The sequence below is a fragment of the Pyrgilauda ruficollis genome, unplaced genomic scaffold (genome assembly GCF_017590135.1).
Source record: "Pyrgilauda ruficollis isolate IOZ18807 unplaced genomic scaffold, ASM1759013v1 scaffold24, whole genome shotgun sequence".
Taxonomy (NCBI): domain Eukaryota; kingdom Metazoa; phylum Chordata; class Aves; order Passeriformes; family Passeridae; genus Pyrgilauda; species Pyrgilauda ruficollis.
The window spans coordinates 1,892,806-2,036,984 of record NW_024523648.1 but is presented as its reverse complement, the minus strand read 5'-3'; the positions used below and the strand labels follow the sequence as shown (position 1 = coordinate 2,036,984).

The following is a 144,179-nucleotide window of genomic DNA, read 5'->3' as shown; positions in this document are numbered from 1 at the left end:
TTTGTCCTTTAGGTATTTTTGCCACCATTCTTGTCAGCTTCAGGTTGGTATCTTGGGAGTTTACAGAAGTCCTTGTCAGAATAATACAAGCAGAATTATAGAAAGAGAAATGTAGGAGACAACGCAAAAGGAGAGACTTAAGATTAATTGCGAAACTGCACTTTTCCATTTCAATGTTTTTTCTGCTAGCTGGTCTCAAGCTGACACTTGACTCTTGTAGGTGTCCTTTAGCCCAGCTAGATTACAGAAGTAGAGGGAAAACTGAGGGCAGAGAATTTCTTTGGCATCATGAGGAGTTAGGCTCTTTCTCTGTGCAGAGAAATTAACTCTCCTTGGAAAATCCTCCCAGAAAGGATTTAGGCTAGTTAAGTGTTTTGGGGTTTTTGTTTGTTTTTGTGGGGGGTTTTATTTTTTAATACTTCTAGACTTTTAGATTATATATCTAATTTATGTCCTATAATGTGCTTGAAATCCTTCTCTTTTAGTATTGTTGCAGTGCCCAGTAGGAAAAGAGTAGGTTATCCTAAGCTCCAGAACATTTGGAAGGGACCAACTGTAACATTCTTAATTTGTGTAGGATTCTTGGGATTTTTCTCAGTACACGCTATTTTAAAGGCAGTACCTCGTGCAAGGACAAGGGCCTGACACAGCTCATAATCAAGATTCTTAACTCTCTTCTCAAGGTAAATGAGCTCTCATGCAATCAGAGGAGGATGCATGTATAGTGTAAAAGTGATTGCAGAAATGCTGCCCCATGTTCTTCCAAAATTTTTGTGCTAAACTAGTCAGTGAAGCTTTAAATTGGATTTACTTCAATATTTTTCAGGCAATATTTGGAACACTTGCTATGATTTGATCAATCTAGAACATGTATAACCTTTATGTGGATACGTAACATAATATGTAACATTTTGTATGCTCAAAGTGGCTCAAGGATACCATTTCAGACTGTGGTGCAGTGCAAGAAAATTGAGGAAATAAGTTCTGTGCAAGGAGATATAGGTTGGATTTTTATGAGGACACATTAGCACGTCATCTGGAATCAAAACCTTCTGGTGGCAGAAGCTCCACTCTCATTTACTTCTTGTCAGTATTGGTCAATTTGAAAACATCAGGATAGTGACATATCTGAAATACCACTGCAGGACAAGAAGGAGGAACTATATTTAAATTGTACCTACTGGAAATGAACCAGTAAACAATGTTTCTGTCTACAATCCCATTTTGAATGCCTGTGACTTGTTGGGAAGAGAGGTGTACAAAGGCCATTAGTGGCCCCTTCCTTTGGAAAGGGCAGGAAAGATTTCATCATGTTACACAGCAAGTAACTTCACATTAAAACACTTGTCATTTCTGGGAAGGAACTTCCTTTTGGGAGAGTTTTACTGGCCAGAACAGAGCTCTGGCAGACAGGAGAAGGCTACTACCAAGGTGCCTTATGATCTTTAAAAAGAAATGGAGCAGTACATTTCACCTATGCATTATGGAAATAAACAGTTATATTGTGAGGAAGGATAAGGGGACATGGGTAAGAATATAAAACAGATATGACAAAGACAATGCTAAAAGTTTTTTTCAAGAGGGGTTGAGGTTTCTTTTTTCACTCAATAGCATGGTACAGTGGTGTAGTGAACAGTGGCACTCAATGAGACAAAGTATAATTCACCAAACATTTTCAGTAAGATAAATAAACACACTTATATGACTAGTGGCAAATATTTAAGAAATTTTTATAGACTGGTCCACGAAGGCACCAAATGGCATTGAACAATTAATTCAAGCGTACTAATTCTGCTCAGATGTCCAAGAAATTAGATGCCCCATCATCCTGTCATATAAGTATTTGCCTCTAGCTGAGACCAAGATTCTGAATTACTTTTCTCAAACTAGGTCAATTTGATACAGCTTTTTTGGCCATTTCCTTTATCAAAAATGTAGACATGCTAACTAGTGTCTTATTAACCCACTTCTAAAACTTGTACTTTTCCTGTTTTCAGTATTTTTCTTTTTTCTTTTTTTTTTTTTATCAGTCTAGTCTGCATGTGTGATTATGAAGAGAGATGTTATCTGTAACCCATGCCAGCCTACAGGCTGAAAACCTGTGTCAGAATGGGCTAAGTACGCACACTATTGCAATAAGAGTTATTAAGACGCAAGCAAAGCACATCTCTGATACAGCTGAACAGTGCCAGACTCAAAGTTATCTTGTTCCTGAGGGAAAAAAAGGCAGAACTGCTCTTGATTGGTGAGGACCAGTTTAGGGAACAGAATTTGGACAACACTGAACATGCACAAGTCCATTCTCCCATGAACACTGAGGGAGGTGGCAGATGACACCAGGAGGCCTCTATGAAAGCCATAGCAACTGGGAGAGGCTTCTTGAGAAATGGGAGAAAGAAAATGTCACTTCTGTCTTCAAGTAGAGCAAGAAGGAGGATTATGGGAACTAAAGAGTTTTTTAGCTTCACCTCTCACCCAGGGAAGGTGCTGGAGCAAGTAATCCTGAAATAATTTCCAACTATATTTGAAGGTGACTGGGCATAGTCAGCAGGTATTTATGAAGGGGTCCTGGGCATTGTGGTCCATCCAGTCCTGTTCTGAGCCAAGGGGCTGGGGTAGATGATTCCAAAGGTCCCTTCCAATCTCAGTTATTCTGTGATCCTGTGATCTTTCCTTTAGGATGATACTAATTCCCACAAGTTCTGCTTCTTAAGGAGAATCATAAAATTTACTGTTCTATCTTACCTTGAAAATTGAAGAGATAATCCTCAGGGGTTATTTCACCTGAGTAAACTTTAGTTAAATTTTTCAAAGAAAGTATATTTCACGGTTCTGTCAAAAGAGATGTAGTCAAATATATTATTTTAATAACTTCAATAAAGAACCTCCACAAAACTAAATATGAACAGGGAAGAAAATCAGAAGGTAATCAGCAGTTCCACAGAATTCAAGGAAATAAAGACATCCTCTGACACAGTCTAAAATCTCATTTTGTCAGGAAATTTCAGAATATACTCAAATGTCATTAAGAGTGAGACAGCTTGCTGAAATCTACAGATCACATTTTCTCAGACACAATTTTTATTCTTCATGTGATTTTTGGAAAGAAGTCTAATTTCTACCTATGATTATTCTCACATTGGCCAGAGATACTATTTTAGTGAGCACAATATTGGAGACATTCTTTACATACTACTGAGAGAGCAGGCTTTCATTAGTTCAGTCTTATTTCCCTCTAGGTTGCCCTTGGACTGCATCCATCTCTCCACCCAGTGAGATTTAATATTCCAGCTTTTGCAACAATATCTAGAATTACGTGGTGATAGCCCTACAGTCTTATAGTAACCTGGTTCACTCCATTCTATCTTCTGCTCCTCTGAATTGATATTTGTCTCTGGAGGAAATGAAAGTTGAACATTATTTTCCTGAAGGCAAGAGGGTTTTATACATTTTTGAACTGATCACAATGGTTATTTCATTACTTAAACATTCAAAGAATGTAATAACAATCCCCCTCTGAGAGTCACAGCTACTGCTACTCCTTCTCTCCCTGTTTTTTCTGCTATCAAGGAAATGACACGGGCAGGTACTCCAGGCACTTCAAAGTGAGTGGAATATGGATTCCTGAATAAGTTGGATGCTTATAAAAAGTTACATCTGAGAGAATTTACAAAACTGGAGATAAAAGTGTGCAGTGGCCATGACCCTCAACCTGGAATCTGAGAAGTGTAGGAATACACAGTTTTCTATGGAGCATTGATGCTCCCAGTTCAGATGTAGCTTCTATATCATTTGCCTTTTCAAACCTGTAGCATGACTGTGCCACTACAGAAGTCATCAGAGATGCCCCTTGAAGTATCAAGCAATGGATTGAGGGATTGATCTGTAAAATATTTCACCAACTGTGTGCTGTAAGGTTATGTGGTTGGGATCAGCTCTAGGTCCTTTGCAATAGTGCTGTCAAGAAATCCAGATACACAGGTGGCCCAGGACACCACTACTCCATGGACCAGCCAGAGCATCTGGCTCTGTGTTCTCAGAACAGACCCTTCCCCTGTGGCCTCTGAGAGCTGGAAAACCCCAGCCAAAATGCCAATAGCTTGTTGGAGTCCAGCCAAACATACATTCACTCCCCAAACCTACATTCCACGGGAGACTGCCTGCTTACACCTTTACCCTTTAGAAGGCATAAAACCCACAAAAGTTTAATCAGCCCTTGCACAGCCTCCCCTGGTCTTCAGTTTTTATTGTTTCGTTGTTCCTTTGCCTCACCAGTTGCTGGTGATCCCATCCATCAAACAGCTGTACAGTACATTTTCTGCTCTCCCACTCTCTGATCCAGGTTTGCGTCACTTGCCCCTTTTCCAGATCCTATCTGCCAACACATGATGACGGAAAGTAAATTCAATTTCCCAAGGTTCCTTGCCACATTGGACTGCCTGCAACAAGAGACTGATTATCTGGAATTATGTCCTTTCATAGTGAATGGCAAAATCCACCGCAGTCATCCTAAGAGAGGATCACACCTATTTAAAAATTAAACATATGAATGTTTTTGAGGAAAAAAAAAAAGGGATTTTAAGGGGAAAAAAAAGGAATTACTGCTGTAATGCTTTGCATCTTTTATATTTGTTGTAAAATGCCTGCAGGTTTCCAGAGACTTGCAATTATTAGAGTAGACAACAGGATATATTTGTGTGTTGCTTAGGAAGAGGAATGTTTTCTTTACTTTTAAAAACAAGTCTTCTGTATCTTTTGACACCTGCAAGCATAATTTGCCTGGTTCCACACATCACAATAATTTTTGCTTCCTGTGAAGCCTTTATCTGCATTAAAACACACTACGTAATCCAACTAAGAAGCTAAATAAAGTTAAGAATCAATATTATTATTTTATTCCCTATAATTTTAATTTTTAAAAATTGACAAAGTGCAAGAATAGTTTTTAAGTATTGTATAAGCAATAATATAACCAAAAATCCTAGAATCATAGAATCATTTAAGTCAGAAAAGACCTCTAAGATCTTCAAGTCCAACCATTAACCCAGTCCTGCCAAGGCCACCAATACACCATGTCCCTAAATGTCACATCTATGCAGCTTTTAAATACCCCTGGGGCTGGAGGCTCAACCACTACCCATAGCAGTCTGTCCCAATGCTTGACAACCCGTTATGTAAAGAAATTTTTCCTAATACCCAACCTAAACCTTCCCTAGCACAACTTGAAGCTATTTCCACTCATCCCATCCTTTGTTACTGGGGAGAAGAGGCAAACACCCACCTTGCTACATCCCCCTTTCAGGGAGTTGTAGAAGAGTGAATGGTACAAATGCATGGTGCAAAATGCTATTATGAGGGAAAACACAGCAAAATGTGTTCTGCTGTTTAGACAGATATCCCTGGGATTCAATTGACTTAACTTTAGCCAATCAGAAATTTATATATTGCCTAAAGTAGCAGTCTAATCACAAGGGAAAAAAGAGGCACCTCCAGGCAATTCACCCACTCTGTCCTGAGATGCATGTCAAAGGTATGTAGGATATATCAGCTTTTGGAGAAGGTTCTCTTTTGCTGCCTTTCCTGCTAATTAGAAGACCAGACAATGAGCTTAAGTGAGATATTGACCTTTTAGAATACTACCATTAGGTGAAATTAAGCCCCCTCTAAATAAAGTCGCATCTTTCCCAGGGTTTTCGTGTTGTTCGTGTGATAGTCATTGTGCATGTAAGTACAATATGAAGGCCATATGCTAACAACTTTTTAAGGGATTCCTCCCAGAGATTGACTGAGATTTCCACCAAAACCATTAGAAAAGAGGCCACTGACTCTGAAAACGCACTCACTGTAGCTCTATTCATTACTCAGCTCCCCTGAGAGCAGCAGCCTCAGGTTCTGAATCTTCCCATTGTGCATCCATCCCAGCTTACTTCTTGTCCTTGGTCTTCCATGACCAAAATAGCTGTCAGGATCTTTTACTTCAGGTTATGAACATTGCATGCAACTTCAATAGCAGCCAGAAAAATATATTCAAAATCCAAATCCTTATTGATCCTTTCAGATATCGTGAACACTAATGATTTTTGTTTGTAGCAAGTGCTTCTTTGAAAAGAAGCTTCAGGGGAAAATACAGTGCATTTACATACAGACAAGTAAGTTCCCTTTACTTGAGAAAAACTGCTTCTCTGTATCTCAGGAAAAGGGAGCTGAATGAGCTGCTTTTTATGGTAGAAAAAGTAATTACTGTTCTCTGAGCCAAAGTGGATCTGTCTGGCCTTGCTTGTGGTAAAGCTGGACACAGAAAACAGTGCTCAGTCTTTAAGTGCTTGTCTTTAAGCATGAGAAGGTCCTGGAAAGAACAAGCAAACATCTTTTCTTAGAGACACGTGCTTTTTGTCCCAGCTAGTGCTTTTTAGTCCTGCAAGTTATTAAACAAGATCCCGAGAGCTCAAGAGTGGTTTGGCTGTGCCAGCCCATAGGTCAATATGCCAGCGGCATGTTCTCCTTTGAATTCCCCAGATTTCACTGAAAACTTAACACAACCAACAACTTGGCTTTAAAAGCAATGCTCCAAGGTACTTCCCCTTGGCTCTCTCAGTCTTATCCAATACATTCACCAGCACTTGCTCTTACTGCAGTTTTGTGGTTTTGTTCACAAAGAAAGTCACTTTGCTCTGACTCTGCTCAATTGTCAGTCAGGCTGATGTTTTGAGCCATGCAAAGGCATTCAACATTTCAAAGCAAAGGTCAATGGAAAAAAAGCTGAAAGTGGCTTAAATATTCTTGTAGGCTTTGGTAGTCACCACGTGCAAAAGAGAGACTGAAAAAGAACAAGGAAGATGCTTTGCACATAGATCTGGAAAAAATAATGTTAAAAAATCCAGAAGTAATCTAAAAATTGTATTATTCCAAGAAAGAGGGCAGCACAAGATACTTGTCAGTAAATTTGAAGCACAAGTTAATGGAGGCTGTGACTGTGGGTTCAGCAAAAGCATTTGTTGACATTGTCAGTGCAAATGAGAGACGAGAAACAGGCTACACTTTTAGGGGACTGGCTGCAAAGATGGGTAATGTAAGCCTGATGCACCAGAAAAGAATTAAAACAGCACATGAGTTTGTCTAGAGCAAAAATTAAATGCACAAAGTACTGTGGTGATACAGTGGATAATTTATTTCTTTGACCTTATTTATTGGCTGATATTCTGTCAAAAAGAAAAGAATTAGCAAGGACATTTTAAAAAATCATAAGTTAAAAAGTTGAGCCAATCATGCATATGGCATACACAAATGTATCCCAATATCACTTGTATTTCAGTATTTCTTGTAGTTCCAGGAACATGAAAGACATTAATTAGAAGCCAACTCCATTAATCTTCCTTCTGAAACATTGTATAAAAATACAAGTGATTTTAAAATAGAAGTTACAACATAATAATTAACTTTTCTTTTTTCTTTATCATAAAGTCCATGAATCCTGACAATGAGGAACACCACAAAAAATATTGCAAAAGGAAAGCAATTGTATTCAGTATTCAAATTGTCTCATTTCACAGTGCTGTATATGAACCAGGAGAGCTTGGTATTGTTCCCATAGAGCAAAACAGAAAAATAGCTCATGCATCTTTTCCTTCATGTAAAAAAGGGTTCATATTCATCAGTGTCTTAATTCACCATTCTAAATCAAATTCTTAATACTAAAGACATCCCCGTCTGTAGGGATAAATTTCCTTCAAAAATAAAGAAAAAATTTGGAGATGATGTAACATTTGTCTTTTTCCTCACTAGGCTAGATTGTGAAAAAAAGCACAGAAATTTAGAGCATATCAAATTACAGTGGCTCTCCCTGAATCCAATGACATATTATGAAAAAAAACATGACCTCCATTTGTAATTTGATTACAGGAAAACAGAGATGTAGAGAAAGCAGTTTGTCATAAGTGGCAGTTGATACCCTACAACTAAATGCATGCTAGGTTGATTTTTCTTTTAGGTTACAAATGTTTCTTTTGCACTGGGGGGAGGGGAGTTTATTAAAAATGAACTCCCAAAATGCTTGAATAAAATTCATATTTTTAATATATTTAATGCATATGAAGGTTCAATTCTATTAGTTTTTACTAAATTACTGAGAGTTGCTTGTCAGTTGTTTTGAAAATATTGCATATAATGTCCATCATAGTACTGTCAATGAAACTGCATTATTCTGACTGTGTGTTTAAATTCATGTCAAGATTTTGTTAAAAATCACAATTTGCAATTAGGATTTCATATGAAAAGTGCTTTTCATGAACAATTTCACATCTTAGTACTAGACAGTGTTTCGTTTTTACTTAGGGAAATTTTTTCATCCAGCTACAGCTTTCCAGCTCACAATCATAACAATAGGATATATTCTTTTACATATGTGAGGATCAAAATACAGGTATTTGAGGGTTTTTTTCTGGAAAGCCTCTGAAGATTATAAAGTGAAATGAGTACCATGACACATTCAAGTTACATTATCTTTTTACATTTCCTAAAGAACAGTGAGTGCCTGACAATTTCTTATCTTTATTGTGTCTCAGCCATAAAGCTTCAGTTAAATTATAGTTTGAGATGTTAACATTAATATGTTAATTGCTTGAACATCACTTTTTACATATAATATGACAGCTACTGAATAGCACAAACTATGTATGTATACTAATGCACTTTTTCTCAGATTCCTGTATTCTTCTAATCTTGTGAATATCTTTGAACAGAAACTGTTTATTTTTAGTGAGAACATGTTCTTCTACAGGTCCTGCTTGTTTAGGAAGGTATTGATGAAAATGCAACATGGAGTTCTTTCTGTTTCAAAGAGGATTTATCAGAGAGATTTTAGAAGTCATGTATGCTACTCTGTCGGTTAAAGTTACATTCATTACAAAATAAAGGTTTGTGCACTGATGACAAAGCTCCTTGCAAACTTTGGCCACTTGTACATGGGTTTAATTGAACTTTGCTTTTATATCTCTGCTGAATAGCTTCTAACCCTATCAATGCTCTGTGCATCCCACATGGTCTAAAATAACCTGTAGATATTTGACCAAAAGCATTGCTGCAGTGGATTTGCCATTTCTCTGTTGTTGTCTTCCCCTCTGCAAATCTGTTCCTTCTCTCCCTCTTTTCCTCCCATACAAATCCTCCACTCTTCATCTTTCTCACATTAGAGCTGCTCCTGAATGCAGCAAGCTGTTGCATACAGAGAAAGAACACTGAAAATAAGAATTCTTTCCTGTCCAATAATGGCATGGTTCTGGCTCTGGGACCAAGGCAAGAATTACCCTTTTAAAATCCACCATCTCCATGAAAGCTTAACTTTGTACAAGCAAAGAAAAATATTTTTTCTTATACTTGGTGACAGAGAAGTAAAACAGTTCACTCCCCCTGCTGCACATCTCCAAATATTAGCCTGGGAGAGAAAATAACCCATTTTCAATATTCAGTGCTTTGAGGTAAAACACCTGGGACAAAACAACCACACTGACACAAACACAATATGATTTATTACCACTATGTAGGAAAGAGATGCTGTGTCACAGTATAGCACTGTGAATGTCATCCCAGCTCAGCAGCAGTCAAAAAATCCACAAATAAGAGGATCACAGTTTATGACAGCCACACATCTTGAACACTTGGTACACCCCAGATATACAATATAATAAAAATACTTAGTTGATTTTTAAAAGGGAACAAAAAAAGGCAACAAACCACAAACAAACAAGACCATGACCACACAGTCTAGAAAAAAGGCAAGTGAAATAAACCCTTTTTTTCTCTAAGTCTGAAAAAACAACCATTGAATCTTTCAACATAGCAGCCAAGAACACACAATCTACTGATTAGACAACAGCTGCATTCCATGCATAACTAAAGTGGGGAAATCATTTTCAGTGTCAAAAATAATAATGGGCTTAAAAGTAGAGAAATAATGGAGGGCTCGGTTAATTTGTAGTTGTTAAATAAAATGGTCTTAATAAAACCTCAAGAAAAAAAAACCTTATGCCACAAACGGCTGGGAACTGGGAGAAAAACAAGGGGAGGAATCCTGCACATTTGCTGAGCTCCAGAGCATCAGATTCCTGTTATTGAAGGAGTCAAGATTTGAAGCTGGACAGAGCTTTGATCTAAAGGAGCAGGGTAAATATTGCACTCTTGTGATAACCCATAACTAACTAAGCGCTTCTGCTGAGACTTGTTTAAATTCAAAACAGTATGTAAAGCAGCCACCTGCTTCCCTTTTCACCATAATGGTTCTGGTGACAATTGGAAGACTCAAAATGAGCCAGATTATGTTTTATGCCTTCCCCCAGAGGCCCTTCCTTCTCAGTGCAATCGTACTCTGCAGCCTATTATGATGTTCCCATCTGTCTTAGTCATCGTGCAGCCAAGCTATTTGTATTTAGCTCCTTAACCTTTCCTCGTGAATCAATTTCTCTAACTCAGTAATCAACACTGTCTGACACAGAATGAAAGTAAATCTTGGATTTAGAAATAGGGCTTCAGACAGCAGCTCCTGAATCGAGAGATACAGAAATTCTCTAGGTCCCTTGTACTACCTTTGTTTGCATAAACTTGAATACTTACAGGGGGAAACAATGAAGCAAAAAGGATTGACCATGTTTTTAAAAAAAAAAAAATGGGCACTGGATAGCAAAAAGCACAGAAAAGTCTAATAGCAAAAGACAGGAACAAGATGTGTTTTACTCTTTCCTGCTGTATTATGAAAAAGCATCCATCTATCCATACATCCAACCATCCTTTTGTTCTTGTGCCTACCATTCTGTTACTAACTTCAGTTTTGACTTTGACCTAACCAAAAGTATAGTTGTAATATTCAATTAATGTTCATTCAGTGAACATGTACAGTCTAATGAGTTATAAGGGTTATCTTGTTTAGTACTGTGCTGCCAAAAACCATGACTGGCAGCTTTCAAGAAAATTTTGGAATCAAGTTGAAAGACAAAAACATGCAAATTAACTAAAAAGTATCTGTCACTGCCCAGTAGTGAGAGCAGCCATTTTTGAAGCACTAATGAAGCTCAGTAGTTGGTACAGTTCCTTCTGACTTTCCCAAGCATTACTTTTCCACATCCACATTCTCAGCAGTTCTCTGTTGAGGACTGCTTTCAAAAAACGCAAGTAAAAAACTTCACCCTGTTCAGTTCCAAAATGAAATAAAGAAATAGCATAAAATTGCTCTGAAGCAATTCCTTGTGTTTGGAGCAAGACCTCCTCATGTTTGCCTTGCCATGGGCTGTTTGTCTGGGTTATGCTCATGGTTGTTTCAGCAGTTAATGTAACAAGACTCAGGGTGAGACCTTATGGCAGGAGAAGTGATATCTGTCACAGGTGACACTTGCTCATCTTCTCAAGCCAAAACACTCACAAGAATCAAGAGGAGTGTGTCAAGAGGAAGGTGTATCATCAGGATTCCTTGTGTGCAGCCCAGGGGGAAAGGAACAGCAGCTACTGTGGGTCCTCACTGTGTTCTTTGGCTTCCTCTTCAAAAGCAGTGACAGCACGGTGTTTGTCCACACCTTTCAAGGCTCCCTTTAGGAGCCAAACAATTATTACTGTGAGGTCATTCATCTCATAGCATTACTGTCCTCATCCTCCATAAATCTTAGACAAGGTTGTCAGGCTCTGCCTTTGGTTGCTTCTTCTGGGTATCTTTTTGGCAGCCATCTGTCTTTTGGTTTAGAAGGGGAGAGCACAAGTAATGTGAGCCTGTGTGTAAAATTTGTTCACTGAACAAGTTCAGCCGAAAATCATTACACAAACATCTCGGCAGAATGAGGACTAAACAGCACAAGCCCAAGCAGGGGGTCTTCTCTGCTTCTATAAATTGATCATCACATTACTGGGACTGCGAGACTCTACAGAAAAACTTACAAGGTGTCATGCCGTGTTCATTACCCCCAAATGGAACAGGAATGTAGAAGACTTCATGCTGTGTTTTTCTGTCTCTCAGACTCCCTCACTCAGAAAAGATGACATTAAAGATAGATATCTAGATATCTAGATATCTAGATCTATATCTATAAAAAATAAAAGAAGTTTAGCGCAAGAGGAATCCATCCTTATTTATGGATTCTTTCACTCAGAATGAAAATAAGGATTTGATCCCACCTCACACAGATATCTCATCCTTTTGGAACAGGCAAAATTCTTGTATTCTGAAGTGAAAGAATCTTTTATTCTTAAACTTCTCACTCTCCCAGGAAATCAAAAGGGTGTCTTGAATGGCCAAGACATAAAATCCATTTCAATGATAGAATTGACTGAGTTTGGGGATGTGAAAACTGGCTTTTCTTCACAACATACTGTGCTGAAAAGAAAGTTGGTATCTGCACATAAGTCAATGCTGCTACTGCTGCAGCTCTGTGCTGCCTTCCTCTCTTATAATAGCAGGATCACTGCCATAATCTTGGCAATTTTACCTGAATATTACAGGCATAATTAGCTCTTTTTTAATGCACAGAATGAATTTGGAAATTAATATCTATTACTCGGAAGCATCAGTGGACAGAGGTAATTTAGCTTAATGCAGCCTTCCTGAACTGTATTTTCTGTCACATTTCATGTGACATAAACTGCTCAATAGATCCATTATTCCATTTATTTCAATATTAGGAAATTTTTCCATTAATAATGGTAAGTCTGATAAGAAGAAAAGATTATATGAAGACCAAAAAGGGAAATAAAGCAGTAATTTCTTCATGATAAAACCAAAATTTAAATCATAATAAACTTCAATGACATTTTGTGCATAACAGAGGAGAAAAATATATATCATAGTCCAGCATGCAAAGGGAGGGGAAATTTGAATAAATACAGATTTATAAAATAGCAGTTTAGTAATTAAAATTGTGAAAAATTACATCTTTTAAAATTTCTCAATATTCTTCCTCACTTTCATTATTTGAACTTTCACTTGCCATTGAACAAACAGCAATATATTAATGGACACATAAATATTTTTTCAGAATTATTTTAATACACAAGGATAAGAAAAATCATTAAGTATGATGACAGTTGCAATATCTGCCTGATTTAGAAGCAGATCTATTCCCATGAAAATACAGAGGGGATGGTAAAAAGATGATCAATAAAACTCTGCTTATAAGTATCATATAAAAAATAAAATTAAGGTAACCAGATTCGATGGATTCATAAATTAAACTGCAAGAGGAATATTTTTTTTTTATTTCTCTTGAATTTTTGTTCCATTGAAAGAACAAAACCAAAACCAAATTAATTTAAAACATTTCAAAATAAAAATTTCACCCAGTAAAGTCCAAGGGCATTTTATCACTGCCTTCAGCTGGGATGGATTATCATTTATTCTCGGCTCTTGCTACAACTGGATCTTTATCTTTGTGGATGTAAAAAAATTGTTGACACAATACAATTCACTGGTAGATCTCTCAACAAGTTTTCAGTCATTTAGCCCATGTTCAGAATAGAAAGTACTGTAGAATACTTCACTTGCTTTGCAGTGGCAGAGCAGCAGACACTGAAAATGGCACTACAGGTGGGATAAAGACATCTGTTGTTGTTTCATGTCATTCTGCCCATGTAGCTAGGTTAGATTAAAATTATTTTTGTCAGAGATGCATGTGCTTCAAATCTATTAACATTAAGCGTTACACTTTATTTATTCCAGTTGTACTGATGGTAAAACCTGAGGTAGGGAAGTGGTGAGACACAGAGCAACTTAGAGCTGGGACAGAATCAGAAGTTGGTTTCCTCATCTATGTTAAACCCAGGTTTCATAGCTGTTTCTACATCCAGGCCCCAATACACCATTTTCTGGGCAGTGCTGATTTGTTGCTTGGGTTTGTTTTGAAAAAAAAAAAAAAAAAAGCTTTTTTAAGCATTTTTTGTTCATTGCTTATGTAGGAGTTGAGAGGTTTTTTGGTAAAAGTAGGATTTATTCTACTTAGAAATAAACATAAATTAAACATTTGAAATAATCTGCTTTCCACCTGAGTAAAAATGTTTACAGTGGTTCCTGTATTGACTTTAGTTGTAAATAAAAGCAACCCACTAAGGTAAGGTAAGGCAGAGCCACTTCCTCGCCAGAAAAGTTAATTGTGCCAGAGAAAGGATAATGCTTGGCCTTGTGTCTAATCAAGGCACTGATAAGCTCTCATTACTCTTACTTAACCTGCAGGAGAAGCTGGAAATCCAGAGTTTGTGGTGTGCCCAGCTGATAGAGGGATCACTTTCCTTGCCCTGTCTGGTGCCTGGCTCCGCTGTGCAGTCACACAAGCTCAGCCCCATCAGATGCCACAGGAGCCGATGTGCAGCACCAGTTGGTGCTGATGCAGCGGGTTTAAGCTCCTTATCTCCCTTCAATCCCTGCTGCATGCTTTATCATTCATGTTTACTCCTTTTGAAATGTAGAATAAAAAGCCCTGTCTTCAGTAATATTTCTTCTTTCCTTCCCTCTGCCAGTTTTATTGCTGTGTCCCTTAATTGCTGTCTTTCACCAAAGGTTTCCAGGTTTCATCATGCCAGTAAATAAATTATTTCCATTTATAACTCCAAATAGTCTGTTCATAGCTGTCAATGGCTAATATATTCATTCATATCCTGAAAGGGCCCCACATCAAAACCTAATTAACATTTACTGAGGAGAAGAAAATCGTATGGAAGAAGCAGTTCTCTCTAGCCTGTGTAATACATTCTTGTTCATTTTTCCTTTCCTGGATTTCTGTCCTTCACCCATATTCAAATGGATTTGTTCTAACTCCCTTGGCTTTAGGCATGGCATATACAGACCCCTGTTTCCCCAGGAAGCCTGCGAAAGGCATTCTCTTGAGAGGAGCATCTCTTGAGAGGAGTGAGCATCCTAGTGGCATGGGAAGGCTTCCCCCAGGTCTCAAAGTTCATTGTGAGCAGACATGCAGAGCCACGGCCAAAACTACATTCCTGTCTGCTCCTAAGCTGTATTCCTGTACTGCTCCTCCTGCTCTCACAGTCATATGTTTGAGGGGAAAACTTAGCAGACCAAAAAGTAGTTTAAAATTATGATCTCATTTAATAGAAGAGGAACCCCTTCTCTGGTGGCTCAGACCAATTGAAACTGTCTTAATTCCATCCTGGGGGGCATCCCTCTCTCTCTATGGCAACAGGTATTCTTTGTCTCCCATTGCAGTGGACAGTAAACAACCTAATATCATATTCTAAACATCCTAGAGATACAGGGATGCCTCCCACAGTGTAAATCCATCAACAAATCCTGCCATTCAGCTGAGACCTTCCCCACCTGCACAGGTTCTCTGCTTGGGCCATGACAGCTGGAAACTCGTCCTGTCCCCACTCCCATCCCTCCCTAAATCTAACCCTATAGGACAAATCCTCTCAGCATGCAATAGGGGAACAATGCAGCTGAGTCTTCAGTAATTTGGCACTAATCTGATACTAACTCTCTTTGTTGGAGGGGTCTGGACTTTCTGTTGTCAGAAAAGCTTTCCCAGACTGAACTTTGTTCTCCTGCCAGATTTTTTTGTTTGTATTTCATTTTTGAGAGTGGTTTACCCAGAAGAATTGATATGTACACACACACACTTTGCTCTTTCACAGTCAGAATTTGTCCACATGAGTGTGAGAAAACTCAGCAATCTTTATTCAATTTCCAGCACCAATGACTTTGGCTGAACATTGTGGAGGCAGAGCCTACAGAGAACTCACTGTCCAGGGAGCCCTTAAAGCAGCCTTCTAATACCTAAGGAGTCTTCAGGACAGGTGGAGAGGGACTTTTCCCAAGGACATGCAGTGATGGGACAAGGGGGAATGGCCTCAGACAGAAAGACATTAGATTTAGATTAGATACTAGAAAGAAATTCTTTGCTGCGAGGGTGGTGAAGCACTGGAACAGCTTGCCCAGAGAAGTTGTGGATGCCCCATCCCTGGGAGTGTTTAGAGTCAGGTTGGACAGGGTTCTGCACAGTCTGTTCTGGTAAGTGTCCCTGCCCACAGCAGTGAGGATTACAGCCAGATATCTCCAATGTCCATTCCAAGTGAAACCATTCTGTGATTCTATGGAATTAGGGCCTTTCTGTGAGTTTCAAAGCTGAAACTGGTATGCACAGGAGAGACTAAACATTTCTACTGAAGCAAGTTAATGTACTTTGGAATAAGATAATTATTGTATATATTTTAATTCTAGTAGAAGAATCTGTATTAACAAATGAATTTCTGTATTATTTTGTCATTTAAAGATGTCATCACCTTGTCTTGCTTCAGATTGGAGGGCACAACTCATGTAACTGCAAACAACAGATGAAAAGTTCATTTTTGCTTTTCTGTAACACTGATCATTGAGTTGTCATAAACCTGTGAAGTGTAGCTCTACTTTCTTTATGAACCTTGGACCTACTGTTTCTGTGGGATAATTATTTAGTTATTAATTTACATGGAAAAAAAATTAATAAAAGTGCTTGCAGCTGAATTTTGTCATTCAAAGGTCTAATCCCAGAGTGATTCTCTGTGTAATTGTTTAGAAATTAACTACTTGGCTTTTTTTAAGTTGCAAGGGTGAAGAATTTTTTAAACTTAAAATATTTTGTCAGATTTTTTTTCTAAAATAATATGAAACTAAATGTTACAGGCATTTTTTTAATTACTGATTTTACTACTGTAATGTAGTGAAAGGGTTCTGTTTAAACAGATACTTATACCAAAAAAAAAAAAATTCCCATGCTCTATTTAAATAACTCAGGCCTGAATCCGTCTGCATGCGACAGTGCTGGCCATCAGTGTACCCCATCTCTGGGGGCTGTTGTAACAGGGGTTACTCAGGCTTCTGTTGCAAATTGTTGGTTTAGTTTATAAGCTTGAACACCCTTCTGCTAATAAAGCCTTTGTACAACAAGAGCAGAAAGGCACTCTCTCACAGAAGCATGGCAATACTCCAATGCCCCACAAAAAATTTCAGTATGAAGCATTGTGAAGTCAACAAAACAAAAAAAAAATTAAAATTACACTTTTTATTTTCCTAAGTGGATGTTTACAATAACAGTTTACATATTTCCTTGAAGGCTTAAATTTTAATAGCACACTTAGTTCAAGAAAATGGTATCAAATGGATTCCAGAGAGGGGGTTAAGGTACAGAGGCAAAAGGGAATAAGGCACTTGGGAAAAATCTGGGCAAACTGATTAAAACAGGGATTCATTTTCCCTACTTCCTAAGGTACAAACCAAACTGGTTGTCTAGATCTCCTGTGTATGGAAAGAATACCCAGAGGGCAAATCATCACAATCTACTTAGGTGTTTATCTTAGACTGAGACAAAATAAATGTGCTCTGAATGTATCCTTTCTCTCCTCTAACTATAGGGGAACGGAAAGATGTGGTTTAAATTAGACATATAGGTTTTTGACAGCAAAGTGAGGTGATATATATGGCTTGCGAAGTAAAAATGGGAGCAACATCAGCAGCTGAGAAATAAAAGGAAACTGCAAAGGGCCTTTGGGGCAATAGGAAAAATGTGGAAGATGGGAAATAACATAATTAGGTAATCAAGTGGGGTCACACAAAAGGATTTGAAGAGCAAGACAAAATGCTTTCACAGCAACCAGGTGAATCTGACTGGGCTGTCATACAGTATAAAAGAAAATACAGAAAGTGATTAGGAAAAAGGTTTGCAATAATCACTGCAAAAGTTGCTCTGCTCAATGCATGGATACAAGAGTCTCCTGTATGGATGCAAAAGAATTGCCAATCTTCGGGATATTGTGAAAATACAAAGGGTATTCAACCGCAGTGTCTTCAAAAGATGGGGAAGGCGCTGAAGGTGAAAATGGGTTGCACTTTTACTGTAGTGGAGATAAAAAATATGATATGCCAAATTGAGTGAGAAAAGATTTTTTTTTGTCTTTGAACCAGATCTAAACCTCACAAAGAGAAAAAGTCTATTGCATGTTAATAGGGATTTTTTTCTGGTCACCTGTTGGGGCAGAATTGCTGGCTGGGATACTAGAGATAAAAGAAACATTTACATGGAAAATCTTCAATCATAGACTACGAAAGGGAATCTTTTTCATTGAAAAATAAATAAAATTTACATGATTAAATAAAGAAATCTGTTCCTTGGTTATGCATTATACCACCTAGTCTTAACAGTCCAACTACACATTTAATAGTCTCAGTCTGTAATATAACAATAAATATTACATAATCCAGACAAAGAAAGAGCAGATTTGATTCAACCAAATCAGAATAATGAACTGATAAATAGCAAGTGACTGCAAAATGGCTTCCAAGACTGGCTCATTTGGACATTTTGAGAAATTGTACTATAAAAGCCTGTGGTGATCATCAGTAACCTGTGTTATCTGAAATCAATCACAGGGTAACTGAAGGCACTCTTAGAGCAAATCCCTGCTTTGTGACTCATATTTAACTGCAATATTTTTATATTTTCCTTGCCCATCTTCCCAGCTCAAAATCTGAGCTGTACTTCTTTCTGTTTTTCTAGGAATTCATCTAGGACTCCTATTTTTCTCTGTGATGTTTTGACTGCATTTTAAGCATAAATATTATGAATCCTTCCCTGTCAACTTTTGATTTACCAAGCATTTGGCCAAGTCAATGAACACATTAAGCTCACTACATAATACCAGATGGCTTTATGGGCTTGTGTCCTCTCCTGGGCAAATCCTGCTGTCATCTCTGAGCATCTGCACGGAGCCACAAGGGATGCATGCACTTTTCATTCATTCAGCTGGGTCACTCATCATTAATATTCGGAGAAGGAAAGGAGGTGTCAGACAAGAGAATTGGTTCTGGCTTCTGTTAGCACATTGACATGTCAATCATCCACCCTAGAGGCTGCCAGACCCAATTTAGAACAAAAGTAACTGCTGGGCTGAGCACAACACAAAAGGAGACGAGATTTCTTTGTGTTAACCAGTCCCCACACAGTGCGGAAACGCAATTAGAGTCTTCCTCAGAACCAATAACACATGAAACCCAGTCACTAGCAGGACGTACTTTGAGATAAAATCTCTGACCCCAATCACGCTATGAACGATTCTGTTGCAATCATAAGGTGTTCTCAAACTGAAATTGTATTTAAAGTGCCTCTCTCAGGAAAGTGGTCCGACCCAGCATGGTGATAACTGGAATATGTTAAATTCCCTGCAATTTCTTACATGACAGCTTTGATCACTCATAAAAGGTACTGTTGTTTTCTAGATTAATACAGTCACCTTTAAAAGACAAAACAGCAGAAACAAATTAATCCTTAAGCTGTTTGATCTCAGTGCAATTCCCCAGCAGCTGCATGTGCAATAGCCTCCTAGTGCTCCCTACTGGAGCCCATCCAGAATGCCTCCTGCTTCCACAGGCAGCTTTCAGGAAAAAACGGGGGTATGACAGCAAAACCCACATAGGCTGAGCTGCTTGGACTAGGAAACAGGAATTCCTGGTCCATGAACACTTCAGCCTTGTCTTCCAAAACTTTGATCTTTTTTTTTTTTTTTGGAACTTTGAGACAGTCAAAACAAATGTAAGCATCAGCAATGAGAGCATTTGCTTTCACAGTTCATACCTGTGCACCATCAAGGGGCAAAATTTTCATTTTGCTCTAGTAGAGGTGGCTTCTCTCTCAGAAGATGGGCTAACATAGGACAGCTTTCAAATGACTGCCTTTATAACAGCAGATTCAAACCCCTCAGACACAGGGATCTGAATGTCAAAGTTAGCTTCTTCTCTGGATGTTGAACCAACATCTAGGCTGCAAATATTCTGTGGAAGGTTAAGTATTTATTGTATTGATCAGCTCCATCTCTGTGTGTAAAATATCCTACCACCCACTGATATTCAGATAAACATTTTCTCAGGACAAGCCACATGTACACCAGTAAATCTCTGTCAGAATCAATAGACAGACACCTTTCTATGCCAGCTGAAGAACTGGTTTATTTAGTTTTAATATAAGGTTGTCAAATACATGTTCTTTTCCCTTATGCTTGCAGCCATCTGCTGTTTACTACATGTCACACAAGAAATCCACCCTGAAATTCTGCCTCAGTCCAAATGTGGAAAATCTTTCACCTCCAGCATTTCTCATAAGAGATAGCCATTGTTTCATATACTTAATTTATTTCCTCAGGAAAAGAAATGGAAAAAAAAAAGTATTTCAGTGTCTGTAATTCTTTTATCTCCTTCAGCTTGTATCTCCTTCAGACTGTATCTCCTTCAGCCTGTATCTGACTGCATCATGAAAGATGCTTTCTAACTGTAGCCTGGTTTTGCTGTGAAGTTTTATAGCCAGCTATATTTAACCCAAAGTATGAACCCCACGCATCTATTTCAGATCCTGTAAAACAAACACAGAACATCAGCAGCCAAAGGTTGTAGATAAACTGCAGGAGTAGCAAACAGTGGCAGCAGGAAACAATAAACCACTTCTCCTTCAACTCTCACAGCTATATATTACTAATGCTGTTCAGAGATAAATGTGTTTGAATGGCTGCAACTTGCAAGCAGGTGAGAAGGAGGCCTGACCTCCCTGCTTATATAGCCACCCTGGGTACAAGCAATGAATTATCACAAAATGTTCGTCTTTGGCTCTTACTTAGACTGGTACTTTATCTGTATATATATATATCTATATATATATAAAATATATATATATATATATATATATTTTGATGTTCAAGTACCTACAGACATTGTTGTATGACTGACTACACAAATTATTCCGCATCTCAATTATATGGTGCCATGTCCACAGAAAAGAAGAATAAAAAGTCACTGATTGGATGAACTTTTAGGAGTGGATTTTGATCATCAGCATAAGACCATTTCCCTTTTATAGTCTCAGAGACTAAATAGGCAGCACAGTGGCACTCTTACATACCTTAATAAATGCTACTATTATGTAAATTATATTATTCCTACCATTAATATCACCTTCAAATAACATGTTCTTGCCTATTTCTTGTACTGTTGTACTTTACTGAAAGAATATGGCACACCAACTCTGGCCAGAATGTCAACATCAGTGAAGTATATATATGTATTTATATATATCATGGCTAAAGAAAGAGATGCAGAGGAGCTTTTGTGCTCTCTCACAAATGGCCAAGTCACTGTGTGTGAGTCCAGCATCCCTTCTGAAGCTGTCTCCTCTAAATGATGTGAGGGACCAAGGCACACACCTTGGTTCACACCTTTTTTTTTTGTTAAAGGTGTATCTTCAGCAAAACACTGATCCTTCAATACTTCAGACAAAAATATTGTGCAGAGGAAATATGTATCTCTTAGGTCAACCTTAAGCCAAATTTCCCCACCACCTGTCACAACATGAAGAAAAGAGGCTAATTCAGCTCTGAATAAGTGCCATCATTGATGATGTAAACATTTGTATGGCAAGTAACTCAGGGTGCAGTTATGCTGTTATACAGGTCAAAACTATGTTACAAATACTCATGTTTAGATAGCACGTCAGAGAGGAAGAGCACATTGGTGCTAACCTGTCAGAAAAGACAATATCTCTCTTTGCTCAGCAGAGGCTTGCTGTGTTCGTCTTCTGTTCCTCATCTCTAAAACTGAGATGAATGCTTTTTTTTACACATTAGGGAAATGTGTGAGGTCCTTAAGAACAATATGAATAGCATTGGTATAAATATCTTCTTTTCATTGCAATTGTTTTTCCACAAGGAATGTTGCTGTTTCAGGATAAAGATGTTCCAATTTTCAACATGCTGACAGCATTTGGATTAGTAACACTGTATTTTCTTCCCCTTGTTTCCATCAACATGATTTTTACATAAGACACAACTGGTCCCTCTGTAATTCATCTCCATACATAGCATTTTCACACAGAACTTTATGAATTCAGAGACAAATAGTTTGAGAAGGCCGTCTGCTTTCATTTGCATCATTCTCCGTGTGCTCTCTGATCTGAGGTTAAGTTTAGCAGCTGCCTAATACACAGTCCCAAGACTGAATTATCTCTGTTACTTGTGAGGACAAGAACTCTTCTCATTATGAAACATTCTATCTGTTGCAGGAGAGGAGAAAATATACATAAAATGGAGGGATGGGCCACCATTATTGTTCACTCACAGTTTTAGGGAGTTTTTTCACATTTAGACAAAACTGTATGTGAAAAGAAACTGTACCAGAGTACTGAAATAATCAAGATTTCTGAGTTGAATTTTAAACAATGGAGTATTACCTAAGAAAACTCATCCAAAGCATCCAAGAGAGTATTCGGTATTTATTTAATGTTGAAGACAAGTTTAAGAACATGTCCAATGGAGACTCCTCAGCCATCAAACACAGCTTATGTTGAGAAAGGAAGGAAACAAAGTTACTAAATTTAAGAAAATGTACACAATACTTTGATTTTCAGAGATTAAAAACTGGCTGAAATCCCTATATTACAATAATATTGAAAATAAAATGTTTCTTGTTAAAATCAGCTAAAAGTCTATATAGGACTAATGAAAACACAGCTTCTTTCAGTGGGGGTTTAAGAGAAAACTGTCTTTGAGAAGACTATGGCTCTTGATTTTTGATTAAAGACATAGTCACAGCAACCTACATCTTCATAACTTCCAGGGTGGATCAGCACTCCTCATTATACTGCTTAATGCACAAGCTGAGATTAAAAAGCGTCTCTGCTGGTGTAAATCCCAGGAATCTCTTGTAATGGTACCAGCCTTGAAGAACATGATCTCCCCAAACTTTGCTCTCTGGCACAAGTCCAAAGCAAAGAAGCCAATCAGCCTTCTGTGGTACAGTGCTGAGCTCCAGGGTGAGCTTTCTCAGCAGATGGTGCAAGAACTCCTTGGAAGAGATGTTAACCACAACTGGAGGCTATACTCACAAAAGGATTTAAGGTTGAAAATTCCTCTTCAGGTCCTTAAGTTGCTGGAGTGAAGTTGCAGCAACACCCACAGCTGTGGCTACCACTAGGTCTGAGCCCACAAAGCCCCGAGGAAGGGAGGGAGGGAGGGAGGGAGGGAGAAGGAAGGAAGGAAGGAAGGAAGGAAGGAAGGAAGGAAGGAAGGAGAATGGCAGCTGCTGAGCAAAACCCAGGCAAGTGGCAATAGTCTGAACAGGGAGTGACTTTCTGGAGGTCAGGCTGAAAGAAATGGCCTTAAGAGAGATAAGATGACAAAGACTGGCACAGGAGAAAGAAAGAAAAAAACAAAGCACGAGGCAAAGCTGAAAGATGAAAGCTCTAAGATGAGCACAAGAAATGTTTCCATGAAAAACATCTGAGAAAGAAGCAGATAATGGAGAAAGATAGTACAGACCTGAACCATAATCTGCTCAGATGCAAGGCTTCATGTGCTTTTGAGAAAAGGTCTTTGAAAGAAACTGAAGAGAAGAAGAAGAGACAGGAGCTGATCCAGCACAAAGAGACAAGACACAGGCACCAGAAGTGAGTTAATCACCAGGTCAAAGATGATGAGCTTCAGCAAAAAAGATTTGGTACAGAACAAAAGCTTCAAAGTTCTCAAGAAATCCTGGATCAGCTGATGGAGGAATGGATTAGGGAATCAAAATGAAAAAGCTTTAAAGGAAGAAGAATGAAATTCTATGGCCAAATTTAGAGTAAAACAGAACGAGGATGAGAAAACATATAAATGTGATGCTAAATATAGCTGAGAGGAAAATTCAGCAAGCCTCAGAAATTCTGGCCAAAACTACCCAACAGAAAGTTCCATGAAGGAAATTGTTTGGAGGAAAAAAACACTGCTCTCAAAGACAAAGCTTGGTAGTAAAAATGTCATCAACAGGAAACAGAAAAAAAAATCGGAATAAGAGATCAGAGAAGTGATTTGTTGTTAAGAGTTTTGAAATCTGTTGGAGAAAATGTTAGAAAAAGTACCCAAAGTACCATATAGCCTGAGTCAAAAGGAGAAAAAATAATAGTGAATATATAAGCAAACAACTAGACGTCTTCAAATGCCTCTTATAGTGCAGATAGTCTTAAAACTTAAAGAAAGATTACAGCTAATCTTTCAAAGATTAGTCCAAAAGCTAGCTTGCAATTTATTCTTTTCGAGATTTGGCAAGAACTCTGGATTATGTTGAACTAAAATGGTTTCATTTTAACCTTGCTGCATCCAATGAAGATGCCAATCACCATGTCTCCTGGCAGCCCGGCCTACCTCCCTGCTGCTCTGATGTCTTTTTGTGGCACAACACTTGAAACACATGGCAAATATACCTAATTAATATAAATTTCAAATATATTTAATTAAATTTTACTAGATAACCTGATTTATGCAGGTAAAAAATAGAGATCTCTTCACAAGATATGTTTACCCTTCATTAACTTTGCAGCTTTGAGGAGAAAGAATTGCTCATATCTGCTGTGCAAGTGGTTTTACCTCAGGAACACAACATAAAATACAGAAATTTTTCAGAGTTAGAGTTATTACTCCTAAAACAAGAACGCCATTATATTTAATCTAACATATAACTAGCCAGTTTGCATTTCTGTTGTTGAATAAACCATTAGTCAATAAGAGGACAAGGAACAGTGTCACCTGAAAAAGTGAAGAGCTTTCTTTCCTAGAAAATGAAGGCTGAAACAAAGTTTATAGCAGTAGGCTCTACACCTTTGTGAGGAAGAGCAGCAGAACATTCCAAAGAGCTGGAAGTTTTGGCTGATGGCAACTACACAAAAGGTGAATGATGAATGGGAAATGCACTTGAGAGCAAGCCTTGGTCTGGACGTTATCAAAGACCTTTGGGAGCTTCTGCATTGAGAAACTAAGTTTGGGTTTTCCCAAGCATTATTCAAAAATAATGTCTTTCTTCTAGAAGAGCAAAATTCTGAGCAAAGCAGAAAAATCTAGCAACTGGGAGAGCCTAAACCTTTCACAACCACTGCTGAATATCAGTATATTAGTTTTGTTCAAGCTCCTCTGTGAAATTTCCTAGCTTCAGGCTGCCACCCAACAAGTCAAAAGCACTTTTTGACAGAAAAGAAAGTAAAGCTGCATTTTGCCAATATAAATCAACTACCATTGGAAGACTTTTTCCTGCTAAAAATTCAAAGAGATTGTAGAAGCAGGATAGCCTAAGAACCCTACAGCTGGAAACACACATGTTCCCAGTAGAATTGAGGAATCTAATTTGTAAATCATAACAGCAAGGTATTTGCATACTCAGAAATCTACAAGATTTTCGACACTCCTTTCCATCATAGTTATCTGTTGAGAGATTCTGGTTAAACTTTCCTGCTTTTCAGATGGAGTTGGAAAGTGTAATGGCTGTGATTCTGATTTCTGTGTGCTGAGACTCTGGTGAGGCACAGGCAATGGACTGGTTTGCTGCTTACCAGGGACTTATCCAGCAGTATAGAAACTTACTCCAGCTTGGTAGGGAACCCTAATACTAGACAATTCATATTATTTCTGGATAAATATGGAACTGTAACCAATTTCTCTTTCAAACATCAAAAACATGATGTTACCTCCTTCTGGCCTGAGCAGAGACCCAGAAGTCTGGGGTCTTGTGAGTTATTTCAGATGCAGGAGAGACTCCCAGAAGCCAGCATATCTTGGATATAAATTAGCTTATTACAAAAAATGTTCAAATCAATCTTTCCTCAGTGCAAGAGAAAATAAACAACAAGAGCAGGTTTCTCAGCAAACAGGTAAAGGTTGTCCCTTTTGAACAACACTTCGAATTCTCTCTCTGTTTTCTCCCGTGCTTCTTTATAATTGTCTTTTGTAGACTTTTCTCCTGGTTATTTCTTTAATTCTGCATCCCAAAGATTTGAACATCATCATATTACAAAACCCATTTGTGCTGTGACTTTTTTCAATAGAAACCATTTTTATTCCAGTTTTCTGAATACCTACATAAGCACAACCCTTTCTTACCTTTATCCCTCACAAAAACCTTTTGCTAAACCTATAAGCATTTAATGACATCTAGCCACCTATAACAACACCCTGGTTTTGAACACTTAGCAACAGCTACAGAATTTCTCATTGCTGCAAACAGCAGCCATATCCAGCCCTGTGCCCCAACATCTATTTCAGCAAAAGGCAGACAAAGATAAATTATCCTGGTGTTTGGAGATAAAGAAACAGCAGCATAATAGTTCTCATATGTTTCAGCGCTTCAGCTTCAGAGGTGACAGGAAAGAAATTGACTCAGGAGTCACTACGGACACACAGCACAATAGGATAAGCTGGGTGCAGGAGGAGGAAGAGATCACAGTAGTGCTGCCTTTGGAAATCCTGTCAGTGGCTGAATGCTGTGAAGTGTACAACATCCAAACAATAGTATGGATTCATGCTCAGCAAGACCTTGAAACATGATCTTGTCTTTCATGCTGCATTTCTGGTGTACTGTTTTTGTTTTATAATAACCCCCTCCCCCCTTTTCCTAATTAGCCATGTCTGAGAAGAGAATCCATTCTTCCTTTTAGTTTTGAACAATTATGGGCAGACATCTATCTAGATGTCTGTGAGTGTGCCTGCAGTGCATGTGAAGGTCTTGAAGCCTTAATCCTAAAGTGAACCCTATACAGCAAATAAACAAGCTTTTTGTTGGATTTCAACTGGGACACACAATATTTACAAAAAGTATTTACAAAACTATTTTGAAATTTAAAATAAAACCCATGAGGTATTTCAAAGCAATGCTTATAATTGATTTGGATAAGCTCAGCTTTTAGGATTACTTCCTGCTACTTTTTAAAATAACTGGATTATCTGAAGGATGAAGAAATCTTTGACCTATATATTCTAGTTACTGTCTCTTTCTCCCATTTATTTGGTTTTACAGCATATTAAGACAAGCTAACCCATATAAGTGTCTTGTGGGATATTAGATCCAATTTTAGTCATGCAAAAAGTACCTGTGTACCACAGGAAGACAGATGGACAGACTCTTATTTTAGCACATATTGCAAGGCAGAAGGAAACCGGTGGAAAGCAGGACTTGAATTTCTCTCTATCTGAGAAATTTACAATCACAGAATTAAGCCAGAAAATTATAATGAAATAAATATAATGAGATAAATGAGAATATAATGAGATAAAACAAAACAAAGAGCAACAACAAAACACCCACCAAACAAACAAACAACACCCCCCACCCCCCCAAAAATCCACAAAACCACCTTCATGCTGCTTGTATTGATACTTCTCATATCAGTGTTGGTTACATGTTCACCAAAGCTACAAAAGCTGCATATTATCAAGGAGAAAGGACAGACAGGAATGTGGCAACTTAATTTATCAGTGAATTCCCATTCCTGCAGGAAGGATGTGACAGGCAGATGAGAGACTAACATTAGGGGAAATTGTTCTTTACCAGGAAGGAAATGAGATATATATTACGTAAGGAAATACAACAGAAGCGCTGGTCCAAGGGTAAAGCAACAATCCTTTTCCAAGCAAGGACCACAGTTATTTCAGACAACACCTCCCAAAAGTGCCAGGAAATCTGAGTCTCTTGACTGCACATCAAACCTTCTTGCTCTCCCATGGGACTGGCATAGAGCAGCACACAGTGAGGCTGCAGGGATGTGGTCCCAGGGCAGAGAGGCTGTGGAGATGCTGCCCTGGCTCTCCACAGGGCCAGTTAAGCCATTGTTAAAATTGTGGATGAGGTGAGTCTCCTGCATCTGCACACACAGTAGATATTTGACTTCATTCTCCTGTGCACTGGCTCCACACCTTTACATTCATTCTTTCTTTAAGCAATGTGTTGATTTAGATAGCACACCTGTCCTCCCTTTCATCCAGGAGAAATGCACACAATGTTCAACGCTAAATGACCCACATGGAAGAACATCTGACTGACCTCTGAGAGTGGTAAGTTTTACTGTTAACTTATTTTTTTAGATTTGGGTCTCTGAAATACTTCACTGAGAAGTCAATATCATTATGATCCCTGGAAAACAATATGTAAAACAAAAACATGGCACACACACAGTCCCTTGCTGGTTTTGATTTCTTGTTCCCTGAATAAATTAAATGGCCTCTTCCCCACTTTTAAGACCAATATATTGATTTGAGAGATAAAACAGACAATAGTAACATTTCAATTTAGTTATAAAGTCACAAAATTATTTTCTTAATTATATTTAAACAGTTTCCTTACCAAACATGGGCATTTCCACACTGGGACAGGGGAGGGCACTAAAGAGTTATACATAGATCTGAAAGCTGAAGCAAAGCTTTGTTCAACACGTAAATTGGCTCGACAATTATTCCAGGATCAGCATGTAGACTTCTTGAATGAAAAAAAAAAGTTTTGATACAGCCTATTTTAGTTGCTTGAACCGCTTCCTTAATTGTTGTGAAAAGCTGCTGAAGCTGAGCTTTGCTTTTGTACTTTATCTAATCTTTCAGCCAAGTAAGGAAAAATACATCCCTGTCAATAGTTTTCTAAGAATGTGCTGGATTCTGAGAGAAGTAGATGTGGTTTGAACAAGATTAGTGAGTTTAGGCATTAGTTTTATTTGTCTCTAGTCAATCAAATTAAGTTTTAGGATTTAAAAAATCGGTTATAAGATCCTTGTTTTACGTGGGCTAACACCACTACAGAACAGCGACAGTTCTGGGATAGCGTCAGTTTGGGCAATCAACTGCAACCATTACTGCACTGTCAAGAAATCTCCTGCAAGACTATTTGCAAACTTACTGCACTTGTTATCTCCTTATGGGAAGCAATGATTCATCTTCATGTGCATGTGTGTTTTGTCGACAGAAATGAACAACACACAACTATTTACATAATTAGTTACCATCAAGCTCCGAGTAGCGTATGAAGCTGAGACAATTCTTCCCATTTTCTGCCTGTCAGAGTCCACTGACATCTTCCATCACAGCTCAGAACATGAACTGAGGTCTTTCTTTGTACAAGCACATCTGAATGAAGACTCTTTTAATTATAGCAACTTCTTTTTAATTAGTGGATAATTCTGTAACCAGTGGTAACATTTGTCATGGTGCAAGGCTATAATCAGATCTCATGCACTGGTGGATGAGTTTATCACTGCAGAGATCAGGAAGGCTTTATGAACAGGCATTCAGTAGTTCAACAAAGTACAAGTTCTATATTTTTCTAGAGACCTTTTTTTTTCTATTTTTCATACTATGCAACATGTAATAAAGCAGGAGAGAACCTGAGTGTGTTGGTCACTCACAGGAGAGTTATGAAGCAACGTTGTGCAGTGCACACAAGGAAAAGAAATGCTAACAGAGATGGAGAGGCATGAATGCCACTTCACAAGTCACCAATACAGTTCTGGCCCACTGTTCTGATCAACCCTGATCAAAAATATAAAATTTTAAAAATGGAGCAGAGATATCAGAGGAAGACTGTTAAGCAGCCCTGAAGCTTTTGAGTTGATGGATGTCCTGTATGCAATGAACACATATGTAACACATCCGAGGGCTTGATTTTGAAATACATCCAACTCTGCATCACACTCTTCATTTAGCAACTCCAACAGATGCTCTGGGGTAAAAAGGGTTCCTCTAGCCATCTGGATTACATCCTCCTTATTGACGTTTTAGTTTTAGAAGGAGTATCACATGCAGCAGAAACAGAACTAGGGAACAAAGAGGTGTGGAGGAGAATGCCTGCCTGGAGAGTCCTAGAAGACAGCCCATGCAGAGGTGTGGTGGAAGAGTCCAACAGCAGAAGTCCTCCAAGAGCTCACCACCCCATGGCCAAGCTCTGCTCTGGTTTCCAGAGAAGGATGAGCTTACTGCCTGCCTTCATGGTACAGAGAGACAAGTCCCCTAACAGCTCACAAAACTTGTTTTTCTCTCCATGATCACAGTCTCCCATGACAACCGTGTTTTTTCTCCATAGGGACACTATGCCTGGCTGCCAAAAGATGGACTTTTGTGAGAAACAGAATTTTCACAGAAGCTGGACCTGTCCCCAACAGATGGAAATTGTTCAGGTGCTTACGGTGTCCAAAGTATATATAATGTGAACCCATTTTTCCACCTTTGAAAGAAGCAACAATGAAAACCACATTGCAAACAGAAAAAAAAAAAAATTAAGCTTATTTTGAATTTCAAAACAAAGCAAAGAAGGAAACACTTTCTCTTAAGAAAATACCAGGAGCTTGCAAAACCAAGGACAAGCTGTGCAAATGTAACCATCTTGACTTTGTGGGTGTAATAGAAAACAGGAATCATAAATGCACACCATGTGTTACAATATTTTTTTTGAAAGAGATCTGGCTGCTGTGCTACCATATTGACACAAACTCTCCAAATCAATTGTGAGGACATTGCCATGAAAAACAGGATAGAGGGATGTGCTTGGTTTTCCCAGGGCTCTGCGCTGGGGTTACTGGAGGTTATTTCCTCGCACACTGCGCTGCCTTCGGCCCGTCTTTCCGATTACACACCCTGCTTTTGTGCCTCCCGGCTTGCCGGGGGAGAGAGCTCCGCGCCTTTGCTGTTTTGTTCCCTTCATTACCATGCAGACAATATTCGGCTGTTCTCAAGGAAGGCCTGGGATCCCTGCTCTTTTCCCAGGCTTTCTTCTCGCCCATGAAAAGAGGAAAAACAACGAGGAGCCTGTTAGGCTCCGTCTCGCCAAGGCATGGGCCGATGGTGATGTCAGGAGAAGGCAGGCGGTGAGTGGCTGCCCCAGACTGGTCATGGCCTGTCCAGGCATGGCGCGGCCGTGGCCCGGCCGCCGCCTCACGCCTCGGCCCCGCCGCACAAAGGCTCCGAGCGGGGAGCGACCGGCGGCCAACAAAGCGCCAGCCAAGCGTGAAGTGATGGGGATCTGCCCCTCGGCACAGGGACGGCTCCCGGCCCCCTCCTGGCTCAGGCAGGGGAGTGCCTGGGACTGCCGATATCATGACGATGATGGTGATGATGATGATTATGATTATGATGGCGATCATTATTAGCTGGTGGAACGGGATTTTGTGAAATTGGGGCTGGCTGGGGGACTAAGCGCAGAAGGAAGAAAACCAAATTTGTTTTCGTTTCGCAGATCTCAAGCGGTGTAAATCAGCATAGCCTCATTGCCTCCAGCGGCGGACACATTCAAATACACATCAGCACAAAAGCGGGTCCGTGGTGTCAGATAACCGAAGGCAGTTTATCTCTGCAGCTGTAGCACAGTTCCTGCTCGGGCAATTAGTAAGCGAGATGTCTACTAGCATACATTTAACCAGAAACATTAAAGCAGCAGGTTTAAAACCAGTCTGATTTTTTTTCCCCCTTTGGTCATTTTTGAAAATTCATTTTGCCTAAAAAATATTTATTTTTCTCAATGGGGGGAAAAAAAATTCTTAGGCAATCCTTCGGTGATTGCTTGTCAACTTTCCCCTTTTAATTTGGAAAATTAGTTACATTATTACAACTAGAGATAGGTTGGCACAGAAAGACAATGAACAATTCTCAGGCTTGTGTGATCTTGCCAGACACCCAACATTTCCAGCATGCAAACCCCCAAATATTTGGGGTTTCTTCTCAGTAGAAAGCAGTAAATACAGGATTTGTTAACTAGCTCTAGGTTTTGAGTCTTAATTCTGCCTTCACTCTGCCTACTAAAGACTGACTCCTGGGGTGACACTTTCAAATACTTTGTGTCGCACAATACTTACAGCCTCTTGACAGATCCATGGGGAATGGAAAGCAACGGAAGTTTGTAGCTTGTTTTCAGAGGGGCAAGACACTGAAAGCACATAGCCAAGTTTTTCTGAGAAAATATTAGACCTAAGCGAAAGAAGTGGAGAATGAGTGGGAAGAATTAAGCATTCCGTGTTATCTGAAACAGCACCAGTCAGTGTACTTTTCAGATGCAGCTTCCCAAGACGTGGTATCATTTAAACTTCTATAAAGGGTGTCAGACAGCATGCATGTTTTACATACCTTCCAGAGCCTTGAGTTTGAAACGTGCTGTATTTTAATTCAGCCAAATTATAGGTGGTAAATTAATTAATTGTTAATTGCAGTGAAAATAAGTGCCCAGGTAGCTAACCTGCATGCCTTTATACCCATTAGAACACAAAGAAAAAAAAAAAAAAAACAGTAAAGCCCTGATTATCACCCAGCAACACAAATATTCACCAAAAAAACCCTCCCCTCAAGTTTGTCATCAGATTTTTAAAGTGTTTCAAAATACATTTGCAACTTTCTATCTGCTGCATCCATTTCTCAAGAGTATGCAGGTGCTGCCTGTTTCTGCAGCTCAATGACATACAGTGCATGCACAAAAAGTGTAATGAACATTTTCATTTGGGAGATCAGAAGTTGTCTTGTGGGCAGTTCAGTCTCTCATTGTCATTTGGAGATTGACACATAAAAATGATGGTGCCAAAACTAAGATTTACAGCAAAGCCATGCACCCACCAGGACATTCAGGATCCGTCTCATTACCTTGCTGTATCTCATACATGCGCACACACAGATGTTTATGACAGCAGGAAATGTATGCAGTAGAGGGGCTACAATTGCACTAGTAAAATCAGAAGTGCTTGGAAATTGGAAAGGATTTCTGTATTGAAAAGTAAAATTAAAACAGCTGGTGAGTTCCCTGAGCTTGCCACTGTATGTTCTTACAGAATGCAGAGCTGGGGAGCATTTGGGGTTGATTTGTTATTGAAAGAGGAAAAAAAACTAAACAGGTCACAACCTAGAAAATTTCAGTCTTCCCCCAAGCAGTTTTCTTTGCTAATTAATTTGCCTTCATCATTAGACTTTTTTTTTTCCCCATAATAATGAGCTTAGTACTTTTTATCTCAGTGCTCTCCTCTGTAGCAAAATCTACAATTCACACAAGGTGTTGCAGTCCTGTACTGTTAAGATTCTTATTATGACTTGGCAATTCACTGTTCAGCCTGATTTTACCTCACTGCCAGTAATTCCTTTCCAAACATGAAATCTGGAAAAAAACCCCTAACTACAGTGATTTCTTTAAGGTCACCTCACTGCCAGTAATTCCTTTCCAAAGCCACCTTTCAAACATGAAATCTGGAAAAAAATCCCTAACTACAGTGATTTCTTTAAGGTTAGTCCTGTTCTGGGTGTTACCCAAAGCAATGGCTTCTGGATGTGGATGTCCCATCCCTGGCAGTGTTCAGCAACCTGGTCTAGTGGGGAAGGTGTCCCTGCCCACAGTAGAGGGATGGAACTAATTGTATTCAAGGTTTCTTCCAAGACAAAACATTCAGTGATTCTATGATCTCTTGTTTTTCTCCAAATACTTCCTGCTTTTCACTGGGTCCTCTAAGCAAAGTCAAGAATTGCTTGAGCTGTAATTTTTAACATCCAAACATTTCAAGTGACATACAGAAAATGTGTCAAGAAAGAGGAAGATGAGGCCTGTGGAGAAAGCACATTGCTTTGGTTTTATCTACTTTGTTACCATGCTTACAATTGTACTGCAACAGGTTTTCCTAGACAAAAACTACCCAGTGTTGATACTGATAGTGGCTGAAAAGCAGCAGAACAAACAGAAGGTAGTGAAAATATTCAAACAAACCACAAAATATAACTAGGGCACTATGCCACTTGAGAATCCAAAGAATGGATTGCTTTGGTAAAACTTATAAATTATGTTTTTAAAAAAAGATAAAAAATCAGTAAAACCTACCTAGGCGAAGTAATCTATCTGTACTTATATAAATATGTGTTTGGTTAGTTTTGACAACAGTGAGCTCCATTGTAGGGAATAAACATTTCCAGTTCCAGAGGGGAAACCTTCACACTTCAGAAAGGCAGAAAGCAGAAGAGGCTTTTCATTCTGCTGTGAGATGCTGGGTTTTGTACTTGCTATGTGTATGGGGACCCAAGCTTTCATGTTCATGGGAAGTAAAATAGTTCTTTATGGAGTATTTTATAAAGGACTATCAATCATTCCAGTATGAGTCTGAAGCAGAGGGGAAGCAAAAGAGAGGTCATGCACAAAAATGGTTGTGTTTCAAGCCATGCAATGAAAGAGTTGACTGTGGGAAAGCAGATTCACATTCATGCAGACCCTGAACTTGGCCTTGCAGAGCGGATAAGTGCTGCTTGTGCCTGCAGTATCCTCTCGCTGAGGTCTACCACCTATAAAATAAATCCTGTAATGAAAGCAGATCACCTCATAATGCAGTCCTGGAAGGGGCTGATTCATCCAATATCTCTTGCTTACAAATGTACCACGGGGTTACCATAGTTCATGCAGCCTCATTAAAAGCAGTGCAAAACACGCCGAGGAGCCTGAATGGAGATGAAATAAAAGCCCTATAGATGGTTGTTACACATAATCCATTTGTTACTATGCTTCGGGCAAACAAAGGAGCACATTGTTTATAGAGCGGCTTTCTGCCAGCAGCAGAACAAATTCTTGTACGATTCGAGTGAATATTTTACAACATTCAACAAAACGAAGAGTGTGCCTCCCCCATAATGCTAGTAATTCATAACTGGGAGAGAGATGAGGGCAGAATAGAGAGTTCTGAGAGTAAAATAGTGAGATCAGGCAATTTGTAACAGCTGTACAAGGAAACCAACACTATTGCTGATTCTGAGCACCTGAAGACCTGCACTAGAAAAGAGATGGAATTTTTCATTCTTTTATATGTATTGCATGTAGTATGTATAAAGTTCAGAATCTATTCCCTAACCACTAAATTCAATGGTTTATCATTTTGCATATCAATGGGTGAAAATGTCTAAGTTCAGAAAGGCAAAAACAAAAGGATATTCTTGAAATAAAGGTTGGCCAGACACTAAAAACCACAATTGAAAGCATTGAATGAAGCAACAAATTTAACAAGCATAGGACCTGTCTAATTACACAGTAAGAAAGCTTAAAATATAATTGCTATTTCTAGTTCTATATCTGGCATGTATGTTGAAGGCTTTTTTCTTCCGGAAAAATTATCCAAAACATAGTTTGCAGTCTACGTATTATTTGCTTTCTCATTTCCTGAGTTAAATTATGGTAGATGATGTAGATGCAGACTTCATCCTGACTTCACTGGAGTTGCACCAGAGTCTAAACATGCCAACCTATGTGTCAGCCTAACCAATTAGCACTGGTTAATTCACATTTTTCACTGCTCATGACTTTGTTTGACAAACTGTGTCTTCAGGAATACACTGCCATTGCTCATAAATGTAAACAAACAAAAATTCCCAAAGCTGGATTTCTAAAAGGAGGCTAAAAACTCCTTAAGCTGGCATAAGCTGAGAGGTTTAGGCCTTACACCTAAACAAAGCAAGTGTGTGATTATTCTTCAAACTGAGCATGCAATACACTACATAGAGCTAACCTTTTGCAATTTAAGCACAGGACACTGGTCTGTCACCACACCTACAAAGTGTTAAGAAAAAATTATCACCCGAAAAAAAAAACCTAAGAAAAGGGGTATCAGAGACAGAGCCGAAAAACCCCCAAACCTATTGTGAAGTTTTATTTAGCAGCAGTATGATAACAGTTGTGCAACTGCAGCTGAAGGAAGAGATTTTCACCTCCCCTGATCATGATATGACTTACCCTGGCTTAGAGGAGTAGGGTCAGGTCTCTCTCAAATGGCCTTAGCTCTCCTTCGGGAGGGAAAGCAAAGCAAAGAGACCCTGAATGCAGTTGGGGCCTCAAAGAGGGAATCAATGTATCTGCAAGGAAATGGCACACCATGAGGCCCTGGCTGTTAATACTATCTTTGTCCCGAGAAGAGAAGTGGCGGCAAAACACGGCCTGGTGAAAAGACGTGAAGACAGCACTGGGGCAGATATGCAAATTTCTGTGGGAAAACATCCCCTTGGAGGCATTGAGAAGCACTGACATGTTTTCACATAAATCATTAGGCAAGACAGGATCCTATTTTCCATCCAAAAGGCACTCCAGAAGCTGAGGGCCACCCCTCTTCCATGCACTAACAACCACTCTTGCCTCTACCCAGCTGCTCACACAGCAATTGCTTTTCTGCATAACTATATGAAAGTAGCAAAAATTATAAGGGTTGCAAGGAGCATAGTGTTTGTATTTGCATGGTAAATACTGATAATTGGGATACAAGAAGAGCCACATTCAGATTTTCCAATTGCTGATTTTCTGGATTCTAATTTTCCAAAGTCATTCAAGTCACTTTGACACTGTTTGTGTCAGAGCAGCTAATATATTCAATACAAACTCCAGTGGGATGGATTTCTGCTGCAGCTGAAAGGTTTGATGGACTATGTAAGCAAGTACATGCTGTGAGTGAGTGGTAATTTTTTGACTGTTTCAATGGATCAAACCTTAATTGTAGGCATATTCTGAATTCTGGACTCCCAAAAACTTGAACTGATACTATGCAAAAAACCTAACAAGTAATATCTGACATTTAGCAATTAAATAAAAGAGGAAACATGACTGGGTGACAGAGAAGGTTGCTGAGAGAAGCTGTGGATAGCCCAGCCCTGGAAGTGCTCAAGACCAGGCTGGATGGGGTTTTGCGCCACCTGCTCTAGTAGAAGGTGTCCCTGACCTTGGCAAGGGGATTGGAACTAGATAATCTTTAAGCTTCCAGCTAAACCATTCCATGATTCTATGACAGGGAAAAACCTGGGGCCTTAGAGAAGTGACTTGAAAATCCTGGGTAGAGGGATGGGCTTAGGAGAGGGGTGAAGGCCACGCAGGGGGCTGCTGAGGGCAGGGAGCTCATGTGTACTGCCATGAGCAGCGGCACCTACTGAGCAGCACTCCAGCCCCAGCACCTGCACCCGATGGAGAACCGCTAAACAAATGCCCTGATGAGCCCAGTGAGAGTGTTCTGCTCTGCCCTGCTGCCCCACCAGCCTGCCTCTGACCCACTCCCCTGGCAAATTCCCTGCTCATAATCTTCCTTCCCCTGACCAGACTAAAGGGGAAACCCCCGTTTCCTGCTGATGGGAACCCCTCCATCCATCCTTAGAGTCTCACATGCTACAAGTAACACACTCCACTTCCTCCCGTGGGTCACTTTGTGGGGAGATCTTCACCACGTATACAAATATTTAGCAACTGTTTTCAGCAGAAAATTCCCAGCTTCACATTGGATGAGACTGTGGGCTTGGGGCAGTGTAGAGATTAATGGGTCCTCTGCAGAACAAAGCCTCCTCCGCTCTGTCACAAGATAGTTGCTATGGTTTTTTGACATTGCTTAGCAGAAATTTACTTTGGCCATGGGATTGGAGGAGGGGAAATATAAAAAAAATACTATAGAAAATCCCTCCATTGTACACTGGCAATTATTCTGAGCAAATCCTGTGCCTGTCTAGAATTTCAAACTCTGTATAAATACTTTCAATTAGATTTTAAAAAAATCAAAACCAGAAACAACAAAAGAGGAGACTTTGTTAAGGACAAACAGCCCGAAACATGTCTTGTTAGCTATCAACAAAGTCGTTAGAAATGCTGGAAGGTTTCAGCTAGGTTGATGTAAAAACAACATCAAATATCCTGTGAGAGACTAAGTTAAATGTTCTTTGCAGTGACTCAGTCAAGGATAGGCAAGAATGCACACTTCATTGCAATCAGCTCCAACAACCTCAGAATCTTTTAGCATGATATTTTACCAAGGTCTCCAATTTCTGTGGCAGATGGCAGTTTTCATAGATGCAAAATGTTCTAATATATCAGACAAGTTCTGCCTAAAACATCCAACAAAATAGAAATGAGAAGTTGGCCAGGGAATGTTTTAATGTGCTTAAAAATGGATGCTTCCCATTTCATACAGCATAAAAAGGCCAGAGCAGCATGCAAGAGTTTTAAGGCACTCTACCCATCTGGAAGAGGAGTTTTTTCTGCATATATTTTGAGTGACACAACGACAGGCTTGTATCACCACCCCCACTTGAAGAAAAATCCTGCTAGACTGAATACCGGAGATTTGGGTTTCAAAGCTTATATAAGATCATAAAGAAACTGCTATTCTTTAGCAGCCTTAGGCATGCCTAAATCTTGTAAACTTCAATCCACAAGATGCAGAGTGCTCTACCTCCTTAGAAACACTATATTAGAGTGTTCCATCTATAGTCAACAAACATCAAACCAGAACATCTGGGAGCACAATTCATTTGGGTTTGTACACTTAAGTCTGTTGGTATGTATCTGCATGTCATAAATCAACATTATACAGGCAAACATCCAGGGTAACTTGGAAGGGGAAGCAGGACAGCTGTATTATCATGTCACTCTGGGCTACAAGGGGAATTATTCCAGGAAAAGCAGTATCTTGATACAGATACTCTGCTACTGCTACCTGAGTCTGTTTATTCAGTTCCAGGAAGGACTGCATTATGTCACACAGAAATACTTTTTAGGTGTATTTGAGAATCCATTCCTGAATCTCAAGTAGAATGATTTACTTCTTTATTAACTAATCTCTACTAATTTCAGTGCTCTTAAGTTAGTATTTACTGATCATCTGATCTGCACAAAATATCAAGCATCTTAGACTGTTCAGGACTATTGGCATCCAGTGGCATGTGCTCTGTTGGACAGGCAAGGTGTCAAACATTATAGCATATGGGAGAAGTTTTGAGAATTGCTTTACAGTTCCAGTGGAAAACACTGCATCACTATCAGAATTTTATATATAAACTTAACAGTCCCAATTAAAATTTTAATTTTGAAAGTAGTTTAGTTCCAGGGCAGAAGGAGAACGCATAGTCAACACCATGACCATGCATAGCAAATGCTTGAGGGGTAAGGTGACAGGCTCAGGTGCAAATCCCCACTTTGCACTTCTCCCTGCCTTGACACAGTCTTTATTTTATTCCCGGGGGAATACTGAAATATCAGGATGCTTTTCAGGATGGGAGAAACTTTTTCTGCCCAGGTCCACATTTGCAGCTTCTCCAGCTCAGTTATTCCTGATGTCTGAGGGTTGCTTTCAAATCCACCAAAGAGCTTAGAAGGTTTGAGAACGGTGTTTAGTTTTCTTACCCAGAGCAAGCTAGAAGGCATGATGGGGGAATATTTCAGTAATTAGATGTAATATATTTGACAGGTAGATCCAGATTAAATTTTATTAAATTCAATACAAATGCAGATAATAGAAGCAATTTTCTAGATGTTCTAAAAATACAGCTCTATCACTGAAGGCAACGTAAGTTGAATTTGAAAAGCTGCCATTTGGCCACATCTGTAAGCACCTCTGTGCTCTTTCCACTGCTTCACTAAGTCTTTGAGGCTGAGGTTGCCACTTTTCCAGTAGTTTTCCTTTCAGCATTTTTTCAGTTGACTCCCTGGCTGTATTTTCAGTCATCAGCCAATTTACTGCATGTTCCATCCTACATGTGGCACTCTCCTGCTACCTACTTTGACAGGAATTCATATATGGTTATCAGTAGGACAATAGCAGTGTTTAGTACAATGCCTTCACTATTTCCACAACCACCAGAAACTAATTAAGCATGCATAGGGTACTTTAAATTTTTGTTTTGTTGTTTTTTATTTTTTTTTTTCTCTACGTGTTGTTTTTTTTTTTTTTTTTAAGTTCCTGCAGTTGTGATATTCCACACACAGTATGAAAACAACATTCACCTTACACTGGAGTTCTTTGCAGATCAAGAAATTACTAAACTGGTGGAATTCATAGGTAGGATGTTCCTCCAGCAGAACAAGAAACCTAGGGCTGACAGACGACAAATGAATTACCTATTTTCTTTTTGAAAGCTCTAGTGGTAAGCATATAGAACCTAGTCTTTAGCTTTGGGAAAATAAGGAAGAAAAACCATTTGAAAGTTCCTTTCTTCATTGACATTGGCATAGCTCCTTTTGACTGAGAATGAGAGGGACTCCCACGAGTTTTATTTTATTCTCAGGCCAATGTAACAACTCATCTTCTTGAGATTGCTTTTCCATGGAGGGAAATTAGATGCAGCATTAAACTAGATACTTTTTCTTGGAAATGCTGTGTGCTCATCATTTCTCCATTTCACCACAAAAGAATACAAGTACTTAGTTACCTGCTTCTGGTTTTAGACTCATCAATTTTACTAACAATATGTCACTCACATATTCTCCAGTCCCATCTCCTTCAGTCATTTCATTTCTTCAGGCTGATAAGTGAAAACAATAGAATTGATGAGATCACATCCAGACACTAATGAGTGCAATCTAAAACAATTAACATGTCCGTCTGGATGCGCCTTCACTTCGGTTTGGATCAGAAACACAGCTTTGAACACAGTTTACTGATCATCCTCACTCATGTTGCCCAGAGCTCTAGGAGAGTGTTCTTTCAGATGTAACTGCAGCTGGCAGCTGCATTTCAAGGGTACATCTGACATCCTTTGACTGCTACTGAAATGTGCAGCAGTCACATCAGCTCCTCAGCACCAACCCTCCTGTCAAAGAAGGCACTCCTGCTAGGCTGCAGTTCCTGTTCATGTAGACATAAGCTTCCACAGGATTCCCTGTGGAATTTCACTCAGTTCTTCCCTGGATGGGAGCTGAGACCTATACCTACCACAGGGTTCAGGATCCATTACGTGACATGGCCTCTTAGAAGCCAGCAAATTTAATACACAGAAGTGCAACATGGCAGTACTGCTACAAAGTACTTCCTTGGAAAACGAGTGTCCTTCAAAAGCTAGGAGTTAAATCCTAGAATATGTGAGAAATCATTGTTTATATGCCTCTAGCTCAACTGCAGATAAATTAAAACCTTTTAACTCCACTAGGTGGTGTAATTTGTCTTCCTGTCAAATGTCAAAGCATAACAAATATTTCCCCTAATTCTTCATTTCAAGATGAGGCCATAAACATATCATCTGAAAACTGAACCGGGAATCTGGTCTACAAGGGTCAGCTACTTTATCAGGTCATGCTTCTTTGACCTTTTCCATGATTCCTTACAAAAGCTTCTGTCAGCACAGGATAACTTGCTTGTAGAACATTCCTAGATCCATGAAGGAATAAAGTAGGAACCCAAAACAAGAACATCAAGGCCTCCCTCTATTTTCCCATATACCCAGGCATGTTGCCTAGGTATCTAAGCTATTCCAGTGATTTCTGTAATGTATTTTCTACTGCAACATCTCTGGAAGCTCTCTCCTTGGTTTACCTCCAAGTTACAAGATGATGCAGTCAAACATATAGCTGGATCTTTCTTGTCCAGTTATGCTTGCAATTCCATGGCTATAGTTACATACAGAAAAAGCAGAGAATGCCAGCCTGCATAACAGGATGTATCTTAGGGGATATACCCTGGCTAAATGTAACCCTGGTGGCTACAACCCTCTGTCTGGTGCCATTCAACTCTTGACTTCAATTGGAGTCCACACACACACACAAAAAAAAACAAAAAAAAACCCCAAAAAAACAAAACAAAAAAAAAAAAAATACCCAACCAAAAAAAACCCCAAAAAACAAACAAAAAAAACAAACCAAAAAAACCAACAAAAAAACACACCACACACAAAAAAAAAAAAAAACCCCAACAACAACAAAACCAAAAAAAAACCAACCCAAAAAAACCCCAAAAAACCAACTAATCTAGTAAGCAGGATGTTCAATATTCCATGAGCAGTATATCCCTCTTCCTAGAATTCTCTAGCAGCTAAATCACCCCATGGTCCAGCTCTCCCTAAAGTTTAGCAATAAGGAAGCCTGTAATGGAAGAATTTTTACAGTGCTTCCATGATGTCTTGTAGGTATTATGCTTAAATAGAAGCCACAGAACTCAGAAAAACAAACCAGCATGGTTTAAAGCTCAAGACTGAACTGAACAAAATCCATCTGGCATATGGGAGGAAGCTCAGCTATCCTACCAGCTCCAATTGCCCTTCTGCTATCCACCCACAACTCTGCTTGCTTCTCTCAGAAAATGGGTACTGGTAACAGGCATTTTTTAAATAAACACACCCATGAGAATCACAACCAAGGGACACATACAACACACAGGGAATCATGAGCTTTCAGAATGGAAACTTTATGGCACTTCCTCACAGGCTGTACACTTACAGTCTGTAGAGTCCCTATGTTAATTTAGGTTATTTACATATCCAGATGAATTTGAGGCCAGGCAGAGTAGATAACTCTGAAGAGTTATGCTCACCATATCTTCTCCAACCACTGAATTTAAAATACAGGACTGCCTGCTGTGCACTGGAGGGTTTGTTTCTGAATGCAAATTTAACCGTCTCCTCTGTGGATGATTGATGTATGAGAAATCTGAGATATCTGCATCTACAGTTGTGCATGCTACAGACTCCAAAACTGAAAATTTTCTGTTGTATCTGAAAATTTTCTGCTGCATATCTCAAGCTTGAGTAGAAACAAACCCAGGAAGTTCCTCAACAGCTGCAGTAAAGGCTCTAATCTCATTATAAAAAACCTATAAATTGGATTTGTTTCATAGCCACTTCTACAGCTCCCCTTACTCAGGGATAATATAGAGCAGGGTCTGTGCTGTATTTTGTTGACCAAAGTTTCCAAACGTATAGCTCTTCATGGAGCAGAAAAATGGGTAAAGGTCCTTCTTGGTTATACACATACTAAATAAAGGGCCATCTTAATAGCATCATCTTCTGCACATATTTAGCCATAAGAAGAGGAAGAAGCAATCTCTGCAATTGTAAATTTGAACATGTGATAATCTTCACATTAAGTACTAGACTGCTCTTTGAAAAAAAAAGAAACCTAAGAAACAGCACAAGTAAATGTTTACCCATGCCACACAGAGAATGTATATGCTGAGTCCAATTACTGATGTTGATCAATTTAATCCTGATATATAGTCTACTGCAAAATCTCATACCAAGACACTCCTTGACAGCTGTATCAATGTACATAGTTCTATTGTAAAAAAAAAAGCACTCTGTGCTGGGCAAACATATTCTGAAAAATTAGATTAAGCATTTACAGGATTGAGGTTTGTGTACCCTTTAGTCACTTTTATGCCATCATTAGAAAATGCCCCTAAGAAGTGGGTTTGAGGGATTAACAAGGAAAACTTGGCACAGAGAGATATATAACACTGGCATTGCATCAACAACATAACTGCACTCAAGTCTCAGCAAATGCAGGTTTTGCCAACTTCAGTTTGCAAATTTTGACAGCCAGTGGTTGAAACCTGCCCCCATAAAAAACCCATGCCTGGAATGGCATTGCCTATGTTTACACACCCTGAGAAATAAGACTTGGATCTACAAAGGCTTGAGTAACTTCTATTCCCACACACTGGGATGCCTGTTAGAGAAGGTACAGGACACTTGAGACAACAGCAAAGTATCTGGCCACTCTTACAAAGCAAATAAACTTTTATTTAGATGATAAAGGAAAACATAGTTGCAAGAAGAAAGATCTAGGGAGTTTTACTGCTCCCCTGAAATGTAGAGAAGTCCCACAGGCTCCCTGTCAGCATATCAGTGCTTGAGCGAAAGAACAAGCAGGTTCTTTAAATCACAGGCTGAAGTCACTATCTGCATTAACTGCACAGAGATTTCATCTCCAGATTGCCTCCTGATTGATGCAATCTGTGTATGAGGAGTAATCTAAATACTGGATTGCACATATTTGGCAGGTCTTGCACCCGTCTTCGCAGAGAATAGTTTTGTCATAACTTACAATATAGTTACTGTAATACTGCTCAAACAGTGTGCTGTGTGGCATAGACAACTGCTTGACCATTTCATATAGGCTTTCTGGCTTCAAGTCTTCAATGCCGTAAGTTTTAGTCAGGATGTATTCTAATTTCCAGTTTGATTCATTTTTCTTGTTGGCGTCTCTGAGGTCCAAGTAAAACTGCCAAAGATCCTACAGTTAAAAAAAAAAAAAAAGAAAAAAACAAAGAAAGAAAACGTAGGCACTGCTGTATTGCTTTCTTCCCTGCTTCATTAAATCTCTGGAGTGATATATTGATTAGGAAGCTGTCACTCCTCATTATTCACATGTGAATAGAAGGTCACGTCCCACCCCAAGAGCTGGGCTTACACCCAAAGCTGGTACTTGCAGAGTGGTAATGGTGGGGGGATGGGGAGGAGAAGAAAAAGGAGCCACAAAGGCAGCAGTGGCAGTGTTAGAGGTCTTTCCTGTCCAAACTCCACAACATTCGTGTCTGCCTTAGGAGCGGGGCAAAAGGGTGAGAGCCAGAAGTTTCTTTTCTGCAGGCACTACTTGAGGGGCAGAATGGACAGAAAAAGAACGGCTCAAGGAGAAGTTAAGGAAAAGGAGGGATGCCGATGCAGGAGTGAAATCTGCACAACAAAGGAGCAGCCTGAATTAGCATAGGTCTCCAAAGAGAAACCCCAGTCCCAATCAAACTGCAGGGTGCATTGTCACTGAACTCGGCAGGGTCAAGACTTTATCCTGAATTACAGAAAGTCTAAACCATTCACAGCCAAAATAATTACACAGGATTCACTTTGTCTCCAAAAATCAGATGAAACTACAAAGTAGAAGTCTTCTACTTTTTATTTTCCTTCTAAATGTATCTAACATTTCCTGTAAAAACTCTTTATAGGAAGTTTCATGATTACAAAAGACATCATATGATTAAAAGTTCTTTCTTCATCAGCTCTTTTACACCCTTTAGAAACATTTCATGGGCTGCATCCTAAAACTCGAGCTATCACCAGCAAACAACATTGGTATGTAAGCATGCCAAGGATTTAGGTGAACCTCTTTCACTCTTGCAGAGCTCCCTGCAAATAGTTTTAGGATTTTGCCCAGAAAAATTCTGTCTTTCATCCTACATCATAAGAATATTCGATACAGAGCAGAGTACTGGGTAGTTCTGCAGGCACAGAAAGACCAACCAAGTTCTCTTTCAGATTTCCTTTCCTTTGCCCAGGAAGAAAAACTGAGAGCAGGCACCAAAATTCCGTCACCAGCAGCCATAATACTACAAAGGCTAACATCTTCCTGTAATTTTTACTGACACTATAATGTCTTAAACAATGCTTTAAAATCTTTACTTACCAGCAAACTATAGTCAAAAAGATCATACTGATACAATCTGACACCAGGGTTATTGGACTCTGTTTGCAATACACTCTTCACTGGGGTTACAGCAGGTGCCACAAACAAGGAATTGACTGGCTTTTCTGCAGAAAAATGGAAGTTGAGGAGACAGTTTCCTTCCAATATTTCTTTTTCAAACAAATGTTTTTGTAGAGTACCAACACAGCAAAAACAAGAGTGACAGGCTTAAAGACATTAGAATTTTTTCCACCTAATTTAGCTGCATCACTGTGAACTGCCATACTTCCAATGGATAGACTAAACCCTGTGTGGAATACCACAGTACCCACTCCAGTGTGTACCACTGTCCATACTAGAGGCTTCCCAACCACTTCAACTGCCTGTGCAAAATTGCAAAATGATCTTGTCTATATGTGAAGTCTGTATTTTGTATATTTCTACTAAAGATATATTTTAAAAGTTTAGTTGCTGATTCCATACAGTATGTTACATGCTGTTTTATGTATTTAGGATGTTATTAGAAACACCAGGGTCTGTTTCATCACCTGACCCTTAGTAGCCCAGCACCAACTGTGTGAACACTGACCTTTACAGCAACTGAAACATGAGGATGTGACTTTTATTGGGACAGAGTGTGCAGGTGAGTACATTGGGAAGCTCTCTGTGGAACAAAAAGGAAGGCCTAACTATTCCCATCTCTGACAGTGTCACAGCAGTGAAATCACAAGGTCAACCTCCACATATAGGCAGAAGTTTTGGAAGTTTGGAAATCAGTAGATTCTTCTGGAGAAAATACAGATGAGTTCTATGTCAGTACACTGGTGCTGGCTGCAATATTGCATTTATCTTGAATTCTCTGGAATTTTGTCAAGAGGAAAATGTCCTGAATAGAAGATAATCTAAAACTGTACAGGCAAACACAATGTGTATTTGATTACTATTTAAATTTTGTCAAGAGATGTAAAATTACTAAAATAATTGGGAAGTGGTTACTTGCACATGCAAGCTTTAATGACAAACACCAAGATCAGTCTGTTCCCAGTGAAATTTGCAGTAGAGATTATGATTTCATGAATAAATGGGATAATAAGTGTAAAAAATAAAGGTATAAGACTGCATTGAGCATCACTTGAAAGAAAAAAATAAAGAAGCCACTTCTTTCATTGGGCTGGATTTCTTTTTACTAGAGATTAACACCATGTAAAAAGGTAAAAATTTGGAGTAGTATGACCTAGTTAGCATTTTGGACATTGCTCATATGAGTTCATACAAATCATAGAAGGAGAGCCACTTAACATTTGGGTATTTTACATAAATCAAAGCAATGAAACTCTTACTGTGTTCTACAGTAAAGAAAAAAAATTGTTAGAATTCTCCTGTTAGAGATGCTAAGAGTGCTCCATATGGCCATGCCCATGCTTAGAACTAAAGGGATTTCAAAGCAATAAACAAAAATTTCAACGTGGGTGATTTTCTTGAAGGGAAATTAGCTGATCTAAGAGATGCAACAGGCAGAGACTTTCTTTCCCCTACCTCCTGCTTACCCTTATCTTAATTAACTTTGAAGCAGCAGGGAACTCAGCAGAGAGGCACAGTAATGATGCAGGAAATACAAGAACATAGAGCATGTCTAGCTGGCCTGAGAACATTCCCTTTGACACATTACACAATAGCAACTGGCTGGTATAATTTGCCCATGTCACTGTGAGAGCAGAGAGGAAAGACTAGAAACTCTTGTCTAGGCATAAGCATTCATTAAAAAAAAAAAAATAGGAAGCTTGGGGAGTCTCTGCTGACATCAACAGAAAAAGACAGTCACCCTTGCAAGGTTCTCTTTGGAAATAAAATTGGGGTGTGTGAGACTTGAGCTCCTGCAGATAAATAACACTATTTCCCAATTCCCTTTTTTCAATTATTTGTAACACAGACTGACTAGAAAGAGCATGCAAGAAAGTATTAATTTGCTTTTAGTCAGGAAGAAGAAGTTCAAAAGTCAACAAGCATCATTACCTTCTTCATCCAGGAGGATCATGATACTATCTCTATGGGTATGTCCAAAAAACTGGCCCGCAATAACACTACTGTACTTGCGAAAAATCTTTACCAGTCTCTCATTGTAATACTCCCTGATAGCTGTAGTATTCCTTGCATATGGCAAGTATCCTACTGGGACATGACCTATTATATACACCTAAGGAATTAAATACAGAAACCACAATTAGCACCTTCATTTGAAACTTATAATCTTAGCTGTATCCTAGAAGTGGTCACCACAGTTTCATAATAATGCTGCCTTTAAAAATGCCATTCTAAAAGCTGTAGATCATGACAGTTTTTCTAATATAAAATCCCAACAGTAAAATTGCTTAAGTTCATAATATCAATTTAGTATCTTACTGGGGAGAAAAAATGTTCCGCTAAATCTATGCATGATTTTAGGTCTAAGGAAAATGTTATCAATTACTTCAAATGAAAAAAGTAAGTTACTAGGGCAAAGCTTATAATCTGGCATCTCAAGGGGACACAAGAAGAAAAATTATGTTTGAGTATTACAAAGTCTGCACCAGAGAGTCAGAGAGTCACCAGAAACATGGATAACTGGTTAAACCCCTCTGGCTGAGTTAAAGACTTAGCGCCAACTGCACACACCAACTAATATGCTGCAGGGTTTCCTGAGGAAAGGAAATCTCTCCTTTCTCCTGACTGCGATATAATATTCTAAAATTGCAACACTGTAGCAAAATGGAAACATGTTTCAAATTAAACACCATTGCTCAGATGATGATCCAATCCCCACACCAATCAATCAATCAATCAATCAGGAGCCAACAATTTAAACCTTCACTTCAAAACCTGTGTATTAAAAGACAAGTTATTATAACACTCAAATCATAGCAATTACTGCAGATTGACTAAGTTTTGTGGCTGATAAATTCTCTTCTAATTTCTATTTCTGATACCTTAAATTACATTACAATGCAAATAAAATATGCTGGATTTTGTCTCAGGTCAACAGCATGTTTTAAATTAAAGGCTATCTGTAAAAAGGTCAGAAACTGACTTCTACAGTTTACTACCTGGTAGGAGAGAAAAGGTATTTTACTGTATAATTTGAGAAACTTCATTCAACTGGTTTATTAACTGCTGCAGTAAAATGGGCATATTAAAGAAGGAATGATTAGAAAATAAAATTTTGACTTTGCAGTATCTTCATCAGCATTATTAGTCTTCTAGAAGCATGTTTATACTTTCATTATCTCTACTTCTTCATTCTTTTTTTTTTTTTTTCCAAAATTGAAACAAATAATGATAGCTTCTGTTCCTGATCCCTACCTTTTCCTTCTTTTGTGAAGAGATTTCAAGTATTTCCTCCAGCCAGGCAAACTGGTTGGCTGGGTCAGTGATATTCACAGTTGCCTTGTTAGGGCTGTAATATAAATTTGTGTTCAGACTGATTATCCTGAGTGGTTGATGGCTATTACTGGATTCAAACAGCTGCGTGTAAAAGCCACCTGTGAAAATAAGACCAACATCATATGACAAATTAAAGGCTTCAAAGCACAACTCTACAATCAAAGTACACCACTGACAAAACACCCAACCTTCCTCCTTCTAATAGAATATCATGCTTATTCAAGCCACAGACACCTTATCATAACAGAACATGTTAACAATGTTTCAGCCACATTTTATTAGAAGTTGACACTGAATTATTTACTAATTATTGCCTGTATTATTTTTGTGTTGATTTGACAGTAATTAGATGCAATTATTCAACTGACACAGAAAAAGTGCCCTGTAATATTTCTTCTACTTTGACAGATACAGTTGCTGTTAAAGGTCCATACTTCTTGAAATACAGCAAACATACAGGCTCCTTCAGGAAGAACTGTTTGAGTTTAGTAGCCTTCTACTTAGAAAGTCATTTAACTTCAGAACTGATGATATGATGAAAAATAAGGATCACATTTTTCAATCCTTGTTCCCAAAATTCTCTATGGCATGCTGAGCTTCTTCAATAGGTAACTTCATAGTTCATGGACTTCAATGGAGCCATGGCAACAGAAGCATGCAATATACTTTAACTGCCTCCTTGAATTTTACTATCCTTATCCAAGTTTCTACTTCCACTCTTATCCAGAGTTTGCTCTCATTCAGGACACAAAAACACAAATTAAACTTCCAAATCTCTAATGTTTGACTGGATTGGAAACTGGGTTGAACTTTTCAGTCCTTTGCTAAAAGGAAAAATTCTAATTAGGATATAATTATTCTTCTAGTTCAGTAAGTTGCATACAATTACATATAGCATAATCACCACAGCTATGTGCTATCATAACCTAAATAAAAATGTACCTATTCAGTATGCTCTGAAATACATATACCATTAAAATAGAAACAACATTTTAACAGTTTTTTTCCCCAAAGTAAAGTTTTCGTGTGTATCATATGCCCTCATCTAAAAAGTGTTATGAGGTCTCAGAAGCAGAAAGGTATTTCACATGCATTGGTACGAAGTTAATAACACTAGACATGTTACAAGAAGTGAAAATATTGCAAAAGAAAGTAATAAATATATTCTGAATATAGGCATTGCCATTCAAAAAATAAGTAACTTCTTCCAGGAGAAGCATTACAGATAATCCATTGTTCTGACTCATCCTATGAGACTTAGCTAAACAAATAGCACAAATCCACAGAAACATTAATTCTCTAAGTCCTAGCTTCACAATGTATTACTGCCATACTTTACCTCTTCTGAAGGTATTGATTGCTTCATCACTTAGCCAAGGTTTCCAGAAATCTGCTACAGCATTGTAAACTTCACTGGTAGTTACAGGAAGCTGGTCCTGTGAGAGAGGAGAACCTGCCTAAGTCTTAGTATTCAGACACAAAGGCAAAAAAACACTAAATAATCCTGCTTGACCTCTTACATAACATGTAAGCGTATCCAGTCATCACCAGGAGGAATTCAAGAAAGAAAAAAACCAATTTCTGAATATCTAGTATTGCTGATCAGGAACAAATGCCTAAACTTAGAACTGACTCCATGGCCTTGTTAATGCATTATTAAACTAATGCCAGAAATACGTCAAGCCTTAAGAATACAGTAAAATGAAAAACCATACATTCTGCAAAATTAATGAATATCAAAGTCTAAAAATAAAGTCTTTTGGATTAATATAAGTTTCTTTTTCAAATAACTTGGGTTTCATAGCAGCTCCTCAAAACTCCACTTCTGCCCTCAGAAACATTCTGGTGAAATTTGGAAATGTTTTCGTGATGTCTTTTTTTCTCATAAGAAAGCATTTAAAAATGTACAAGAGAAAGTTTTATCAATGTTTTCTCCCACTGGCTTTAGTTAGGACTGTAGCACTCTTCAGTCTGAGCCACAGGCTGATGAAACCCATGCTCTGATCTAACCCTGACAGGAAGATACCAGCCTGTCCTTGCCTTTCTTAAAATATCTGGAGTCTTGGTGCTAGAAGGAAAAACACAGGGGTTGAAAAAATTGCAGTGCATGTTTTCTTAAACATAAAATTTGACCTTTCTAAGCTCTTTGAAACTAAACCTACATTAACATTATTATAGGTTTAGGCAGTAAGTCTCTGTCTAGGAGCAGAGAAATCAGACCTCTGTTGAGACACTTGTTGATTGCAGTGCCCAGACATGAGTTGTCAGGACAACTTTGAGCCAGAGCTAGCAGGCACTAACAGACACAGCAAAAACCTGATTCCAGATAAGAGGCCGTGTAATGGATTAAAGGTGCTTTGGCCCAGGAACATCAGTGCTCTCTGAACTGCTAAAAACAGTATGGGGATTTGTTTTAAGCAGGAGCAAGAGTGTGAAATAAGTCTATGCAGAAAGGCTGAGGTCACAATATATGATCTGAAAGGTATCCCAATGCTTGATCAACTTGAATAGTATTTTTAACATATTCTGAAAGAAAAATCACCCAGGACAGTTCAGTTGTTAAGACAGACAGCTCAGAACACAAGAGGGCAATAAAATTCTTTGGTTCATGGTAAGTGCACAGATTTGACACTTGCTTTAGAACAGCCTACAGTATGTGTCTTGCTCCATTATTGCTCCCAGTCTACAGGACAGTTGCCAAGCATGTCCATATGAAAAAAAAGAAATATCATAAAGAGCAAAAAACAAACATTAAAAAATTGAAGAAGTTGAAATGACCCCATAGTGAGGATTGTCTGATCCCATTCTTTTTCAAACAATAACTGACAAACATGCAGTCCTGCACATTGGTGAAGAATTCCACCATTTCAAAGTATCACAGAAACACTCCTGAGTGGTGTTGTGCAGGGAGAACTAACAACATTCGCCAGTTATTCCAATCACCAGCTTGTTTCAATTTTCTATTTGCTGCTCATCTACCCCTCCTGAGCATCTTTTCTTCCTGTCTTTAGATTTAATTTCACAAACAAAATTCATACTTGTTGAAAAAGTCCCTACATTCTTTGTTTACAAGGCTTTTGTACAGTTTTTTTCTCTATCAAAGGAGATTGCTGAATAACAACAATTCTCTGCTAAGACATTTTTAAAACTGAAACAAAGTGAACACGAAACACTTCATGACACTTCAGTTCAGGTGTTATTTATCAAAATATTTTCCCAGTCATTTCTAGTGAATCAACCTGTCCCCGTGTCAGTGCATATGAAAAGCCAAAGCTTTACCACCACAGTAAGAGCACCAAGGACTGAAGTCACAGCTTGGTTTGTGCACTCATACTTCCAATGTATATCTAGCTGTTATTTTGTCTCTCACATTTCCTTTGCCTTGTCTCTCAGCACCTCTGCTTGGCCCCTATTTGGACACCACTAACTCCAGCAATGACACGGGCTGTCACATAATCACCTGCTGCACCAGCCTACATCCTGACAGGCCTAATAAATACCACAGAAAGCTGGAATACAAGCCTTGAGGGTGTGAAGGGGTGTTACTGAATTCCCATGAGAAATTTCAAACAAAATACTTCAGCTGACTTGCTTCACATCCCTTCCGATCCCCTCACATCCAATGACAGCATTTGCTTCTGATCCAGTGTGCTGCCAGATCGACCCACAAACCACTTTAAAGGACAAATGAAGCAACTGTTTACTTTGGAGTATGCCAAGAACAATATTCAGCACAGTCAAAGTGAAAAAGCACCATCCTCAGCTGCACAAAACTAGTGAATCATCAATGTGATTATATCTGAATGTCCAATGAGGAAAGGAAAGTAGACATATTTTTAATAGCAGTGACAAAACTATGGGAACTTTACAAAAATTCTGCCATTACTTTAGCTAAAAAACAACAACAACAACAACAACAAAAAAATCTAGTGTTGCCAGCTGACAGATTTCCAGTAGGCCTTTGAGTAGGCTTTGAAACTTACCACAGGCTCACAGGTCCATTAATGATGTCACTTCTGATAGATTTAAGTTACTGTATACACAGGCATGAGATACACAGTAAGGAAAAGTGTGTGTGCATTAGCTACATTGACACGTGGTGGTTCTAGCCATGAGGAACGATTAGTGATAAATTTGTGTGACCTCAGGCCATGTACAGATTCTACCTGGCATCAACATTTCCTTAGGTAAGAGCACAGAGAGAGTGATGTAGATTCTGTTCTAGAGTGGAACTACTTATAATATTAAATGCTAACTGAAGAGGTGTAGAATTCTGTTTCCAGAATAACAGTTACACATAATTAACTCTTATTTTTCAGATGTACTTTCCCAGGATTTAGGAATGCACTCAATATGATGTATGAACAAATTTCTAACTTGTTTTACCTGTGGCCAGTAGTCATGATTGCCTAAGGCTGGGAAAACCTGAAGATCTGGAAAGAAATTACGAATTGTAGAACTCAGATTGCCAATGATGCTAATGACCAACTTTGTGGAGAGCTCTTTTACAGGAACATGAGGAGGGCTATCTCTGAAAAAGGAAAAGGCTTGATTAACAAAGGTTTGTTAGCAACATAAGGAAGGCAAAAAAGTCTGCAAACACATCTATATTCTAGCATGTAACATTACTATACACTCTTATTAAAATCACAGAGTCAAAGCTCTCTGCAAAGGCTTTGCTTAAAAAAACACGAACAAGTAGATTTGTTTAGACAATGCCTATCCTATGATTCATATTTATAATAATGAAGATTTCTTAGACATTAAAGTCATAATTTTGAGCTACTGTGCAGTTTGCATTATATATCTTTCATCACCTGCATATCATTGCCAGTTCCTTTTTTCCCTTTTAACAATATCCTGTTGAAAATTAAGTACAAGAAGGTAAGTGAAATAGATTAATTGCCTTCATATATTTCTTAACACTCTTTCCCAGCAAAAATAAGTGATATAACAAACAAACTAGTTCTCACACTCAAAAATACTAATCTCTTTGATAAATTATCTATTGATGTATGCCTTTAAGAAATTGTGTGATGGTAGAACTGAGAGTTCTATGGCAGAAGGGTAAATCAATGCTGTCTTTTATGAATACCTAGAAAATAACAAGACACAGTACTATGCCTTGATAGCATAGTACTATGAAGCCACTCCCTTTCACACTTCTTTGTCTGGTCCCACTGCTACGGCACAAAGCCTCACAGGTAACATCTCCATGAGACAGTACTATTAAGCACACTTTATATACTGAAGACTGGAACAGGAAAGGTAAATGTTCTTACTCAACAGAGGCCTGCAATGAGTCAGTTACTCTTACGACCTTTCCTTTTGCTTTTTCTACTTCCCACCCTCCCTGCACCATTTCTATTAACTCACACTAATATAGCCACATGCTAACTATCACAATGAACAGTCCTGCAGTTATTACAGAGATCAAAGTCTGTTCCTGAGGCCTTATATTCTCTCTCAGTCTTGTACTTAGTAGCCATTTGGACAACTAAAGGGACAACTAGCATTAATGAGATACTGAACTCAAATCTGTTGGTGCAAATACAAACTTGTGAGTTGCCACACTATCTGGCTATCCAGCTTTAACTGCAGAGTGACTTGAACACTTACCCTGTCCAAATCATGAATGAAACCTGCTCTTTTGAATCATTCATGAATGCAAATGCTGACAAAATAAGTTGATAAGGAGAATCACACAAAAAGTCTCCAAAAGGGCCTGGGTTGGAGGCATTGACTCCTTTGGAAGAAGAACAAACTTTGGTGCGATCAGGGGTAATGTGGTAAGTCGGATCTAAATGTAGGTCAGATACATGCCAGAATTGCCCTGTTTTCAAAAAACAAAGATTACAGGAAATGCATTATTTGCATTTGAACTGGATATACAGGGTAATGCCAAGTTTACTCCAGTTTATTTACTGTTACTACTATTCAAAGTTAACAAATTGTTGATTAGCCTGTCTGATAAGCGTAGGCAAGTTCTTCCTGAGAAGTCCTTCAAGTACACTGCTTAGAAAAACTGAAAACAGAAACAGAGGCACGGCTTTATGCTGCTCACCAAAAATGAAATGGAGATTGGAAGGAACTGAAAAATCAGCTCCTTTTCATTAACAGCAATCGGGAAACTGGATAGTGGAGAAGGCAATAGAAGGACTTCTCTACTCCATTTGAAAAGAAAGGGAGCTGCTTTTAAATTATTTTTTCCAGAACTTCCCTGGCTGGAAGCTACTGTAAAAAATGACAAGAAAGGTGTCTCGAAAGAAAGGCAAGAAACAGCATGTGTGCAGAGACTGGGCTTCTCACCATAGAGCAGTGTGTCAGCCTTCACTGACTCACTACTTTCCAGGCTGACATGCTCTCAGCCACTGTTACATAGCACGGCATGGAGAAAGGAGCTGAGGAGTGTAGGAATGTGCTGAATAAGATGAATGAAAACTGTATTAAGACTATCAGCCTTCAAGTTTCATGTAAAATAAGATTAATTTCTTTCTGTCAATTTCAAAGCACTTGGTAAAGGCACACATGTATCTGGGGCAGTGGTTGTGAAACAGGGACAGATATAAATTGATTTTTCCCAAGGTCACACGCTAAACTCTATGGCTGAGCAAGCACCACACGACTGTACCCCATGGAGTTTTATTTCAGGAATCAAAGACCAGAGGTGATCTTCCAAATCTCTAAAATTGTGACGCCTACCAACAGGAGACAAGACAAACACCGCTGCATGCTTGTTCTGAGGAAAGTGTGAGTAACACGGAATGAGAACTCAGTGGGAAACCATTTCGCAGCACTCACCAGCACGCACTCCCCGAGCGGGGATCAGGCCAGGCAGAGCGTGTGTTTTCTGCCAGGCAGCCCAGCTCAGCCCAGCCTAGCCCAGTCCAGCACAGCACAGCCCAGCCCAGCCCAGCTCAGCCCAGCCTAGCCCAGCCTAGCCCAGCCCAGCCCAGTCCAGTCCAGCCCAGCCCAGCCCAGCCCAGCCCAGCCCAGCCCCCAAGCGCGCTGTTTGCAGTGCGTGCCTCGGGACACCGCGCCAGAGGCAGGGCAGGGCTCACCTCACTTCACCCCCGGCCTGCCCGGGCAACTAAATATAAACCCCGTGTAACCCCCGAACCTCAAAAGAGCCTTGTTGACTGATTTAGAGGTCACGTGTGGCCGAAGTCAGTTTGGATAGGGAATGCTACGGCAGCAGGTTGTGTGCGGGCAGCAGTGCCAGGGGGAGGGGAAGGAGCCGCAAGCGGGGACAGCGCAGCCCGCGCACCCCCCCCGTCCCACGCCGCCGGGCTGTGGCGGCCCCCGGCCGGGCCTCCCTCGCAGGGCCGCCCCTCACCCGCCTCCCCCGCCCTCCACGGGCAGCCCCGGCCGGGCCCCTCAGCCGCTGACCCCCGGCCGACTCACCCACGGCGGAGCGGGGCCGCTGCGGGCCGGCCGGCGCCGCCTCCAGCGCGGAGCAGAGCAGCGCCAGCCCCAGCGCCACCCGCAGCTCCATGTCGGCCGTGCGGGAGCGCCCGGCCCGCCGACGGCTCCAGTCGTGTGACTGCCCCGGCGGCCGGCAAAGAGGCGAGCCCCGGACGGCTTGTGCAAGCCCCGGCCCGCCGCGGGGCCGCCGGAAACCACCGCGCCCCGCCCGCACCTCTCGGGGCCAGAAGCTGCCCCAGGCCGCCACCCCGCTGTCGGACTGTCGCCTTGAGCCGGCCGTGCCCGGGGTGACCTTCAGGAGGTGCCACCCCCGGGTCAGCGCTAAGGAGCTCGCAGGAGCCAAGCCTGGCCGCGGGCACGGCTGAACTCGGGGCACCGGCTGATGCGAGGCAGCCTGAAGGAAGGCTGTGCTCGACACCCCGCACGAGTCTCAAGCATCTCTTAGAAGGAAGGTTTCTCATGGCATACATGTAAAAATGGATCCCGATTACTTAAAAGGCTTTAAAAAACAAAACAAAGCAAAAACCCAAACGCACCCAGCTTGATAAAAAACACTATCAAGTACACCTTTAATGCAGCTTAAGAGTGATGAGGTATATTGTAAATACAAGTCTCCACTGCCAAGGCTTTCAGAACTGCTGTTTATTGAAGTCAGAGTAGTTCCATATGGAGGAAGAGTACTTGGTGTCAGTTTTAGGAGAAGATCACAATAATGATGTCATGAATCCTGTGGCTACCCTGAAATGTCCCATTGCTCACTGTGCTGTTCCTGTCAGGGCTGTGCAAAGCTGTGTCAGCAGCAGCTGGAAGTCCCGTTTGTCAGTATATTTCTCTCTTTTCTGCTCTGAGCAATGTCAATTTCTTCAGAGGCACCACTTCTCCACTTTTCTCTCCCTTATTTAATTTGACACTAATATTGTTTATATTTAGAATAGGGAAAAGTAGTTTTTGTTTAAAGGGCTACTTCTTTGTTTAAAAGTGACTGTAGTGCAAAATATTTACCATTCAAGATTTGTTTGTAAACCAAGTCTTAAAAATTTGCCACTGCATTCCGTTCCTAGAATTTAAGAAAAAAACCTAGGTTTTTAAATTCATGACCCCACAAATCATTTTTTGTGCAGATAAATGGCAGTATTGGGAAAGCAAGTCTGTTTACTCCAATGAGAAGGGAAAAGCAGCTGCTCCCAACTTTCTGAGAAAAGGTGGCTGGTAAGGACAGTCATGTGGCACATGCACCCACAGGCAAGCAGGCAGCAGCAGAGGGGAAGCAGATGAAGGCTGTATTAGGTACTGAAGGTGAGGATTAAATAGATTGATAAAACCAAATGGCAGAAGATGCTGCTTAAAAATAACTTGCTCTATTCCAGTGAAACAGCCCAAAGCATAGAGAGTTGAGCTCCCCATACCACTGGATCACAGTCTACTTTTCATTTCTCTGATTAAGAAAAGATAGCTCTTGGATTTTAAAAACTATCAATGTTCACCAAATAAAACCTATTTGTAGAGGTTTATAATTAAATCTGTTTTCTAGACATATAGTGTTTCCTACAAGAGAAGACGGACTTGAATATTCATTTCAAACTAGTTTTTGTGAAAAAATAAAGCTAACAACATTGGATTTTATATTTGTGTGGGGTAGGTGCCAGTTACATGTGAACTTTCATCAGATGAGTTATCCTATCTATCCAGAGAAGCAAGAAGCCTCTTTCCCGTATCACGTGGCAGATCTGAAGGATGAGGCCTGGGAAGTTGGGCAAGATGCCCCTCCTGCACCTCTGGCTGCAGCCACACACGCCACTCACAGAGCAATGACCAGCTAAACCCACAGCTCAGCTTTGCCTTTGTTTACAAGGCTGTTGGTAGCTACACCCCTATGTGGTTCTCTGAGTTAGGGTGTAGAAAACATGGACACTCCAAACAATCTTCTCCATGCTGCCAAAAAATCTGTTTCAATTTTCCTTAGTGTAAGGCAGTTTTTCCCACTCTGGCCTCTTAGTGATAAGGTTTTAATTTCTCATTTAAAAAGCATTTTATTTTAAATCGCTCACAGTGCAAATTGTTATCTCTTGCACATATTAGCTGGGAAACAACAGTTCTGAGAGGGAAGTGCAGTAGATTCATGTTGTACTGTTTTCCTCCCATTCCTGCAGAGACTGATGTAAGGCAGTTACCATGTTGACCCTTTCCTCCCACCCTGTGAAACACTTCAATATTTGCATATTATCAAAAAAAAAATCAAAACCCAAACCTATCAAAACAAATTTAAAATTCTTTAACTATTAAATAAAAAACTCTACACACTCTGGAACATCATCTGTCAATCGACTGATCTTAATGTGCACTTAGTAACAAGTATCCAGTGAAGAGGAGAGCTGAAACTTATGTGAACATCTCACTTCTCTGTCTACGTAAGTACAGTTAAGTTTAGATTTCTCCAGCAAAAAGCCAAAGTTAATTTTTCATTTCCCTAAATACTCTACACTACATAGAAAGGCTGCTGCATCATTGTGTACCACATGCTTTTCTGGCCTTTAGCTCAGAAAAACTTTGAACACCTCCCTCCGGGACACCAGAACCTTAGCTGATTAAATACAAAAAGAGCACAGGTTTAAAAAACATTTTAATTTGTTTTATCTGCATTCCAAAACAAGTCAGATATTTTCCATTTACTGTAAAAAAAAAAAAAAAAAAAAAAAAAAAAAAAAAAAAAAAAAAAAAAAAAAACAAAAAAAAAAAAAAAAAAAAAAAAAAAAAAAACCAAAAAAAAAAAAACAAAAAACCAAAAAAACTGTTTCAGAAATTTAATGCCAAGTTTTAACCTGTTTCACTATACAGCACAAGCATGCCAATTTGATGACATGACTTTTTTATAAAAAAACACCCCTCCCCCCAGAAAAAATCTTTATTAATCTTTCATGCCAAAAATGTGCATTTTAGCTACGATCAATCATGGACAGGACATTAATCCATCCAGCTGAAGTAACATCTGGACAGAAGTCAGGTATACTCTATGCTTTCTCATAGTGGCGAACAGCAACCACATCACCAAAGGTGAGAGTCTGCAAGTCCAAGGAAAAGACAGACATGTTAGAGGCTGGACCATTTTCTGTAATGGTTTAACACACAATGAAATCTGTGCTAGATCAAGGTTGGTTTACATTATGTAATTTATAGAAAAACAAATAAATCTAGACTGACATTTTAAATTAACAAGAAGTCATGCCTTAGCTATGGTTCCCATAAGAATTGATACTTTCTCCTTGCTGCTTTCACACCCAAGAAACACATAATGCACATTTACGAGGCAGCTGTTAAAAATTTGATTTAACTTACTGTTTATGTTTTTTAAATACAGCATTGTTTTAATACAGACTTAACACTTATTTTCCCAAAGCTTATCCCACTAAGACGCGCAATCTAAAATTCCAAGGCCTCTATATTACTATGCATAAATACAAACTCTAGGAGAACATTGTCTTAAAAAAATACATTCTGTACCCTGTGTAGCTAGAGCTAACAAATACTCTAAGTCACTGCAGCTGTGTTCTGGAGGTATTTTCTGAAGTAGAACAGGGCATCTCATTGTATTCAGATTCCAAAGGACAACATTTTCTGTATTTGTGTGATTTGTGCATAGCTGCTTCAAAAATAAAAGCATGTGTTTTCGCTTGAAACACTTGCCACGTTGTGTTTCAGTGTGCTTTAAAGTTTGTATTATTTGCAAGTCTTCATCCACACAGATACTCTCTGAAGTAATTAGGAAACAAAATAGCAGGTCTTCTCCAACAATCAAATCTGATAGATTAGTGTAGCTGAAGACATTTTATTTTTGAAAGCTACATCTCTGTGCCATGAAAAGTGCTATCCTGGACATTAGCTATTTAATCACCCTATAGTCTTGTTTCTAAGAAGTCTGGAAAACCAGGTGAATTTAAACTCAGACTTTGCTCCACATAATTGCTCTTTATCATAGTTTTTAACAAGCTAGGAGAACTAAATCCTTTATTATTAAATATGAAAATGCTATTACCTCCTACAATATTGTAATTTTATTTTCACAGGAAACTACTTGGTCTGTGTAAGTAAATACTATTTATGTGTGTATACATAAAACAAGTTTTTAAAGAAGTCTAAATTGCCACTGGCAACAGATAATTTCCTATCTAATCAAGAACTTTGTATCATTACAAGCTCAGCAGGATTTTTTTCTTGGGTTTTTACAAAAAGCTTAGAAAGAACATGTATACTCTGGAAAGCCACAGGCTGGCCTGCCTAAAGCCACTAGCAAATTTTAATTGTTAGTAAAACAAGACAAACCAAACCAAAGTAATTATTTTAAAAATCCCTGCTAGCTTTCCTTCCCCACCAACTAGTGGATTTGTGTCCAAGTCACAGTGTTCACAAAGTTTGAGATAAGGGTAAGTTGGGAGTGTTTGTGGTGCATGCGAATGCTCAGTGTGCTCCATACTTACCATTACCATTTTGCCATCCTTTATTTCTCTCACAAAGTTTGTCTCTTTCCCGTCCCATTTCTGTATGTGCACTAGCTTCTCTCCATCCAGGGTCACAACTGACTGTGAGATACCCAGAAACACAAAGACATGCCTTTATTTAAGGTACTTGGGATTCTGCTCACATATTCAGCATGCACTGTTCTATTGAAGTCTCTTCAATAGATGGATGTGGATCTAGAATGATAAAGAGTCCCAACCATTTTAAAGCCAAGGCTATGAATCATCCTCGTTTTAAGCATGAAATCCACACAACTCTTGTTTGTGTCAAAGGATGAAAAAGTTGTTCCCTTTGAGTTCCAGTCTCACAAGAACCTGCTTCAGATGTGCCTTGGAATAATATTTGATGTTAAGCCCCCAAAAGTGCAGGAGAAGAGGCATCTGACTATTTTGCCTGGGAAGAGTTACGCCAAATGTTGTTTGGCTTGTGAGAAAAGCAGGCAACTAACACAATTGACACTGGAAGACACAGGGAGCTGGCAACGTGGTACATTCAGAAAAGGCATGGTGTAAGCAGACAGGGCAAGCAAGACTCAATCTTGCCTTTTTTTCCCGTCCTTTGCTGTGCTGTAACAAGTAGCAGCAGAAGTTACATCTTTTTCTCTTGACCCTACCAATGGCAGAGCCTGGGGGACGGCAAGAAAAAGAGAGGCGACTGCAACCCGAGTTCACTTACTTTGCAGTTTCTATCATCGGGGGTAGTTTCATCAAATTCCTCTCCGAGTTTAAAGCTGATTTCTGTGTTTTTGAAAGTGCTTTGAGTTCTGATCACTACTTTGTCCCCCTCGTTGCTGATAATCACAGTGGGTTTAGTCACGTTCCCCACTTGCCGTGTTGCAAACCCCACTCCTAGACGATTCAAGAGAAAAGAGAAGCACATCAAATTTCGGATTTCCCCCTCCCCCCCGCCCGCATATCGAAGTACAGAGATCTTTCACCCCGCTCTACAACTGTAAGCTGTCCCTGTGAAACGCTGCTTTCCGCTTCCCTCGTGCCCTTGTACCGAGAGTATCCACCGCTACTGTCCACCCAGCAGTAGCTCCGCGCCCTCCCTCGCCGCCGAGCACGGCAGCACCGCACTCCGTCCGCGGTCCCACGCACGGCCGCGATCGCCTCCGCTGCTCAGAGTTTCAATTCCTTGTCACTCCAGCATAATGATTTCTTTTTGCTTGGTTGTTTCAAAGTCATGCGCAGGCAGCACGCGCTCGTCCTTCACACGGTTCCCTTAGCCCGGGGGCATTTCCCGGAGCCTCTCCCACACAAACTCACCCGCCCTCCCAGGTGAATGACTCGCATCGAATTAGTTCTAGGGATAGAAGCACAGCCGCCAAAATCACCCCCTCCATCACCACCACTGCTGCCAATATCTCATCTACACCTCTGGCAATGGCGGGGAGCCTTTTCAATTTTTTTTTTTTTTTAAATTTTTTTTTTTTTTTTTTCTTTTTCCTAGATGGTGAAGAATTCCAGGGTTTCCTAAGGTGCCGCCGCCTGGCCGTACCTACCCAGTGCCTTCATGTACTCGTCGAAGTTGTGGCTGTCTACCAACTTCCAGGTGGCGCAGAAAGCCTCGACCATGGCAGCCGGCTACGTGTTCCAAGCGCGGTGCCGGGAATAGCAGGAGCGCCGGTATCGCCGCGCCGCTCCGCATTTAAAGCCGGCGCCCGGCGGGGGGCCGGAGGCGGGCAGCGGCCGCGGTCCGCCCCCGACGGCCGCCGCGGAGACGCCCGCACCGCTGGGGGAGGGCGCTCTCGCCGCCGGGGAGGGGGCGCGGGGTGCTCGGCCGGGCACTCGGCAGGACGACGAGGGGGCAGGGAGAGGGGAGGGGGCGCGGGGTGCCCGGCCGGGCACTCGGCAGGACGAGGAGGGGGCAGGGAAAGGGGCTGCCTCCGCCTGCCGCACCACTCCTCGCCTGAGCCGGCCCGGGGACAGGGACACCCCCGCCCGCCCGCCTCGCTGTTACAGGAACGCGCGGGCTAAACGAGAAGCGGGCACCCAGCGTGAAAGGCCACTGAGTGAAAACACAGGATCGTAACGCTACTGCAGAACGCCAACTCCAAAAGTTTTCCCATGAAAATTTTCCAGGCTATTTTGGTGCTGGCCAAGTACAGGTCCCTTTACCCACAATGGCATCTGTATGGATGCTGTCTGAATTTGATATTTGCTGTTCCTGGCTCGGAACAGCATCTTGGCTCCACAAGTGTCATAATTTGAAGATTAAGAATAAAGGAAAAGAGATTAAAACTACCTTTTTTTTTTTTTTTTCTTTTTTGACCTATGGCTTGGATAGATTCCAGAATAGTGAATAGAGCTCTTCAGCTCTTGCAGCAAAACTCAGGGACTGACTGAAAGAGAATTTATGCGATTTAGGAACAAAATTTCCTCAACAATTTCCCACCTAGTTCAGCCATAAAAAACAGAAACAATTAGGAATACTTTTCTAATATTTTAAAACTAGTTTTTGACCATCATGTGCATTTCTTTCAGGCTCTTGTAGTATGGCATATTCTTTCAGGGTAGGGCAAATGATATTTTTGGTGGGATTTTAACTTAAGCATGCCAGGTTGAATGGGGCATTGAGCAGCCCGGACTAGAGGAATGGTCCCTGACCAAGGCAGAGGCCTTGGAACTGGATGATCCCTACCAACTCAAATTATTATTAATTATGGCTCTGTGATATTAAATTCTAAATTGTTTTAGCAATATCCTCATAAACTGGCAATGTCTCCTCTCCCAGTGCTGACAAGAAAAAGTTATCTGCTCATACAGATTTTGTTTGCAGTAGCGCTGGAGCCCCTGTTTATTATTCTGGTGCAGATGTGTGCACAGAGCCTGGGAGAGCTCGTGCTCTCTTGCTCACTGGGGCTTGTATACAACCAGCCTCATGGACTTTGTGATATAAAACTCCTGAAAATGATTCAGTGCAACCCCTGGTAGCTGGACTCCTCAAGGACACTTCTGCCTTGCGCCTTCTTCCAGACAGTGCTGCAGCCAGGCCTTTGGGAGGCAGCCTCTTCAGGATCCTTCATAATTTAAGCAGTCATACCTACACTGATGGGACAGCTCTGTTCTGCTAGGATTTCTCAATGTATTTAAATAAGACAAGTACTTGGTGTGATGACCCATCCTTAAGGAGAAGGAAGCACATAAGAATTTCTTAAGAAAAATACATTCTTTAACACTTTGCACCGTGCTTCAAATATAAAACAATATCTGTTAAAATGTTCACATTCCTTCGTAAGTGGATAGGTTGCCAGAGTCCTCACATCATGTTTTATGATGGTGAGATCCCACTTGTCTGCGTTAGTGATGATTTGGGACCAGGGTAAATCAATAGTAGGAAATGTTCCATTATTGACTCCTTTGTGGGGTGACAAGCCACAGTTCAAAATGTTTTCCATAGCATCTTATGCTCTGTGTTTTATTGTGGAGCCTTATGCAAGAGTTATGCTAACATCAAAAACTAGTACAAGTCATCTCGAGTGACATAAATGCTTTGCTATGGCTGAAACAGAGATCACTGTGTGAAATACACAGACCTGGTGTGCATTTTGGGTTGCTGCACAAGATATCAGCTTGGAGTTTCTTTTGTGCTGTCAGCACTTGGATGGTTTTAACAGACTGCGTACTCCTGTGACAAATAGTATCTCTGGAGATTCTGAACAGCCAGGGACTTATTACTCCTTACTAAACCCTTTAGACCACCTGAGCAGTGTAAGTAGGCACATCTGCATTCCCTGTACAAGGTCTGCTTAAAAGATGAAAATTCTGCAGCAAGATATCCCTGTGTAATGAGTAATCCTTGCTTCCAAAGGCCATCTGGTGAGACTGCTCCAACCTTCAGCCTTCAAATACAGGACAGACAACCTGCTTTTGGCTGCTTTTCCCCCTGTTATATCCCTGCTTCACATGCTCTCAGACATTCAGAGAATGAGGCTGTCAGCCTCATTCAGCCTTCATTCTGTACTCGAAACAAAAAAAAATGACTCCATCAGGAAAAAAAAAAATGGTGTGAAGGGTGTGGGGAGGAAAGGAGCACCACAGGATGGTCACCAGGCTGCTGCAGTACAAAAGTCTAACCATGAGGTTCTGTCATATGTGGATTCCTCACAATCTATGTCAGGATTTAGCCACAACAGCCAGTCACTAAAGGCTTAGCGTCTGGCTGTAGAAAAGTAGGGAAATTGGTGCAGCTAATATTTGAAGTCAGGTTTATGTCCTTCTTCTCTGTCCCTCTCTGGATATAATACAGGCAGGGCTCTCTTGCTACACCAATTCAGTTAATCTCTGTCTTTTCACCATCTTTGTAGTACAATAGCCAGGAATACTATATTAAGGGGATACTAAGTTATAAGACCTTCAGATAATGCAGTGATGATTGCATTATTCAAACATTTCTGGCAATGAAGGTCCAGGAACTGCAGAGCATCTTGTGCAATAAAGGGCAACAGTGATACCAGGGCATAACTCCCCTGGTACAAAAGCAGATGTAGGTATTCAGAAGTCTTTTAGGAATTGAATTCCATTGAAAACCGACAGGATTCAGGGTCCTAGCTCACTTAGGCATTTCTTTAAACTCTTAGTATTATGAAACATATAGGGAGTTACTTTTGAATTAAGGAAGCTGAAAATAATGTGCAGCTGAAAGAGGTTTCCTCTATGGACAACATGCTAAGGTATTCCCAGCAAATTTTAAGCTTGTTTGAAGTCCTGCTGTGAATCTCTGTGCAGCTTTGATCTCAGTGTAATAAAAAAATGAACAGAGTTTAGTAGCTATTGTGTCAGACAGGATGAGTGTGACTCTTCAGGGCTGAGTGTGATTTTGTTTTTGGTGCTGCAGAAAAACCTAATGTCAAACTGGGCAGTAGAATGTTCTTAACTAAAATTATCATATATGGCCTCTAGCTGTCTAAGAGATTTGCTGATCCCCCTAATAAAAAGAAACCATCTCAGTGCTGTTGGTGAGTCACAGAAAATACCTAGGTTTATTTACTCCATCAACATACAGGTCATTGGAAACCCCAGGTTCAAAAGGAGATAAATGCCTCATGGAGAAGACACCCAATTATGCAGCTGCACAAGCAAATGGTCACAGAATTGCCCCAGGTACAAAGCATCTGTATGAATCCAGTTTTTTTGCTGTGTAAATGCCATGGGAAGGGCTTTGCTGGAGCTTTGGACCAGATGATAGGTGAGGTGCAAGGTAAGGCAAGGTGTAGGCAGGAGCAGGAAAGACATGTTACCACAATATCCTTTCTAAGAGCATGACATATCTTGGGCAAAACTTTGGAACATGTTTAGCAGGTTTCCTGCCACTGTAAAGCTGAAGCAAAATAATGCCAGGACAAGCTAATGTTAGACACAAGTAATGTTAAGATCTAATTCTGGTGTTGGTTGCTAATTGGCGAAAACTAAATGGTCTGTGATCATGCATTTCATTCTTGTAGACTCTCTCTTCTGTTAGAAATTGGTGTGACATGAGTTTAGGAGAGTCCTGGTAAGTAAATACCCACTAATACCTCATTATTAACTATTAGACATATATTTGGATTGGTTTAAGCTGGGAGGACAGCTGGTTGACAATGATTTAAAGTAAGCAAATGCTATGAAACCTCTCCAGGGTGTTCTCTGCTTCTGAAAGGCATTTGGGAGGTTGTTATCTCATTTAATATTACTGTGTGACTTACATTTAGATTACTCAAGTCAGACATTCTCCTCAAAGAATTAGCCTGCATTAAAGCCAGCCACTCTCCTGGCTCCCAGTTCAATTTATTGAAGATGTAGTTACTTTAATTTTGTGCCTCTAGACCTTTGTTATTTTAATATTCGTCTTTGCTTTCTTTTACATTAAGAACAGAAAAACTATTTAAAAGCCTTTAAACGGTAACAGAAATGCCTTATACTGCATGTCACTTACAATAGCTGTCTAGTTACTGTAAAAAATCAATACAAGAAATCAGCTTTCCAGACTTACAATTTCAGCATGGGTATATGTAAGGAAGCAAGAAATAAAGTTGCATAAATAATCAACCTGACTATTTCAGGGGTAATAATAACTCAGAGAAATTTAGAAGGCATACGAATACTATGAACATACTAAATTAAAATCATTCTTATTAGAAGGAATGGAAAAATAGCACACAGGTTTAAAGAGATTAGATGACTTACATTTGACCTGTTGTACCTGATTCTGAGAGTTGTGTAGATTTGGTGTTCAGGGCAGACTAGTGAAAATATTAGTGGAGCAGAAAGACCCTCTGTATTAAGGTCCAAGGACTCTGTATTATAGCAAAGGAGGGGATGATTTTTATAATCATCAATATAAATTTTACAGTGTTAAAATACAAGTTTAAGTTATCACACATCATAAATATCATGTTCTCTTTCTGAAGTCCTAGAACATGCTATGGAGGCTGCCAAATACATAAATAAGCATGACTATTTGGAGTTCAGTATAACAAATCTCAAGCTAATCAATTCCAAGGTAAATCCTTTCAGCAAAACAAGAAACAACTGTGCAATTTGCAGGGCTGAATTTAAGAAATTTTTGGAATGGCTTCATGTACCTTCATTCAGTTTGTCCATCCGAAGCATTCAATTTTCTACAACATACTGAAATCACCCTCAGTACCAGCTGAGATTTAGGCAAGAAGTAAAATCAGGTTTATTTGAATGAGTTTCAAGAATTCAAGAATTTAAGAGAACAACCACTGAATTTGTAAAACAGTTGCAAAGTTAAAACTCATTAAAGCTCATTAACTATCTGCATTTGGATATTCCTAAGATCCTCCTCTCTTCCACTGAGCTAGGGACTGACAGGGCACAGTCACAGCTTTTTGGAGCCAGATATGATCTCCCAGATGCAGCTGGAGCTACACTTCTCTAGGTTTGTGTCCTGTAAATCAGAATCTCTCAGTCAGAGTAAGCTGTTTCCTCAGAAGTTCTAAAGAGCAGTGTTAGTGCATCCAGAGAAATATATGAATTCCACAGTCTTGATAAATAATTTAATTAGGTTATCAATTTATGGGCCTGTCATGGATGAACAAATGCCTGACACAGATCAGGCATTTGAAATGAAACCTCATGCTGGTAAGCTAGCTGGAATTACATACCTAAATTGATTAATTCAAGAGTGCAACCATATCCCCGCTTTACATATTGGTTTGTGACCAAGCATTTCTGATTTTCACGAGTCTAAATAGATAAACTTCCTGGAACACAAAATTTTAGAGCAACTTGAAGATTGCAGGGTTACGATAGCTCATAACTAGCTTTAAGGACTAGTACCAAGACAAGCTTGGGGAAAATTTTAGTCATACTGGATGTTTGGAGACAACCCCAGAGAAACAACGGTCTCTTCAGTCTGGTACACAAAACTCCAGTCACTGGAGCAAAGTTAAACCTACAGAAATTTATATTAAAAATGAAGTGCATATTAGCTGTGGGGAGACTTAAGCCTTTGGCCAGCTTTCAAACTGCCTTACAAGACTTTTCAACCCTGTAAATTGTAAACTGTAACAACCACAGCTATTGGACATGATGCAGGAAGTAATTCAGAGAAGTTCTATATCCTGGATTATGCAAGAAATCACATGAGTTGGTCACAATAGACAAGTCTATACCAGGAAACTTAAAAACACATCCCACTTGCTAAGTGTGGGTTCGTACTTTGCCAAATCCAGAGTCTGTTATGGGAAAAAGTACAGATATGCACAGAAAAGAAAACAGGCTTGTAGTCCCTGCCTGGATAATCATGGGACTCACTTCATGGACTGTACTGCACTAAGTGCCAGTGGGGTGATATAGATACTGCCACTATTCCTTTAATTCCCTGCATTCATGGTATGAAAGCTTTCCCCCTCAGTGTGGCAACAGTAAACATAAACCAGACCCTCTATGGTCAAAATCATTAACTAATCTTGTAATATTTAAACAAGGCTTCTAATAGCATCTTCCTCCAGACCTTTGAAACTTTCTTGAGTGACTGATCAGCCTTGCACCCAGAGCTCAAAACATCCAGAGTCCAGAGCCAGTGGAGGGTGCAGGACCAGGCTGACTTTGTGACACCATGACTGGCTCAGATGTTCTGAAAAAAGAAGGGCTATGGAGAGGAAACATGGTGCAATTGTCATGCCTTTAACTCCACCTCATTGCCTTTTGTCTTCCTTCCCTTAGATATACTCCTTCTTACATTCCAGCATTTCATTTCATTCTTTGTAAATCTACCTAGAAGTTTCGAGTCACAACAGTCAATGCTAAAAAAAAAAAAAAAAAAAAAAAAAAAAAAAAAAAAAAAAAAAAAAAAAAAAGATGCAAAGTTCAAAGGCTGTCTGAAAGAAGATGCCCGTAAGAAACTTATTTCAGCACTTTTTTTAGATTGCAACAGCACCTTTACTTGCTCAATGACTTGTTGTTTTCCACAGAAGCTTTCCCCGTCTCTGTGTTAAGAGACAAGGGCTGTTCTCGGCCTGGTTCAAGGATGTCTCATGAGTCTGTCTGATAAAAGTAAAATTTACCCAATACTTTGTGAGAGGAACAGCAATCAGTTGTCTTTCTACCATCTTATTTTAGTGAATACAGGGGTGATTAAAGAGATTTGTTTCTTGTATTGAGTGTCGAAAGCATTAACGGTGGATGTTGCTTTGAGGGTGTGAGTGAAACAAGGGCTGAGCACTGAAGACAGGAAAGGAGTAGATGGATATAAGCTTTGAACGGAGTAAGAGGACAAATCAAGAGGGAAGGAAGGGGACAGGATTGGATTGTTGAGTCCCCTTCCCCCTGCTCGGGAAGCCGCGGGAATAGCGGCGCCCAGAGCCCGTGTGCGGACGGGCAGCCGCCGGAGCGAAGGCCGCTCCAGGGCACGGGCGCCCTCTGCCGCCAATACCGGGGCAGTCCCGTCCTCCGTCCCGCGGCGCTGCCACAGCAGCTCCTCACGGGAGCGATCAGGAGAATCAGGTCCGGAAGGAGACCCGAACTGCGCCGTGTCCGGGGAGCCGGGGACGGACAGAGGCGACGCTGTAAGGGAGGCGAGGGCCCGGCTGTGTGACTGGCGCGGGCTCGGGCGCCATCTTGTGCCCACGGCGCGGGAGGTGCCGCCTGACGGCTGCGGAGCCCGTCCCTCGGGAATGCTGCTGCACCCTTAGGAAACTGCGCTCGTTACTGGAAAACTGGTTTTGGAATACTGCTGGGCATTAGCAGAAGTTCACATGCTCCTTCTTTTGTTTGTGTATCATTGACAAGCCTGCCCGAGGAGTCTGGAAATAACAGAAAGCCCTACGCAGCTGGGTCAAGCCCGTCTCTCACAGATTAGCTTTTCCATGCATTGTATTATAAGCACTGGATTTACAGCCTCAATCCTTGCACAGCAGAGCCCCAGAAATAATGCACTGGTAGGGATTGTCCAAATCCTCACATCAGGCTTTTACATTGGCAAGCAACTATTATAAATATGTTTAATACAGAAAAGCCCGCAGCACACAGTCAATCCCCGCCCAAACAAACAAACAAACACCAAAAAACCCCACAACCCTATTCATCAAATGTAAGTCTTGCACTAAAATCCAGAAATCTGGCATTGGGATGTGGCACATGCGAAGATGAAGTTTGAGGCCTGAAGGTGGCCTTCAGGCTTTCTGTTCCTTACATTCATCGGGATGGTTCCCACTGAGCTGAAGAGGGAAATAAACCAAGACAGTGAAGGAAAAGCTCTCAGTAGTCATTGCTAATTACTTGCGAAAGTAGAACCGCTTCAGGTTGAGAAGATGAAACACAATTATCCCTAAAAAAGGTCAAAAGAGTCATCTGTGGTGGGATTTGCAAGCCCAAATGGCAGAGTGGGCACCTAAAGCAAGGTAGGCTGCACGCCAGACGCAGACACCTGTTTTACAATAAGAGTTTATGGGTTGAAACACAAGATACCTCCTGCTTGCAATCACACAATTGGATTTCTGTATAGAGAGGCACCAAGGTTCTGGGCCCATAGCAAAACTCCTGAAGTGAACGTGTTGGATGAGCTAAAGACATTCTGCCTCTCACCAGCCCAGTTTGCAGCTGGGTTTGAGGTCTCAAACGTGTCTCCCTCCACTGCCTTTCACAGCCTACCTGGCAGGCTCAGGATCCCACTAGATGGCAGGACAGTTTAAGCCTTTGCTATTTCTACTTCTGAGCAAGTGCCCTGGATCCCGGTGGGCTCAGCCCCACTGGTCTGTGCTGTCTGGACCCGGGGGGAACCCACACTCACCACCGTCTGTGGCTTATGCTCACTGAACGCCCATGGAGAAATCCATGGAGAAATCTTTGTTCAATTCTGTTTCATGGACTTTATCACACACAGAGCACTAGCAGACAGAAGAGAGGAATATGAACTAATATTAATTTGCTAAATCTTGAAGTATTCATCTTTACGTGATACATAAAGGATATTTAGCCTACTAATGGTGGCAGGTAAAATGGTAGTAGTGGTAAAGTGTAGTTTAAGCCTCTTATAGCCACTGCTCTCTTGTAATTTTTAAGTAACCAAGTGCAGTTATAATTTGTTAATGACATCTGTAAAACATCAAGGCAATTTTTCTATATATTCAAAATACCAAAATTGTTTTATATATGCACAATAAAATTACAAGGGTACTTCCCCCCTTTTCTTTTTAGTTGTTTTTTTTTGTTTTGTTTTGTTTTGTTTGTTTGTTTGTTTGTTTGGGTTTTTTTTTAGCATGCTGAGTGGATAAGAATGGATAATTGCTCAATTATGTTCTAAAATATGGAGACAACAAAGTTACCTTTTTTGCTTGGTACTAAAATGAAATTCTTTGCTTTATGAAAGCCAGGATAGTGCTGTAAGATGATGAAAAAGATGCTATTAACTGTACCAAACTTGCTGGAATGGAAATGGGGATTAATGCATTGTAATACCAGATTAGCCTTAATAGAAGTTTGCTGCTGTCATTTATCAAGGTAATTAAGTATGTACCTAATTTTAGGCACCTAAGTAGTTCTATTGACTGCTGTGAAACCCGTCTGCATTTAAAGTTAAGCATGTTTTAAAATACCCAGTTGATTCAAGGCCATAACACTGTGGCCATGTGAACCAAGAGAATGCACTGTTCTCAATTACCCATTAGTTGAACTAAGGGAGGGTGGTACAGCCCACATAATGGTTGAAGCTGGATAAACTGGCTCAGTGACAAACATGTTCAGAAGCACTTCATTTGCTCTTTACAGACTCAGCCAAAGTTTAGTAGGACTTTTATCTGTCTTCAGCACACTAACAAGAAGATGAACCAAAGCTTCCCCAATTTGAGCTGTGCTTAAGATAGTGACTCTGCCCAAGCCCCAGAGTACTGGACAGCATGGCACAAAGCTCCCCAGACAGCCTAATGGGGTGAGTTCCCTTCTGCATGAGTCAAGAATCATGCATAACTAATAAACTCTGCTCCAAAGACCAAAGTCTGTACGGTACAATGTCTCCCACATCAGTCAGTTTGTGAATCAGTTTATACTGGTCAGAAATATGCATGTGGCTTATAACTGGAGAAATTTGGTAAAATCCAGGCATAACTTAATATTCTTACTGCTACAACTAACTAGAAAGGAGATCTCTCATGCAGTCTAGGCTAGTATTTGTTTAGACACAAACCGTACATGCACATGGCAAAGAAGCATTTCTGTATTTGTAACTTGGTTAATTTGCTGTTAGAGAATACACATATAACATATTACAGATATTTTTAAAATGTTCATCCTGCTTTTCATTAAATTGCATTTTAAATTTTAGTTTTTACTACTGCATTTTTTTCAAATTTGCTGTTAAAGTTCTTCTTTATATGCAACATATTTTCAAAGACAGGTTCATATAGCTCAAGCACAAAGTAAACACCTGAGCGCTTACAATAAATTCCCCAGGGTGTTGAGCATTCTTAACTAGCTGTAAATTATACATTTGTGAACAGCTAATGCCTTTTATGTATATAGTTATAGATTGGGTTTTTTTTTACATAGAATTTAGCACATGAATAATTTGCTAAATTCAGCTGGTTCATAATTGGTGTTTTTATAGCAAAAAATTTCAAACTAGCTTAGATTAACAAAATACCTAAAGTATCTATTCCTGTAACCCAAATTTCAGTGTCTGTATTGTATCAGAGAAGAAACTAAATATATCCAGTGCTGCAACTGTGAAAGAAGTGCAGAATTTTATATAGGCCGTGACCCAAAGAGCAAAGCATGTAAGGATTTACGTTTCAGTAATACTCATATACTTGATTTTGATGGGATCACCACAGCTTCTTCTAATTTACCATTTTTATGTACTGTGATGCTACAAAGGAGGCTGGTATAGGAGAGTGGGACTACAACCCAGAACAAAAGTGTGTACCACAGATACAGTTACCTCCTAGTCCCTCTCCACTGTGGTTTTCAGCTGTGGTCCTGTAGTGTCAGCTAGTTCACTCTCTCAGACTTTCTTAAGCCACCTGTTTTGATCCAGTGGAATAGGTTATTTTACCTTTCCAAATTGGAAAAAAAAAAAAGGTATGTTGCACTTGTTAAATGAAAACAGGTTTAAGAGGAGGGAACTAATTGTCGGTTCAGTCGAATTAAACTGGATCCTTTATTGAATGGTCCCCAAAACCCAGGGTATGAGTAAATGCACAGTAGGAATGAAAGTTGTGCCTTACAAGCTCTCTTGAGCTCTTACAAGCTTTCTGCCAGGTTTAGATTACACAAGTATTTCATAGATGGAATACCAGTCACGTGTGGGATGTACCCAATCAGAGATGCTTCCACTGTTTTCATGATGTACATAAGTGGCAGCTGTCCAAGGAATCATGAAGGTTCATGTCTGTACCTGAATCTTAAGTCTCCTACAACAAGGGAATGAATGCCAAGTATTTTCAGGAGCATGATCTCCAAAACAAAACAAGTCCTTTCAGTAGAGAAAAAACTTAGACTAAAATCTTTGTAAAAATCACAATGATTGAAACATCTTCACTGTCAGCAAACAACAAAGCAAAACCCAGATGAAATAAAAGAAATATGTATTATTGGACTTTAAATATTGTCCTACATGAGAAACATTAAGAAATCAACTGAAGACAGAAAAGATTATAGATATTTAATTTCCACAGTGAGCTTAAACAATTTTCATCATATACAAACATACCTACTTTACTTTAGATACACATGAACAGCTACAATATTCAGCATGAAAATGAACGGCCAAAGTGGTGAGACTGCTAAGAGTGGGAGAACTGAGATGATCTGCCATAATCAAATGGAGGCAATGAGAGTCTGAAAACAAACACTGATGTTTAAGTGGTTTATAAAACCTTCTAGCAACAGGAGTAGGAGAAAATTTTATTTTATGTAAATATTTTTTTTTCTCACACCCATCTACATATGTCTAATGAGAACAAAAATCTCAGGAGATAAATTACAGATAATGTCTGTAATCTAATATATACTTAATATCATGTTGTGGGGAGTAAACAAACCTCTGTGCCAGAGAGAAAGAAGCTGGTTTGGAAAATTAAGAAACAGGATTTTTATTTTGAAACAATGCTTAGTTCCTGGTAGGTATATTAATTGGAACTGTCAAAGATTAGTCAGGATGAATACTATAAGCAAAACGAGAGAAAAACTGAAAACAAGAGATACATTCTTTAGTTTTCTTCCTGTTTGGATATGTAGAACATTGCTTTAGAAGGATGACAGTGGAAAGAACTGTATGCTATCCACATAATCATCTAGGTACAAGTGTGTTGCAAAGTCATATCTGTGCTGCTAAAGTTGCTACCACACTTCAGAAGGGGTGACATAGGGAAACTGGGAAGTCTGTTGATGGGATTCATTAACCCGGAAGTCCTTAGGTGTTAGGAATCATTGCGTTTTCCTTCTGCCTCTTGACTTTCCAGCAAGGCTTTGGATGATGACACTTCTCCACCCTCTGCTCCTGCATCTAAACAGAGACAGAATTAACCATTTATACCACACACATTCTCACAGCTTTTTTAATGCAACCAAGTATTTGGGTTCACTGATTATCTCTGTTTGAACTGGCTCTTTACTGCTACAGTCATGGGTGCTTTAGAAAGAGAGATTAACTCAAGGGATAAAGAACTTTGAGATGCATCTTCTAAAAGCTGCTGCCTGTTGGTGTTGATTTGCCCACTTCTTGCACAGGCTGATCAATGTGCATTTGGCTGTAAAAAAAAGATTGGAAATAACTTTGTATTGCTGTTAGTATTTTTTTCAAGTTAAAATGTTGCATTCCTTTGAGCGCTGTGTGGTTTCAGGTAGATAACATTACGGTTTATGGACATGCCAGTCTTCTGTCTGACCTTCTTTGACTAGAAATACTTATGTGAATTTAGCCTGTCTTCACAAGATGGGGAATTTTTTGTTACTTTGAGTTGGAAGTTCACTTTTCCTCAGATTAGAGTGGAATTAGAATGCTTACATGACTGGTATGAATAAATGACCAATGTCTCTGGTCATTATAGGTACTGTTCCATGCTGCTTCTTTTGACCAAGTTTACTCACTGAGAAGCAGAAACTCCTCAGGCCTTGACTTCCTTGCAAACCATAATAATAATTTTCACATTTCCTTCAAGCCCCACATGGTAGCACCAGTGGTAATAGCATACCCAAATCTATGGCAGCCCATAGCTTTTGGGGACAAGGAGAGGTGTGCTCAGTACATCTGGCTGTACAGTCCTCCACTTCATACTCCTCCATCTCCTCTACAGTCATAATCTAAGGGGTACATTTTCTGACTTGCTATAAAATATCAAAAACACCCAAAAAAGTTATATATCGTGGTCTCTACATATCACAGCAAATATATAATGCTGTACACAATTCATCAGCTAAAGCCCTTGGCAGAAACTGCTTGATGTTTTAAGTCTGCTCAGAGATTCAGAGGCTTTGGAGTTCTATAGCAATAAAGAACCGAGTTACTTGACACCCTCCAGCCTTATGCAGCACACCACTGTTGTGGAAAGGGAGACAGAGCAATCTCCTCTATTGGCTGTTTCTGTGCAAGCTGGACATCTAATATCAGTGGAGTCTTTCAGACAGGGTAGAGGAAAACAGTTTGTTAGAGGAAATCTGCTCTCATACTCGGTGGCACTTAGGAGTGCAATAGGTGCTAGTTAAGCTGCTGAGTGTTATCGGCAGAATGGTGCCCTACCACAGGTTACCAGATGTGGAAGACCAGTGTAGCTTCTTGCTCTCAAACTTCTTGCAGCCTCCTCTTCAACCTTTGGATCACCAGTGACAGCAATCAACTATTCAACATGGTTCCAGACCACCTGTGGCAAGTCTCAGCACTCCAAAACTTAGACACCACCAGAGGATGATCAGACATGATACAGATGGTCTGCATTTCAGAGTTAGGCTCCAAGATAAATAGCTGGTGCCAGAATATCTTCTGTTCATCTCGCAAGAACATCAACTCTGTGCGGCTTGCAGAGTACATGGACATTTGTATCATACAGGTACGATCCTTGTGTATTCAGAAAAAAAAATAGAGCAAAATCTCTTTTCTAAACCAGCAAGTATTAGCACATCCTGTTCCTGACTTTTCATTATGACAGTAGCTGACAGCATTTCAGAAAGAGGAAATGTATGATCCAATGAACATTAACTAAATTTGAAACAAGATGGAGAGAGTCCTCCTCACCATATCCCATAATCTTCACTGAAACTGAATTTGAGAGTAGCAACAAAATAGGGCATACTTTATATAGCCACATAGTCCATCTTCTCCACTTCTCTCATTTATCTAATTTCTTTGTTCTGAGCTGCAATGACTTTCCTTTTTTAATGACTTATTGTTGAAGTCAGAAATAGGCAAAGGAAATGCCTATTAAGAGTCCCAAATGTTTCACAAACAAACTGTTTCCCTGCCACCGCATTTGAACTTCATAACTGTCTCTCCATTTTGACGAATCCTCCTTTGTTTGCTTGCTGTCTCATCAAAACTTTAACTTACAAAACAATGAAGCTGAAATTCCCATCTGATACTTGAGGAATTCTCATTCCCAGAAAGCACCCAAGCTGTCAGAGTGGACCTAACTGCATCCTGCATTCACTTCCTATTATCACTACTGTAAACTGCTGATAACAGAATGTGCTGCCTTCCAACATGCTCTGGCACAGCTATATGTCAATGACAAAAGCCAAGGATAATTCCATGTTCTTAATTGTTCTTCAAATCCTGGCAGTGCTGGTCCTATATTTCTAAGAAAGCATCAGTACATTTTGCTAAAACTAACATGGATGTGTTTAATTTCTTCTTCTTCTTAATGAATTGGATGGAGACCAGGAGAGGAGGACTGTTGTGTCATCTGGAGGGCTAGATATTTATCTTATGCCATGCTGTAAGTTTTCTTATAAAAAGACTTGCACTCTTTCCTGTTTGTTTTGTAGGGACATAATTTTCATATTCATAAGGAAAAATGTCTCCTCAAGACAAAATAATACCTTCTTCCAGAACCCATTCCGATTCTTATTTTCCTCACTTCTCTTGGTTCAAGTTAGGATTTGGTCATTCTGCCCTTCTCTCACCTCCAGGAAATGTTCTTTCTACCTGCTCAGCTGTCCTTTGATGGGCCCGTGTGGGGTTTAGATAACAGAACCCCAAACACATGGCTATAAATTGAATCACCAAAATAACAACAATTTGAGATCAAATAAATCCTTCCCCCTGGCCTTTACGGTGCTTTAGGAGGCTGTTCACCTAGAATCCCTTAATTTCTCTGGGCAATGTAAAAGGAGGATATGCAACCCTGGAGACTAGGAATCCCTTTAATCGTCTACTTCAGTTCAGATTCATGGACCTTTCACACCTTAGCACAGGCTTGCCTTCCCCTTTTCTGCACTCACACCATCACTGCTCCTGGATGTGGGACCATCTGTTGTGGTGGCACCACAACAGCAACAGTGATGGGCATGAGAAGAAAAGGTTTTATGAAAAAAATTCTGATTCAGATTAAAAAAAGTAGGGACAGACTATGCTCATGGCCAGTCTATATTTTTTATTTCTTAGGCATTAGAAATCAGATTTTTCTGAATCTGAAAATTCCTCTGAAGTCACTCTGAAAGTAAAAAGAACTCACAAAGGTGGTGTTGATTAGACCTGTGCTATATCAACAGAGCACCTTATCAAATTAAAGGCCATGGCTAGATAGGGCACTGGTCTCAGATAGCAAAGTTAAAAGCCTACAAAGCAGGAGTAGTGTTTTAATGTATATGCCTGACTTCCAAGAGCTGTCATTGTATTAACACCACAACTCTGCTGTCTTATGCAAAGTTATCTCAGTGCAGTAGTACACTGGAATTTATAGCTGGAGTGATGTGTTTTCCAAGTTGCCTGGGCATACAACTGTGTTTTCTCGCCCTCAAGGGAACTGGAATTCAGTTCCCAGCACTGAACTGTTCCCCTAAGCTGCTAATACTGGATCGGTGGATGGATATGGGTTAATATTAACTTGTCTCATCAGGAGGCACAAGTGATAACTGCTTTGGAAGGTTGAATTTAATTCTAAATGATGAAGGGAATAGTAGGATTGGTATCTGTAGCCATGATATTATGAAAAATCCTTTGCTGGGATTTTTCCTCTCCTGAGAAGCTGAGGAGCTTCAGGAGAGAAATGTAAACAATTACTATCTGCTGCTGTGGAATGCAACAGGTGCATCTGTGATTGGTCCATGTGGATTGTTTTCTATTGATGACCAATCATGGCCACCTGTGCCAAGGCTGTGAGCAGTCACAGGATTTTGTTATTCTATTCTGTTCTATTCTTGTTGAGCCTTCTGATCTCTCTGTTCTTTAGTATAGTCTTAATGTAGCATTTTAATATAGTATTTAACATAATAAATCAGCCTTCTGAAATGGAGTCAAGCCTCGTGACTCCACACATGGAGAGTCAGCAACAGGTATCAAAACTGCACAGTGGTGGAAGTCTTAAAAAATAAAAGCGAAGGATGATTGCATATAAATATCCTTTTCTGAATGCCCATCCATTACCTTCTGAAACAGAGAGCTCCGCCAGTTTGTGTGGCAATTCTGAAGTCCCAGCACCAGCAGGAGAGCCCAGGATATCTGGTAAGGCGTTTCGGCGGCCTGACCGTCCTGATGAGACAAAATCTGTGACCACAGGCTCTACATCAGTCATTGCTGACTCCTTTCCTCATAGCAACATCTGCATATGGAACAAACAGAAGAAGAAAACAGCTGTAGCCTGATGGATGCTAATCACCTGCTCAATGGTACAATAGCCAGAGGCTTTGCCCAATGGTTCTTTTGTTATTAAAAACCATACATTTCAATACTGAGTGTTTAAGCTCTATTTCTTCCCCTGAAGAAGATAGAAGACTGTCTATGCATGTCCTTACCGTGCCATTTGCACATCAGACTAGTACAATGAACAACTCTGCACCGACAAGAAACCTGTGAATAGGGTTCACAGAAAGCAACAGCCCTTTCTGCCAGCCATCTGTACGTCCTTTTACGACCTATTCCCTCTTTTTAAGCGGTTTTGCCATACAACCACTTGGAAGAAACTAAAACTCTGTTGTCATACAGTCTGTGTGAAGTAAAGCATGTTTTCCTTATTATGAATCTTGTTCAGATTCTTATTTAGAATCTTGTTAGAACAAACTCATTTCACAAAGAAGCAAACTATATAAAATGACCTCTCAAAGCACAAATTGAAACTCTTTGTGGAATTTCTTTATCCTTCACATATCAAACCATTTGTTTTCCTCTGCTGCTTAAAGGTTAAACCCTCACTTGAGCATGTGACTTTTATCTAATAAATAACTGAATCCTAGAAATAACGGAACCAAGCGTATTCTGCTCCTGTGATCCCTGTCTCAAAGCCCATTGAACTGAATGGGAAAACTTCGGAGTACAATGGGCTTTCAGTCAGGCTCAGAGATGTTTGCATGATCACAGTCAACAGATGAAGTGTGAACACATAGAGCAGAAGGATACTTGGCTGCAAGTGGCACACAGAGTGTGAAAACTGCCCTTAGCAGTCACAAAAGGCAATACAATAATTTACCCAATAATGTGATAATTAACAGACCAATTTAGAATAATTAGGTATCCATTACTCAATTAAAAACAATAGTTACTTGCTCTATATGAATGAAGTTCTGTTTGCAATGTGAGCAGGAATGTTGTCTCTGTGTAAATATGGTCAACATTTTGTGTGGGAAGGGATACAGATGGTACTGGAGACCAATCTGACTGAAGGCTGTCAGCTTTTGGTTGACAACTGGCTGTATTTAGACTAAGAACTGGCTATGGAAAGTGTCAATCATGTTAGTGTTGTTCATATAAGAAGCAGAGCATCACAGTCCCCCTTTTAAAATACTGCTAAGCTTGGAAAATATTATTGCTTTCATTTCATGGATAGAAAAAAATTATACAAATAGATATCAAATATTACTTGTTTTGATGTGCAGGAAGGAGAGGCAGAACTTTGATTACTGATGCTAACCTGCCATTTCTACCACAAATATTTTCTCTTCTCCATCAAAGTGTCTTTCAGGTGTGTCAATCCAAAACCAAGAAGAAATTTTCTTAATCTTCTTTGTATCTCTAAGTACCTTGTAACAGAAGAAATGAATCCTTCTTAACAAGAAACAAAGGCACAAGTAGGACCACTAAGTCTGAAAGGTGACCTGAACATGCAAATAAATTGCTTGTTTTAATCAAGGGCAGTAAGTGAAAGGTCTCACCCGGAAATTTAGCAGAAGATTCCTGTTCTGCAGGAAAACAGGTCAAATCCAAATGAAACTTCTATCAGTGGCAAAATGTAGAAACTATACATAGGCATTCAAGAGCCATTTTTCAGAAAACAAGTAAAAATCATGGAGTTATCAATGTTGGAAGAGACCTTTAAAATTATCCAGTCCAATGGTCAAACATGCCTCTACATTCTCAGTTAGATTTAGCATAATACTATCAGAGTGTGAGATCAGCACTTGGCACAAAATATGAAAAGAAGGAGAATGAATCCATGATTATATACACAGTCTCATGGCTTTTGGGGGTGTTCATATGTATTAAACTCTAGGTGTCCTAAATCCTTTTCCTTATATGCTCACCACAGCAAGTAAAGAGACTGTAAATTAACCTTCAGAACATAAAATGTTTGGGGTCTTCTTTTGCTTAGTAAAATTGTTAAAATTGCTGTCAATGCCAAAATACCAGCATGCTTGCATTTCCTGCCCATTTCATTTCAGCCATTAATATGGTGGATCCAAAAGTACTGTTGTGAGTAGACTGCTGTTCAGTAAGACCTACAGAATGACATTAACATCAAAATCACTTTCTCAAACCTGCCTTGGGACTTTTCCCCTCCCCACTTTTCTTGCATGGGTGTTTTAGCCCCTAAATTGTTACTTTTTAAATGGAGAAAATCTGGTCTACAACTCCTGCTATATGAAGCTACTCTCTTCTGCACTACAGATTGCAGTGCAGTTTGCACTTCTGTACTTGTTTCAAAGCCCTCCCTTTCCTCTCCAGCACATCTCCTTCTCCTCTGATGCAATGTCCCTTCACTGCATAATATTAGACAACCCAGGAAGATGATGAAGGACACAGTCTGACGTGCCTCCATGTAAGTGAATTTTGATTTATGCACTTGATTAAAAAAGTATGCAAATCTAGACAAATCTAGAACATCTGTCAGACAGAAAATCAGCTGATCATCATCTATCCGTCTGGTGGCCATAATTCAAATTTAGCTATCTAAAAATACATCCTTTATATACATAACATTTAACATTAAGGGTTTTTACCTTTGTTTTTTCTATCTACATTGCACTAGCACAGCATGTTCTCTAAGTACATTTGAAAGATGAGGGACTACCCCAAGAGGCTTAGAATTGACATTACAAAATATAAGTCCATTTATAGGTCCATATAGCCAAAAACTTAAACTCAACTCCCAACATAAGACAGACATTATTCAAAGTAGCTTGCAGCTGTACTTGAGAGAAATGCCATTTTGTTTGTTAATGTTTTAAGGGATTTCTTCAATTTCATTCTGAGGCTCTCTTTTATCAGTATTTTCTAAGGCCTACATCCAAGTAAGGATACAGTTTCTCTGCTCTTCATCTGTTTTTACCTTTACATTTTTTAACACGTTCGTTGGAAAATATCTACCATTCTGGCACCTCCTTGCATCTGTTAAGGAGTATTACTCAGTATTATTCATGCCTCCTCACAGGGTAAACAATAATTACAATGTGCACAGCATCTATTTTTCTCAAATCGACTCCTCCTCCTCCTGCTGCCAACATCTTCTTCTGCTTCACTGAACCCATTTTGCTGAACCCATCCATTGAAACCCATTTTGCTCTAGCCTTATCCAAGATAAGGGTACTCACATGTTGCCAACGCCTGTGTGCAGTTGCTTCTCTGAGTTTCCAAATTACTGTCATCATTTTTCTCCTGTGTGACTGCTCACCAGACTAATGGAGCACAGTTCCAAAAGAACAGTGCCAGATTTCCAAATCACGAAGTTCTGTACTACCCAGTTCCCTTTTTGCCATAGCAAAAGACCAGTCCACCCAAAAGTATAAGGCAACTGGGTGGAAAAGAAGAGCTGGGCAAGGATGGAGGCTGTCTGCAGAGGGTCAATAGTAGGAAGGCAGGTGCACGTCCCAGAAGGGCTCATCTACCACTTAGGAGACTGAAGGCTATGGCTGGCATCCCAGCTAGCACTCCATGACCAGGACTAACTTTGCAGCTCATTACTGGGCCAAGACAGTGTTAAGGAGGTTTTGGGAGTATTAGATTAATCCTCTCATATATGCATCTGAAATGCCTGCAGGATCAGCCAGAATGCACAACACATGATTCAGGTGTGCATGGGGGAAGGAAATGCTCTGCTTGTGAAAAGTGACTACAGCCAAAAGCAAAACTCAATTAATGATCTAGCAGATATTCATGTAAATGTCCCCAGACAAAACAATGGCAAGTAAACTACCAGTGGAATTTTGTCTAAAAGACAGCTAGTTTGTTAATCTTTGAGTCTTCTTTTGCTGACAGCATAGCCATCCCTTTGGGGGGAAATGATTCAGAACCTGGTGAGAATTCTTTAAATAAATGACGGGAAAGAACAAATAATTCTCCTGAAACAATTTGTGTTGAGAATCAAGGGAAATAATACTTCAAGGTGCTCAGTTGTAGCAGGTGCCATAGTCCACATTTAATGTCAATGTTGTCACTTCTTCACTCTTATCTGTTAGAAAATAGATAAATCACCACCTTAAGTATTTGTGAAACCTAATTTTGCTTCTGATCTTTCCACTGTCTCACACAGACAAAACACCAGATTTGTTCTGCTTGGAAGGACAAACTATTTCTCAATAAATATCAAAAGGTTCCCAGCATTGGCATTGTGGCAACTCCACTCCATGCAGGAGCCTGAAAGAACAAACACATCACTCCTTGATATTCAGGCACTTTTGTCAAAAACTTATGAATAGTCTCTGCCTGTGCTATCCGAGAAAGCTACATTTCCCAAGCACTGTTTGCTCTGAATGCCCTTTAGCAGAAAAAAAACCTGGAAAGCATGAAATCCTCTCCCAAAACAGATATAAATTCAATAGCCAAGTAGTACTTTCAGAACCAGACTGACAGATTCTGTGTCTTGTGGGTCTCTTACTGTAACATGCATTTCAGCATCTTAATATATTCAGAAAAAACTTTAGTCCTTCAAGTGGTGTTTAGTTTGTCTTTATGTACTTGTAATGAGTGTTCTCCGTGTACCTCTACCCCAGAAGCCTGTAGGTTGAAAACTTTCTAAGTAAGGAGAACAGAAAACATATTGAATAAAGTGCTTCCCACTGTGCAACTGAGATGAAAACCATGTCTTCTTGCTATGCAGTTGCCACGCTTTCACATCCACTTCTGCTGCAGCTGTATCCTCATGTCTTTGTCTCCTCTTACCAAAGGTCTCAAAATAGGAACATTCTCATTATACATGCTCACATAATCCTTATGCTTTTTCCTGAGGCATTTCTGGACCACAGCAAAGGGAAAAAATACTTGGGAACATCCATGCTTTTAAGGAAGGCAGCCTAGAGATTATGATGATGACTAACAGTAACCTGGGCACTTGCATAAATTTTGTGAGAAAAATTTCTCTTATGTGTTTTTTCACATCAGGAACATTTGTTACACACTGGCAACCCTACTGCTGGGAAGCACACAGAAAAATAAGCAAGTGTTCTTTACCAATACATCTTTACCATATATATATCCAAACACTGGGGTCTCAATGTTATTTAGCGCTTAGGACAAGAAACCATACCCTTTCTGGGTATGCAGAAGAAATATAGCTAACTATATAAATGTTAGAAGTGATCCACTAATGAAAGAGAAGTATTTTGTTACTTTTCAGGTTTTTAAATGTATCACTAAACTAGAAACAAGAGTACTTTTTGTTATTTCACGTTAGAAAGATGATTTGGGTTTCTGGTACCAACAGTGATGACTTTTCTAAAAAAAAAATGTTCTCAGAAATTTTTTTTGTTTTCCTGTGCAGGGAAGCTATCCCATTTCAGTAAATCTACAGTGAAAAAGCATGTCCTTCTACATTTGTTTCAGTCTGTCTGTTACAGCCCCTATAACGTGATATTTTTGGGATGATACTTGAAAGTTTGGTATATTGTATAACAGGTTTTCCCTCTTGGTTCTTTGCAGTGTACACAACTGTACAGACATTTTACACAAAGGTCTTATGTGTTACTTCTGCTCTTGGTACATGACCTGCTCTACACTCCTCACCAGAAGCAACATCCTTATCAATAGTGTGCAAAAACGGCTTCCATACATGATCTTCTTAATACCAAAATGATCAGACTGGAATATCATGATTGCACCATTCCTCCATTTCCTGCTCTCAGAAGCACTGAATGAATACCCAAGATCTTGATCCTTTTGTTCAGAAGTCCATCATTTTAGGGCACAGAATCTAAAAAACTTAGTCAAAGCTGTAGGACTCCTTTTTCCTCAAGATGGAACTTTGAAACATTCAGTTGAATTTTCTGACCACTTCCATAAAGCCAATATTATACTCATGGGAAAGACAAGTTGGAAAAAAGCAACATAAGATTGGTCCTGCTGCGTTTAAGCTTCTGGAGAATGCGCAGATACCAATGGTGCAGCTCAACCTCAACAAACACATGCAGAGGAGAAAGCTTGACTGTGAGCTGCGTCTGACCCCTGGGTATGCACAGTGCTCTGATGAACAGGAGAACACATTACAGAACTAACAGCAGTTCTAAATAATGGCACCATTTTCTCTTCGTGAAAGAAAATAAGGGAGAGAGGAGAAGAAGTCATGATAGTGACAACTGAATCAGAAGTTATCTACAGTGAGAAATAAATGAAGTGACATTAGCTGAAGGCAGTCAATACCAGGCAACCAAGCATGTCACTTTCCAAATGCCTGTGAGTGACCAAGAGCAATGACAGACATAAATGTGAGTCAACTTCATGTGAAACACAGTTCAATTCTAACTGATTGGCCATGCTGGAAAGAAATCAAACACATCCCCTGCTATGGAATGAGAAATGAAGCTCAGTGGTAACAAATTAACTGACCAACCTAATTCTTCCTCTTATATATTTTGTCCGTTCATCCCCACAGAGTTTTCATTTCCTGTTGCAAATGCACATACCACTTTCTGAGTTCAGCCACACAGTTCCAACCTGCTAAATCCTTTTTTATAATCCGCATCAGGCCTGAAATTCAAAAGAATTTTGCCCACTTTCAGGAATATATATGAGGAGTAATTTCAGAATTAGAAATAGTTTCTACAGCTAATCTTGCCTTGCAGACTCCCTGCAACTACAACATTGCAGTTCAATTTTATTTATGATCTTTTGCACTGTCAAAGGCACACAAGGAAATGAGTATCCCCCAACCTCTCCAATCTCCTTTCTCCTCAGCCATTCAACTAGGAAATCCTTAGGAAGCATCAAATAAGTTTTTCCCTCTGCTTTGATACCTGTTGCCCCTGCATCCCACAAACACTTCTGTAACACAGACAAGTCTTCTATATAAACCAGCACATGTACGTCAGTCTGTATTCTTCGTTAGAAGCAGCGAGGGATTTGGTTCTTTAATTGCCAGCTCTGTGGAGGAAAACTATTCTCACAAAACCACTGGGAAAACTAAGGCAAGCGAAGAGCTTGAGGCATACGGGACAATGCACTCCAGTAAAGGAATCAGCCCAGAGAAAAGTAAAATGCTTTTGTGAGAAGATGAATTTAGGATTTAGCAGATAGATGGGAATGGAACAATCCCATGCATGTAACCAACATGGCTGTGTACCCAAAGTCTCTTACTGGGAAAGGCCCAAATCTCCTTGAGATCTTACTGACATGAATGAGGGATGTTTCCATCTGGCTCAGAGTGAATCCAAGTGAACCTGTACGTACAGTATGTTCTCAGGAAGGGAAGTCCTTGTGGAAGTGCATACAGAAGAGAAGTTGTGGAGCAAGATGAATTTCCTGGTAGCAACACGTGGACACAAAGGTTTGAAAGCTGGGAGTACAAGACTGACAGAGAAGTAAAAACCACGGGGATCTGTAACTGTGCTTCTGTGTAGAGAAGAGATATTACTTGAGGGTCTGTGTGAGACAAAAAAATTACATGGGAAACTAAAGGGACATGGGAAGAAAGGAGAGCTCTGGAACCTTCCTGAGGAAGAGGAGCAAAATCAGCAGTGAGGAGTTTCTTTGGAAGGCAAGCAAGATGGGAGGTGTTCAGTTCTGGGGAACACTGCAGGAGGCCAGCTGCAGGATGAGCAGAGAGATGAGCACAGTGGAGACCCTACACTTAGCAGCAAATGAGCTAGGTAACAGTGTAAGAGGTTTGTTTAGATTTTTAAATTAAAAAAATGTTTACTACACCAAGGATCTTTCTTTAAAAATCCCAACACAAACCAAATCAACAAAAATGAAGTGAAACTTAGTATTAAATTGCTACTTACTCAAAGAGGACTGGAAACAGCATTTAAAACAAAGTAAGCTTAAATCTATTCTTTATTGAGTAGTAAAAGTACTAACATACTAATAAACGCTAATTTCATTTTCTTTACCATGGAAAGCTGCAGGAAAGCCTGCTTGTCTTTGTCATGAGTGAGTCTTTAAATCTTAACACTCCAAGTTTTTTATTATTCTGCCTGCTTCCTTAAGCACCAGCCTGACAGGTAAAGCAGCTGACAACTTCAGCTATTTCAGTAGTGCTTATTGTTGATGGGAACATCTCTACCACCCTTTTCAGCAAATATCAGTGTGAGAGCCACTCAGATATCTTGCAAACATCACCTCAACACTCCTATTAGACACGGTTCTTGGGGTCTCAGCACTCTTTGCTTTTGCCATGAAGCTCTGCATAACTATTTGCCCCATAATTATTCATCTATTTCTCACTTCAGTTGTATCTCATACTCCACAAATGATCTGGGCTTCCTGAACTATTCTTCTGGCTCATCCACGAATACTCCTGCAAATCCAATCCAAAATACCTCGTTTGGCATTCTTCACTGAATAGGATGGTAGAAAGAAAATAATATTTGCCCAATTCAGTAAATGTTTAGTTAATAAAATATTATTACCTCAGTTCAGAACAGTAAAAGGTCTTTGAATTTGCTTATATAAGTGAACTATTGCAGGATAATTGTATAAAGCTATCTCTGCTGGTCTACCCAATTGTTTTTTCCAATTACATTTTTATAACTAATAAAAGATCATTTCTTTCCCTAAAAATTTTGTCTTGACCATACTCCTTAGACCACCACAGGTGCTGGAACATTCTGCAAAATCATTCTGGCTCAATATGCCCTCAGGGGAGGATGAACCAACAGAGAAGAGAACACTGTGCTTTTCAGACTAATCTGGTGACTCTTAATAGTGAGCCCAGGCAGGAAACAGCATTTTGGCAAGCGAAGTCTAATACAGGGAATATGGAGCTAACCTCCAACTGTAAGTCAACCTGATGCCCTGAAACAGCCTTTAATGAGTTACTTAAGTTTCCTACTACTCTCCTTGACATGTCAGTGATTTTAACATTCACAAAGATGAAAAATCAATAGGACATACGGATACGTTTATATGACTTTGCTGCATTGTCTTCAATTGCATTTTAAATGACAACCCTCAGTTCCTTGCTCAGGATTTTCCATTTATACTGTATTTGTGCTTTAGCATAATTTTTTTGCCTCAGAAATAGTATTTCTTCAATATTCAATGAATGATCCTTCATTTTCATTTCATTCTCCAGCATACATCATGCTTACTCTAATACAATTTTACTGAGGTCACAGTTTACCTGTTCAATCTTCACAGTGGTCCTGTTTACTGATTTTGATGAAATTACAGCTAGGAAAATTTACCCCCTCTCATGGTGACTCACCAAGAAAATAGACTGAGATTTGAGAAATCCGTCTTCTTTTAGGCTTATAATTTAAGTTAGATAATGACGTTGATTCACAAGACTTTCTCAATTATATTTACAATTGGCTTTAAATTGCAAGTAACAAAATAAATTCAATCAATTACAATTCACTGAGACATATCCTGACAGCACAGGTTTACAATTTGACCCTGCAGTTCCCCACGTACTTCATCTAATTGCAAGGCTTGTGTTGCTTCCACTGAAATTTGATAATACAGCCAGGATACAGTAATAGGAATGCGCTTTGACATTCAAGAGCAGATCAGTGAGTCAGATTTGTCCCACTCAGATTTGGTGATTAGAGTTATCTCCAGGGGACAGGTCACCATCTCTGGTTACCTGTGCACCAGAAAATCTGTGACTGCACCGTGATCAGAAACCACAGGGTATTTACACCCACAGGCACAAAGGATCAGAATAACAAAACCCTCAGATTTAATCCTTTGCCAGAATTTTCAGACTGGGGGAAAAGCCTTTTTCACAGAATAAGGAATATAGGGGCATAAGTATTTGAGAGCATCTTTTTCTTAAATTTTCTGGAAATGAACAAGCTAAGCACTGCTCCACTGAGTATCACCGATGAAAGAAATTAAATAAATCAAAAATCCACAATTCCACGATCTCTTGAGGAGTAATGAAGGAAACAAATAGGCTACATGATTACCCATAATACACATTAAGAACTGTTTCCTTAGAACTTATTGTGGATTAATTTTACACTTCAGGTGAAGGTTTTATCTGCAGTACTTGCTTCCCTCTTCCTACTTTTAGATGACTCTATTTGTTTCCTCTGCATCTCTGCTGAAAGAATACCAACGATCACAGCAATTTACAAACCTCCCTGACTTTACATGCTGTTTCAGTGTCTCTTTTTCCTAGGAGAATAGGTCTAATAGGTAAAATTCATAGTAGCTACAAGCCTCAACAAGTCATTAAAATACACATGAGATTATTTTGGTTTAATTTCTTTAGCCTTTCAATATACTTCTATTTTATGAAAGTATGAATCATCTCTATTACCCTGTAATGACCTTATCCTGGGACACTAAACCAGCCTTCCTACCTTAGGGCTTCACAGTTATAGACCAGTTTCATAAAAAAGAAGACATATTTCAATCAAAATTCTACTAAAACACACTAAGGAAATTATTTTATGGTCTCAGTGAGCTTACTTGGCAATTAAGAAAACTTATTGTCTCTCAAAAAATCTAAGCCCTAAAAGCAAATCCCTTCCTCCAATTATTATAGCCTATCTGTTTTTCAAGAACCAAACAGACCTTTCCAGGGCATGTATGAGGCTGGCAGGCAGGTCATTTACACACAGTTGAATTAATGTATTTTAAATTAATTCAATTAAAATTATCTCTAATTAAGGCAAATGGCTTTCAAAGAACCCTTTCCATTTTGATAAATGATCCTTCAGTAAACATGCTCTGCTATTGAAATACCTGGATTAAGTGCTTTAAATAGGGACCAAAAAAAGGTATATTTATATCTCAATTGATAAAGAGGCTGTGAAAAATCACATATAGGATGATTTAAAAGATGACAGTAGAAGGTTAAAGTCTGCTTTTTATAAGTTATTTGAATGAAATACTCAGACTTTCAGTACTGAAAGGGGGCCTAGAACAAACACTTTAGCAGGGCCTGTTGTGACAGGACAAGAGATAATGGTTTTAAATGGAAGGAGATTGATTTAGATCAGACATAACTTAAAAGTTTTATACAGGAGGTGATAAAACACTGGCACAGGTTTCCCAGAGAGATGGTGGATGCCCCATCACTCAAAACTTTCAAGGTCACATTGGATGGGGCTCTGAATAACCTTACTACTGGTGTCCTTTGGCAGGGGGGTTGGACTAAATGACTAAAGATCCCTCCCAACCCAAACCATTCTATGTGAATGATTCTAAGTATGGCTGGACCCTTAAGCTATTTTAGCTGGAGTACCATGATCCACAGAACTTTTATTTAACTTTCTTAATCTGCATGGGCCATTGACCCGTGGGCTCTCATGGGCTTAAGGAAGGAATGAAAACCAAAACATAAACAAGCAATCAAGTCTTGTTCCTATTTGTCATACAAACAACATTAGGTGGAAGTTCCACATACTGAATCCTCTGGATTTAAAAGTTTAATCATCAGCTTGCTTTCTCCTCATCTTTTTAGTTTTAATTTAACATTTAGTCTGCTATATTCTGAGAGAGAGGTGGGTTTAATTTTGACATGCTAGAGCAATGCCATTCTGCCACAAGAGTAGCAGAAGCAACAAGCAAGGTCTGTCTAAGCAAACATTGCTTCCCTTTGGAGCAGAATTGGTTAGGATTTTCATCTTGAAAACTCAGAGGAAAAGGTGAATCTGCACTTCCACTATGTAGGGATGGTACCATGTAATTCCTGAATCACATCAACAAACAGCTCCAGAAACCTGGCTCTGATACAGATGTCTCTGCAGGGCTGACCTGACAGTCTGCACTTTGAGGGCCAAATAAATGGTTTCACCCAATGAATCCTTCTTCCCCTCTGAAGGAGGAAAAGGTGCACCCACAGAGAAACTGAACTAATTTCTGTACTTCTCAGCAGGGAACTCCCTAAAACACTGGTAGTCACAGCCAAAGAACATAATTTTAGCATATAATATGGAGGTTTTTTTGGCTTTTAATCTAACAACATTTATTATACCAAATAACAAGCTAGCTGTAGCATTTCAAAGAACAGTCTAAAAAAGACAAAGATGACCCGCACAGTGTGTAAAACCCAGCAGCAGAAGAACACCGGCAAGGCTATGGACATTTAAATAAAGGGGAACTTCTCTGTTTGCTTAGTCTGTTCAAGGCAGTAAGGAAACAAGCATATCATTAACTAAAGTTCTTTAGGAATGGCAGATGGTAATGAAACCCTGTTAAAATGTTTTAAAAACAGCTCAAAAGAGGTATAGAATACAATACAGCAAACGAGAGGATAAGAAAAAAGCTACTTACAGGACAGCAAAAAGGGGAGGCTGATGAATACCAGAAACAACTGGAAAGTGATCTCAATGTCTGTCTTCTCAGCTGACTACAGCAAAACACCAAGGGAAAGCTGAACTGTTGCCAAGAAGGAAGATAAACTTGCATACATTTAAAATAAATGAACAGATGACAAATTCACATGCAGAGAGCATGCCATACAGGTAGACTTCTGGACTTTCGCCTTTTCATTCAGGGCACTTCTGGTACAAAAGTAAATCCTTAACAACATTGCCATTAAAGGAATACTCCATCCTCTCATAATAGAAGGCAAATCCCTCTGCACCAGCAGTGCTGTTACATTCACCCCAAAGGTGGCAACTGCTGCCTGGACACCGTGTAAGCAACAAGCCGTGGCTGTTCTGTGGCATCTTGCTATCCAAACAGAGAACACGTAACTGTGGCATAAAAACTGCTTTCACACTGCTCTAAGATAAATACTACTTTGCCAACACATTTTCAGCAAATATCTAAACCAGAGTTCGTATTTCAGCATCTCAACACAGAGAGTTTCACAGCAGACAAGAAAGCTAGCTGGAAATAACCACACTGCTTAATTTTGTATTAGCTGTCAGTGGATTTGGATGAAGAATCAAGAAGCCTGCAAGAGGGGGGTCATTTTGTATGGTTTCTTGGTAATCTGCACAATTCTGGCCCCCCAAAATGCTAAGTACCTTAATGTTCATGGTTCAGGTATGCCTTCAGCCCCACAGCATGGCTTCAAGGGGGGCTGGCATGAGCTACAGAAGAGAGCCACTGCTCAAGCTGTGCCAGCAGCTCCAGATTCCACTGTCTCCACAAAAATAACCTGCCATCACATAACTACAAGAGAAGCAAATTGCCACTGGAAAAGCCTCTCTGCTTGTAAAAATCAGAAAGGCTGCAGCAATTTGAAGCCACACACATCTTGTGAGCCATGTACGTCAGCAGGGCAAAAAAGGGGAAAGAAACAATCAAGAAAAATTAACTTCTTGGTTGAGGAAATGATTCAATGTTCTGTACCAAGTCAAGGTTGCCCTATCTGACATTTTTCAAGGGTCAGTCACCTACAAATGGGGGAGCTGAGGGGGAGGAGGAGATTTATTTACCACTGAATAGGTTTCTTCCAACACGGAAGACCCAAGCTGAATAAAACTCAGCTGCTGTAAATCTAAAGCAATCCCACCGCAGTTATGTTTCTCTAGGTGTGCACTGGGGCAACTGAGATAGGGGTCTTACCACAAATTGTTCACATCAGCTGATTACTTATTTACTAGAGTGAAAAAGGGATATTTCAGTGGATGTCAGTGGACACATAAAGTTAGGTAGCAGAAACAGAAAATATTTTGCCTACATACATATTCCTTTTCTCTACAGCGTTATCTCTATTTCAAATATTTAACCTAGACAGAAAAAAAAGGTTAAAAAAGGAAACAATTGTTTAAATGGCTATTTATTTAGCCTTCAAACAATTTATGTATTAATTTGGGTGCAATATGAAGCCACACTAAAGTCTATACCAATGTATTTGACAATTCAGCTCTTGGCAAGTATAACCTTTTCTTCCCCAGATTCTCTCTTGGATGAACATTCTTTTCACTGCACTTTCATGTTGAGAAATAATGAAATCACTCAATGAAACACAGTACAAACTTTGTGAAGGGCTCAGAGAACTCCTGCCTGTTTCACAGCTACTAGTTATAAAAATGCTGCTCCAGGAAGTTATTAGAATATTAACAAAGGTCAGCATTTTGAAGTAGATACGGGTAGATCACAGAGAGATTACTTGATTTCAAAATACTTCAAAATAAGTAGTGCTACTTTTCAGCTTCCACCTCAACATTTCTGCCACAGTAGCTAATACAATAAAGAGAGCATAAATTTATAGGAAAACCACAATCTTGCCTGAAGCTTTTAGCAGTCTGTAAAATTAGTTTTCTTCTTGTGCATATCAGCTGTGCCTATTTTATTGGTTTTGCTCAATTAACACCATCCAGAAGAAAATTCAGTGATGTACCTTTCTTTGGCCACTAGTTACAAAATATGATCCATTTATTTTAGTATAGTTGGCAAGGCAAAGCAAGAATGGGTTTTTAATTAAGAACCAGGATCTGGAGAGAGTAATGTGAATACGGGGTGAGATAAAATGTTATCAGAGTCACACTGCCTGTTCCACAGTGGCAGAAAGAAGGTCATTGATACCATGCTGATGCTCACACACAGCCCAGCTGGGGTAATGCAATGGCAACGGCACCATTAGCCCTTTTCCCAAGCTGTTGTCTTCCCTTCCATTTCCCTTCCCTTCAGTAAATCATGCCTAGTATTAGCAGAGAAGCATAAAATTGTGAATTTTACCTCAAGCTAAAATGCTGTCTTGTTTCACATCTGTTGCTCACCTGAAGACCAAACCCCATGCTTTTACTACATTACTGAACAAATCGTTAGTACAGTCAGCGCTTTGAACCACAGGCTTAGCCCAAAATGCTTTCTTTGCATACATGCCCTTTCAAACCTGACATTTTGTGTATTGATTTTGGCTGCTTTTGGCTGCTTTACAGGTACCTCAGTGCTGAGGAGAGGTAGAAAACACTATGCACATACAAAAGGTCTGTCTCTATTCTATTTTGAAGAACAAAAGCATATATATGACACATCTTTGCAGCTCTTCGGGAATTCTACCAGCTAAAGGATAAATTTTCCTGAAGAGTTACTGCAGTTTCCAAAACTGCGACTTAGAAACCAAACTTTCACACTTTGAAGTTTAGTAAGTGGCTTGGTGCCAGATAAAATAATGATCTAAGAGCTTCTTAATATGCAGCAGGATGCTTTAATGAAAGTTTGCCCATTACATATGCAAGGACAGGTTATTTGCTGTAAACTCAGATAAACTTTGCTTGTCTTGCAGCATTGAATGCATTCAGAGTCTCCCAAACAACATACTTGGATTGTGTAAAGTCCACCCTGGCATGTCATCATTTATGAAATCACTTTTGCATTTCAAGAAATTTATTTTTCAGATAATACTTCTGAGACTCTTACTTGTTGACTTTTTCTGCAATAAGAAGTTCTATTTATTAATTTGTTAACATATGGACAAAGTATTCTGAACTTGAATTTAGTGCATTTGAGAAGCTCAGTTAAGTCTTTTTAAAGACCAACCAAGATATCTTGTATGAAATTTTTGAAGAAATCAAAATTAGACCATGAAACATACTAATGGATTGATGTCAAGAATGTTCTTAGGTTTATGAGACACATATAAAGGCATTTCAGCTTATTTGTAATGTGCACTTATTTTGTATTATTAGGTGTGGACATCTCTACATTGATGTCTGAGGAGATATGTCATCCAATTTCTTTTATTTCTGAATGCTCTTGCCATAGCCATTAAGGTAAGATAACTGGGGATGAAAAGAAGTTCTCTAAATTTAATTGGATATGAAATTGTTTGTGGTTATCCTAAAACTAATAAACCACACCTTTGTCTAAAGTGAATAAAGGTGGAGCTAAGCCCAGTGCAAGTAGTCATTTCCAAAGTAAAACCTTCTGTGGACTGTCGTGATGAAGGCCCACTACTGTCCCTGGAACCAATCGTGCCTTTTTTTTTCTCGTTTCACACACCACAATCCTTCACAGCACCTGGGGGTGGATTTTCTTCTTTCTTCAGCCAAGAACATGTCTATGTATGAGAGGTGCTTTGTCACCTTTGCTTGAGGTAGCAGATCTGCAAAGTACAGAGAAGCCAAAAAGCAGAACTAGATGCCAACGTTTCTCCCAAGCTGGATGCTTCAGAAAATTACTTCAATCTACACATTTCATATATGAAGGAAGAGCCACCTGGAACTAACCAACAGGTAGCAACCAGGAGAAGGGCCCACCTAGGGATCCCACCCATCACAGACTTTGTCCTGCTCTGGTTGCCAGGCAGCACCTGCATCTACTCACTGCTCACTTCAGCTGATAAAGACATCATCACCTCTGCAATGACTCCTTCAAACCACCAGGCCTGGTTCATTCTTCCTTTTGAAAACATGCACAGAGGAATACCTTGGGATTTGAAGAAAAACTGGCTAGAGCTGTTGTCTCGTAGGTGAATGCTTTGATCCCCAGGGAAGAAATTAAGTTGAGCAATAGCACTTTCCACTGCACAGAAGTATTGTAACTGAAATTCTATTTTTTTTATGTCAACTCAAGTTTTGCCCTAGTCTTCACACTTTAACCACTAAGGCAATGCTTTTATTGAGTGAAAAAAAAACCCATGTCACAAAATTTGGGGATCAGGACTGGCATTTGTCCGTCCACCACTTGAAATACAAAGGAAAAATGTTATTCTTGTAACCTAAAGAAACCCGCTTCTGTAATTTATGCAGTGACTTTTTGTTATACAAGAAGAGTCCTTGGAACCAGACAAACATTCATAACTGCCACATTTCTACCTGAGTACTGTAATAACCGTGCTTGTTTTCTCCCCACAAGCCATGAATTCTTACCTGTCCTTTTCTCCAATTAGCTCCTAGCTAAAAACTGGAAGCTAAAAACTGTCGGAAGCACAGAGCTTTTAGAAGGGGTTAAACCAAATATGAGCAAAACCAAAACAAAATCAAACCAAAATATTGGATATTTATTTAAGTATGACTTGACACTAATAACATTGGCTGTGGTGCAAGGAACTGCTGAACGTTTCTCTGAAGGAATATTTTCCTTGTATTGCCAACATTACGTTACCAAAATACTGACAAAGGACTAAAAACAGACCTCAACAAGATGCTGTTCTCTTGGGGACAAGAGTAGCAAAGCATCTTATGACATATACATGCTTCTTGCAACTGGAAGTAAATGAGGTCAATCACAACACAGACCTACTGATCTGATGACAGAACAGTTGTAATTGCCTCTCTTTACGTGCTATGTTTACTCACCACACATAATAGTTTGTTTTTCTGATCTCCCTGGGGAGAATGGTTATTGGAATTTGTCCCTGACAACGAGGAGTCACCACACCCATACAGAAAGTAACCACATTAAAAGAAAGTTGAAGAGTCAGTTGTTAATTGTTTATATTATTTGTATGTACCAAACTCAAACAGTGAATTTGAAGTTAGTGAATTCTGCAATTGCTGAGAAAACAAAATTCTCAAGGTGGCATAACTGGATGAAATGAAGTGACTTCTGATAGGCAAACATAATTTCACCTATCTGTCAACCCAAGATCCCGTGTTTTCTGGGGAGAGACTCTTTGTTCTCCTTATTGTAAGCCAATCTAGCAAGTTTCCTCTTCAAAGTAATATTTTCAGGGAAAAAATTCAACAAGCATTCAACAGTGGCCAAAAAAAGAGTGTTCTTCTTATATACTTCAACACAATTTTAGAAACTTTACACTGAGAGAGTTTTTGACAGTTTTAATACAACTTTACTCAGGAAAAAAACCCTATACCTCTTGCCAGCCTTTGCTAAAGTTTAAGTGCATGGCATACATTAGTTTCTGAGGAACACTGGAGTTAGAATTCTGAAAATACTAAAGAAGATCAGTGTAAGCTGTTAGACACACACAGTTCTGCAGATAAAGAGACCACAAACACGTCCAAAATAAGCAGAAGTTATTTATGCAATTATTTTGGACCCTCTGGGCATCAATTTTTGTGTTTGTTGTGTGACTCCTACAGTCACCTCAATCCCCAAACAATGACAAGCTGCACCAAGTTCAAGAGCTGAATCATCACACAACTGACGACAGCACATCTTTCATCACACATTACAAAATGTCCCTTCTTTTGTTCCCCTCACCAAATAGAAAGCTGATTTTCCCAAGTTCTGAAAAGCCTTGCTCACATGGCTTTTTTGGAGAGAAGTTTTCAGGCACATCCCAAGTTAATAACTGAATTTGAAGTTAGTGAATTCTGCAATTGCTAAGAAAACAATGATGACCAATTCTCAAGGTGGCATAACTGGATAAAATGAAGTGACTTTTGAGAGGCAAACTTAACATTCCACCTCTCTGTCAACCCAAGGCCCTGTGTTTTCTGGGAGAGACTCTTTGTTCTCCTTATTGTAAGCCAATCTAGCAAGTTTCCTTTTCAAAGTAACATTTTTAGGGAAAAATGCAATCATTCTACAGTGGCCAGAAAAAGAGTGTTCTTGTTATATACTTCAACACAATTTTAGAAACTTTACACTCATTAATTCACATTAGAAATTTGACCTTGCAGTTCCTTCAATTTTAGGAAAGAAAATAAATTCTGGAATTTTCCTAACATTATTTCAGATTTATTATTAAGTCATTATTTCAGACTACTCATAGGCACACTTTGGATTATGTCTTTGTATCTGCCCATTCTATATGAATTCTGACTCTGCTGCTGAAGAAAAGCATGAGCTTGCTGAGCTCTTCTCAAAGTCAGCTGAGGAGGAGAAGGGAACAAGTAATATAATTAGGAAGAGTACAAAGTAGTTCAACTTTATTCTGTTTAGTCTTCTGAAAAAGAGCTCTGCATATAAAAATGAATTAGGGTCACTGCTTCTGGGACAACTAAAAAAAAACCCATTTAAATCAAAGCAAGGAATCCTGCTTGACTTTGCTGAATACTTTCTGAACAGATGGGGTGCATGAGACATGAAGAAAGGTCTGGGAGGAAGTAGACTCTGGTGGCTTCTCAGAGCCTACAATTCACTGATGCTTGCTTCAGAATTTCAACACCCATAAATTTAGGAATACACTAAAATGTCTGTATCCTGAAAAAATAAAAAAGAACAATCAACTCTTTCATGGCGAAAACAAGTTAACAAAACAAAGTTCTTCTGTTCAGACGGGAGTAAATGGATGAGGCAGTCAGGTAGAAATCAGTAGCTTAAACTTTAGCATTGGTCATAACCATCTTCTTCCCCAAGCACATTTACAAGGCCACAGGGACAGGCTGGCATAGGTTTGAACTCTGGCACAGAATCAGTCAAGGTGTTGACTGGGTGTGAAACATGTTTTACACTTTTCTCATGCAAGAAGTCATTCAGTCTCTTGCCAATGACACCTGGTTTTGATATATGTGGTTTAAATTTCTTTTTTCCCATCTGTCTTCTTGCCTAAATGAACATGTATCCACTGTCTTTGGCTCATTTCCTGCTGCTGCTCCCAGAAATTCCTCCACTTTATTTTGGTCCCTGAATACAGCTTCTTTGAACTTGCTTGAGGCTGGAACTCTAGACAGTATTATTTATTCATTTGCTGAAGTATTTTTTTTTCATTTTTGTGATACTAAAATACCTCTGCTAAGTGTTGGTTGGAATTCTGTTCTGCCTTCCTGCTAATTACAGCTATGGCTTCTTGCCAGCCACCATTTTGAAAAGTCAAATACCAGCTTCCAGATGAACAGCAGTGTGAAAGACAACAAAGAATAATTCTAAATAAAATATATGGCAGCATGAAAGGAAAGCAAACATTTTCTTGCTGGAACAGCTGCCTAAAAGTCCTGGCTAAGCAGCTCTCCTATGAAGACAAGGTAGGGTTTTGTCAAAATGGGAGTTTGTCCACATCTCAAAACCAGCACACTCTTCGTCATGTCACCATGGTTCTCTTGGTGGAGAACAGCAGTGTTACCCTGCATTGCGTGTAGGTCTCTGAGAGCAGGACAGGAGGAGGTGACTGGGAAAGAGCCAGAAGAAGAGGATATATCAAGGCTGAAAACTCAGTGTTAAAAAATCATAGAATAATTCAGGTTGGAAAAGGCCTCAGGAGGTCATCTACTCCAACCTCGTACTCAAAGCAGAGTCAATAACTAATTCAGATCACACTTATCAGGGATTTGTCCTTTCAGCTACTGAATATTTTCAAGGATAGAAACTCCACAACCTCTCTGTGCCAGGACTTCACTGTCATCAGGTCTGAATCTGTCCTCTTCTAGTTCATAACCATAGTCTCTCATAACCATAGTCTCTTGCTTTCTTGCTGTGCAACTCTGTAAAGAGCCTGCTCCACTTTCTCAGCAACACGAGAGAACAAGCCCCTGTTCCTCATCATCTCCTCAAGTGTTCCTCCCTGACCAACTCCTGCTCCAGTTTATCAACATCCTTTTGGTAAGGCAGAAGCAAAACTGGACAATCTTCCATACATGGTCTAATGAGTGCAGCCCAGGATGTTGTTATGCTTTCCTTGGTGAGTAAAGTTTAGTTTCCTGCAGGCAATGCACAGAGCAGGGTAAGATGGTTACAATTAGCAAGAGTTTTCAGATTGAGCTGCTCAACCCAACAGGTGTGAAAAGGATGGGGAACTATCCACTGATACAGCAGGAATCTGTATTCTAAGAGTCTCCATGTTTTGGAAACTGGGCATGGTGACAGATTTCCAGTTTGGCTGTGAGACATACAGAACAGAGCATGTGGTACTCCAAATCAGGCATCAAAAATCAGCTTTTTTATTCTCAATAGGGCTGGCACCAAGTTCAGTTTCCAGATGGTTTTCTGTTGCATGTTTCTCTTGCTTAGAGGAACACAGCAAAAGCAGAAGGGGAAGCCCTTCCCCACAAAGAAGGAAAGAATCAGATAAACAGAAGTAAAAACATGAAGAATGAGTCAATAATTAGTACGTTACGTCACTTTCTGTGTCACTTTTCTCCACTAAGGAACCAGCCATGGAAGCTCTCACTGTTATGCCAAGCAATTCAGTATTTGATTGTGTTGTCTGTAGTAGCTTTGGCTGGCATTTTCCAGTCTTATTTACACAGTTAGATGCAAAGCAACCCATTAAAATTCTTGTTATTTATTAATAAATGTGGTGTTTGAAAGGACAGATGCTCTTGTTTACCATCCCTTCAGATATCAGTCAGTCTTCACATCACTGTTTTACAAAGTCTGACTTCTTTTGTTCTTTATCTGCTTTTGATATTTAATTATTCAAACTGCTCGATGACTGCATTAGGGTTTGGTTTAGTTGTTTTTATATTCGGAAATTCTCCTTACAGCTCACTGATTGCACATTCATTAATTAATCTAATTAAAAGCCAATGGGAAATTTCAGTTTAAGAATTTGAACCCTGGAGTGGCTGTGGCTTCTAAAAGATGCCCAGCACAGCTGCAGGGCACATACTTCATACAGTGGGGACATGACAAAGTTGACCTAGAGGACTGCTAATTACACTCACCTTCAACTATGTGTAGGTGTTCCATTTATGTCTGGTATTAAAGCCCACTTAACACCTAGCAAAAGACATCTCAAATACAAGAGAGAGTAACGTCAAATCAATAAACGGAAGCACACTATGCAATCAAATGTCATTTGAAATCCAAGTTGTAGCACTACACACCATTGTACTGCACAGCTCGAGTACACACTCAATTGCACATCCAGTTTTCATAGCTGCATCCTTAAAAACAAATTCTTAAGCACTCTGTACAACTAGGGCCATAAATACCTATTTAATCTTATTTTCTAATTTTGTCTTTCAAAATAGCAGTTGGAGGCTTAAGAGAGACTACTAGGACACAGAAGGTCCAAATGGTTAAGAACTTTCTGTTCTTAACTCTGCAGAGTACTGAGTACTGGTGATGTCTACAATTCTAAACCTCTGCTGGGGAGAGGTAAAAGCTGTTTAGCAATTTAAATGATCGAGCCCTCTTAAAATTAAAGAAATGTGAAAGACGTAATCAGAAAGGTTTATTTAATTGGGGAAATTTTCTTTTTTAACAGTAAGCTTTTTCCCTGCCATCCGATCTCCTGCAACACACTAGGTCATTCTTGTAGGGCTATTTTGCTGCTGTGGTCTTGAACCCAGGCCCTCTGAGGAGACCAACAGAGCAAAGATACAGCCAGTTATAAAAAACATGGTTCCCAGGATACCATCCTGCCTAAGGGCATCCATAGGAAGCTGAGCCTGGGACTTTTGGCTGCTGCTGAGAAGCAGTAGCTGGGATATAGAGGAATTGGGGCAGGATACACAATAGCCTCTAACTCTACTTCACTTTCAGCCTTTGCATCTTGACCTTCAACCCATCCTTATAATTTTCTCACTCTTTATCAGCTTTTCTCTTTACCTTCCAACTTACTGATGCAGAATTCAAGGTAATAAATAGGCATTACAATCTTACTACTTTTTTTGTGTCAGCTACAACTTACTTGGCTTGAAGCAGAAATGAAGACTGTGGCAGGCAAAATGGAAACTACCTTTGCACAGACATAAGCAGTGTCTTATGTCTGTGCAAAGAAAGAGGAGCACCTGTGTCCCTAATCCTGCAGAAGCTAAGGAACAAGTGTAGCATTGCTGCCAGCTGCACTGTAAAAAGGCAAATGAGTGTTTAGCATTAGGATCCATGAAATACAAGGGTTAGCAAGCAGCATTTTGAAAGGTAATTCAATTTTAACCCCTGGTCAGAGATTTGCCAAAGGCAGAGAAGGCACTTCAGGCTTGCCGCTGTCTGGAGTACAGCCATACCGACGCCAGTGTGTCAGTAAAACACCTTTTTTCATGTGCCCTAGAAGAAGGCAGACACAAGCAGAGCCACACAGACACAGCAGAGCTCTAACCAGCTTTATCTCCTGGCCTGAGATCAGAAAGAGCCACAGATTCAAATGGGGCTGGGGAGGAAGTGTGGCTAAAATAATTTAATCTTTCCCATTATATTGTAGGGCCTATTGTGCTTGTTTGTCTCATGGAAAGGGAGAGAGGAAAGAAATCTCTCCCAAACATCAATATACAATCTTCTGTGGCTTGCAGTCACAAATCAGCAAATTCAGAGACAAAAAATCAGTGTCTGGGCAAGGCTACAGCTTATTTCCGTGCAGGTTATCATACTGCACACAGGATTTTTAAAGCACAATTACAGCCTCTGACAGCCTACCTAAAGGAGTGGAGTGGTCACCATGGTAACACCTGCATCACATGGCAGTGAACACCTGATACCAATCAATCTTGAAAACATCTTTTCAAAGAAACAGCCTCCTGGAAAACTGCAGATGGAGATTTCTTTCCGAAATTAAGAAGATGCTCTCTTAAAACAAAAATGAAAGTTTTACCTTACCATCTTTTCATCTGATTCTTCCTCCATACAATCCTATCCTGTACAAGTTTATGAAAGTGATAAAAAATAAAAAAGGCAATGGTCCTTTGTTGAGAAAAGTGCCAAACATCATAGTACAGCTGGCATGTAAATGATACTTTGCATTTTTCCCCCAGAGTCTGAGCTGTGGTTTCTGAGAATATAACTGTGTTCTGGTTGCTAAAACAAAATAGAAACATGCCTACTGTAGAGTGCCCCCCCACCTTCCCAGGACAACAGATTTCCCTCAAATGTTAAAAAACCCCAGAAATACAATCAGCTTCTTTCTCCCTTTTTGCTTTATAAATCTGCAATTGAATTTCATTGATTAGAGTTGTATTCCTTCATGGGGGTACAAGAAGATAAATATGTTTAAGGAAGTCATGTTTGCACTCAGTTTGGCACTGTGGTTTTCTGAAGCACATTCTGCCCTCCAGACACATCCAGCAGCAAAGAGCAGATGTAGTTGCTAAAGTCTTTGTGGTTTTCTGGCAGATTGTTTTATTTTCAGCTCAGTTCCAGCCCAACAGCCTTTGGGTTCTCTGTGCTGTGACTGCTCTTCTGCCTCTTTCAACAGTCTGCTGCCTCCTCTTATCCCAGTAAGGACAAATAATCACAGAAAATACCTCATGCACAAAGTTCAACAGTCTCAGCAGTATTTCCAACATAGACTTGTTATTTCCCATTCAATTCTATCTCAAGTTATTGCTACTTTCATTATTTGAAAGTCTGCCTCTTAATTTTCCTTTGAAAAAGACTTTTTTTAGATGGCTTCCATCTTTGTCATCTTCCATTTCCTGTACATTCACTTTTTCAAGTAATTCAGAGCTACAATCATCTGTTCTGGCAGTGCCTCTCCTTTACTGAGTAAAATTTCAGAACAGGAGAGCCACTGATTCTGCAAATATCATTGACTGACAAAAGCTGGGTATCCAACCGCTGTAGAACTGATAACAAATTTGCACAGAAACTCTTTCAGTATCCTGGAGATGCATGGAAAAACTGCATGAGTCCAAGGAGGTAACAAGACATGCTTTCATAAGCTCACTGAAGTCACTAGAACAGGCCCCCCTCTGCCGTGCCCTCCTCACTGCTGAGCAACGACAACAGATTATGTTTGAGGTGGTTTGAGCTCATGTCTACACTGCACACAAAAGCTAATTAGGAAAATGCTTCCAAAACTTATTTCCAGTTATATAATATATATATGTATATATATATTCCAAAACTTATTTCTGATTATATCCAGAGCTAACTGCTTAACTCATCAGATGGCCACTTAGGAAAAAGATGTGACTATTGCTGTTCAAGAAGAGTGCTATCAGGATTTTTCTGAGAAACGAAGTGCAGCAACTGGGTGTTTATATATATGTATACGTCACTTTGCATGTATCCAACTGAAATGTCAAATTGTTCTTGTTTAGCTCAGGTAGGTAGAAAAATCCAGTTGTCTCCCATTTTGGTATAATATTGGCCTCTACCTACAGATGTATTTCAGGAGAAAAATAAGGCTTTATTTATGTTGCTTTGATGCTAGAAAAATAAAGGGAATTGATGATATGTAAAATTTGTGGCAGTTGTTCTCAGACCTCAATATGTTATGCAAATAACTCCCAGCAGCTGTACCAGGTATTTGTACTGTTGTGATATTCTACAAGTCAGCACTAGCTGTCACGCAGTCTTGTTATATATGAGGAAGTCCAGCTTTAAATCTGCTTTCATATTGTGGAAATTGCATTTATTCAGTGTGGTTCTGACGTGTATCTTACAGTAAATGGCAGTATCGCTCAACAGGGCAACAGACTCCAACAACAGAAATATAAAGATCCAAAATCAAAATGAAGATGTCCTTAACAGTATATTGGGTTTTAATCTGTGGCAGGGCCCAATTACGATTTTCAATCTGCACATAATCAATGACAGAAGAGATCCCTTGATTCCCTTGATTTTGGCTGGGATCAGAAACCATACTTCCACTATGTCCAATATCTTTTGCAAAGGCAAGTAGCAAGTGAATATCAGGCAACTGCAAGAGAATTGTTGCAGGATTTGAGAAAGCTCTTATGGTTTCCTGTGCTTTATCAGCTTGTGAAACGGTACTCAAAACCTGCCCTTCCCAAATCCATGGTTTAAAGACAACAACACAATCCACACAGTGAAACACACAAATGCAGTCTACCCTCGCTCTGGAAGAGCATTGTCGTCAATAACTAATTAACTACGCACTTCTGCCTGGAAGCTGAACCTTATACTTGCCACCACAAAATGATGATTCATTTGTTTCCCATATCCATTTATAAATGAAGGGTCAGCACAAAAAAATAGCAACGAGGGCCAAAACTGCCATGAATATTGTCATTACCTTCTCTATCAGGTCTACGTATGCTTTAGCTGACAGAAGATCAGAAACCTTTCACGTCTATGCAGCCGACTCATCAGTGCTGTAGGAGCTGTCAGTATGGCAAGTTTTGAAATATATGCTAAACTGATGCTTTCTGATAAGGCTGCTACTATCCTTATGTGTATGAACTTCAAATACCAGATTCCAGATAGTGGACATGGCATCTGCCTTTCAGGCTGGTGTTCATTTTTAGTGCTCCCTTACAAACACAATCTTTCTTCACTGGGAGTCTTTTTTATCACTTGATGCTGTACAGTAGCAATAACTAATAAATAGCTTGCTAAAGAGTTAATTATACAAGTACAAACACAAACCCACTAGATTTAATGATATATTTTCCTTTTGCACTTGTGTAAGATAGTAGTGAAAAAACCAACTTGATAAAAATAAAGAGAAAACAGGATCATAGAGAGAAAACAGGATCAGAACAGCAGACTTTCCAGCAAAACAAGTCAGACAGTCTGCCTTTCAAGTTTCAGATTCAGACTTCCATTCCTGGCACCGATGGTAAAGGTTTTTTTCCTCAGTCCAGTTACAATTTCTGAGTCTCAGTACTATCACTCAGACACATCTGATGTCTTTTTTTCTCCTCCTTTCAGTGTCTCAAAGAGCAAAAGGCAAAGATAAAGCCTGGATTCTCTGACAGGGTTTTTCTGCACACTGTGATTAATGAGGTTAATGTGCTTTATTGAATTTTCACTCAAAAACATCAAAAACCAACATCCCTCTGAAGCAGTGTGGAAGAAAGGCACAAATTCACCTCCTTGCTGCTGACAGCATGGCCTGAAATTGCTTAAAAAGGCTCAAACACATTTGGAGACAGACGGTCTGCACTACTCCTTGTATTTCCCTGTGAAATCCTTTAGACATAAATCATTGACCAAGCCAGGGACTAAGACTGAATTCAGCTGCAACAACACTTCAATAAGAATTTAGAAAGCAAGGGGGTCCTCTTAGAAACCCATGACTCATTGAGATAATTTCCCTTACCTTTTAGATCTTTATAATTTTTCATCCTTGTTCTCCATGTAAATCATCTAAAGTTTGGTTCTAATCCAAGTTTGCTCTGTATGCTTTGTCTGTGTAGCCAGTCATAGAATGAACCTTGCCACTGAATTTTGTCATGATGCACCTTCCCAAATTCAAGTCAAAACTGCTGCTGCTATTGGCAGTGATTCCTTAAGTGACCTAAACAACTCATCTGTGACAGTCTCCTAAGAGAGAATTCATGGTAACTGCTGCCTCATTCTGCCCTCAGTTAGAGCTTCCATCTGTGTTAGGAGCAGCCTCCTAGGTGCTGACCTCTGTTAAGAGGCATTTTATACCAGTTCTTGAGAGGCACAGATTGCTGGCTGAATTCAGCTCCACTGCAGGGGAGGGACCAAACTTCAGCCTACACACAAACTCTTCTCCTTCATGCTTCCTGTTTCCATTACTGCAATTACAGCATCTTATAGGCTGTAAGAGGCAAACTTGCTCTTTCTTCTGAAATACACAAATATGATACCAATTTAGATTGTGCACTGTGTAATTGTATTGATCTAGAGCACCGTTTCCCTACTTCAGTGTGGTGCCCAGTCTCTGAAGGCTTTGGACGTAAAAAAAAGGTGCCTATTTTTAAGAAATAAAGATGTGATGTTAAGGCGGATTGAATACGTTATCCAACTCATGCTTACGTCAGTGGGAACATTTCCAGGATCTCAAATGCAGGACAGGGGTCAAAGAAGGGAATTTTGTACAGGTTTGGACTAGCAGCAAGTAATTCTGCCTTCTGTGAAGCATCTTTGAAACCTGAGAGGATGCACAATGACTTAAACCTCCTCACACAGCCTCTGTTGAATATGAAGGATATTGGCAGGTAAGATTTCCATATTGTAAAACCATATTTGAGGAGTTTATCTTTCAAAAAAGGATGGAGCTTATCAATTTGCACATTTTTGCCATTCGCATACACAGAGAGAGGTGGGCTCTACATCTGAGCAGATACTGGAGGTCAATTCAGTTTCTGGACCCATTGTTGCAACTATTAAGCTAAACAACTTATGCCATATGCATCATCTGCAGTGAAATATGTAAAAAAATGACATTTCATGAGTTCTTTTAACAAGGTTAAAAAAAGTCTATAGCTACTTGATAGGTTATCTTATGCTTAAGCCAAATTTGCTTACAGTTGCAATTCTTTCCTCTACCAGCAACTTGCATAAGGACATCCTCCTACTTTCAGAAGAAATTTTACTGATGCAGGGAAAAGACCCCAAAACTTTCCATTCACAGTGTTATTAATATTTATTGATAAGCATTAAAAACTCTAAATCTGTTCTAAACATTCAGGAGTGAGCAATACGTGAAAATTGTTTTGAGCAGCAGAAAAAGGTTTTTTAAAACCAGAACTGTCTGTATTAATGAGGCTTAATTAAGCAACATTTCCTTAACAGTCCTGGCTGTAAGTGCATACTGAATTACTTACTCATTTGCAGAACTGCTGAGTAGCTGCACTTCTCATGTAGAATCTCTAAGAATTTAAATTAAATGAATAATCTGCTGTAATTAGGCTTTAAGTATTAATTACACAAGTTCAGATGTTTTGTTAACATACATTTTCTTCAGATCTTCAGCTACACCGAGTAACTCTGTTTTCCCCAACAGAGCAGAGTTCCTGTTTCTTCCTTTCTTCTTTTCTCCAGAGTTGTAATTCCTGTTTCATTCTTTTCTTCTGGGACATCTCAATGTAAACCATTGGCATAACCCATAGACAGGTCATCTGAGCGGCATTCACTGCACATACCCCACCTTCACCTCACACTACTTATGTGTGTGCTGAGAGGCACAAGAGCAATGCTTTGGCCTTCAAAACTGCTCAGCCTGCAATGCACTGGCAACATCTCCACGTGCCTGAAGTGGACAAGAAAACAATGGCAACAGCTGCGGTAGGGACAAGTAGAGAATCTCACCAGCTTGCAGAGGGTGATGATGAGACAACAGTAACATCCAAAAGAGAGGTGAAATATGGCAGCAATGAGGCTTGGCTTTGGGAAGATTGTGCTATCATTCCAGATGTCCTGTCACTTGGCCAGATGTCTGTCAGAAACCAACACTGCAAATTCACACACCTCCACAGATTTATGGTTTGCTTTCTGTTACACATAATCTTAGTATTTCAAATATTCACAGAATTAAGAGGCAACAAATATCAATAGTTTCCAAGACAGAACCTGCTTGATGTCAGGAAGGTGGCTTCAGGGAGCAGTTTCTGGATGTCTGTGGCAAATCTACCCTGGATATGAAAACTGCATTCAATCTAAAGAGCTGAGTGGGAGGCTCAGGAGGTAATCGATAATGTTGAGGAGGTGATAAAAAACCTGAAGGAAGGAAAATCTATCAAAAGCTATTAAACAGAAAAATATTATGTCTTACTCAAGTAACCCATGAGCTGCCGAGCACAGAGACCATACAGCAGAAAGCACCTTCACATGTTCATAGTGTTTTCCCTTATATTTGATCTCTCTCAGCAGCAAGACACTACACACTAAATACCCGTTTGATAAAAACCAGCTCAACTTTCCCACCTGCTCTGAACAAAAGTATAGAAACAAAAACAAACTCCATTTTTGACCTCTCTCAGCAGCAAGACACTACACACTAAATACCCGTTTGATAAAAACCAGCTCAATTATTCCCACCTGCTCTGAGCAAAAGTATAGAAACAAAAACAAACTCTTGAGAAGAAATCCCCATGATGTCAGTTCTAAGCAAAAGAAAAACTTCCTTTCCATACCAAAAGAAGTCCAAGTCATTTACTCAACAGTGGTTTAAGAAAACCTATTCCTTTCTGTGACAAGGCAGAACTCAAGTTTCTAACAAAGAGACTACAAAAAATATTTTCAGTTTTGATTTCAACCTCCAGAGCTGGTGTATGAGATAACCTCCAACTAGCCCCACAACAATCTCCTGCAGAGAGGAAGGACTATTCTCTCCTATGGCAAGAAGTCTACTGTGTCTACTGATTTTTGAGAGCTAGAAAGCAGAATTTGAAAGTGGAAAATTACAAGGGTATTTTGTGCTAATAAGCCATCAGCTTTCTGATGAAAATGGGAAAGGATCTTATTAACTGTTCATTCAGTATAGTTTTGTTTTTTTTAAATTTTACTTCAAAGGAGCATTAGACAATGAAAAAGCACTCTAAAGACTGAAAGAGCTCAATCAGAAAAGAATCTAAGATTATCAATTTTATCTTCCTATTGAAATTGTCTTACCCCTTCACTTGGGCTAAACTCTGTTTGAATGGTAAAATGGAAAGTTCTACAGTGCACAAAGAGATGAAGAATACATAGTTTTTTCCATACTGATAATCCTGTAAACCCAGCAGCTCTGGGCTGGTGGCTGCAGAGGCAGCCCTGCAGTGCTGCCCTTCTGAAAGGGCACCAACACAAGTAATCAAACCCTTTAACAGTGCCCTTAAAAGCAAGGTGATGATGAGGAAATTTAAAAGTCAAATGTCCCAAAGAATGAACACCTGCTTTCCTGTCTACAGAGACATCTCCAGAGACATCTCTGACATTGGGCAGTCAAGAGCAGGAGATGACAATTTATGTGATGCCTCTACCATTAATAAAGCCATCAGCATAGATGTGAGAGCTGAAGTCAGCAGTTCCAAAACTAAATCCCTCTTTAAAACCTATGACGAGAAGGAAAAGGGGTCAGAAGCCCAGACAGAGCCCTAGACAGATAGCTGCAGGATGTGGTCGCTTGACAATGTTTAACTAAAGCAAACTAAAGCAATGTTTAACTAAAGCAACACATGGGGGTTCTCTGAGGGCTGAATGGCATTTCGAGGGGAGGGGAGGCAGTCCCAGGGAAGACAATGAATCATATCTGATCCCTAAAGAAATGCAGAGGGACAGCAGAAGTGGAAAAGGGGTTTCTTCAGTCTTTATTCTTGCACTGTGCAGGCCAGACACAGCTGCAGCCCAAGGGGTTCCCTAGCACTCCCTGGAACAACAGCATCTCTGCAGAGAGCAGAGAAGAAAAGCAGGAATCATTAAACCCCAGCCCAAACCTCTGCATAGGCAATTATGGCTTCATTCAATAAACAGGATTTTTACAAGTGCTTTGCAATCCTCCATGCAAGATTCCATGCTGCTATCATAGGGGAATGCAATTTTACATGTAATGAAAACATGGTATTTATACCTGCATGTAGGAAATAACAACACTAAGGTGCTAATGTCAGATAACTGGTATTAATGGCAGAACAATTAGCCTGAAGCCTGGATGAAAAGCCTCAAGAGAAGTGTCTTCAAACACCGCTACCCTCTCTAATTTCAGGTCACATTGTCACAGCACCTTCTCCTGCCTTGCCCCCACGCAGTGTCCTGCACGAGAACACCCGTGTCTGTCAGCACAAGGGTATCCATCAGACAGGCCCTGTAACTGCATTTGCTAATGCTTCTTTTGACCTCACAGGCTGTGACTGACCATGTGATATTCCACTTCTGGTGTCACAGAGATCAAACCTGAAATAAAACAATGGAAGAAAGCCTTGGCACGTGGGGTATCACATGGATAAGAATTGAAGGTCACCTGCAGACTCAGGTGAGTGACAGCAAACCTCAGGCAATGTGTTAGTGCTCTTGCTCTTCTCTCTGCTGTGTATGTGCACCACTGAAATGGTGGGAGACTACCTGTGCAGCTTTTAGCAGCCTGTGAGTGACCATAATTCTGATATTAATTCACCAGGTATTCTTCCTTGTCCATCTCTGTCAGGTATGCACAGCAACAACATTCCCCCTGTTCATTCCAGGAGTGAATTCTTCCCTTCACCAATGCTGAGGAAAAGGATGAATGTTTATTCTGAACACACTTCACATGCTCTACATAAGCATATGGTCAGGCACACATCAATTAACCATGCAGCTTTGCAGTGGCAAGCAGGCAGACCTATAGATTTTTTATTTGCCCTTGGTATGCAGGACATCTAAAAAAAAGCAGGGCCAGTGTACCACTGTGCTGCAGAGATCCCTCTGAGAGGCTACTGTAGCCAGGCATGATTTGTAACAGATGCTCTGATACATATCAGAAGGCAAATTCACCCTAATTTACCTTCAACTTCTATGAGGCAGAGAGGTACCAACACAAAACGCTATCCTTCAAGTCCTGGGTGGCCCACTCCTCAGGTCTTGATGAGCTGTGGGACTAAGCTGGCTGAAAATACCCTGCGAGGCAGGAAACTGTTCTTCCAAGAGCTGTTAAACAGTTCTTCTAAGGATGCACTGTTTCCAAACAAATGCATAAAACCCCCTTGAAATAGAAATAGGGCAGGATACATCTCACAGAAAGGAAGCGATGCAAGGCATAGGGCCTTAAGATTCCCTCTATTCAGCCAAGTTCCTTTCAGAGTTTTATTCAATATCACAAAAATATTTGTGCATACAATTCAAGCATGTCCAGTCCCACTGAAGGATGTCCAGGCTCTACAGCCAAATTATCATACAGTGCTTTGAGTTTTTTTCTATTGTCCTTAGTAATGTTTTGCTTCTCCAAAGAATCCTCAGGGCAGCAAGGAGAGGAGACACCAAGTATTCAGCAGAACTATCATGTCTGTTTGTAGCACAAAAGCTACTCTGCCCCAAATACTGTCAGTCAGGGGTTTGTGCCTAACCCTCTTCCTAACACATGCTCTTAGGATCTATCAAGTTAACCAGTCCTACAGCATCCTCTCAGTTTTCATGGTCACTGAGTATCATGAGCAGGCATATCTCTAAAGAGACAATACTTGTCTCTTTAGAGATATGTGCTTTGATCACATCTGGGAGCTGATTGTCATAATACTCAATATTTATATGAAAATTGTATCTACATGAAGAAAAAGGAAGCAACTTCTACAAATAAACTACTCTCCTGAAATTTTGATCTTTCAGCTACAGAACTGAAGGCTAAAAAACAGGCATCAGATATTGCAAACTGACACAGACAAAATAACCTAGTCAAAAGAGAGTGAGCTGCAGGTACACACGAAGTCCTTTACTAGTGCAAGTGGCAATTTTATCTGAAATTGTAAACGACTATAAAAAGAAAAATCAAAGTCAGGATTTACTAATAGCCTTTCTGAGATTTCATGGAAGAAGAAAATGTGCTGAACCTACATATCCAGGAAAGCTGTATTTAGTAGAGGGTGGTTGAAGATTGCTTACAAAGTGACCCGAAATAGTTGAATGGACCTGGAGTCAGGGGCTGTAGGGAAAAACAAATTGAGTGAAAAAACATTGCCCAGTGTTTGCAGTGTCAGAACCCTTGCTTTGTGCAGCACGTCAGTACGTGTTTCTGGGATCATAAACATTTCACAATGCATTTCTATTATCACATGGTAGGCACAGCTAAATCCAGGGCACATCACTCATTCGCCTCACTAGAGGACACGAACAGCTCAGTCTTTCAAGAAGCCTCCCTGGTGACACAGTTGTCTATTCTGTGCTTTGAAGGCTTCATCTCACAACTTAGAAGGCAATGTTTTCCCATTTTAGCAGGGACAAGCTGGAGATTCATGGGAAAAGCTGCTCATACCTCAAAGATCCCCAAAGGAAGGATGGCCTGCAGCCACAGAAGAACACTGCCAATGCAGGATGCCCCACAACCATCCATGTCACCAAACCACAAGGTGAAGGGGATCTTTCAGGTGCCACAGCCTAGACTGTGGCACAAAACAACTCTGACAGCAAGATGTGGCTCATCATTGGGTTGAAGTAAAGGCTGAAGATGAGCAGAAATTGTGGCCACAGATAGCCACAAAGCCACCAAGCCGAGGTGGAGGTGTTAGGGCAAAGCCAGTGGTGTTTATATCCTTGGATAAGGTGGCACTTGCTATGCTGCCTGGAAGTCCTGTGAGCCCACACATCTAGGCTTTGTTGAAGCTCATTCTGTATTAACTGGATAGCTGCTCTCACCACTCAGTCCCAGGGGAACAAAAACAACACAGAAAAAAATCAGGGTTACATGGTAAAAATGCTTCTTTCAAGATCAAGTTATGAAAAATAAGAATGGCTTAAATGAATTTCTGAATTAGAAGTAATCAGTTTGGTGGTGTAATAGAAAAGCTCTTTTGATCTGTTTGCCTTGTTTGTTTCTTGTTTTGTTTTTTTTTTTTCTTTTTTAATTTTGAACCATCCATCCCTCTAAAACTGAACAATTCCTGCATTATCTCAGTAGGCACTGCTGATTCAAAGCAAGGATTAGTCACAAATCTGTGCCACCCCAGAGCCATTAAAACAGCAAGCTGGTAGATGGGAGAAGGGCATACACATCTGATAACTAAGATGACCTTTCCTACAGATATTTGTGTTTGATTACCAGTATCTTTTCTGGATATACAGTTTCACCAGGACACTGTAACATCCCAGCTCTTCCTGAATTGCGGAGACAAAAATTAGACAATCTTTACCACACAACACTACTGCTTATGCAGTGCAAAATCATGCAAAATCACCAGGACAATTTTATTCTTCCAAACAATGATAATATTTTAATAAATCCTATTAAACCCAAGCATCAGTACCAACCCCAGCGTTAAAGCGTTGAATACAGAGCAGTTTTTCTATGGGAAATTTATGACCAAAGGAAATATTTTAGCCTTGGTATTTTTATAGCATCCATTAATTTTTTAGTGGAGGATGGAGCTACCCAAGATTTAAAATGGTATTCAATGTGTCCTCTACCTTGAAGAAGAAAAGTACCTGCATTGGAATACTGTGCCACAGCCCCCAAAAGATGAGACAACACCTGAGTGCAACTGCTATTGCCAAAGTACATTCATTAATCATCCACCATTCTTCTCAACAGACATCCTGCCCATTTTAGTTACAAAACAAAACCATTCTGACCTTTAATCTCACTCCTCTCTCTGCTCAGTAACATTGATGCCCATTGCCAAAGTGTACAGACGGGGGTCCTCAAGCCCTCTGCATGTGCCACAGAGCTTGTTCCCTGAGCTCTCGCTGCTCTGTCACCTCAGCTCTGCCCCTCTCTCCCACTGATGGCTGCTTCCAAGTAAACATCCTGTAAACTCAACACTCAAGAAGCACAGACAGTTCATGAGCTGTTCACCAGTGACTTATAACCAAGTGCAGCATAACCTGAGAAAAAAAATAATTAACTCTCATTTTTGTTACTCTAATTTAGAAAATGAGGGCACAATTTACTCCAGAAAGCAGATGCCACAGAATTATTAGTGAGTGTTTCCTGACATTTTGTTCACAGTTTAAACATTAAAATTGGAGTTGCAATAAGTGTTTGTTGAATGTTTAGCACAGTTAAGCTCTGTTTTTCTCTAGAGAAGTATAATTTCAGATAATTTCAGTTCACCAAAAAATTCTCAACACCATATTTGTTCAGAGTGGCATTTCTCCTAGGATCTACAACTCCAGAGCTACATTGAAATATAATTAACAATATAACACATCACTGCAGCTCCTCTGCATCTTTCACTTGCAAACAAACTGGTGCTAAACTCTGTCATAGCCCAGCAGCACTCTCTTCTCAGCTTCCCTTCCTCCTCACCTCAGCTTCCCTTCCTCCTCATCCTCCCCCTCAGAAACACAAATCTACAGAAAACGTGCCAAGATAATTTCTGAAGAGATGTAAAAAGGAGAACAGCGTTGTGTACATTCCTCACCCAAAATAAGCTTATGTGCCTTTTATACAGTCCATATGCATATTTTCTTAACAATTTTTGAAACTCCCATACTGATACCAGACAATAACAAGCCATAATATTCTTTGCTCAGTTTCAGGGCTATTACCCCCTGAGGATTTTGCTCCTCTGAACATTTCCAGAACATCTCCAGCCTTTCCCAAGTTCAGCAGTGGCTGTGCTGGCACTGTGCAAACACAGCTCGCAACACCACTGAGCTGTTTTTAGCTCCCATGCTGCCTGAGGCTGAGCATCTTCCCCCTCATCACATCCCATTTAGTGATGAGCCATCTATCCTCTTGCTTCTGAATGCTACATTCTCACTTAGGAGATGGAGCCTTAAAAAGAGATGCTCCAACCAAAGAGCATGTCTCTATGTGTTCTGCTGCGGAGGCCTTTGCCCCAAAACCAGAACGAGGTCTCACCCTGCACCTCTTTTGTTCAGTTGTATGAGTAGACTGGACCTGATGTCTTGCTGGAGCAGCTCAGACTGGCACAGGAGGAGTCAAGCCGGATCCCCCTGCCAGCTCCTGGTAAGACATCTGAAAAAATATCCCCATTTTGGGAACAGCTTAACTTTCAGATGGTAATTACGTTCCATCTTTGAGGGGCTCCTGCTTTTCTAAGCCTGAAGGCTGGACTGCCTCCCCTGCCACAGCCCCAGCCAAGGGATCCGCTGCCATCCGTACATCCAATGTCACTCCTGTCAGATGGCAGCTCAGGCTGTCAGCCTCGCTGCTCTTCCCCCATGAAACACTGGCACTGGGAAGGCTGAACAAGGAAGCTGGGATTATGGGAGACATCCTTTGCCCCGGAGATGGAGATGGCACTGCCGGCTGTTATTTCTGCTCTCCAGTTCTCAACCAGGAATAGAGCAGTAACAAATGTACTCAATCCTGCACTGAAAGGCAGCCTGGGCTGGAAATCCCAGCTTTTTCATGGCTTTAAGCAAATGCAACAGCACTGGGAGGAGAGGTGAGAGGTGGGGTGGGGATGCAGTGAGCCATTCAAATTAAAATTGACATTTTTAAAATTTGCTTTGATTCACCTCTAATCTTACATGCTTTTTCCTAATTATGAAAAGGTACAGAAATGAGGCCAAGATACAGATAAAAAAAAATTAACCATTACCTCTCACAATATATGCTTAGAAAAATGCACAGTTAATATTTACAATAAAGATTAATCAAGCCATTAAGCCATAAAAAGCTTTATTTAAAAAAAAAAAAAAGAACCATCTCTAAATCTCATCTTTCAGTTCTTCCAGAGCATTTATTTAATTTTAAGCAGTAGAACTCCAGGTTCTAAGTTTTACAAAAATTTAAAGAACAAGCAACTTTTAAAATCATTAAGGTGTGAAGTTTTAATTGACTTTTTTGGTTGTCAGAATCATGAGGCGGATATCACTTCACATGGATGTGCAAAATTGATCAGCTGGATAAATTTGTTCATCTTTCTTCTATGTTCTGTAGACCACCAACTGCTACTAAAGAGGCCTCCAGCTTTCTTCGTTCTCCCTTTATATGACAAAATTTACCTCTCTACAATGGCTGGATTGTTAACCAGTCACTTAATTAACACAATGAATATATAGCTGAATGTCTCATTACATCCCTTCAAGATAGCTAAGTTTCTGTAACAACATTCAATTTCCATGCTAGGATGTGTGAATTATTATAGTCAACTCAACCCAAGAAATTGCATCTCCTTAAATGGGATTACAGCAAGTAGGTTTCCATTTGGAGTTATTTTAATACTCAGTAAAGCAAAATCAATCAGTATAATAATATTAGTATCATAATAATCTTAATTTTTTTTTTTTTAGCTTAAAAACTTGCTAGAATAGAACACACCAAGTCTCTTGGGAAATCTGTTCGAGAAACACACCATCCGATTTATTCTGTTTTACTTTGGAGTGTTACTTACAGCTACCTGTAACTAATGAGAATTCAGAAGGAGAGAAGAAACATAAAAGTAAGTTGCTCATTAATAAATGGAACTGCTTGGACAGCATGTACTCTCTCTTCAAACTGAAAATAATAAAGCTACCAATTCAGAGAAGAAAAAGCAAGCACTGCCTTTTCAGTGATGCTTTCTCCTAAAAGCATCATGTCTTATGATAAATACCTTCTATGTTCAAGTGGAGACCTTCCAATCACATCAATGATAGGTTGTTTCCATTAGGAATTGGCTGAGAATTATTTTTATTCAATTTAATTCCTTCCACAATTCTAGCTGTTCCAGCAAACAAATGCAAGTTCAAGGGGAAAGAAAACAAATATTCCTCCAACCCTCACATACTCATCTTTTTAAGCTTTTTTAAGCTCTCTGAGGTAAACAGCAAGCACTTTTAGTGACAGTTTCTGAGTAATGATGGGGAAGAGAGGGGAAGTGGTTGAAAGCACCACTGGCTTCTTAATGCCAACTCTTTTATGTTACTCAGGGAACACATGTTCAATCACTGCTTATGAAACAGCTTTGACAACATATACAGGAGCTTTTTGCTTGATGTTTGCTTAAATGAAACTCCATTTATTGTAGAAGCAATTGCTTATAGTTTACTTTTTGGCATGGTTCTTTAGTATTTTTTTGTTAAACAGAAGCAACTCACAGTCTTAATAATAGATTAGTCAGTGGCTGTCTTCTCTGGAGCCTTTGTTACCGAGAAGTTTCACTGCAAGCTAGCTCTTCTGAGAAGAAATTTAGAGAAAATATCAGAAGGGTGGTAACAACAGAATTTCTAACACCTGACCTTTCCAGGAAGAAAAACAAGTGAGACACATTAGACAACCCCATCCCCACGTAGGGACCTTTCTTTTAAAGTCACATGATTGCACATGATGCCTGCTTCCAAGAAAGCAGTAGGCTCAGTGTTTCATTTTTGAACACAGAACATAACTATCACATTAAAGCTTTAGCAAAACATGTTTACAGAAGTCCCTGCATTTTTATTATACTGTATTGTTCTTTGGAGAAAGATTTTCCTAAGTGAACAAAGGCTGCAGCAGACTTAATTAGATTTGAAGTCTGAAATAGATCATACGTCGTACACTTAGAAATTGTTTTACAACACTGAATTTAACCATATCTAAGGCAGACTGTATTAGCAAGATATTTTAAGGCAGGGACTGCAAACCACTATGCTGTTGCTAGCATCTATGCTCGGCTTTGAGCTTGGAATGACAGGGTCATGGGACAACTCTGGACAGGGCTCAGGATTCCTGGTCTAGCACCAAGGTCAGATGAGGCTGATCATGGCTGTGCTCCCTGGGGGCTGGAATGCCCCAGAGCAGATCTGGCACCGCCTCCTCAGAGTCTTTTCCTTGTGCACCGTCTGAACCTCTCTGGACTGGTACAGCTGATGCCTCCTGTGTCTTTGGCTCTCTCTTTTTGACCACCTCCCTCCCTGTGGTACCAGCGGCTGCTGCCAGCACCTCCAGAGCCATCATCTTCCAGACTGAGCCAGCCCGTCCTTCAGCCCTTCCTCACTGCTCCAGCCATGACCATCATGCTTTTGATACTCTAGAAAATGGCTTCTTCCCTGGAGAAGACTGCATCCTGTTTTGCAAGGAAACGGGAAAGGTGAACTACACTGACACACTCCACAATATCGTCTGACTCTCTGTGTCCCGGGAACCACAGTCCTGTGTCCAAGCCTGGCTCTGCTACAGCTAAATCAGTCTTCCCATCAAAAGTTGTCTCTGTGGCAGCATCCCATCCATCCTCTGGAATAAATGGCAACAATTGCAGACCTCTGCCCTGCTCCTCAGCTCCAGGGTGGCTTTCCATTTTTTTTTTTTTTTTTAGAGCAGTTTATAAAGCCAGTCCTCAAAGTTTCTATTCATACAAACAGCAGAAAAACTTCAGCACTCCCACTGTATTGTGGACTTAAATCAAGATGAAGTGCCATACGATCGCTTAACACTTTTTGTGTCATCTGCCAAAGCAAACAATGCTATTCACAACTGGCTAAGCCCTGAGAAGTATGTATACTTCATGCAAACCATATCCTTCTACTATGGGGGAAATTGTAATTCAAGCACTATTTTCAGAGACAGAATTTCTAGGCATCGTCTTCCCATCTTCTGCTTCCTTTAGTCCTCTTACCCAACCAAACCTCATCCACAAGAGATGGAAGAGACATAACAAGGCATACTTACCAACACTATTTAATGGAAACTCCCTTAATTAAGGACTATAAAATCCACCTTTGTAGATAGAAACTGCTTATGAACAAAGCATACCATGTATTGCCCAGGGACTAAAGCTATTTTTGATGAGGCAGAGGAAGGTAAAGAAGGGTAAAGAATCATCTCAATGACAATCTCTTTGTCATCACTCAGTGAAATACCACAGAGCACTTTCATCAGTTAGTATGAAATATTTAAGAGCTGCCAATGCTTCTGCATTTGTCTGAGCAAGACCAAGGTACCTTGTAATGAGGAAGACATAAAATATCGATGGGTCAGGTGCTCAGCTAAAGGATACAAATGACACAAGACTTCAAAGTAGGCAAAACAAAACTTAAAAGGGACATTGAGCCTGAGAAAAGGGCAGAACTTTATACAGACAGAACACCAAGTTGTGTGGTGTTGAATGCTGCACATCTTCCAAGGGCATTTCAATAACTCCAAAGCTGCATTACTAATCACAGTTCCAGGTTGCTCAGGAGCCTATGGACAAACTTCTGGGTTTCCAACAGAATGTTGTGAATTGGTTGCAAAGGTAATTGAAAAAGAGTAAAATAAAAGGCTACCTGTTTGTCCATGTGGGCTGGAAAGCAGTATAAATTATTCCCTCTGTTCTGCCTCAGCACGTATTCAGAACTGCAAGCGTAAACATCACTGTGTACTGTAAACCCACTTCACCTTCCTCTGTTGGATGGAATATGTGGACAGGATGAGGAAAAACAACAGAGATAGCTTTGCTAGAATTATATATGTAGTAAATACTGCTTAATCTGTAGATTAAAAGAAGAAGCAGCAAAAAGAAAAAAGCAAGTGATCCCCGATCTACAATTACTTTTCTGGGATCTTTCTAAGGATGCAGAAAATGGAATATTTTTCATTCAGAGCTGCATCTTTGCAGTACAACCCAGCACAGAAACTGCCTCTGCCTCAGGGTTCAGCATGGAAAGATGTCACATACCAAAGCAAAAACATGCAGAAAACCTCTGCTGCATATATTCAATGCTGAGAAGCCAGCTGAAATCCTCCTGTCAAAGTGCTTCAGCCTGGGTGCACCTGGCCAGAGCTCCACATCCCAAGGCTGCTCAAGGTCTGTCTCTCCACATACAGTGCAAACCTGACCCTGGTAAAATCATCACCTCCCTTTGCTGACTGTTTTTTTTGGCTGCAGTCAGATGCGCTGCCTCAGCCACAGCTAAACCATGTGAAGGACTCCTGCTGCCAGCCCACCCCAGCCCTGCCCCTGGTCTCTGGGCAGAGGCCACACTCCCTCTCTACAGGATGTCACTGCCCTTCTCTGCCCTGCCAAGGTAAGGGCACAAGTTTGCACGTCCTACCCAATCTTTCACCACAGCACAAGTTAAACACTTCCACTGGCATGGTTTTTAGATCCATCCCTTGGATGCATTTGAAGTGAAGCAGACTGGGTAGCACCTACGTACGATGCTACATCCCACGTTTCTGGGAGTGATGCAACCACTGGTGAGAAACTGCTGTGGGAGCTGTCTCTGGCACCAGCTGGAAGGCACCCAGCCCAGGCTGCGGGGTGACAGCTACCTGGAGCATAGGGAGAGCCGTGTGGTGCTGCCAGGAGGCCAGGTCCTTGCAGCAGGGAAGGATGTTTGGCTCCAGCCAAGTGCAAGAGGATGAGGCGGGGCAAGAACCCACATAAAGGTTTGTGCTTGTTCCCAGAACTGTGCACCTTGTCCTTCCTCTTGCTAATATCAAACAAGAGAATAAAGTCAAATGGCATTGCTTTAGAAGCACAGTGGTGCCCTGTCTTTAGTGGGGAATGAAGGCTTTAATATATATAAATGATTGTAAAAGATGTAGAGGAGAGCTTTGTGCAATGTAAATGCAGAAAAAATATTTTCAAAGAAATCAACATTATCCAGTGAGCACTTTATTAAATTAATTTCATTTATATATGTACATTCATGCCCAGAGAGCAAGACCATTTGATACAATTTCTACAACAGGAAAAAAGCTAGCAAATCAACTTAATACACTATTAAATCTTTCTAAAGAAAAAAAAAATTAAAATTAAAAAAAAAATCAACCAAACCAAACCACCTCAAAAAAACCTACCCACAGCAATTTTATAGGGAGATAATGAAAGAGAAAAGACACACAAGTATTGTGATGCTATTAATGTTGGCAAGACAAGAAAGGAGAAAATGGGCAATTACCCATAAACACAGTTCCTCAGTTGTGTAACAAAACAAATAATCAGAACAAAAACCACCACTTAAAAGTCAATAAAAGCACATGTATTCATAAAGGTCTTGCTAGATAAGCTCACAACACCTTTTCATATTTCTCCTCCATTCTCATGACACAGGGAGAGTGCTATACCATCCCGCTGTGCAGAAAAAAAGCAGAAGAGGACGTTCAGATGTAGCCTTAACCAGAAGAAACAGCAGTGGCAGTAGGAAGCAAATTAAAGACTAATCAAAAACTTGTAAGCAACTGAGAGAAACTGATTGTGGAAGAAGCTGGGTTTTATTGTGACCACAGTAATCGAGTGTTTGCACTGAGTCAAGAAAACAAAGAAAATTATTGCACCACTGGCTATCAACCCTGTATCAAGAAGTAATAAATTATGGACAAGGAAAGCAACACAGCTGCTTATGAAGATGAGGAACGACAGGGTTTGTATTCACAGCTCATTATCAGAAACATCTCAGACCTATTGAGCTTACTTTGAGAGGACTATAGAGAAAAAAAGGCAGGATCAAAACTTCCACAACTGTATACTCCCATGGAGCAAAGAAATTGAAAGATATAATCACCAAGCCTTGAGCAGCAGAAGTTATAAAGCTCAGCATCCTATGGAGCACCCGCACAAATTTTCTGATGTCTATTAAGTTGCATTCTTGCTACAGTGCTTCTTTCAGTGGGGGCATCAACCACATCTCCCTCATCTCCCTGGCCACCAGAAGCCTTGAGGTTTGTAAAATCACTTTGAAATCTCTGCTCTTCTGCTTATATTGGCAGAAATTAATCCCCCAGGGTAAACAAAATACACCAAGGCAGTGAGGGGAGCTATCAGTCAGACAGCATTATTATTGTTTCAGCTTCATCTCCTTAGGAAACCAGGCTGAAATTAATATAGTCAGGGCAGATGGGAAGAAATAACAAACATAAATCTAAAATGGGAAAAACTTCTAAAACTAGAATTTTAAAGTCAAGTACAGAAGACATTATTTCATGCGAGGAAAGCCAGATTTGGGAGCTTTTCACAAACAGATCACCATTTCTGACTTTCTAGGATTCCTGCTAAGCCACACTCTTAGGCTGCAATGAAAATCTGGATGATCCCCTTGTAAAAACGCAAATGCCAGAATCTTAATCCATTCTAACACAGATGTTTGACTGTCTAAATACTTCTACCAGACAAGATCACTTGGATTTTTGTAATTCTCTCTTTTCAGCAGTGGGGGTGATCCCACAGGTCTGAGTGGCCAGTCTGGATGCACAGAATGCAAAAAATGAATCAAAAATCCTGAACTGTTCCACTGCTCACAAAACTACTTGAGAGAATGAGGTGCACCCTAGGGAGAAACTGCAAAGCACAGAGGCTCTTTGGACATCAAGAAGTGGAGAGAACACACCAATGTCCCTCACTTTCCCCCCAAAGCCAGTCAAGAGGAAGCTACACCCAGAGAACTGAGTGTGGTCCTGAGGCATCTTCATCAGGAGGACAAATCAACAAAGTACAGCAAAAAGGCCAGCAGGAGTTCAGGGAACATATGATCTTTAGCTGGTGGAGATAACTATACAAATGATTCCTCACAGATTTTCCACCCCACGTTTTAGAAACTGAAGGAAACAGCTACATTCTGACAGGCTCATTAAAAACCTTCATCAGTATACTAACACCTTCATCAGTATACTAACAGAAAATATTATTTGTTAACAGGATAGTCAGTGAATGGACACAAGGGAGTTTTGCGCTTTCAGACAGATTAACATTATGACCTGACTGAGTTTCTCTGCATTTCATGATTTGCATCAATATTTTTAAAGTTTGTTGTGAATTTCAAGTTTCTGCATATTTTTCTAGCATACTGATGTGTTATGCTGTTTTGCCTTAATTTGTAACTGACATGACACATCTAACTAAAAAAACAGAAAAAGAAAAAAAGAAAAAAAGAGACTGGTTTCTGTTCCAACAGGATGTATTACAAAACCAAGGTACAGAACTAAACCTTCCCTCTAACAGTACACTAAATCGTGTGCTTTTAGAAGTTATGTGAGTATTTATAGTTAAGGTTCAAATTATCTTACTTAAATTTGTAAGTATTTGCTATCAACCACAATGTAATATTTCAAAATCATCATGGCATGCACATTCAAGTTCAAAACTTCAAAAAGAGTATTATAAGTTGAAACAAAAAAACTCAATAAGTCAGACCATTCTCATCCCCATGACTTCTTCAGTTAGAAAAGGTAAACAAAGTGTCATTGTCTTTCCTTCAGCTGTTTTTAAGGTCTCTGTTTTGATCAAATTTTTCATCAAGAAATGGGTTTTTTTTCCCTAGATACAGAAGGTGATGAAGTTATACTGTGTAAGTCAATATGCCCTACGTATTTCCACATTAACCAATCCTAACCACAATGCTCCCAAAGGTACACAGTAATTTCATCCATTGCTTCAGGAATTTTTAATACTCTTTCACTTCTCTCTTTGCTAAAAACACTTGCCTGCTCTGCAGAGTCCACAAATGGCTTCAACAACTGCTAAGAAGCATCATTTATAACTGGATTAAGAAACAATTCTCTTATGGCAAACATTCTGTGGCAATCAGAAGGAATAAAAAAAATTCCTGTCTTGCATGTGATCCAAATACAAGGACATTCCTTGCAAACACAGAAAGCTGAAAGTCAGTGATGTATTTTAACTGGTCTTCTAGGAATATATTCTGCATCCACAAACTGCATGTTAGTTGTTCATTATCATGTCCGTGCAACTTAAATGATGGACTTCATGCGCAAGGGTTATATTTCAAATACGTGTTCTAATATACCTAATCAGTAAATTATTCTCTAGCCTTCGTGTTGTCACCACTGACTAATCTGACATTTTAAAAAAAATTCAGGAAGGAGATGTGCTTAAAAATCGCACCTGGCGCACTTCTGATTGCTTTTCTGCCGGAGAAAAAGTCATTTCAGTTTCCTTCCCTGCTGATGAGAGGCAGCCTATGTATGACACCGATTAGCGGCTTCCCCGAAAGCTTAATAATACCTGGCGCTAAGAAACATTAAACCCGGTCAGTCCGGGAGCAGCCAGGGCAGGGAGGCACAGGCAGATCACCCGTGACCTATCCCGAAGAACGCCTGGGACACGATGCTCGGCCACGGGACATCACGTCCGCAGGACCACCCTCCCCAGCACCTTCACCGCTCCTCGCCCGCCCTCCGCTCCAAACTTCTCCCCGTTCCCTTCGATGCCCGAAGGGCTGCCCAGGGCCGGCAGGGTACCTGGGCACTCCGCGTCGCCGGGAACGCTCCGGTTGGCGGGCGCAGGGCGGGCGGCCCCTCCCGCGACCCCACCGCTCCTGCGGGATGTTCCCGGCCGGCAACCGGCCCGAGCGGCCGATCCAGCCCCGGCAGCCGCGGCCCGGCCGGAGCGGGACCCCGCCAGAGCCTCTCGCCCCCAACCCGGCCCCGGCTTCCCCCGCCGCCGCCGCCGCCCTCACCCGGCGCCGCAGGTCCCTGCCCTCGGATCGCGCTGCGCCGGGAGCCGCGGCCGTGCCCGGGGGCGGCGGGATGCCGCGGGATGTGGTGCCGGGGTGCCGCGCCGGGAGGCGGCGGGATGCCGTGCCCGCCCCCCCGGCGCGCCCGTCCCCGCAGCCCGTCCCGGCGGGAGCAGCGCGGGGGGGCACCCCGGGCTGCCGGGCCTGGAGGTGGCCGGCGTGGGGCACCATTCCCCACAACACCGAGCGCCGGCTGGCTCGGGCTGCCGCTGCCGCCGGGAGAGGGGACCGGGCTGGGACACCCATCCCGGCAGCCAGCGCGGAGGGACGCACCTGCCGAGGGTCCCTGTCCCCGCCGGCCCTCACAGCGCACAGAGCTGTCCCGCTGCAAACTGATGTGGGGGGAAGAAACAGGTCCCGGTGCTCTAAAAACAATGGGGGAAAGAGCTCTTACCTGAAGCTTTGCTGACTTTACTCCCTTTTCTTTCCTCTCTTTTTGGCTGCAGTCCCTCAAACTGCACCAGCAAAATGACACAGGACATCCTCCCACTCCTGCCCGACGCAAGCAGCGAGCGTGTGACAAAAAGCTGGCACCTGGATGTAGCCATGTGTGACCCTTTTTGGCTCCGAGCCTTGTTACGTCGCACAGGGAGAGGCCGTGGTGCAGCTGCACGCCTCTGTCAAGGCTGCTGGCCTCTGGGACATGCCTTCATGCAGGAGTTTGGAAAAATCCAGCCTTGGCCCGGAGTCTTTGCCGTTTTCCACTTAAAATGGTGCCCTGTGAAGAGTGCTGCAAGTTCTCTGTCTTAAGACTGTGTTCAGTGGAAACACAAAATTAACGTCTTCAGGCATATTCTACCACATTATACCAAACTGGCTTTTTAAAAGATCTAGATATTTTGAGCATAACATAGATTTGTTGGTTGTTTTTTAATTTTTTTTAATTGTACCAAAATCTGTCTGAGACTGTTTTGAAATCACTTTAAACAGTTTTAAAAATCACACTACAATCTATCTATCTATATACATATACATATGAGACTTCATCCAGCTGTTTCCCTATATCCAGTCAGAGCCAAATGAAAAGGGAATCTGCACAGAGATTTTCCATTTATACTCAGAAACTTTCCATTTATATTCTGAGAACTGGACAAATGCAGACAAAGGTGGGTGTCTTACCTGTGTTTTTCAGTGTTTGCACTACAAACCATGTCAGGCTTTTTATCATATTTATTTATGATAACAAATAAAGAGGATTAGAATTTCATTCCATTTTGAAAATGAGGTTGACTTTCATGAACCTAAAATCCCTTGGTTTTATTTCTTACATATTTCTGGCATGACCTAGAATACTTAGGATCTATTTTTAACATTATTTAAGACATGTTGTTAAAGTAATCCTATTTACAATGGGAACTTTAAACACCAAATAACTCAGGTGATGGCTTAGAATTGGTTGATTATGTTGCATTTTTTTTACATCTTTCCAAATGTCCTCTTAAAGTAAAAGAGCTGTAGTTTGGAGTCCTGCCAAAACTCCCTCTAAAATATTTTTCTTAGAATATAATTTGCTGTATCTCCTTTAATGATTAGTCTCTTTGCAATTTATTTCATTATTTGGGCAGATGGCTTGATTTCTCAAAAAATCCTCTTATGACTACTATTTTTAGCTTAACGACAAAATTAACTGGTAGGTGTCTTTCCTTTTCCAGGTTATAAGGAAGGTTTATTCAGATTAATGATTCTGCAGTTATTCTCTCACAAAGTTTTTGTACTATAGATTTACATTCAGCAGAAACTGAAATCCAGTGTGCTGGTCATCTTCAGAGCTCTGTTTGTGTGAGAACACATGAGCTAAGGAGAGTACACAGGTATTAGTGCCAAGGCCCTGTCCTGCTTTTAGCTTGATAACATGGAGGCCTTGACATCCTTCTAGCCCACCTGTATGTCTTCTGAGGGAGAACCCAACCTGTGTATTCCTTCAGGCTGAGGCAGTGGTAGGAGTTGTGAGGTAGCAGGAGATGTTTCTCATCTTTCCCGATGCGGCTGGCATGTGCTGTGTGCAGGTGGGACTTCATGCGTGGGGTTTGGAGTGGAGCACTGCAGCACCTGCTCTGAATCAGATCCAACACGAATGCCTGGAGGAACCACTGATGCCTGTGAGTGAGATGATTATTCCATGACAACAAGTTCTTCAGGGATGTGCATGTTCCCAGTGTGGCACTGAGAGAAAAATCCTTTCTGCAAAGGAGTGAATCACATACCTTAGTGGTGTTCAGTGGTGGAAAACTGCTTTGAAGCAGCTGGGATCAACTTATTTTCTGCTGTGGGCATGCCTTGACAGAAATGTGGAACTTCCCTACATAGAGCCACAACTGGGTTTCTCTTCCATTTCTTTATTACAAACTGCTACTTCTTTATTTTAATTCCTCCTTTCTTGTAGCTAAATCAACATCACTTGAAAAAGAGATTTTGTATTTGTAAGTCTTGCTGAGAATATTTTCATGTTGCAGCCCTGTGCAGTTTCTATATTTCCAAATATCTGCAAGATTAGGAAAAAATCATAGTGTACTTTAATAATATTCATGCCAAACCTGTCTTTCTTTATAATATATTGTACATATTGTTGGGAGTTTCAGATTCCCAAAGACACTTCTAATGAAATCAATTGCTGTCACAGGAAACAAACCAGTGAGGAAAATACTGTAGATGACTGCTTTTGAATTCCATTTGTGAAATTTATGAAGGAGATTATGGTTTACTGTGGTGCCAAGGAGACAGGGAACAAAGTCAGTGGCCCAGATCCTTGCTAGTCCTGTGACCATGTTCCACGTTCTACTTGCCATCTAAAATTTTAAAGATAAACAGAACATAAAGTAAAAATGGAAGAAAGATTTTTAGATAAATAAGATGAGAAATAGAAGAGATTTTAAATAGAAGAGATTTTATCTGAAGGTAAAAGACGTTTTTCCAGAAGCGGAAGTTATGTGCAAGCAAGGAAGCTTACACAGATCCTAAACCTAAACAAATTAGGCTTAAAAACAAAAATGAAGAGTTTGTAGAACAACTTGCTAAAGGCAAGTATAAAAATTACTCATAAAACCTTAGACCACAAGAACTAGGAAGTTCTGCAGAGCTGAGGGATTACCAAGGAGTAGGAGGATCACAAAAAAGGCCATGAAAGAGATGCTAATACAACCCTTTTTTTGCAGTTTCTCTACCAAAGAGCTTGGAGACATTCATATCTATCCACTTTCTTTACAAAAATCAGATCTGCAGAGTGATCCCATATTGAATGGCTGGAATGAGGAAAAAATGCTCATATAAAGAAAATATATAAAATATATAAAACATATAAAATCAGCTTGCCTGAGTCCTATTCCCCTGGAAGTATCTTGAGAGGTCAGGTATTGAACAACTGTCCCACTAAGTTTGAGGTAAATTTAAAAGTATTTACCATTCAAATACTTTTTGAACTCAGCCAAATAGGTAAAAAATCTTGAGGAGGGCTCCAGAAGGTATTTTTTGAGACAATCCACATAAAAATAACCTAAAAAATAGTATGACTGTATGAATAACTGAACTAATACAATCCTGGCCTGTATCAGCAATAGTGTGGCCAGCAGCACCAGGGCATTGATTGTCTCCCTGTGCTCAGCACTGGTGAGGCCACACTTCAAATCCTGTGTTCAGTTCTGGGCCCCTCACTGCAAGAAAGACATTGAGGTGCTGGAGTGTGTCCAGAGAAGGGCAATGGAGCTGGTAAAATTCTGGAGCACAACTCCTGTGAGGAGCAACTGAAGGTGCTGGAGATGTTCAGCCTGGAGAAAAGGAGGCTCAGGGAGACCTTATAATTCTCTACAAATGCCTGAAGGGAGGGTACAGCCAGGTGGAGTTTGATCTGTTCTCCCAGGTAACAAGCAGTAGGATGAGAGGAAATGGTCTCAAGCTGCACCAGTAAGATTTAGATTGGATACCAGAAAAACTTCCTTCACCTTGGAGGTGTTTAAAAGATGAGTAGATGTGGTGCTTAGGGACCTGCTTTAGTGGTGCACTTGGCAGGGCTGGGTTAATGGCTGACTTGATGATCTCAGAGGTCTTTCCAACCTAAATGATTCTGTGATCCTATTGTATGTTTCTATTGTATAATTATTATGAGGAAGCTGTGCCTCTTCCCATCTCCTGGAGGATTCATCAAGCTCCAATTTATATGAACTTTTATATTTCATTAATACCTCTGTGTAGGTCTTTCTGGAAAGAATTGTAAAGATCTTTATAAGGAGTCTCAACTATCTTGAGATTAAAAGGATTAATAACTACTTAAAGGCCCATCATAATAAAGAGAGTCATCCAGATTCAACTTCTGTCTCACAAAACAAGGAAAGAGTCACTGAATTAAATCCTTAGGCACTGTGTTTGAAACAAATAAAAAAGAAGTACTTATTTACTAATTGTGTACTAATGCCACACATTAAATGACACTTTGGCCACATAATCAGAGAATAATGTAGAAACAAAAATCATAAATGGGTAAAAAAGTGCAAATTGTGGGAGAAATATTTATCAGGTGCAATTAAACACAAAAATTGAGATTCCCAGTTCTTTATATATATGAGGCCTCTAATAAATGACCCAAACCAACAAGCCTTATAATAGGGTACAGAAACAGAAAAGCAAGTGCATCATCTGTGCCTCAGCTTCTTGCAGCTTTAATACCTGTGGTCTTTTCTTGAGGAAAGCTCAGACTCTGTAGACATTCAGAAATCTTCTCAGAGAGAATGTTAGTTGGGAAAGGTGTTCACTAGGAATACTATTTTAGAAAATTTACTTATTTACCAATATTTCCATTAAAATACCAGCAGCATGAGCAGTGCATGGAGCCCTCCCTAATTTGCTTAGCACACTTACTCTCAGTGACAGCTCTTGTTCTTGTTACCATCATACCCTCATTGATCCAAAGCAGGACAGGGCCTCCAACATGCTGGCTGCCAGCAACTGGCCTCTGAATTAACACAAAGCAAGAGTAAACTCCACAGAAGTTGAAAGAAACTGTGAAGCAAAAATCAAGCTTCTGATTCATAAGATTGATTACATGCATGCATCCAAATGCATGGAAACTTCCACGTGCAGACATCCTGTCAGCTGTGTCACAGCATTAAGCATCATGCCTTGCTGCGACCTCGAACAGAACTGACAGCTCTAAATGCACTTCGATTTAAAGCACTCTAAAGAGAAGGGAGAAGATTACATTGCCCAGAGGATCTGCTGCTGAAATGTGTGTTTGCATCAGAATGACAAAGCCAGGGTTTGAACAGAGATGCTGCTTTTTCAGCCCGGAGTTGGCCCTGACAGGTTACATGTGCAAAGTGCCTTGCAGATACCCAGTTCCTGCCTCCTGCCCCTCCTCATGTCCAGGCTCACACGTGAATTCATAAAAGCCTTAGAGGATTTAAATAGCCTGGTTACAAAATTGTATTGAAACATAGATACTGATGCAAATTGTACAGCCTGTTGGCACTGCATGAATCACGCCAGGCCTAGAAAGAGTCTACATTAATTCCAACTGTGCTGTATTTCCATTTCCAAACTGTTCTTTTTTCATATTCATATTGTGTGTTGCCTTCATTTAGATTATTTTCTTTCTTCTTTTGCATCTGTTAATGCTTTTGCCAAGTCTCTGTATACATAGCTAATTTCCAGAGCTTCCCTTATCCTGCTCTGTGTTTGATCTCCAGTTCTTCCAAAGAAATATACACAATGGCAATCAGAAATTGAGATAAAGAAGCATCCCTTAAACTAGTTGTTACAAACAAATCCCTATAATAAAACAGAACCAAAAGAATAAGGAAAAGGTTTTTCCCACCATGAAGTTGTTGTTTTTGCATCCCAGATATACACACAGTGGATTGGTGTCCTACCATTTTGGTCATCCTTACTTCTTTTGTATGAAAAACTTATGCTACCCTTTGAGGGCTGTTTCTGGCTTCCAAGGGAAAGCGAGCAGCTCCCAAGTCACTGCCATGGGGAACACAGACACACAAGCAACCTCACCAACAGCACATGCACCATGCCAGTGACAGCAGTCTGCTCTTCAAAGGATGGAGAAGAAGGAAGCCCATTCTGGCTGGTGACACTGTCACTGAGCAGGCACCTCGCTGAGATGGCTGGTGTGATGCATGGCCATGTTCAGGAGATGCATTTGAGAGTGGCTATAAAACACCTGCCATTAGGAATCTGCATTTACAAAGTTGGACATAACTTTGGTGAATCTGATGCCTGTGGGGATTAACGGGCAAGGCATGGCAGCTCTGTGTGCAGGAGCAGCTGCCATGAAGTCACAACACTGTTGTTCGATGTTTGCTTCCAAAAATTACAGAAGCACTTGTAACAAATACAGTTGTTCATAAATCCCTGGAATAGCCTGCTGGGTGAAAAGTTCATTAAAAGTCACATTCAATTAACAAATGACTGTCACAGACAGATGTGTATATCCTGAGGTACAGTTTAATATATGTCAGACACAGACAAAATGACAGGCTAAATGATGATTAATGCTTAGCTGACAATTTCACAAAGCATCACACTAAGTAAAGGAATGCCTCTGAAATCAACAGCCTAATTTACACAGCGTCAGCTAACTCTGGTGAAAATATGAAATAAGGAAAAATAGATGATATCCAAAAAAAAGGGAGAAATGCAATGTGCTTGCAGTCATTCTCCAGTCTATATTTCTGTTTCAACCAGCTGGGGATGAAACATTTCCTTTTTTTTTTTTTCAGGTCAATATTTAGACAAAGATTTTGTTTGAAGTAATGAACCAAAGCAACAGAACTGTAAGTACATTTCCCAAAAGACAAAAAAGGCAAGGTAGGGTGTCAAATGTGACTGGGGTTCTGAAGAGAAGCAGCATGACACAGAGGCTCAGAACCCAAAGTGGATATGCTCATGAGCCTTTCCAGAGCTTTGTGAAACATCCTCCAGGCCTGACACATATTACTGTGATGTTACAACAGAAAGGCAGGCAGCTGAGACTGTGCTTTCATTATATGAATGTGCTGGCAACAAAACTGAATTAAGGATTTCTTCTTCCTACTTTATTGGAGGGTACCAGTATTACAGACGGGACTGCCTTGGTCTGTCTGGTCTCGGCTGCTGACCAAACAGCAGCACCTGTGGTGTTTTCTCCCCAGAGATGCTATTCAGTACCTGTGCCTGCAGCTGAGCACGTGGAGACAAGTCCTGGCATGCCCCGAGCTCCAGTGCTTGCAGCTGGAGCTTGCTTTGAGGGGGTCACTCCTCTGGCCTTCCTGAGCTGGAGGATCCTTTAAGGCGAGATGAAGAAAGGAGCAGGTCCCGATGGAGAGTTTTCAATCCAGAGTTTTTATTTCGGAGGCACAGTCTCTGCATCTTGCAGAAACTCCAACAAACTCCAACAGAACTCTTCCACCAGAACCACAACCATGTGGTCTCCCTATCCTTTTACCTGGGCTGAGGGGCAGGGGAGGGGACCCAGGGAGCACCAACCAGGTACAGGGGGAGGGGGTCTCAGGTGAGAAGGACACCTGGGTGGGCCAATGGCCCCCCAGGGTGTGGAGAGCATCCTTTGAACCTGCCAATTGCTCGACGCTCTCCTTGGAATTTCTGGGTTGATAGACAGTGCCCAGCAGGGGTCAAAGGTGGGGAAAAGGAGAGTGATTGACACGCCACCTGGGAAGGAAACTTCAGGGAGAAATCAGGGGAAACCGAGGCAAGCCATGACATCATACCACAACACTACTTCACAGATGGTCACTTTTAACTCCATGAAAAGGTACGTCAGCTCCCACAAATGGCTATGGGGTCATGCTGGATCCAGGAGCAGCAAATGGAGCATAGGGTAGGTCACAGGCACTAGAGAATATTGCTAGAGGGTTATCATGAAAGCATGGTCTCCACTTAAGCTCTGCTCCACTACAACCATCAATATCAACATGTGCTAATTGTGTGGGTAAAGACCTGGGCTGACTTGACAGAGCTGTGTGTCACCAGCTGGAGTGTGTTCAGATGTAGTTTTGCTGGGGTGTTGTCCAGTTTATGCATCATCATTTAGAGAGAAGACACTGACTCCTTTTGTCACACAGATCCAAGTCCCTAGTGCAACTGAAGCAGTGTAGAAAAGTGCAACTGAAGCAGTGTGGAAAAGTTGCCAGGCCATTACCTGTATCCTAACAGCTGTTTTGCAGCTTGAGGCATGGAAAAGGCACAATGCAGGCACTAGAAAATTGCTGTCTGTTGGCTTTATAGCAATGAGAAAAACAGTGAAAATTGCTCTTGTTTTTTGAAATAGTTTCTTAATAGTCTCTGGTGTTCATGATTTTGTCTTGTCTACTCAGTGACCCCTGAACTTCTGGTGACAGAAATTACATAGCAAGTCAGTTCATTGGAAGATTGACACAGTTCCTGATCTCTGGGGTAAGAAGACATTTACTTGTGTGGCTGTCTGCAAGGTGTTTCTTTACAACTAAGGTCAGTTCAGCCTCTCAGAATTGCTAATACTGGCTGCTGCAGTAATGTCAGAAACTCTGTGATTTCCCGGGCTGAACATTTTCACTTTTTCTGAGCTATCTGTCCTCTGCACACCATAGCAGATAGACAAAAGGATCATATGGGATGGGGATATGAACCAGTCCCAGGTAGAAATGTTATGAAATTTTCCTACCAGATGCAGTCTTGTCAGATGTCCAGAATGGGGAAAAGTGCTAAAAAGGCAGTAAACCGAGGAAAAAAAAAATAAGAGAAAGAAAAATAGTTGAATATGAAGAATAATCTTCAGTTTTCACAGTCTACAAGGGCCAGGTTCACAACATTCCTCTTGTTCATTTGTTTAAGTCATAGGTATACTGGCTTCAGTGACACCTCTGAGGTCTTCTCATGCTATTTATAGTGTACTTGATACTTCTGTAAGTGTTTTACAATATTATTGTCTCAGTTTTTTCTTTTTTTTTAAGTAAAGCAAATAATAAATTCTCTTTCAGCTATAAATGCCCAGCTCTGGGAACTGGCTTAGGAGAACTGCTCCTTTCAGATGGCAGTCCCATCTAAACATGTGTTAAGGTACCCAGCTTACCTTAGCGTCTGGAAAAAGCCACGTTGATCCTCAGACTTCTGTTAAGTAGTGAGCGCTCTTTAGTAAGCAGTGTGTAAGGAGCTGGAGCTTTTAAAAGGACATAAACAGGACTCTCAGTGGCTGCAACAGCTGGAAGAGCAAACAAGCACCAAGATGCATCAGTGACAAATGAAACACAAATCAGTAGACAGACAAAAGACAAAAGAAACAGCATTGGGGAGAATTAAGTACATGTCATCACAAGATGATTGGAGAGCTGATATTACAGGCATCCAAGCACATCACTAGCTATTAATTTGGCATTAGTTGTCATTTATATTTAGTATCTGAGTAATCTGGACTAAAAAGTTCCAGATATAGAAGACACTAAAAGCAAGCAATTTGGACTAAAAGAAATCAGACAATAGAGTGGACTTGAATCTGAGTTTCCATTCAGATGTAGGGATCATTATGTTAAGAATGACGTAAGCAGTAACAAGCTTGCTTTGTGTCTTCCTGGGAGGTACTGATTTCATGGCTGGTTGAGAGAAGTCTCCAGGGAGAGAACACATGGATACTGAGATTCTGAAAAGCAGAAACAAATCAATTCCCAAGAGAGGTGAAAGGATATTTTGTCTAAAAAAACCCAAAACAGCAACAACAACAAACAAACAAAAAAAACACCAAAACCTAAAAAGGACAAGAGATGTTTCATGAAAGAGCCTCTCAGAATGAATCAGCTCTTTGGAGTGCATCAAGTTAGCTTTGCAAAACAGACTGTTTCTATGTATTCACCATTCAGGAACCTTCAGTGATTCAGTGAATTAATTTCTTTCAGGAAGTTTCTCAGAAGTGCCTCACCAACATTACTGGAGAATTAATCTTTATAATTCAGTTGTCAAGCAGTGTGACTGATCGCCTGTGGTCTAATTCTTGCTCCCTCATTAAATGGTCTGTGTTTCAAAAAGACATTTTCACCTAAAAAAAACCCCATCACCTAGTCACAAAATTAATCTCAAATTTAAGCAGCCTTGAAGATCAAAGTTCTTAACTATGTGTTTATTAGTCTCAGGAAGTGAATGTGTCTAGGGCATAGACAATGGATTTCAAGATACAGGCTGACCCTCTTAACCTTGTATAAGATTATTCAGGCTTTTGTAAGATGGGAGTATTAATAAATCAGAAAATACTTAAGATCTTTAAAAGAATTATGGATTTGGAGATTCAAAATATCATACCAGGTAATGAGACTGTAGAGAAAGAGATTAAGGATGAAAATTAAGGAGATTAAGATTAAGGAGATTTGATCAGTTCTGAGGTAGGCAGTTTGAGCAAGAATCTATCCAACACAAAAGCCATCAGTGAAGGGCTGGGGGGAGATATGAAGTTTAAAAACCAGAACAGATATGTCTCCCTTGGTGGTAATTAAAATGTGAGCTGTCCAACCAAAACTACCAAAACAGTTGCAAGAAGAAGTCATATTCATTGTCCTTATGCAGAGCCACTGAACGGGCCTATCTCCAATTTATTCATATTTTATTGGGCTGCCAGAGCGGCACCTCCGTTTGCAGACTCTCCAGGATGGTGAGAACAGCTGCAGTGATTCACACAAAAGTTTGATGACTACAGAAATCGTGCATGCAGTCTTTCCGTAACTCAAACTTACAATGAAGTTCCTTCCTGCCACAACAATTTAGCAACAGTAAAGGGCTTGGTTACTGTAGAATGCTAAATTTTCATATCATCACTATGTAGGAGACACAGAGCCTGAGGGTTTTTCCACTTTCATAATCCCTGAAAGACATGTTTCCTCTAATTGTCCACTAGAAAATATTATTTCCTTTTCAGATTTGTAGACATGCCATGGGACAGTTTACAATGAGCAGAGATGGCTGGTCTTCTACATTAAGTAACCATATTATTTGAGGGGCTGTCACTGAAAAGTTCATTTGCTATGTTGTTTAGAGTTTATGCAATGTTTACTCACCTGAATGTGCTTTTAAATTTAATAGAGCTGCTACTATAATTAAGTCTTCACATAGAGGACAGAGAATGTGGTTCTTGCTACATGGGAAGTTCTAAATATAGACTTATATATTTTTTTCTGGTTTGGTTTCATGCAAGAGAACTGAGAATTTCCTCTGCTACACTACAGATGTGAAATATGCAGCAAAAAGATGTTTCTCAATCAGAAAAACTGACATTTTTTTTTTCAGTTTGTGTGTGTGCATGGGGTGTTTTGGTTTTTTTTAGTTTAGTTAATTTAGAACAATACAACTTGATCATGAGAGAATAATGTCTGGAATAAGAATGTGAAAGTAACAAAAGCAAAAAATGCTTTTAATTGAAATACTGAAATGCAGTGAAAAAAAAACATTTTCCAAACTTTAATTTTAATTAGCATCTATTAAAGTACAGCCCCACATCCAAAGCAAAAGTATGACAACATCTTATTCCAAAAAACCTAAATGGCAAGATATAACTTCCATAGGGGTTTTCTCCATTTTAAGGATCTTCTAAGGATGCTTAAATGTGCATGAACCTCTTCATTATTTTGCTCTTAAACATTAACTGGGTAACCAGGTAATGTGATAGAGATCAGGAGCAAAAAGTAAAAAATATGGCACCAAACATAAACAGTTTGCAGGTGAAACTACCTTAGACTTGGTTGTTCCAATGCACATTTTTGTTATAGATAGTTCTCTTTCTAATTCATTATATTTTTATTTCATCTAGGTTTTCTTTCTCTTCTAGATCACACAGTGAAAATTGAGGAGGTGTTGCTGCCTTAAGACTCCCTTCCATAAAATCCCCATGAGATGGTCACAGATGTGCCAGTGTAGGAGAACAATGGATCTGTAGTTTGCTCCCTTTTTTTCACTCCCTTGAGCATGAAAGTTTCTGGGCCTGATCTTTTCCCTTTCCTGCAGTCATCTTTAAAAGCCCCACGTTTTCTGCTAATGGCACATTGAGCCTTGACATGAGAATGACAGAGTGATCCACAAAATGGTGCCAGCTTCCCCAGCTCGACTATCTGTTGTGCTTTCTTTAGGAAATGGGCATAAAGACTTGTATAAACATGAGTTCCAGCCTTTATACTGTTGCATATGAAAGTACCTGCTACTACATGGAATGCTAGGAATGTTACCTGGGGTTCAGGACAGCATCTGTCACTAGCAAACCTGACAAGGATAAAAACATAAAAGTGTAAATTCACTTTATAGGTATGGTATAATGGAAAATATTCATTATGGATAATGAATATTTTTTTTTTGCACTAATGTCTGTGTTTTATATGCAAAGACATGCTGCATATTTATAGGCTCAAACTACATCACACATATTTGGACAGCAGACTGTGCCTGCTTGGCTGTGCAAGTCCGGATTCATCCCATCCCCATCCCTGGAAGTGTTCAAGACTAGGCTAGATGGAGCTCTGAGCAATCTGGTCTACTGAAAGGCATCCCTGTCCACAGCGGGGAGGTTGGAACTAGAGGATTTTTAAAGTCTGTTCTGGCTCAAAGCATTCCATGATTCACTCCAACTGATTGTGCCCTTTTAGGCAGCTCTCTACTTTCATTCTCTATCATCTGTGTTAGGTTATACAGGCAGGAAAGAGATTGTCTGCCTCCTGAAACATATCTCCAGTCCTGAAAATTGGAGCTGGCTCTTCTTCCCTCAGTTTCAAGTTGGTAGGCAAGAACATTTTTATCCTCAAGCTCTGGTCCACTGCTCAGAGCTGGCAGAAAATCTCATTGCCTTTTTTACTAGACCTTGCATGCCCACCTGAAATAGGTTTGCTGCAAGGAGATAGGCAATTTCTGTCTTGGCTAAAGTCCTAGAGTCAAAATTAGCAGTTAATCTAGTTCAGCCTTTGGAAGGTTCACGTCAGGATAGGTGTGAAAACAGTATGGCTGCTTGTGGTAAGACAAAAGAGAGTGCAAAGAGGAACTGACAGAAAGTGTCTATTAAATTAAAAAAAAAAGAAAATTACTGAGAGTCCTGTGTTTCTCATAACAAACTTCCACATGCAGTGTACTGAACCAGATGTGTGTAACAAAACCTTGCTGTGCTTGGGTAAACTCACAGGCACAGAGAGGAAATCAGTGCTGAGCATATTCCAAAGCAGTCACAGAAATACCAATGCTTCTGAATGCTTCCTCTAGCCAATAGCTACTCCAGTGCAGAACACCATGAATTATCAAATTCAGATTTAGCAGTGTATAAACACTGTTCCAGAAACCAACCTGTCAAGCCAGAGAAGAAAAATGGCAGAAGTATGTTTTTGTTGACCAGTGTGTGGTTTTTCTCTTTCATGGTATTAAATCAGTTTAACTTTTCTGCAAAAAAAGTAAGTTGTCCATCATCACAAATAAGCAACTGTTGAAAGAGAATTTTGGCTCTAAACATTCTCTCTTTTGTTTTTTTTTTTTTTTTTTTTTTTAGTAGGGACTCCAAATTACACGTAGTTAGCCAGAGTGGTCTGCTAGGAGATCCAGAGAACCAGACAGTTCAGCTGAAGTTAACAGGACTGCAGAGGAATTTTTAACATATTAATTTAGGCAGTCATTGCTGAAAACATTGATTCTTCTTCTCCCTGTTTAAAAACTGGGTCCATATGAAGTCAAAGTATTCTGAAAAAAACTCTGATTTACTTCCTTGAATGTTCTTTGATCAGTATATCCATGGTGTGTTTACTATTAGGCTATATTTGCACACAGGCAATTTGTTCCACTCCAAAAAATAGCAGCAAACTGTTATAGCTTGCCAAGAGATCATACCGACAGCTTAACAGATTGAGGGAGCAATTTGCCCATTTAGTACACAGACATAAATCTTTACGCCTAGCAGCTTTGTTTAAGGGCCAGGACTGCTTGCTCCTACACCTGAACCTGCCACCAGCACATGCATGGTTGCACTGGGAAAGACGTGAGGGAGAACACTTGGATTTACAAATGTTGACTTGAAGAGTGTTGCTCTCTCTCTTGAGTTACACAGATTCAGAATTCATGCTGTCATCCAAATGTTTTATATTGTCTCCTGTAAAGACAGGCTGAGAGAGCTGGGCTTGTTCAGCCCAGAGAAGAGAAGGCACCAGGGAGACCTAATATTTCAGTATTTCAGTACTTAAAGGAAGCTTATAAAAAGGAGAGGAACTTTTTATGTGGGCAGATAGTGACAGGACAAAGGGCAATGGTTTTAAACAGAAAGGCAGCAGTTTTAGGTTAGATGTTAGGAAGGAATTCTTTACTCAGAAGGTGGTGAAGCACCTAAATAGGTTGCCCAGAGAAGCTGTGGATGCCCCATTCTTGGAAGTGAGAGGAATAGCGGATTTGTCTTTACAAACAAGCTGTGGGTCTGCTGGTAGATAAAACTAGCACAAGGAGATAAAAGAAACAATGGGAAGGATTCCATTGATTGATGAATGGAAAAAGATATTTGCTTTTACAAATAAACTTTAGCTTTGCTGATAAATGAAATTAGACATTGAAAGATGAAAGAAACAATGGGGAAGAAAAACCCCTAAATTCCGTAAGAATTAAAAATTAAAAGAGAGGTTTATACATTAGAGGAAAATCTTCGGTATCAAGCATATGGGGAGGTCTGTACCTCTCAAGTACTTCAGCAAATGGGGAAAGAGAGAAGGGAAATGCAGATGGGAAATTAGGATAAAAAGGGAGGCTGTGTCCTCCGAAAATTAGAGAGACTCCAGGGGAATGCCCCATGGCCTCTCCCTTTATTAGAATAAAGTAAAGGACTCCTCTGTCTCCTTTTTGGACATAAACCTCGGATGTTTGTGGATTCATTTTCTTGACAGAAGTGTTCAAGGCAACGTTGGATGGGGCTTTGAGCAACCTGGTCTATTGGAAGGTGTCCCTGCCCATGGCAGGGGGTTTGAAACTAGATGATCTTTTAGGTCCCTTCCAACGTCAACCTTTCTATGTTTCCATGTGAAAATTATTGCTCTATTTTTTTACTAAAATTATTAAGTTACAAAAGGAAGAGTCCTTTTATAATTAAAAAAACCCCTACATATAATTGCTACAACTCAGTGCCCAGTAAGACACTTAGCTAAGAGGTCACCACTTGGTCAGGGTAAGTATCCTCTTGCTCAGCATTATGTCCCTGAACAAGACCAACAGCAAATGCTTCAGGAAAGAGTGTAGCTGAAGGACAAGCAGGTGGTGATAGCTTTGCCATTCCAGTTCCAGCAATTACCATTTTAAGGATTTTCTGAATAGAAATTTGAGCTGGACAATTATGCTTAATAGCCCTTGATGGATCTTGCTAGTAGCTATTAATCGAAAAGGGAGCCTCTTTTGTCATTTTGTGACTGATTAGTTGCTTTGAAAGCCCTTAGTGAGGACCTTGTGTAAGGCTTTTTTAGAAATCTAGGTAACTGCAGAAGCCAAATCACCCCTATTCATACATTCACTAACTTTAAAAAATAATGCTATTAGATTTCTGCAGCATGTGTTCCCAGGGGGTAAGCTGTGCAGGTGCCTCCAGAGCCTTTGTGGTACTGCATTTGCTGCTCCCTGTTTTCTGGGACAACTCCCACAGCCAGTTAAAAAACAGCTAGTGGTTCAACATGTTCACATTTTAATTTGTTCAGAATATCTAATAAGCTGCATCTGATCTCACCAATATTATTAATGTCTTCAAAATCAACCACAGTACCCAAAGTATCAGTTCTAAGAGCAGAATGATCCCTAAGTTCCTGCTTTCTTGTTCCACCTAAATGCTTTTATAGAGCAAATACTAAAATCCTACATCTTTAGTTCCTCATGATTACCTTTTAAGAAGATCAGAACCTCTGTATTGCCACTCCTGACTGGCAAACTTTATTCTTAGCTGAAACTCATAATTGAGAGTAGTAAGTCTTCACTGCTTTTAAGAATGAAAGAAAGATCGTTGATAAACAGACACTAACAGCTGGTGTGAATCAGTGTAGCTCCAACAATATCCCTGCAGATATATAAAAATAAATAAAAATATTATCTTCTCTTTAAATACATAAATTTTCCCCAACAGTTCTGCTCTATGGCTGGCTGGCTGGCTGGCTGGCTGGATGGATGGATTTTAAGGGTTATTAAAAAAAACTTATTTCAGTAATCAACTGGTTTCAGATCTTGGCCACCTGGGCACACAACCGGCTCATACCCAGCTGACTGTTAACCAACATCCCAGGTCCTTTTCTATTATTCATAACACCAGGCAGTTTTCCAGCCACTCTTCCCCAGCCTGTAGCACCGTGTGGGGTTGTGACCCAGGTGTGGGACCCCACACTTTGTGTTGTTGAACCTCATCCCACTGGACGTGACCCATCAATCCAGCCTGTCCAGACCCCTCTACAAAGCCCTCCTGCCCTACAGCAGATCAAGACTCCCGTTCATTGTGTCACCTGCAAACTGAGTGAGGGACTGCTCAATCCCCTCGTTGATGAACATATTAAACAGCACTGGTCCCAGCACTGAGCTGGGGGGACACCACTTGTGACCAGTGTCCCTCTAAGCTCTTGCTGAAAGCTGCCTGCAGCACAGCCACTGTGAGGAGGTGTCTCTGGGGACTGGAACCTGCCTAATGCCATGCCAGCCATGCATCCTCAGGTACTCTCGGGCATCTCACCTGCATGAACCTCCCAATACACAAGACAGGGTGATTCTGAAGAATACAAATGGATTCTAAATTCTTGCTGGCTGTTGAAAAATAAGGGTAATAAATCATTCCTTGATGAATTCCACTTGTTTCTTTAGACTTATGCCCAGGATAAGCGATACAAACACAAAGCTTCTCATGGCTGGACCAGTAGGAAAGATGGAATTAGACTGGAAGTTGTCACTATTGGGTTTTAAAGGCATCCATCACACCCTGTTACAATGCTAGCAGCAGTCCAAAACGCCAATTATTTAGAAACACTGAACCATACTATTCTATACAAATTGAAGGGGGCTGATTTTATTACAAATATTTCTGTCTTTTCCAATTAAGAATGTAGCATTATGTAGTGATGTGAGACTGTCTTGTTAATTTACCCTTGGAGTGCATTTATTCCAGACACTCAATAACAGTAACAGAGCAGAAATTAGTTTTCCTCTCTCACTTGCAATGATTGTGATGGGGCTTAACAGGAATGTTAATAACAATCTTGACCCAAGCTGCATCTAATCTTCTGCTGCTATAAATGGAGTGACAGCAATTTGCACAATCTGATGATGTTTTGTTCTTTGCTTCATGGCAGTAGCTGTATAAAACAATTTCAGATTATCCACTCTTTTCTAAAGAAGGATTAAATCCATACATATTTTTAAAAAAGAATGTTGTTAATTTCTACTCAGTAATGTATTTTTCAGGATGATAAAACATCATTTTAGAAGCATACCTGATAATATTTACCATTTAAATCCATTGCATTGTTTGATTTTGATCTACATAAGCAGGTATTAGAAGAAAAAAATTACAAGACCCACAAACTTGTAGGAGGGAGATAAAGAGGAACATTTATTCTATACTCCTATCTATTTGAATCTATTAGATTTATATCTAGGCCAGTCCTTGAATAATATGGCCTCTGAATTCCATTAAATTTCTGATAGCTCTATTACAAGTCCTTGCACAGTCCATCAGAAATAAGAATTTTATTCTTTTGTGTTCCACTTCTCTCTCACAATAGAGATCAAAACCTGGATATTACAATCTGTTGTCACAGACATTATTTCAATATTACTTTTCATTTAGAGAACCAAGAGGGGAATAAAAGGTGGGTTTTTGTAGATTTTTCTTAAAAATGACATAAATTAAGTGAAATGTGGAATCGTACTGCGTACACAGATTCATTCCAGAAAATACACCCCTGTAGAGTATTTTTCGGTTAGCATTGTTGAGATAAAAAAACCACATCTTCACATTGCCGATTTCCATTTGAACGCTGCCAGGAGAGATTTCAATTCTTTAAGTTGCACTGCCCTCTAGGGGAAAGGATCTTGAGCTGTCGCTCCGTGTCCATGCCGCGAGAACAGGAGCCCGCCTGGCTTTTTCTCCTTCAGTTTTCAAGGCTGAACGCTTTGCTTCCTCCAAATGGCGCTTATGCTTGGTATGAATTCGGCATGAGTAGCACAAAGATGAGCGAAGCCCCAGTACAGCCTTGTTTTATTTGCATTTTTATTCCCTCACATGTTCTATTTGTGTGTGTGATGCCTTGCCTGAAGCATAAGCCTGTGTTAAGTTGTGAATCTTGCCCTGGCGAGCTCACCCTTCCTCTCAGTGGTCTGGGGACAGGGACTCAGGAGACAAAATGGTTATTAGGGCTTTTCTGCTGGAGGTTAAACCTTGTGCAGCCATGTTTGGGATCCTCCACAAGGCAGCTCTGGGCTCTCTGCAGATCTGGTGCTCACTAAGGAGCTGATCACAGATGCTTGTGCAGACCATGAAACTGAAAGGCGATCTCTAGTTTGGAAAAATTATCATTTTCCAATAAACAGCTGACAAAAAGGCAGGTTTTAGTAAGAAGCTCCCTAACACAAACAACAACAAGAAATTATTTCTGCTATTTGAGTCCTCTTATTTTCTAAACACAAATTATCAGAGAGCTAGTCAAATAATGGACAACAATGATTATCATATTCATACAAACTCAAAAGGGTCACAGGGAAGCAAGATACCACACTGGGGAAGCCATCTAGGACATTTATCTGAGTATGATGAATTCCACCCCCCTTCAAATGAAGCGAAACTGGTATTTCACAATATAATTTAATGCTGTCAGGCAACTGTATGGCTTGAAAATGGAATACAATTCCAGAAGAGAAATTCCTTTAGCAGATCTTTTCTCTTTTACAATTTCTTAGAAAAGATGTGTAGTGAAGGAGGAGCAGGACTTGGTTAGTGAAGTGCATGTAATGCTTCAGTAACTTTCCACAGTAGATACTCCAAATAAGATAGCAGAAATAATGACAGAATCAGAGAACAATGATGGGATTTAGTATTTGGAAAAAAAAAGAGATCAGATTGGTATGGAGAGAAATAGGCTGCCGTGGCTATAAGAAATTCTTGTAAGGAAAAAGAGCACACTGTGAAAACTGTGGGAATACTGAAGCGGAAAAAAAAAAATCAGTAGCTAATGAAGACTCATCTTTGAAGAAGATTAAAGGTTCCACAAAGAAGAGGGAATGGAGATCATGCATTCATCACATGAAGCAAGCTGCAACATTGGCTGTGAGCTGATGCTGCGCCTCGAGGACCTTGTGGCTACTGCGCTGGTGTTATGTGGGAGATGAACACAGCACACCTCACTGGCTCAGATCAGTGCACAAGCAAAAGCGAACATTAAGAATTACCGTTCTGGATCTACTGGCCAAACTGAAGGTACTCCAGAATTTTTCAGTGTCCACTATTTCTGGGTACTTACCTTTCAAACAAATAGCTATAACCATTTTATTAATTTTCCCACTTTTTATCACTAGGCAATTGCAGCCTTAAACCTTCAGCCTGCAAAAATTTCTTCTTAGCCTTTTCATGTTTGAGTTTGAAAATAGGACTGCCTTTAAAGTCAATTACAAAGGATAGATTTAGCAACATCCATAGATAAATCAAATCTGAGCCCAGCATGTGGTAGTGTAATGACTGCATGTTAGGAAGAAGGGAAAATTGTAAGAGACAAAAGTGTTCTTAACTTGTAAAACGATGTATACTTCTAGGTATTTTATTTAAAAATCCAATTTCTTTATGTATCCTTCTAAGGAGGGATCTTAAAGGATATACTTAAAGTGTATCTTAAAGTATCTTAAAGGATACACTTAAAAGTGTCTACTTTTTGGTTTTAAGACTTTTTAGAAATGAATGGGTTGTATTTTTCAGCTGAGAAGGTATCCTTGGTATTATAATACCCTTATTATTAAGTATTTTTAATAAATGTATGTATAAGCATATATATTAAAATGTTTGTATTATTAAATATATAACCTAAAATCTCTGGTCCTCGACTGATTGTTTTTTAAAGATTTTTAGGGCCTACTTTTTCTTTTAGGACTGTATTATTTTTTTGTGGGCCTTTTTCCTTTTTTGGGGCTGTGTTCATCTGCTGTGGTTAGATAAGAATTTCCATCCAAGCTACATAACCCCAGCTAACATCTGTGCCCACAGAGGGTGAGGGTCTGCACCTGGCCAGGGGTCTCTGTGACCTCTAAGTGTGACTTTTAGTATTATAATGGACATCGTTCAGCTATAGGACACATGGACATCAGATATTTTGCCAAGATCCATAGACGTGCGTCAACACCTTGATTTACCACATCCTTAAAGTTTGCTAGCTCCCAGATGTCCGTGACTATCTGTTTTACTGACATACAACATTTTGCTTTCCTACACCCAGTTCGCTGCACCTTG

General features: G+C 40.0%; 3 protein-coding genes across 5 annotated transcripts; all 3 read right to left on the bottom strand.

Moving 5' to 3' along the window:
- Window positions 1-43,215: 43,215 nt before the first annotated feature.
- SMPDL3A (sphingomyelin phosphodiesterase acid like 3A) lies at window positions 43,216-56,046 on the bottom strand. Its single transcript, XM_041469981.1, has 8 exons — window positions 55,715-56,046; window positions 53,930-54,143; window positions 52,697-52,841; window positions 49,650-49,746; window positions 48,230-48,408; window positions 46,907-47,087; window positions 44,894-45,018; window positions 43,216-43,729 (listed from the first exon to the last, which is right to left on the bottom strand). The coding sequence occupies exons 1-8, from the start codon at window positions 55,803-55,805 to the stop codon at window positions 43,418-43,420; spliced, it is 1,344 nt and encodes a 447-aa protein (XP_041325915.1). The 5' UTR covers window positions 55,806-56,046; the 3' UTR covers window positions 43,216-43,417.
- Window positions 56,047-58,524: 2,478 nt separating this feature from the next.
- Window positions 58,525-61,884, bottom strand: FABP7 (fatty acid binding protein 7). The gene is made up of 4 exons (XM_041469858.1): window positions 61,752-61,884; window positions 60,923-61,095; window positions 60,208-60,309; window positions 58,525-58,794 (listed from the first exon to the last, which is right to left on the bottom strand). The coding sequence occupies exons 1-4, from the start codon at window positions 61,822-61,824 to the stop codon at window positions 58,744-58,746; spliced, it is 399 nt and encodes a 132-aa protein (XP_041325792.1). The 5' UTR covers window positions 61,825-61,884; the 3' UTR covers window positions 58,525-58,743.
- Window positions 61,885-73,333: 11,449 nt separating this feature from the next.
- PKIB (cAMP-dependent protein kinase inhibitor beta) lies at window positions 73,334-124,248 on the bottom strand. 3 transcript variants are annotated; one of them, XM_041469940.1, is made up of 3 exons: window positions 124,164-124,248; window positions 78,272-78,446; window positions 73,334-74,197 (listed from the first exon to the last, which is right to left on the bottom strand). In XM_041469940.1, the coding sequence occupies exons 2-3, from the start codon at window positions 78,417-78,419 to the stop codon at window positions 74,112-74,114; spliced, it is 234 nt and encodes a 77-aa protein (XP_041325874.1). In that variant the 5' UTR covers window positions 78,420-78,446; window positions 124,164-124,248; the 3' UTR covers window positions 73,334-74,111. The 3 variants fall into 3 exon arrangements, with proteins under 3 accessions (XP_041325874.1, XP_041325875.1, XP_041325876.1); XM_041469941.1 differs by lacking the exon at window positions 124,164-124,248 and adding an exon at window positions 123,713-123,844; XM_041469942.1 differs by lacking the exon at window positions 124,164-124,248 and adding an exon at window positions 90,716-90,778.
- Window positions 124,249-144,179: the final 19,931 nt, after the last annotated feature.

Excerpts from the sequence above, each read along its gene's own strand:
- PKIB (XM_041469940.1), bottom strand. The coding sequence starts at position 78,419 with ATGACTGATGTAGAGCCTGTGGTCACAGATTTTGTCTCATCAGGACGG. Across the intron at positions 74,198-78,271 it reads GGAGCTCTCTGTTTCAGAAG|ATGCAGGAGCAGAGGGTGGA; the intron begins GTAATGGATGGG and ends GTCTCTGTTTAG.
- SMPDL3A (XM_041469981.1), bottom strand. The coding sequence starts at position 55,805 with ATGGAGCTGCGGGTGGCGCTGGGGCTGGCGCTGCTCTGCTCCGCGCTG. Across the intron at positions 54,144-55,714 it reads GCGGCCCCGCTCCGCCGTGG|GGCAATTCTGGCATGTATCT; the intron begins GTGAGTCGGCCG and ends TTTTGAAAACAG. Across the intron at positions 43,730-44,893 it reads TTTTTGACTATAGTTTGCTG|GATCTTTGGCAGTTTTACTT; the intron begins GTAAGTAAAGAT and ends TTTTAACTGTAG.
- FABP7 (XM_041469858.1), bottom strand. The coding sequence starts at position 61,824 with ATGGTCGAGGCTTTCTGCGCCACCTGGAAGTTGGTAGACAGCCACAAC. Across the intron at positions 60,310-60,922 it reads CCGATGATAGAAACTGCAAA|TCAGTTGTGACCCTGGATGG; the intron begins GTAAGTGAACTC and ends GGTATCTCACAG. Across the intron at positions 58,795-60,207 it reads AGGATGGCAAAATGGTAATG|ACTCTCACCTTTGGTGATGT; the intron begins GTAAGTATGGAG and ends TTGGACTTGCAG.